The sequence below is a fragment of the Lissotriton helveticus genome, chromosome 5_1 (genome assembly GCF_964261635.1).
Source record: "Lissotriton helveticus chromosome 5_1, aLisHel1.1, whole genome shotgun sequence".
Taxonomy (NCBI): domain Eukaryota; kingdom Metazoa; phylum Chordata; class Amphibia; order Caudata; family Salamandridae; genus Lissotriton; species Lissotriton helveticus.
In genome coordinates, this window is record NC_136065.1 from 1,215,849,983 (window position 1) to 1,215,994,161 (window position 144,179).

The following is a 144,179-nucleotide window of genomic DNA, read 5'->3' on the forward strand; positions in this document are numbered from 1 at the left end:
GAAGAAATCAGCGTCGTTAGAGAGGAAGCGGAATAAACTTCCGCTTCCTCTTTACAACGTAAAAGCGACGTAGTAAAGGTGATGCGGGGAAAACGAATTCCGTGGTAACGCATGCGTGGAAAAGGCATGCGTTGCAACGGAATTCGTAGTAACGACATATAACCGTCCCAGCAGGATGTAGCTAGGGAATCTGGGGATGTCAGTGTCATACATATAGTCTGCAGCTGCTAATACCTCTGTACAAAAAGAGCTTATTTTGGGGCAGTGCCAGAGAATGTGTGTAAAGGTGCCAGTCTGCCCACAACGCCGCCACCAGGCACCGTCTCCACCTACTTTTCATCGGGCGACCTGGGCTGGCATAAAATACCTATTGAATAGTGTGCAATTTTAAGAAACATTTCTTTGCTGCATGCACTGCTGGCAGAGGCGTGGGCTCGGTGTAGGATGTCATCTCATTCCTTAGTGGTAAACGTGCATTTTCATTCTGTCTCACATCATTGCTGTGCCGATGTTTTCAAAGGTGCCTGTGGGGCATTGAGGAATGTGTATATGTCGGAGAGAAGTCATTTATTGGAAGAGTAAGCAGACATTTTTCAAAAGGTGTGTGGGGCCTGCCGGCATGAAGGCGAATTGAAAGTTGGGGCACCCAGTGGCGGATGGTAGTATACTTAACATATGCAAATGGAGCGTCACTACACTCCAAACCCAGTGCACAGCTTCGGAAAAGGTAATTGTCCCAATCTTTTGCATTTCTTTAATTCTTAACGATGGTTCATCAAAAATACTCCAACGTTTTAGTGAAACTTCATTTATTTCATCAATTTCTTTTACACGTGAGATGCAAATTCGTTTTTCAGCTTCTCATGCTGCGGATATGCCCGTCCGGGCCTTTTTCCGGACACGCAAAAACACATAAAAACATTCTCAGTAGCTACTCAATGATATACCCAATGCATTTCGGGCTGTTTAGAAAGCCCTTCATCAGGGGTTCACTACAATAGAAAGAAATCACAATTAACATACGGTTTCATCCCCTCTGATTCACTCGAAAATGCATGTTAATAAGTCCATACCATATATTCAAATATTCGAAATTCCCTTTCAAACAACGCTTTCCCTCTAAAATGCGGTGTTAACATGCTACCGTAACTATTGCCTTGAGCGCGCCGTTGCTTATTACTTATTAATCTTAACTTTCCTCTTTCTCATCTATGATACTACATTTATCCAAACACCACCTTTCTCTCCCTCCCTCTTTGAAATTCCTTCCTTATAGCCATAGGTTCATACCTTCACTGCTTCTTTCACATGTATCCTAGAGCGAGTTCCCTTTATCAGCAACTGTTCACGAATCTAGGTTTCCGGGTTTGAAGCTAAGAAACCCGGGCTTTAACACTACAGATATAGTGTTAATACTGAAACTTATGTGAGCATATTTCAATCTTTTTGAGTAACACCCTATTTAGAGAAGCAGAAATCTAAAGGGGCGAGTAGAGTGGATGGTGGATAGAATGTGCGTTTCTATCATCACTCTCTACTCTTTTCCAGTGAATGTTTTTTCCCGCATTATGGGGTCTAATCTCCACTGAACGATCAGAAGATTTGGAGGAGTACGGATCGGAATGACCTACTCTATTCTGGAGGCCCTGTGACCGAATTACCGCAGGGTGATAAGTGGCTCTGATCGCGACAGTCCTGACGAAGACCGGGGTGACCTCCCTAGGCACAACTAAAGCGGTCGAAACATGTTGACTTCAGCAGTGGTAGGAGGGAAGTCTTGAGGAACCTCACTTTCTCAATAAGACATTTTCCCATCCTTTTCTTATTTTTAATCCTGATAGGGGTATCAAACTGCGTCTAATAAAGTAATTCTTTCTATTGGCACCCTTAATCAGTTTTAATCACATCCTTACTGCACTTTTTTGTCGCACTATCAGTTAAGCCACAAGGTGTTCACTGCACGTTCTACAACTTATGTGTGTTACTCGTTGTACGTATCGATTTATTTGGTTGTACGTCTTGTAGTGTGGAATTTATTATTTTTTTTCCCTTCCCTAATGCTCCGCCCTGGATGTGGCTACTCCAGGGCGTTTGTAGCAGGCCCTATGATGAAGCATGTCACATACCTTGGTATGTGAGTGAGGGCAGTTTTTTCAAATTGGGAAATTTTGCTGTGTACTCTATATACCCCCTTTGTGGGATCCCTAGCCATCTTGCCCAGGAGCTTTGCCTGGTTATAGGCACTGTTTAGCCATGAGAAATTAATTGGGTGTAATATCCCTATCTAAAGCGGAGACGTACACCGGTGGGATGTGGGTCAGTGGGACCTGGGATAAATAAGAGTCAATGTTCCCCACATCTAATTCTTCTGCTGTGTAGAGTGTTGCATAGATACATTCGAATTTCCACACAATTAGATCAACCTTATGTTTAATGCACCATCTAAACTCATAATCTTTCCCACCCTGTGTTGGACAGCTTGGAAGCGAAGGTGGTGGGCCAGTAAATGTCCCACTCTATTCCCTCCTATGTAGTATCGCTGTCTCGTGCGGAGCAGAGCAAAATCTGCCCTATCAACATCAAGTGCCTTAAGCGGTTTGCGAGTCGCCATAAGCACAGGATTTGCATGTCCGTGACTGGCCATATATAGTTACTAAGCTTCGCTCTGCAGTTTCAAGCCCAAGCTAATTGTATGCTGTATCCTGCTCTATACTGTTTTCTAAATAGTAACATAGCACGCGTTGTGTATTTTTAGCCCCACTGCTTTTTACTATATTAGGGCCAGATGTAGGTAATCCCAATTTACCTATTCTTAAATACCGAATTTTACCGATTCGGTATTTAAGAATAGGGAAATGGGATGTAGATAAATTCTCGGTAAAAATTACAGAATCTGTTACAAAATCGGTATTTACCGATTCGGTAATTGCCATTCATTCCTATGGGCCTGGAGGCCCATAGGAATGAATGGCAATTACCGAATCGGTAAATACCGATTCGGTAAAATGGGGGAAACATTCAAGGGTACCAGGGTGTCACTTTGGCACCCTGTTGCACCCCTGAATCGTGCTTGTATGCAGATGTGGCACACATACATGCCCTAAGGGCATGTATGTCTTGAAAATGCACAGATTTGCATTTTCAAAGGTATTCGTTATTTACCACCAACTTATAGTTGGTGGTAAATAACGAATCCTTACAGGTGAAAAGCACTCACTTGAGTGCTTCCTACATTTCAGATTCGGTAATGTACAGAATCGGTATTTAAGAATTCGGTAATTTACCGAATTCTTAAATACTGATTCTGTAAATTACCGAATCTGAAATGTAGCCACCTACATCCCAAATGCCTAATACCGGTCGTTAATGGCCGAAATTCGGTAATTTCGGCCGTTATCGACCGGTATTAGGGTTCCTACATCTGGCCCCTAGTCTTTTATTTTTTTAATATTTGAAGCATTTACTTACCACACTGTCCCCCACATGCATCAACCTATTTAGGAAGTGCAAACGGTGCGAATCGGTAAATTCGGCCGTTTGCACTTCCTAAATACGTTTTTGGGATGCATGAAACAATTCGCTATTTTTTGCATTTCTTAAAAATGCAAATGCAATTAAGGAATCGCATTGGTGCGATTCCTTAAATGCAATGCATCAATTTGTAAAAAATAGCGAATTTTGAAATTGGAAGTGCAAATTAACACGAGGTTAACCCTCGTGTTAATTTGCGAAAATGTTTAAAAAAGCAAAAAAATGCATTTTTTAAACTTGCATGTTACAGACACACATGTCCTTAGGACATGTGTGTGTGAAACATGCACTTGAAAATACATTTCAGGGGTGCAGGGGGGGGTCCTTTGGACCCGCCTCTGCACCCTTGCAATGCATCAAAAAATTGCGAGTGCAAAAAAAAAAAAAATGCAAAACGGCATTGATTCCTATGGGCCTCTAGGCCCATAGGAATCAATGTAATGCCATTCCTTAATTGCGATTCGCAATTAAGGAATCGCAATTTCCTAAAATTAAGAAATCCTAAAAACTTTTAGGATTTCTTGATGCATAGGATTTTGCATTTCCTAAATAGCGATTCCTTAATTTTCGCTATTTAAGAAATGCAAAATCCTAGATTGATGCATGTGGGGGTGTATCCCCTGTTCCCGCGTTCGCCTACCTACATTGCCTGCTTTCCGATCTACCGCAGCTTACGCTGATTGTGTGGTGAAAGCATTTCAGCCCCACTTCTGGCTAGGGGCAGGTTAGCGTTCTAGTGTTGCTCTCACTCGCGGTCATAAGACCATTGATGCGACAGATGCGCAGCGGGCAAGCCGCTGGCGCGCCTATGGCAAGCCAGTCAGCGCCCAGGCGCGTCTGGTCGCCGCCCGGAGCCAGGACCCCTGGCTCTCCTAAGGTAAAAAATAAGGCCACTTATCGCCATTGTTACTCAGCAGCTACCTTATACCAAATTTGAGTACAGCATAAGACCAGTCCAATACAACAACTCCAATGCACAAATAGTTATCCACATACACTAGCAGGCCCAGTGTCATGCTACAAATGTCATTTTCAAAGTAACTACGACTCTGGGAATTGTACGGGAAGAACCTTTCCCCCACCACAACTGAGTATAAGCTAAAAAGCTTCCTCTGCAATGTAAGGTCGCTACCTAAACATTCAACAGAAATATGAGACACAATCACCTCCCGGTCTCCGGATATATGTTTTTTAACAGAAACATGGCTAAATCCCTCCAAACTCCCAGCTATTGCACTAACAATCCCAGAGAATGACAAACGTATTAAACTTGATCCAGGCGTAAAAACGGGTGGTGGCATAGCCGTAGTTTTTAAAAACATTATTAACGTGACATGGATTACAACCTTCCTTTCCCACACTATGGAGTTAGGTATTTTTAAAATAAAAGTCTCCACAACTGATAGTTGGAATGGAGCCTTGATATATCACCCCACTGGGTCCAAGACCGAATTATTGGGCTCATTAGGATGGCGGACGGACGCAAGAGGAGGAGGGACCGTCCGCAGGGGCCGCTGCAGGTCCCTCCAGTGCAATTAGGATGTGACCGCCAGGGTGGCGGTCACATCCTCTATCTTTAACATTGCGGCGGGTGCAGCTTCAAGCTGCACCCGCCGCAATGTTAAAAATGCATGCACCGCATTTGCGTGCACAAAGCGGCAGGCACCGCGCGGTGCCTGCTGCTTTGTTCACGCATATGCAGGGGGGTACCATAGGTACCCCCCATGTGCACCCCCCACCACCCCTTCACCCAGGGGGCCCGCAACGGGCCCCCGAAGTGAAGGTCCGTATGCTTTTCCACGGCGGAAAAGCCACAGCGGAAAAGCATACATTTTACACCATCCTAATATGGCTGGCGGTGTCTGATAGACACCGCCAGCCATGTTAGAGCTTTTCCGCCGCGGTTGTAAGCCAACCGCGGCGGAAAAGCGGCGGACTGAAACCAGGAACCACCAGCCATCCTAATTTGGCGGTGGGTCTTTGGTGGGTCCGCAGAGGATTTTCCGCATCCGCCGGGCCGGCGGTGGCTTCCGCCGGCCCGGAGGATGCGGAAAATCCTCCATCCTAATGAGCCCCTTAGTCAACAGCTGGTGGAAAAAATAACCACATATGTCCTAGCCTCAAAGAAATTCCTTCTCCTTGGTGGCTTTAACTTCCATGGGGAGGGCCTCACCAACCTGGAAGTAACAAAGCTACTAACAGACCTAGAGACTCTAGGACTCTCCCAAAGAATTAGAAGTCCCATACACACCGCTGTCCACACACTTGATCTATTATTCTCCAACTTTGACTGTTTGGATTGTAAGGCTCCACTACCTCTCAAGTGGACAGATCATCATCTAATTCTTTTTGATGTACAGTCCTCTCATCCCCGGTCTAATACCAGGAACATCTTGGGCACTCAATCTGTCTCACAGCCCTGTGGTTTAAAACTGAGCAAACAGTGAGTTGGCATTTGCAGTGCAGGCAGGGTCAAGTGATCAGTTGGCACTTGCAGTACAATTCCAGAGCCCTGAGTGCCATGTGGTTCCGTTTGTCGAGATGGAGCCCACTCGTGCTCCCCTCACTCAGGCCCGATATCAGGCGTAGAGGGGACTAAGAGTGCCTGGCTTCTGCCCCGGCCAATGCTCAGGCAGCGGAGCTTCAAGAAAGCGGGCTCACAGCATCGCCATCTTGGACACGCCCCAAATTAATCAGAACTTAAAGAAGTAACAAGCCCAAAACGGTAAAAGGTTCCAGGTTTGATAGAATGTCAAACAAGCCAAAATAATCTGAAACTCGTCCAAGCACCATTAAGAGATTCCAAAAACAAAAATTCTATTCCGTGTTTGATGATGTGGTGCCTAAGGAAGAGGTGTTATGTTTGATATATTAATGGTTTCATTTCGATGATACAAAAGAAACGAATTTTACAGTGAGAATTAACCCCTTGTTTGCCCTATTCACTTATATATATCATAAAAAAGTATCTTCAGGAGGCCATTATGTCACATATTTATGTCATGGCATGAGGTACAAAAGGCAAGACAGTGCTCCTCCAGTACCCAAATACCTAGCACTAGTATGCACAGGCACCCTGGCTGTCCAGCAGATAAAAATAGAGCTATATCATCTTGTATTCTGTATTCGCATTAAAATGGCAAGACAAACTATTGATTTGTTCATTTATTTGTCATTTTAAAAATATTTTTATTGAAAGTTTTGTATAACATACAAAGTGAACACTACAGTTCACAAGTTAAACATAATAAATACATTGTTTACACATGTTTTAACGGAGTGGATGTGCTCGTCCTCGTTGGTCAGATACAGAAATACCTTATTCACAGTAATAGTAAGGTCCAATTGCCTTACGATTATGTCGGTGATAGCAACTTTTTTTTCCTCTCTCCCTAAGCGTGGCATTCTCAGTATCAGCTTCCTCATGGCTCCTGCTCGGTCTGGAGAGCTAAAGAGGTGCTAAAAGTGCTCTAGATATCTTTAGGGTGGGATTTCACTGGAATTAGAGCCACCATTACTCTTCCATTTTCTCTAGACAATAAGACATATCCTTCAGCTAGCTGGCTGGCACCACCCTTTATGTCCTTTATGTAGAACTTAATGGAAATACAAATCGAGACCATTTGGAGAGGATTAGGGATACAGCTCTGTACATTAAACAGATCCTAAATGTGTTTCTGTTGAAACTGCTAAGAAAGACATACATCGGAATCTAACTTATTTTAACACTACTATACCTTTTGTTTTCTATCTGTAACACATGTAACTGTGAAGCGCTCTGATACCCTTGGGTCATGTTCGCGCTATACAAAACTCTATAAATAAATAAAAATAAATAAAAATCATAGCCATGAGCTTGAGAAACCCATTGGAATGTCCCTGGCATAGCCCAACAAGGCAACCATTGGTAGTCTTGGGTCTTGGTGCCAAATCACATATCGCTTCATCTATAGAATCAAAAATCATGGTCCAGAACTTTTCTATATTGGTGCCCCACCAAGCTAAATGCATGAAATCAGCATCAGCTGAGCTGCGACACATGCAACTTTTGTCAGTATCCCCATCCTATATAAGCAAATGGATGTACGGTAGACTTGATGTAAAAATTCAACATGATGTAGGATGGGACCAGTGATGCACATATTGGGCCTGCATGCAGTATTAATATTCTTGTATATCAGGCGCACATGGTCCTCTTGTCCAGGGCAATCTTGGCTGTCTACCAACCCATGCCAGGGAGGTCAGGAGGGATCTGATGCTGTCAAAGGAGACCCTCGTAAGTGGGAGGGGAATATTGACAAAGAGATAAAAAACTTTAGGCAGCACTACCATCCTAGCAATTACTATTCTCCCCGCAAGGGACAGGGGCTATCTGGACCAGACAGGAACCTGCTACTCCATCTTCCCCCTCCCCCCCCCCCCCCCCCCCACAACTGCTCCATAGTTTTCTTGCCAAATTTGGGCCATTCTCTACTAATCCAGATCCCAAGTACTGGACAGTTGTACCAGCCCACTTTAGTGGGAACTCCATTGGGAACTGCATTGTGGTCTCCAGAGGAAAGATCACTGACTTGGACTAATTGATAGTGATCCCAGTAAGTGCACCAAATTTAAGGAATTTGCATAGCAAAGACGTAACATTCAGGACAGGGTCTTTCACATAGATGGTCACATCGTCGGCTTACATATATACTACGAGTCTCCGGAATACGTAATTTAGGCCACATTCGGCATGGTGTTGCCGCAGTCAGGCTGCAAGTGGCTCCATAGCAATAGCATTTAAGATCTGGGACAGCCTGTCAAATTAATCTGTTGGTTGCAATAGGGTTGGAGACCCAGCTATTGAACAAGAGCCTGGCAGTAGGTAGCTCAAGCTCATACAGCAGCCTGATTCACTTGAGAAATGAAGGGCTAATGCCACTGCTTTGTAGCAATACAAAGAGATAGGAATTCAAAGGACATCATGAGATCAAGAAACACCACTATAGTTGAGATCTGTGCGTTCAGGGTGTGGAGCAATGCAAAGAGAGTGTGGAGGATGTAGGCAGTTGATCGTCCCAAAACAAAGCCCGGTGGATTTGGGTGAACAACATCCAGGAGGAGAGGAAGGATCTTGGCATAGGGCATTTCAGTCACTATTTTATTGTTATGATGTCCATGGATAAGTGCTGTATGAGCCACATAGATTGGGCTGCTTATTTTGCTTCAGAATAGTTATTATTAGGGCCTTCTGAACAGAGGGAGGCAGGGACCCAGGGCTTCTGGCTTCCACGTACATTGTGAACAAATTCAGAGCTAATATCTCAGCATCTTCCTTACAGAAATACGCAGTTAAGTGGTCCAGGCCCACAGTTGTGTCGCCTGCCATACTATGGAGGACTTGAAATATGTCATATGTAGTAAAAGAAACATCAATGTAGCACCTTGTTGATCCAGAGTAACTGGATGGAGTTGAAGTATTCAGTGAGTCTGTAAAGAGCACCTCACCAGTAGATTTATAGAGAGTAGGGTAGAATCTAAGCATTATCTTGGTAATGTGCACTGTGGAGAGGCAGATCCCTCCTTTACTATTCAGTAGCTCTAATGTATGGACTGCTCCATTGTTTTTTAAGCAGGGCTGCAAGAGTCTTGCTAGCCCTATCACCTTTGCCAAAGTGAGCGGTTGCCTTCCTGAACAGGAATCAGATTTCCCTCTCAGCATTTTCTTGATATTCTGATAATTTGCCACAGAATTGCGCAAGATGTTGCACCTCTCCTGTGCCAAAGTAAAGTAATTCGAGCTCCTGGAGTTCTTACTCCAGTGCTTTCAAGTGTGTTTGCAAATCCCAAAGGACTCTCGATTGCTTAGACCAGCTAATAACTGGGATGAAGGAATTAAATGCCTCCCAGAGCATGCCAGGGGACTCCACTGAGCCAACATAGTGAGTGAAGAATCTGAAATGGTACCACTAATCTCAGAATTAAAGAGGGTATCTCTTAGAGCATTCGTGGGGAGTCTCCAGGTAAATTCGCTGTCCGCTGCGCCACTTAGAGACTGGTGTGAGGAGAGATTCTTCTAGGCAGATGATCTACCCTTTTAGTCAGTAGTCTATACGAAACCAACCTTCGCATGCGGTGGTCACACATGTGCCTTCCGTTGCCAGGGAATGCCTGATGCACCAAACATCAATTAAGCCGTGTTCCTACCATATGGAATTAATTGCACATAATCACGTATTTCCCTTGTTTGTCACAGAACGATCTCAGGGTCTGCCACTATACTCCTCTCCTAAACACTACAGTAACCCCATGCATAGGTGACATTTTGTTTCCGAACAACCTCACCTGCCATCTCCCCAGAGTGATCTGCATGAGTTGGAGTTCTTGTAGAAGGGCAATATCCACATCATGGCTCCGGAGATATGCAGACACATGTCTCACCTTTCATAGGTCCTTCATGCCACGCAAGACATCAGTGTGGCTCCTCTCACAACAAACTGTTAAGCATCAAAACGTGGGTGCCAGGCCTGAGGGTCTGGCTCCTGCCCATCTGGCAACGCAACATTACCAAAGCATACACCATGGGGTTAGCAGTCAAATGTTGCACTCCACAACGATACATGAGAACATCCAGGGAACAAATAACTAGTATGGTTGCTCCCTTACCCACTTCAACAACCCCAGCCCATTGAAGAATGCCCCCAAGCCAAAGAGCTACAAAAAAGGAAAATAGCCAAATGGGAAACATTCCAAGAACAGCACAGTGATTCAGGTGGTCCCCTCATCCCAGAGCAGTGACTAGTGGCCCAGTATGGTAAGGTGAAAGGGCAGGTCAACATGATTCACAGAGTTATAAAGTGCTCCATATCAGGGTGCCAACTTTCAGCAGCTAGCAGGTTTAAGTTGAAACTAGCCACAGCAGCTGATGAAGCAAGGTACAGAACAAGAATTTGTTCAACCTTGTGAAGTTAATCTCTCATAATCATAATTGAATTAATAAGCTTGTGGTGAAAATTACTAATCAGCTTAGTTTAAGAATACATTCATCAGTACACGCGGGATAAACTAATGTGCTTTATGTTGCAAACGCAAAAGAAAAAAATAATAAACTAACCTTGTCTATTGTCTTTGTCAGTATTAAATGTGGCTGTTTAACTAATGGCATGTGCTTATTTGTGTGCTTATGTTATGTCTTTCTGTGACAAAAGCTCGAGGAGTTTGTGCGGTTCCTAAAGGAAAGGTAAAGAAAATGCTGCTTGTTCGTGCTTCTGCTAGGTAACATAATTAACAGGATTAATTAGTAAAGGGGGTGGGTAACAGAATGAGTCACAATTCTTTAATTAATTGATGTCTTCTGTTTGTTTAATATTAGTTCCCAAAGTGAGGCCTAAAGGTGGTTCAGAAAATATGGCTGACAGAGCTGCAGATGCGAAAAGTTTGTCCAGAGTGGAGCCTTGCACATGCGTAGCTGTGAAGATTTTTACTACATTGTCATCATAATTTGAAAAAGCAGTTCTTTGACTGAGTTGAACGTGCTCTCGGAGAAAAGGCTCAAGGACAGATATTTAAAGTGTCTGCCAAGGCTAGGAAGTGGATGTTCAAAACTCGAGGAAAAGTAACTTTTTTGAGGAAGCTGAAAGATGTGGAAATGAAGGACAATAGGGCTTATGTGAAGCCTGGACATGGTCAAGAATCGGAGATGACCTAATCATGGTCTGACAAAGGACAGCCAATGAAAAGCTTGAATTTGTTTTAACGAATGTAAAATGTAGAAAGTTTAGCTAGAGAGAAAGGTATAAAACCTGACACTAGGAGCAGGGAAAAAGCTCGCTTCTCACCGATTCCTGGTTGACGTGACATGCTGTTGGACTTTTGGCGCACGTAAGGACAGCAGACTTTAAATGATTTTTCCTTTCTAGGTGAAGTGAGATATAGACAGGGAAATAGATTTAGGGAATGGGAACTGCTATTGAGCTAATATTTCATGTTTCTGAGCTTGCTTTGAAAATGCCAGTTTATTAATTCATTTACTCATTAAAATGCTGCTTTCTTGTTTGCTTATAAAATAAAGATTCTAAAACGTAAATGCTTCTTCTTTAAGAAAAATAAAGTTAATAAAATTAGATTTGAAATGACAAGCTGGTCTTGTTTATTCAGGATCTAGTTACCATCAGTTGATTCAATCGCCTTGGTGGTCTGATTAATAACTGATAAATGATAAATCCATGGTGAGAATAGATAAACAGCTGTTGTATATAATTTTTTAAATAGTATGTGAGTAGTTTAGTAAATAGTATGTGAGTAGTTTAGTTAATCATACCACCTGATTCAGTCGCTCAAAATTGTCTCATTGGTAGTATGGGCCTGTATATGTGTTTCATGATTACTGGTGAGTATTGAGGTGATAGGTAGCGTTATTGAGACAGTTTTTCAAACAGAGAGTTGGATCAATTTCTTGGTAGCTGAGTTAGGTTACTATGGTAACTGGCATGTTACATGGTACTACATAGGATCGATGTCTAAAACATGTTAAGTTTGTTCAGTTGTTATTTGTAGTCGAAAGGTTTTTTTCAGCAGTGTGAAAATTCCTGGTTGTGCCGGGATGAGAAGTGTGACAGGTGTAGTTACACAGTGCATTTGTTCTGATTCAAAATAGTGGTATCGCCGTATATCACAAGTGTTGTGGACGTACAGCACAAGTTTAGGGATTTTAGGTGTGTAAGGTAGAATGCATAGTGAGGATTGTCTGTGAAATCGTAGCTTTCGAGTATAGGGACTGGTGTCCTGTTTTAAAACTCACTGTGAAAAGAGTAGTAGAATTTATCTAAGCTTGAGTGAAGGGTAAGGAAGCGTTGTCTATCTTACTGGCAAGTGAGGATTTCTATTGGTGGGTTAAAGTCCTACTAAAGATTTATGTATGCATGGTTAGGGATTTCTCTGCGTGAATGTGCGTAAATGAATTTGTAATATATGATCGAGTTAAACTCTGAATTGTCTAGAGAAACGAGTTCGTTATTACCTGCTAGAAGGGTAAAGTAGCCTTACTTTATCGACAAATTTAAATATTCTGTAAAAATAGCGTTGTCTATTTCACGCGAAAAGAATACTTGAATGTTTGAGAAAGCTATCACTTTACTTTAGCGAAACAGACAAATGGTTTGTTTTTTGTGGAGTTATTAACAGAATTCAATTGAAAGATTTTTAAATATGGCGCTTTGAAAGTTTTTGTAAAGGAGGTGTTAATTTAAGGAGCGGAGTGAGGGACAGAGAAGCTGCAGCCGTAGGATAAGTCACAAGTGTTGCGCTGCGATTGGCTAACATACGTCACAGTGTTCACGCACAGATTGGTTCATGTGACTAAGGCAAGCTTACAGCTAATTGGCTCATCCTGAAAAACAGTAATTCTATTGGTTGATCAAAATAGTGACGAAGCTTAACCTGATTGGTTCGTTGGTGAGTTTCGCGCACGGATTGGTTGGTGTTGCGGAATAACAAGGAAGTTGTTACGAACTTTACCGAAGTAAGGGAAATTGTTTAAAAAACATGGATTACTATTACATGAAGGAGAAAAAGAAGCTTTCATGGTTTCAGAAATTGAAAAACAAACTTAAACCTGACAAGAAAATTGCAACGCGAGGTGGAAGATTACTTCATAAGTACAAAACACCTGCAGCGTATATGTTGGGTGAATATGGTTATCATACTTGTCTTTGGATTGAGAATTGGATGAAGTATACTGAAAATGATGGTGTATTAGCATGGCCGGAAGATGGATCATTTAACATGGCAGTTTTGAAAAATTTAAGAGAAAAAATTATGAAACCTGTGCCAAAGCCTAGACCTACTCAATTTGAATGGGAAGATGAAATGTTTGAATTACAACGAGAGAATAGAGGAATATCAAGGAGAACAGGATTAGATCTTAATAGAGAAACACATGAGGATAGAATGCGTCGATGGAGAAGTGCAGATATGTGTGATGGTTTGTACCCAGTGAGACTAATTGATGAGGTAACTGGACAAAAGAGTGTCCAAAAGAAAAATAATATTAGTGAAGAAAGTGATTCAGAAGATGCGGTATTAGAAGAAATGTATACTAGAAAACCGCCACCTTATCAACCAGTTTGTTCTTGGTCTTCTCCAAGTGCCCCTCCAAGAGAAATTATTGATGAGACATCTCCTAAAACAAATTCGAATTATAGAAAGACACCTGAAAGAGTAGAAACAAGATGTAGTTCGAATATATCAAGAGAAAATAGAAATTTTATTGAAACCCCAGTTCAAAGAAATGAAACCCCAAGAAATGAAAGAAGAACAGAAAGGTATGAGGAATTACCAAGTACCTCAGAAAATATTCGTTCTACGAATGAATTAATACAGCAGTTAACTAAAAGCATGGAAGCAATAACAGTACCTGTAACGATTGGACCTGTTCTTCCAGTATTTGATCAAAAAGAAATTAGGCAATCAGCTTTAACTGTTCCATTAAATTCAGAAATACAGAAAGTAACTGAAAATTTTTATTCAGACTTGTCTGAAATACTTCGAGAGAAAATGATGATGCCTGACTTAACTTTTAATCAAAGTTTGTCAAGTAAAACTCCATCTGGTACAGATTCTGACTCTGGAACTCCGGAAAAGAGTCCAAATAAAATAGATTTAACACAAACCCCAGAATGTAAATTACTTGATGTTGCAAAATTAAAAGCAGATTTACATGGAAAACAAAAAAAACAAATATGATCAATTAGAGGAAATGGCTTCTGAATTAGAAGTAGATTTAAGTAAGCAGAAGAATTTGCAGAAAACTTATAGGGTGGATTTCTCTGAAAAAGATATTGAAAATATGAATACCACAGGAAGAATCATTCATATAAAAGACTTAATTGTGATTTTAAGAAAATGGGGTGAATTAAGTAAATGGACAGTGAAATGGACAAAGAAAAGAGATGAAGACAGAGCAAGTTTAGCTTTTCCTATCAGAGAAAAGAAGGAAGAAGTAGTAAACGAATTTCCAATGAGAGAAATACCGGGAGGAGGGTATGTGCATGTCCCATGGACAAGACAGGACATTTTAATGTTTACAAATGATTTTCCTCGATTAAGAGAAAAACCTGTAGAATGGTATTGTCAGGTAGACAGATTTGTGAAAGTTTCAAAAGTTTTGTGGGTTGATCTTGATGGATTCTTTGACATAGTTGTCCCATCAGATCTTTGGGCAGAATGTAAAATTATTATAAATTGGCCTAGAGAAGAATACCCTCGACATAAGGTAACAGGTGCTCCTTCACCAGAGGTAATGAGAAAGTACGAACAGGTAATTGTGTTTTTGAAAAACAAGATTCCCCCAAAAGAAATAGATTGGGTTAAAATAGATAGAACAACCCAAGTGCCAAAAGAATCAGTACATTCATTTTATGAAAGATTACTGCTGGTATTCAAACAATACAGTGGTTATGAAAATTTAAGTGAAAAAGACATGAGCCATTTTATATACAGATTTGTATATGGCTTAAGACCTGAAATTAGTGAAATGGTAAGAACTGGAATAGTTGGTTGGCAATCAAACACAGTAGATGAAATCTTGAGAAAAGCAAAATACTGTAGTGATGAAATAGATGCTAAGCAAAAGAAGTTAAAAGAAAAAGCTATGTGGGCACAGGTAAAAGTGGCTGAACAACAGATAGCAACTTTAGGAAATAAAAATGTTGATCAGAATCAAGGGAAATTTAAAGGTAATTATAATAAACCAAAATTGATGGGAAATTTAGAAGAGTTAAAACAGAAACTCCGATGTTTTAATTGTGGCGAAATTGGACACTGGAAGCGTGAGTGCAAGAATCCGCCCAGAAATTATTTTAAAAATGCATCATTAAATCCACAGATGCAGAATGAGATAAATCAGCAGCAACAGCTACAGCGACAGGTAGTGATTCAGCAAAGTCAGTTACCACAACCGCCACTTCCAAACTGTGTAAATGTGCAGAGATACAGTGCAGAAACAGGATTCAGCGGAGGTGAGCAGGTAAACAGATCGCCAAGAGTGAATGTGTCGAATGTGTCACAACAATATTGGTTGAGAGAAGATGGAGGGAGTGAATCTGAAGATTACTTCTGACGGTGCCTGAGAGAGGAGGAAGAGTGTGTGCTTGGAGCCACTCTTGAGGTAGATCAATCTGGTCCATTTGTAAATGGTAAAGTGAATGATGTAGAAATTACTTTTCTAGTGGATACAGGTGCTACCCGTTCTACTGTTAGATCAGTGGAAATAGAAAACCTTCCTCTCTCTGGAGAAAAAATCCAAGTAGTAGGTGTAGCTAATCAGCAAATAAAAACAGATCTAACTGAACCAGTTGAAGTTGAAATAGGTAAATTTAAAGACATACATAAATTTGTAGTTTGTAATAGCAGTCCTGTAAATTTATTAGGTAGGGATATCCTTTGCAAGATGAATTGTAAAATATATTGCTCACCGGATGGTATCGAGCTACAAACTCCAGAAGAAGATGGGCTTTACAAATTAACAATGTCAATAGTTAAGGCAGAAGAAAGTAAATTATTTCCTGTGTTTGATAATAATAATCTACCTGAGGAATTAATGAAAAAATTTGGGATTTCACTGGAGATTAAATGGGTCTGATGAAAAATGTAGATCCAGTAAAAATAACAGTAAAACAAGGAGCAGATTATCCAAACATTCCACAGTATAAAATGAAAGCAGAAGTGATTGAAGGGGTAACTTCTGTAGTAGACAAATTCATAAAACAAGGTGTTCTAAAAGAAATTGAGAGTAGTCTATGTAATTCACTGATTATGGGAATTAAAAAGCCAAACGCAACTTTCAGAATTGTTCAAGACCTGAGAAAGATTAATAAAATTGTTGTTCCATGTTGCCCAGTTGTACCAAACACAGCGGTAATTTTATATCAGATTCCGCATGATGCAGAATGGTATACAGTTATTGATTTGTGTAACGCAGTCTTTACTGTTCCATTGCATCCAGAAAGCCAGCAAATGTTTGCGTTCAGGTTCAAAGAGTGTATATTAGCATGGTGTCGAATCCCTCAAGGGTACACCGAAAATCCATCCATTTTTAATCAGTTGCTAAAGAAATCCTTGGAAAATCTAGATTTACCTGGAAAATCTACGTTAGTGCAGTATATTGATGATCTCCTTGTGGCTGCAAAAACAAGAGATAATTGTGTAACAGATACCATTACTATTTTAAATCATCTGGCCGATGAGGGACATAAAGTATCTCCTGCGAAATTACAGTTTTGCAAACAAGAAGTAAAATATATTGGTCACAGAATTGCAAAAGGAGTCAGACAAGTTACAACAGAATTAATAAAAATGATTCAAGCAATGCAACCTCCAAAAACTCAGAGACAGGTTAGAATGTTTCTAGGAATGGTAGGTTATTGTCGCCAATGGATTAGTGGATTTTCAGTAATTGCAAAGCCACTGCAGAGACTGACAAAAGCAGACATAAAAGACCCGATTAGCCTAACAGAAACTGAATTAGAAGCTTTTGAACAGTTGAAGAAAAGTTTGTGTGAAGCTCCAGCATTAGGAATGCCTGATTATGAAAAATAATTTGAGCTGTATTGCAGTGAAAGAGAAGGATGTGCATTATCAGTTCTGATTCAAAGACATGGAAGACTGAGAAAGCCAATAGCATATTTCTCAGCTGTTCTTGACCCTGTTGCAAAAGCATTACCAGGTTGCTTAAAAGCAGTAGCTGCAACAAGTGTAAGTTTGGAACAAAGTGAAGGAATAATAATGGGATTTTCTGTAAAAGTATATGTGCCACACTCAGTTGATATTCTCCTCACAAGAAGCAGAACACAACATTTGACAAATAGTAGGCTAACAAAATATGAAAAGGTTATCCTCGGCTCGGCCAATGTATCAATTGCGAGATGTGTGAATTGAAATACTTCCACATTATTACCTGACAATACTGAAACAGAAATCAGGGATGAGGTTGATCACGAATGCCTGGATGTATTAGAATATTGCACTAAACCTAGACAGGACATAAAAGATGTCCCATTAGCTGAATCAGATTATGTTTTATTTGTTGATGGTTCATGCTTAAGAACAGATGAAGGTGTTCTGAGTGCAGCATATTCGGTATGTACAGTTGCAGATGTAATTGAAGCTTCTTGTCTCAAAGGAATTCGTTCAGCTCAAATAGCAGAATTGATTGCTTTGATTCGTGCATGTGAATTGGGAAAATAGTTAAAAATTACCATAGTGACTGATAGTCAATATGGTTATGGCGTAGTACATGACTATGGCCAGCTCTGGTCTCAAAGAGGTTATTTAACTTCTGCAGGATCACCAATTAGAAACGCACAGTTGATCAAAAGATTGATTGATGGAATTCAGCTTCCAGAAAAAATTGCAGTTGTAAAGTGCACAGCACATAAAAAAGGTGAGGATTACATAACAAAAGGATATTCATATGCTGACACGATTGCAAAATTCTGTGCTAAAGAAAATGTGTCAATTAATCGAGAAAAAGAAAATGAACATGTTTTGAACTCACTTATGCTAACATCTGTAGTTGAGACTTGGCAGGGAGTAAAACAGTTGTAAGATGAGGCAAATGATGAGGAGAAAAACACATGGTTAAAAGCAGGATGCAGACAGAGAGAAGAAGATGAGGTTTGGGTTTACAAAGATGACAGACCAGTAATGCCAGACAGTATGATTTCTGACATGGCACGCATGTACCATGGTCCAGGTCATATTGGAAGAGATTCAATGATTAGATTATTTAGACAAACATGGTACAATCCAAAATTCAGAATAATTGCAGAATCCCTTTGTCAGAGGTGTCTTATCTGCCAACAGATAAACCCAAATAGAAAAACTGTTGTGAGCATGGGAACCATAGGACGGGAGGGTGGTCCATTTACCAGAATACAGCTTGACTTCATTGACATGCCACCTCACAACAAACTCAGATATGTCTTGGTGATAATCTGTCTGTTTTCAAGATGGGTAGACGCATTCCCAACACGCCGCAATGATTCAATTACTGTGGCAAAATTGCTTTTGAGAGAAATCATACCAAGGTATGGATTTCCAGTGACGGTCGAGACAGATCGTGGGACACATTTTAAAAACAGATTGCTAAAATTGATTTGTGAAGCACTCGATATAAAGCAAAAACTACATTGTGCTAACAGACCAGAAGCATCAGGTGTTGTTGAGCAAGTGAATGGTACAATAAAAAACAGAATAGCAAAGATGTGTTTAGCAACAGGAATGAAGTGGACAGATGCTCTTCCACTTGTTTTGATGTCTTTGAGCAGCATTCCAGATAGAAAAACAGGTTTGAGCCCTCACGAGATTCTAATGGGTAGGGTCATGAGGCAAGCATTTGTTCCAGTTGATAAACTGTTGAGCATTAATGATAGCATCATTATGGATTACTGCAAAAATCTATCTGATGTGGTGACTTCTGTGTTCCATCAGGTGGGAACTGAAGTAATTACAAAAGAGAAAGAACAAGCTCATGATCTGTTACCTGGAGACTGGGTGAGGACAAAAGTACACCGAAGAAGAAACTGCCTAGTACCAAGGTGGCAGAAGGCAAGACAGGTGATATTAGTCACAACAAATGCAGTAAAGTGTAGGGGATTGAAGAGATGGATTCATGCTAGTCACACCATACGTGTGCCAGCTCCTGAGAATCCTGATGAAGGTGAAACAACAGCTGATTCAGATTCAGAAGAAGAACCTGAAAGAAATCCAGATCCTGAAGATCGACAGGAAAGTCGACATCTGGAAAATTCAATTGCGAATGAGGCATTGAATGAAGAAAATGAAGAAATTGTGATCGAAGATTCTGAAGAAAATTAAAATGATGAAGATCTGCTAGATCAAGAAGCAGAAAAGGAAACTGAACAAGGAGTGATTCAAGATCAGGAGAGTATTGAAAAGCAGATTGGAAGCTCTGGAAGAAGGAACGAAAATTCTGAAACTGGAGAATTGGAAGTAATCGAAGAAGAAGAAGAAGAAGAAATTCCAAGTACCAGCTATAAGGATGATGTTCCTAACAGAGTGAAACTGCTGAGTAAAGAAGTTCCTGTATCTAAAAAAGAGTCTGATACAATAAAACTGATTATTAATGAATCATCTGATAACACAGAAAGTGAAACAGATGAAAGTGGAGATGAATCGAAAGTGAAAAGATCAAGGAAAAGAGCTTGGAGAGTGGAGTATAATTTAGCGGAACCGAAAAGGAAATTATCAAGAAAATAAGATAATTGGCCAAATGAAAATGAAGGCCTAAAATTTAAATTAGCAAAAGAGCAGGTGAATGAGATTACAAGTCAAAAAGAAGAAGACTCAAATAAGAAAAATCAAGCAGGAAAGAAAATAGAAGTGATTAACAACAAAGCAAAAAGAGTAATAAAGCCAAATCAGAAGTACAAGTCACCTGAGTGGACCTATATCGTAATTCCACCAGTGGTAGAAGTAAATAGTAGTCTAGGTAATTTTGATGATGCAAGTGATAATGATTGATTTTATTCATTAGGTGACACAAGGTTGAAGAAATTTTGTTAGGTGACACAAGGTCGAATAGATTGTGTTAGCTGGAAAACACATTGATGTATGACATAAGGTCGAAGAAAAGCTGTTAGAAAATAAAGTTTTCTGTTTAAAAAAAAAGAGGGGAGTATATTTAGTAATTTTTAATTTTAATTTTTTTTTGTAAGGCTCTTGTTTGTAAGTAAAGATGCCTTCTTATAATAATAATTCGAGATGCTCAATTTTCAAAAGATGTTGCAAATTGTCTTCAATATGTGTAATCTTGATAATTTTAGTTTGGTTAATTTTAGCTGTCATTTTTCCTTTTGGAATAGATAAAGAGATGTATAAATCTAACATGACAAGTAAAGTTATGGTTAATCGTGATAAAGTTGCTAAAACTGATAAAATTATTGTACATAAACCAGAGATTCATCAAGATCGATCTGTGGGAGATTTTTCTACTAATACCTTTTCAAGACTATTATCTGAATATGTTAAGGTGATGGATGCAAAAGATTGCTACATTTGTGTAAAGTTACCTACTTCTGTGTCTGAAGGTGTTACGTATAATATGCTTCCTCTTACTTATGGCATAACATGTAGTGTAATACCTAGTCTGTTTTATCAAACTGGATGTCTGTGAAGTTAATCTCTCATAATCATAATTGAATTAATAAACTTGTGGTGAAAATTACTAATCAACTTAGTGTAAGAATACATTCATCAGTACACGCGGGATAAACTAATGTGCTTTATGTTGCAAACGCAAAAGAAAAAAATAATAAACTAACCTTGTCTATTGTCTTTGTCAGTATTAAATGCGGCTGTTTAACTAATGGCATGTGCTTATTTGTGTGCTTCTGTTATGTCTTTCTGTGACAACAGCTCGAGGAGTTCGTGCGGTTCCTAAAGGAAAGGTAAAGAAAATGCTGCTTGTTCGTGCTTCTGCTAGGTAACATAATTATCAGGATTAATTAGTAAAGGGGGTGGGTAACAGAATGGGTCTCAATTCTTTAATTAATTGATGTCTTGTGTTTGTTTAATATTAGTTTCCAAAGTGAGACCTAAAGGTGGTTCAGAAAACATGGCTGACAGAGCTGCAGATGCGAAAAGTTTGTCCAGAGTGGAGCCTTGCACATGCGTAGCTGTGAAGATTTTTACTACATTGTTATCATAATTTGAAAAAGCAGTTCTTTGACTGAGTTAAACGTGCTCTTGGAGAAAAGGCTCAAGGACAGAAATGTAAAGTGTCTGCCAAGGCTAGGAAGTGGATGTTCAAAACTCGAGGGAAAGTAACTTTTTTGAGGAAGCTGAAAGATGTGGAAATGAAGGACAATAGGGCTTTTGTGAAGCCTGGACATGGTCAAGAATCGGAGATGACCTAATCATGGTCTGACACAGGACAGCCAATGAAAAGCTTGAATTTGTTTTAAGGAATGTAAAATGTAGAAAGTTTAGCTAGAGAGAAAGGTATAAAACCTGACACTAGGAGCAGGGAAAAAGCTCGCTTCTTACCGATTCCTGATTGACGTGACATGCTGTTGGACTTTTGGCGCACGTAAGGACAGCAGACTTTAAATGATTTTTCCTTTCTAGGTGAAGTGAGAAATAGACAGGGAAATAGATTTAGGGAATGGGAACTGCTATTCAGCTAATATTTCATGTTTCTGAGCTTGCTTTGAAAATGTCAGTTTATTAATTCATTTCCTCATTAAAATGCTGCTTTCTTGTTTGCTTATAAAATAAAGATTCTAAAACATAAATGCTTCTTTTTTTTAAAAAATAAAGTTAATAAAATTAGATTTGAAATGACAAGCTGGTCTGATTAATAAATGATAAATGATAAATCCATGGTGAGAATAGATAAACAGCTGTTGTATATAATTTTGTAAATAGTATGTGAGTAGTTTAGTAAATAGTATGTGAGTAGTTTAGTTAATCATACCACCTGATTCAGTCGCTCAAAATTGTCGCATTGGTAGTATGGGCATGTATATATGTTTCATGATTACTGGTGATTATTGAGGTGATAGGTAGCGTTATTGAGACCGTTTTTCAAACAGAGTGCTGGATTACAGCCAACTCAGGATTTGCCTCACTGACTGAAACAACAGAAATATCACAGACCGGCTGCAGCATCAGTCATCATCACTGCGATGGTTTTCCCTGGATCATTCTCAGCATGAGAGTCTCAATCAGGGGCCATGTGCATGCTAGCTTGCAGTAGAGCATACTGGCCTGCTTGGGATTCATGGTAACACAGAGTTTAGCCGGATAGATCAGTGCTTAGTGTAGGCCCATCTTCATCAATATTCATATAGCAGGGAGGAATTCTCTATGGACAGCTTGCACAGCAAGGGTGAAGTCTGGGTATATTGAGATTCTGTTCCCTTGGTAGTGCCGTTCTTCTTTTTCATGGCTAAACACACAATAGTATCACAGTCTCTAAAGTTTAGCAAACTGGCAATAATAGCGTGAGCCGCCTGCATGGGACGTGGACCCAGGGAACGGCTCACACGCTCCACTGAAAACAAGGTTGTCAGCTGCTCCCCAAAAAGGGCCCGGAGGAGGGTTTCCATATAGTCTTCAACTGTGGTCATAGTGGTAGACTCCCGGAATCCCAAGACTCTAATGTTGTTTCTTCTGGAGCGCACCTCTAGGTCCTAATTCTTAGATTTGATTACTGCAAGAACTCCGTCGTGGCCGGCACAGGTAAGCGTGGTGGGGCGGGGCAGGGCGCGGTGGGCGGAACTCGACAGACGCTGGAATAGGTACTATTTATTTATTTAATTATACCTATTCCGTCGTTTGCCGACTTCCGCCCACTCCCACCCGGGCTGCCTCACCGTGTTTACCGGTGCCAGCCGCTACTGCAAGGAATATTCATGCATAGGAGCTGCTCATTGTGCTTTGTGGCCCCATCTCTTTGGGGTCAAACACCTGTTGTTCCAGAAGGTTCAGCCTTCATCACATTTATCAAGTAGGTCACTCATGCGGTTTAGCCGTATGGTAAGAGTGTCAATTTTAGAGTAGATTGTTTTAAGGCTACTTCGCATGTCAACAAGTTGGGCTTTAATATCTATGTCCTCAAGTGGATCGGTTTGCCTCAATCAGGGGAGCGCACTCTGCAGGCATCCTCATTGGTTATGCTCAAGGGGTACGTCTTATCAAACTTTAGCTTGGATTGGGGTTTGTTGGTTTTCCCCATCGCAGATGGTACTGTGAGACTTCAGACAGTGATAGATATATTGGTGCCTCACAGGTTAACACTTTACCAACTGTAAGGCTGCATAGGCTGGGCATTGGCACCACCTCTCCCGAGATCCCCAGGAGGCATGTGTAAGCTTTAGCTGGCCTGGCCCCCCAGCAGCCCTCTCAATGGTAGCGTGGCCAGTCAGCAGTTCCTGGGCCAGCCCATCATATAGGCATGACAGGTCTACATTGTTGTTATTTCAGCCATTAAATCTCCAAACTCTATAAGCAGGTAAGATATGGCTGGCCTCCTCAAAGTGGAGCTGTCCCTCTCTGCAGCTCCCTATCAGCCCATTGTCGATGCTGTGATCCACCTATGCTCATGCAAGTCCACACTCTGCGTCCATGAGCGCCCCCCATCCAGTTCTCGCCGTAGGCAGGGCACAAGGTGTACAGGCCTAGGCCCTTGTTCCAGTTTCATGGGTTTCAGCCACCAAAGCAGGCCACAGTCATCCCAGCAGTAGGCCACCACTCACCTCCACTCTTGGGAATGGATCGGTTTGCAGATGCAGCAGGCCCGTCCTGCACTCCTCCGGTTCGAGTCCAGTGCAAACTCCCATCCACTGCTTCAGCGGTAGTCCACCATCGCCACAACAGCGAGCAATGCGGTTTCAGAAACAATTTCTCATCAGGACAGGCTCCGCATATGTATACTTCCATAGGTAACCCTTTGAGCCTCATTAGGAGGCCTTTAAGCAGACGTTCGACTGCATGAGTAGAAGAGGCATCTCCTTAACCACCCTGGTAGAGGATGGTCTACCATATTCAAAGATGGCCTTGCATGGCAGAAAGTGCCTCATGGAAATACTCTGTCACAACAATTTCACATAATGGCATGGTGGAGTTGCCATTACCATAGACCTGTAGCCCCAAAGTAGGGGCAATTTTCTAGTATGCACGTAACTAGTATCTTTGATGTGCATTGGCATTCAATGCAAGAAGGTCATGGTTTACATGTTGGTCTTTCATGTACCACTGAATATGGGTGACGACTGGCCCAATTAAACTGGGTAGCGGTCTTTAGCCATTTGTAGGTCTCGCCTAGCTATCGGGTAAGCGATGCTCTGCGAGATATTAAGTAAGGGGCTTCTGAAAGTGCTCCCAAAGGCTGCAGGTGGATTGGGTACAGTGGATGTGCGCCAGGCGCTCGCACCATTTGTCAGCCTGTGTGATCACTTTCGTGGCCGCTTTGATGTTCTCAGTCAGCCGCGCGGCCACTGAGAACATCAAAGCGGCCGCGAAAGTGATCACCATTTGCCATCCGAAGGATTTCCAAACGCCGCCATGTTCTCTGTCCAATATCAGCATGGGCCTCACTTCAGTTCCCATGACTGCCATTTCCTGTCTAGTTTAAACCAAGTTCCTCCCTGACTTCTTTGCTTGGCTTACTGATCTCTAGTGGACCACGCCATTCTGCCTGACCTTGGTATCCCGAACTCCATTGTATCTGGATTATTCGTTTGTGACCCCGTTGGAATTTGTGCTGATTCGCCTTCACGTTTCAAGTATTCTGATACTCTTGATACCGGATATTTGGCACTTTTGAGAGCTCTCGGATTTATGCCGGATTCTTTCCTTTGTTTTTTTTCTCAAAACGTCTTTACATAACTCCTGCTGGCTGTGAAGCTGCAGATGCGCTGCTTGCGCGTTCTCCGACATCATCGGTAACAAAGTATCCCTCAACACCTTTTCATCCCTCCCGATGGCTTTGAATCTTCAAACACGCTGCTCGCCCGTCCTTCGCCCTCACCATTAACTAAACAAAGAATATGAAGCACCAAGGATTTTCCTAGCACGTTAATTCTGTGTTCCCTCCACGTTATTTTTTTAAGGAGCAAGAGCGCGCTCTCTTCACGATTTTCTGCATGGACTCCAATTACTTTTCCTTTTCCCTCAGGGCAATCACTATCGGAGGAGACACGAGCTGCATGGATACTTTGATTTCCTCATAGTTTGAAAGAGAGTTTCTCAATAAAGTAAAAAGGTATCTTCAAATAAGGAGATTACTTTTGGTATGTATAGGAGAATTGTTATTTACACAAACTTTGGTTTCGGACAGTTCGTATTTTTTCAACAACTTCATTGAACTATTTCTTCATTGACAAAGAGTCTGTAAGCTGCTGACCAATGACAGGATTGGCGGAAATATGCCATTATTTTTTGTAAATTATTATTCTACATTTTTCTTAAAGGACTTGCATCATCAACCCCTTTGCTGGACTCTGCTTGGCACAAATTTGGAGGAGTTGTTTTAACTGTGCAGGTGTAATTATGAGGGGGTACACAACCTCACTTCTTTCTTGAGAAGTTATACACAATTATATTTTCATTTACTCTTTCAGTCAGCAGTGAGTAACGTTAGATTATCTCTTCTCTTCCCGTTTGTTATTTTCTCTACTACAGTTTACTGCATTGATTCTCTTGCACCTCCCTTCCTGGATTCGATGGCCTTGCTGGTGATCTTCCCCGTGGTCCCGTGATTGTCCCTGCTCTTCTGAGAGGTATTAGTCACCATTCTGGGGAGTATTCTCTTACTAGAGGTGGCTGACTGTACCCCAGGGGAGAGTTGGGGCTCGCTCTTCGCTCCCGTGGATACTGGTATTGGCTGTGCTGACACAAGTACGTCTGACACCTGTGAAACATTAAGGTGAAAAACGATTGTTTTTCAGTTCTGAATGGCCTTGGGAGGGCCAGGGTATTCTTTTGGTGGGACTTTGGGAGGGGTCTGAAAATAAAACCAAAATGTTAAGGGAAGATGCACTCTCGGTGAACGCCCCCTGGACGGTGTTCCATTTCCTGACAGGCACGCTCACCTCTGCTTTAATAAATAAACATTTTCCTCTCGATCTGGCCCCAAATGCCTACACGCCAATATTGCCTAATAATTCTCCCTGTGTTATAAAGAAATGCATACTTGTTCTTACAGTTGTAGTATTTCATTACAGTCAGCGATAGAAGTGGGCGGGGACGGAAGGGCACGGCGTGCCCCTACTTCTAAAAATTCTTTCAGTCCGTTCCCCTACTTCTTACTTTCCACAAAGCATCCCGGGATGGCAAGAATAGTCCTTCTTAAAAACGAGAACTTTTTTTTTTCATCCCGATTCCAGGGGCTGCTCGCACTTCTCTGTTGAACTCCAGAGACTGCAGCAGCCCCTCCCTGAGCTCACACGGACCGAGGACAGGCCCATTGTCATTCCGATTGAGGCCGATTATCCCCTTTCGAATGACAATGCGCCTGCCCTTTGCCTTTAGCACAGGGGTTCCCAATCTGTGCCGCACCCTGGTGTGCCTTTAAAACTAAACAGGGGGTAGTGAACAGATGCTATAATTATTAATTATGTACGCCCTCTAAGTCAAGGTCTCGAGTAAACTTTTAGCTCAAATTTCACTTCTCATCAGACCGGGCGTGCTGAGATGCCAACAAATGCATCAGTGTGAAAGGCTGTTTGAACTCTGAGGCAGAAGCTGCAGCACATTCGTAAGGAAGGAGTATTTCACTGCAAAATATACGTTATTTTTTTTTACCACGCAATATGAAACCAATTGCCTTGAATAGACACCAATAGAAAGTAGGTTGCATCACTCACACGCATAGATTACTGATGCTGTTTGTTAGTCATTTTAACTCCAGCTGCACTCAAATTCCTGATTTATGTTGATGGCTGAGTAAAAGTGTTTCTGTCTGAAGTCAGTAGAGGGCTGTGTCTTACAGGAGCCAATCGGACTACTAAATGTTGCATGCAGGCCTCGTGGGCCAAGGGGGGCGGGTGGAGGGCTGGGGTGGGGGTGGGGGTGGATGGGAGATTCCAGCAAACGTCTCAGCATGTATCACTAATTTGGGGCGTTATGCATGTACCACCAGAGATGGTATCAATGTTTAATTTGGTAGCTGTGCATGTTGAGGGGGATTTGGGTATGATAAACTGCACAAAAAAACATACACTTCCCTGCTAAGCTCCTAATTGTCCCAAGGATTGTATATGAACAGCAGGGTCTGGAGCTGTGTAGTGGACTGGACAGAAGGCTGTTTGCCAAAACGAATTTCAGCTGGTGTGAAATTTAACAGCATTGGGCCAGCGAGCCTAAAGCTACAGCTCTTGAGGTGGATGCTAGTAACTCTGAGTGAGCAGTCTGTACAGCAGTCTCACAGAACTGAGTTACTTCTTGGCACTATGTGAACTTTGCAGGAAAGGATAGGTGACTGGACAGGAGAGGTGACTGGGCAGGAGAGGTGACTGGGCAGGTGAGGTGACTGGGCAGGAGAGGTGACTGGGCAGGGGAGGCGACTGGGCAGGGGAGGCGACGGGGCAGGGGAGGTGATGGGGCAGGAGAGGTGACGGGGCAGGAGAAGTGACGAAGCATTAGAAGTAATGGGGCAGGAGCAATGATTAGGCTTGAGCAGTAGTGGTAACCGGGCAGGAGCAGTGAACGGGGCAGGAGCAGTGAACGGGGCAGGAGCAGTGAACCGTGCAGGAGCAGTGAACGGGGCAGGAGCAGTGAACGGGGCAGGAGCGATGAAGGGGGCAGGAGCGGTGAACGGGGCAGGAGCGGTGAACGGGGCAGGAGCGGTGAATGGGGCAGGAGCCGTGAACGGGGCAGGAGCCGTGAACGGGACATGAGAAGCGACGGGACAGGAGAAGTGACGGGACAGGAGAAGTGACGGGACAGGAGAAGTGACGGGACAGGAGAAGTGAGAAGCGACGGGGCAGGAGAGGCGACGGGACAGGAGAAGTGAGAAGTGACGGGGCAGGAGGGGCGACGGGACAGGAGAAGTGAGAAGTGACGGGGCAGGAGAGGTGATCGGGTACAAGAAGTGACAGGCAGGCAACATGACAGGCAGGTGACATGACGGGCAGGAGAGGTGACGGAGCAGGAGAGGTGACGGGGCAGGAGAGGTGACGGGGCAGGAGAGGTGAATGGGGCAGGAGAGGTGACGGGGGAGAAGCAGTGATTAGGCACTGGGAACGGACAGGAGCAGGGAACGGACAGGTGCGGTGAACAGGGCAGGAGCAGTGAACAGGGCAGGAGCAGTGAACAGGGCAGGAGCAGTGAACAGGGCAGGAGCAGTGAACAGGGAAGGAGCAGTGAACAGGGCAGGAGCAGTGAACAGGGCAGGAGCAGTGAACAGGGCAGGAGCAGTGACAGGACAGGAGAAGGGAGGGGGCAGGGGAATTGACGAAGCCGCAGTGTTGATCGAGCAGGAGTACTGACTGGACAGGAGCAGTGAAAGGACAGGAGCAGGCGTTTCCCAGGGTGACTGGAAGGGTAGTGGGCCAGCGTAGTTTGGGGGGACCGGTCTTGTATAAGTGCAGGAGTTTTAAAAACACTGCAAATTTATTTGTATATTCAGCAGGTTTTGGTCAACAATACAAGTGCCAAGATAACTTTGGTGATCAATGTACCTGCTGGAGAGAGATGGGAGCATGTTTTGTCTGGTGGCTGTTTGCCTCATTTAAGGTAGTGCAGAGGGGTAATATGCCTCTTGCAAAGAACATGTACCATGCATATCAAAGAGCAATATGTTATGTGCATAGTGGGTACTGCTTTGTTTTCACTTCCCAAATGAAAGGGCACTTGAATACATATGGCCTGGCAGTTCGGGCTGAACTGTTCACATTGGGCACAGGATCAAGATATGGCTGGGTCCAAACTGGAATGGCATGGTGAGCAAAAAACGATGGATTTAAGCCCAGATCTCTGAACTGGGGTGAATGTATGACATTGTTCTGCATTCTGTCCATCAATTGTTCTTTTTGCATTTGTCACCCCGAGTGGGACAGGTATGGTCAGACATGAGTCCCGTGCTCTCCCTGCCACTAGAATCAAGCTATCCTGGCTGATGAGGGCTGAAAGCCCGAAACCGGTCCTAGGATGCTGGTTTCCAGTCCAGGGAGGACCCTGTTCCCATTGGGTGCAGGATCAAGACTGATTTGCATATGGCTGGGTCCAAACTGGAATGGCATGGTGAGCAAAGAAACAATGGATTTAGTCCCAGATCTCTGAACTGGGGTGAATGTATGATATTGTTCTGCATTCTGTCCACCAATTGTTCTTTTTGCGATCTTATGATTGAGCAGCTAGCTGGCTGACATGAATATGAAGGAGCCTTTGTGGGTTTCCGTGAGTCTAGATTCTCCTGAAGAGTCCCTTTCTCTTCTGAGCCCTGCTTAACACATGTGTACAGGAGGAGCCCTGTATTCATGACCTCAATGTTTGAGACAAAAAATAATCAATGAGAGTAAAAGCATTAAGGTAACATGTTGTTCCGGCTTATATTTCACACGCTTTACATAAACTTGTATTCCTTATGAGTGTTTGCTTTTTCCTGAATTAAACCTCAAATAAACATGATTATCCATTGTTTTAATTAAATAACGTTATAAGCTGTAACTGGTCAGTGAAATGCTAAACGTACTAAAAATTTGTATGTTTTGATATTTCTAGCCACACCCCTGACTCCGCCCACTGATTCAATCTTCGGTTATTCCCGCCCCCTGATTCTCCACCCACAGTTCCCCTACTTTTTTTCCCACTTCGACCACTGATTACAGTGCCCTCTCCAACCCGTCTTATTTGCCCTCGAATCCGCCCCTGCCCCGTTTCGCTTTCTCGTTTTCATCAACACGCCCTCCCTTGTTGCTGCATCGTCCATCATGCCCGCGCGTCCATCCCTCCGCCCCATCCAGTCATTGCTTGTGTCATCTAGCCACCTTTCTTGGCTGGGAAACGTCCTTATTAACAGGCATTGGTAAAGCCAGTTGCTCTGGCTTTTGCTGCCAGCCTTTTGGATGGATCAATGCTTTTTGTTTTTTTGCCATGTTTTTGTTTTATAAAACAGTGTTAACGGAGCTGCAGGGGTCTAGCCAAAAATGGTCCCAGACAACACACATGTCTGTAGTAGTCCCTGTCACTGAATGGAACTGCTTTGTGTACAGATGTGCTTCTTGAGAAAGGACAGAAATAATGTGGTAGCCAATTCAATGTTTCTCGTCCAATTGATCGCTTTTATGTTATGATCTCAAATGATGACATGTTCCACTGGACCCAAAAGTTTGATCTGCCACTGAAGATTTTACACATATAACTTGAGCCAATGCTTAACTCGCTGAGGTGTCTTAGCACGCATGATTTGCAAATGCTTGTTACTGAGAGGAGTCACAGTCAGCGAGAGAGGAGCAGGGCAGACAGGCTGGTGCTTTGATGTGTCCCAAATGGTCCCAGAGCATTAAACCCAGGCCCTGTTCTAGCGGGTGGGCCGGGTGGGCCAGGCCCACCCAAACAGGAGCCTTGGCCCTCGCAGTGAGGGCTTGAAGGCAGGAGCGCAATGGCAGTGGGCTCAAAGGGCAGCTCTGTGTGTGTGCGCCCGGGCTGAGACAGTTTCCCGTGCGCACACACACAGACAGTTTTAGAGATTATTGCAGCCGCACCCGAGTACTTCACAGGTAGACCATTTACATGTTAACGAGGCTTTGTTTATTTTTTCACCCCTTCATCTCCACATGGCAAAAGGCGACAAATTCTTTGTTTGACAAAGGTAACCTTTGCCTACTGTTCTGCTGCGTGGATATTTCTTTTTCTATAGAACGCAGGAGAAAAGTTTGTTTCCTGACCCCTGCAGTGGCTTATCACATCTGGCTGTGACACAAAGTTTGACTAATGGAGTAGGTAAGAGTAAGTGTTAATAAACTTTTTTCTTTTTAAAATCTGCACAGGCCCAGCTGGACACATACTTTGCGTGCACTTAATTTAAACAGTGTTTATCATTATCATGGCCGATGCAGGACAACAATAAGACAATAAAAAATGCCCAGATAACGCTTGTGATTAATGATCCTGCTGGAGAATAATCATTTGTCTGTGAGTAATTTTTAAATGCAGATGAACTGTATTTTATGTGGATAGCTCAGTGGGTTACTGCCTTTGTCACAGAGATCCTTGTGTTACTTGCAGTTCAGAAGTTACAATCCTAACATAGGACAGTGACCAATGAACTGCCATCAAAGAGCTGCATACAAACATGAATGGTATAGTTAGAACTTCGCTTTTTTTGTTTTGTGATATAGTTAGAACTTCCCCAGTCTTTCATTATTCTAATGTTGCTAAAATGAGTATGTTTGGGCAGATATACATTTTTATCAGTAAAGCTGACCCCCATGGAATACTCTTTACATCCTAAGGTTGTGTTCCCCAGACCAAATCCTCTTAAAATATACCACCCACCAGTATGGGTGACATGTGATTCCTACACCTTGTAATCCTCATATGTTTATGTGACATTCCCTGTAGACTGATTTACATACTTGTATGATTCATTGTCTCTGTATAATGTGTGAGTGGTGTAAATTACTGACACACACTACACTGATATAAGAAGCGCTATACAACAAATGAAATGCATATTAGAGAGGGGCTACGTAAAGATGAGGGGCTCTGTTGGAGGGTGACAGTGAGGGAATACGAGGAGGAGGTAATGGGAGGGGCTACGGAGCGAGGAGGGGCACTGTTGGAGGGTGGCAGTGAGAGAGTCCAAGGAAGAGGTCATGAGGGGGAGGGGAGAGCTAGGGAGAGATGAAGGGCACTGGTGGAGGGTGGTAGTGAGGGAGTCTGAGGTGGAGGTCATGAGGGGGGTGGGCTACAGAGAGATGAGGGGCACTGCTGGAGGGTGGCAGTGAGGGAATCCGAGGAGGAGGTCATAAGGGGGAGGGGCTATGGGTAGATGAGGGGCACTTGTGGCATGTGGCAGTGAAGGAATCGAGGAGGAGGTCAATGGGGGGGGCATGGAGGGATGAGGGGCACTTTTTGAAGGTGGTAGTAAAGGTATTTACAGAGAAAGAGGTTATTAGTGAGGCGCCAAAAAAGACTTTCGCATGAGCGCTGAAGCCGGCCCTGTGTTGGCCTTTCAGTTTTTGTTTATTTAATTAACAGTCGGGTCATAAGGGCTACTGTGTAACATACTTTAAAGTGTGTGCTAATTATATTTACTGCTATATTCTATGTTTTAAGTTTGAAGGGGATTTTACTAATGTTTTTACCTGGAAATATTAAAGTGGAACCCGATTGTGCCTGATATGGGGCTGGGGCCCAAGGTCAGCTGTGAGATAAGGTGCACTAGAGAGGAGTAGTGGATAAGCAAGCCTATAAGGCAGTGCGTTGCAGAGTCTGTGGTCAGGTGGAGGTAGTAATGAAGAGGGATTTTCCCTGAAGGCTCGCACAGAGGAAGCCAGAGAAGTGTCACCTGCCTGATACTCCCACCTCAGAAACCTCCTCTTCCCATCAAAGGAACATTACATAGAAAAACACTTTTTGAGAGTGATAATATTTAGAAATAGATTTGGAAAACAGTGTTTTTTACTGGGCCTTTTAAGACTAAGAAGAGATAAAGGAGGGCACAGAAGCAGGCCTGCCTAGACATATATGCGAAAAATCGAGCCCGCAGTGGCTCACCCAAATGCACCCTTGGCCCACCCAAATAAAAATTCCTGGAGCTGGGCCTGATTCAACCATTGGCTGCATGGATCGGCCCACTGGTGCGCGACTGCCCATTTCCTAACTCCCTCTGCCCATGCCCTAATGACCATTTAACTTCCCACTCCCCGGAGGGGGGAGGTGGGGGGAGAGCCCTGACCTATCACGGACACAGCATGAGGCTGTGTATTTCCTGGATACCCTGTAGGGATATAGTACAATTTCCAGCTGAGACATGAATGTTCAGAATCTGGGCCAGCGGGCGCATTAGATCCCGGTCTATGAAGTTTAAAGTGCAGACACTTGGGAAAGTAATGACCTAAACATGAGTTAATGGCCATTTTGCACAGTGGAAACGGCATTTATACTTTGAAGTGCAAAATGAACAAATTTGTGAAATTTGCATTGCACACCCATTACATTGAATGGGCCTGTCTTGTAAGAAGCTGAAGAGCAGGTCTTTCCTTGTCACTGTGCCATGCCACGTGCAAGCACTTGAAAACAAAACGGGTAATTGTGTCCGACTCTTTTTACTTATTTGCACTTTCACGCTGCTCTTTTTCACTATCTGATATTGTTTCCTGCAGTAAAACAGACACCTCTCAACAGAGGTCAGACGCAGAACATCATTGCAGGACCCTGCCCTTGTGCACAGTTATTTTTGCCCATTTGCATTTTATGCTCCTCCTGTGCATTATGTAGTAATGTTTCCTACTAGCATAATTGTTGTCAGACATTGAACGTCATTGCAAGACACTGCACATTTGCCCAGTTACTTTTGCACATTTGCATTTTATGCTCCTCCTGTGCATTATGTAGTAATGTTTCCTACACTAAACCAGGCCTAGCATAATTGTTGTCAGACATTGAACGTCATTGCAAGACACTGCACATTTGCCCAGTTACTTTTGCACATTTGCATTTTATGCTCCTCCTGTGCATTATGTAGTAATGTTTCCTACACTAAACCAGGCCTGGCATAATTGTTGTCAGACATTGAACGTCATTTCAAGACACTGCACATTTGCCCAGTTACTTTTGCACATTTGCATTTTATGTTCTATGCAGCAATGCTACTTACAGTAAGACAAGCCCAGGACAATGGTCCTCAGACGCAGAACAACATGGCAGGACTCTGCATGTCTGCAGCAGTATTTTGCATTTCTAATAGTGTTTCCCACAAATAGCACAGCCAATAACTTCCCTGCACTGTATAACAATATGGCGCAAAATGTTGCACGTGTGCTTTTTTGCCCCTGCAGTGCTCTGTGAACTTTTCAAGTAGGGTAAGCCAGAGACATGGATATCTGTCCCTTAAGCAATTAACATTTTTTCCTTCAAGGATGAATGGCACACTGATCATTAATTGTCACTCTCCAAAGCCTTGCAACTGTAGTGCGCGCTTCCATCAAGCACATCCCAGCGCAGGAAGAACAGAGGGCTCAACGTTGGTTAGTAGGTGTGTGGCCTCTCTGTCTTTGGCCTCTCTGGGGCGAGATCGGAGCCCATTCAGAACGCTGCTCACGCGCTGGCTTCTCTGATGCAATCGCATTTAAGGGGTGAGCGAGGGGAGGCAATGAGTCTGATGGTGCAAGCCACCTTTTGTGACGTCACTTCCTGTCGTGACATCAGCGCCCACCCTCCACTTTTGGACTTGTACCCTGGGTGCGTGGGTAACACATCAGGAATGGGGCCCTAGAGTGTTACACTCCAGTAGCTGTTCTAGCAATATTGTCCATGTTACTGGAGTTCTCAAAGCCTCAGATGCCATAGCTTCAACCAATGTTGTAGTTTCACTTTTCCCACTTTATGAATAGGCTGCGAAGTCCCAGAATGCTTGGCGATGCTATCTGAAAAGCTATGATTGGTTCAATTCACCCCCATGACATGAGGTCCGCTGACATCTCGGGAAACAGCCACCTGTTAGCTGAAAGTGCTTCGACTGCTTAGGGTCTGATATTATCCCACTGTGTAAAATTAATATTTATTATTCAGTCAGTCAACACTGAGAGAATGTGAGAAGATGATATGTATTTCACAGTATCGTAATTCTATTTATATAGCACTTAATGCAATTTATGGCAAGTATTACACTTGTAATGCCATGATATTGTGACTCAGCACAATAACATACTGTGTACTTGTAAGGCACACATTCAACCTGAAGGGTAGCTTGTCACTGAAATGATGGATGTTGATTGCTATCCAACTCCGTAGAAACTAATGTTATCAAACTTGGAAGGATAAAAGGCTAAGTAGGCCTGCCAGGATTTCAAACTGCGACTATGAGATCGGACAAGCTCCCCTTAGTGAATGTTTTAATCCACTTAACCGCAAGACCCAGCAATCATGAGTCACTGCTTGACAAACGTATCTCAGCCTGTATTGCAGTGGGATGTTCGGTGTCTGACACGTTGCTGCTGCTTAAACAATTTAATAAATCAAACTCCTGGATCTGGACTTGTCCCTCGCCATGCTCCTTATCCATCCACTCTCTGGCACTGGCACCCATCCACAGTGTTTAACAAGCATTTGCAATGCAATAGGTCTCACATTTGCAAGAGTTTAAGCTATTGGCATTGTAAATGACAATGCCTTTTATTTATGTTTTAAAAACCAACACACAAATAAAAGGCATTGTCATTTACAATGCTAATAGCTCTAACTCTCACAACTGCGAGACTTATTTCATTGCAAATGCTTGTTTTAAGTGTCTACACTGATGATCCTGAAAGAAGAACCAGTGGAACCACCTTCCTCCTCCTACAAAATAAGGGGAATGAAAAGAAGAAGCGGGTAGGTATAAATACTTGACAATATTTGGCATATGTTCCATAACTATCCTTCTTTCAATCAGTCCCTTGTCTCAGCTTGCTTTTCATTTGAAATCAGAGTTTCAATGAGGCCATAGAAAATTGCTTTCTGGTATTGTGAGATTTTTCTTCGGTTTAAGGGTATTCTCTGTGGAAGCCAAATGAAAAAGAAAAGAGGCTCATGTTGTGGCTGGTGACTTCACTGTACGGTCTAGTATTATGTCTCTGGAAATGCTGCTCCTGTCTTCGATGATCCAAGGAGCGATGACATTGATTTTGAGTGACCAGCAGGAGGAACTCCAGAGGGGGGCCTTAGGTAATATGAAACCTGTTCGAACTCACAAAGATCAACATTCTTGAGCCATTCACAAACAGAAAGTTAAAGGAGTTGTTTATGTGAAAGGTTATCCATACACTATAAAGGATACAGGTTTTCCTGTGTTTTTAACAAGCACTGTTTGTTGTACCAGTAACTTGGTTTTCATGTGCCCTGGAATGTGAGCTGAATGAAAGCTTCACTGACCCTTAATGATACTATGTGGTAGTACTAAGATACATGATTATTTCCTGGCTGAGGTCCAATGTTCCATAACAACAAGTGTTATTTAGGAATGACTGGGACAGCTTGAAATTTGGGAGCTGAATGGAGCAAATTGTGTGTAATAGAAATTATTCCAGTTGTTGGGAAAATATCAAAAGCATTTTAAAAAAAAATCTGCTTGAGATACTGCCTTTACATACTTTAACAGATCACCATAAATAGTATACAGTACACAAAAATAACTTTCGGCAATGCATCTTTCAGTTACATCTGAAATGACCAGAATCGTATCCTTCTCGGGTGCAATTATACGACTCAGTACAAAAAATCATTAAATTACGAAGTGCATACATAAACAGATAGAACTGCCTCTTTTCAGATCTGCGATCTTTGCACACTGAACTTGCATCTTATCTCTCCAGCTAGGACTCGGAACCATAATGCCCTAGTGATGTCATTTTGAACATTTTAACCAACTTCTCTTCGACTTTATATGCGAAACAAAACTATTGTAAAGTAGGATAACCCAATTTTTTGCTTATTTATATGTGTTTTATCAAGTAAACTGTTGAAACGGTTTTAAATAATCATGCAAATAAAGTATGTTCCTACTAATTAACTCTATGTGATAGTGCATACTAAAGTGCCTAATAAAGGGTACCATAATTCTGACCTGCGCTACAAAATCATTGCCATTCTAACCAAGGTGGCAGTGCATGCCAAGGTGCCTAATTGGATCAACATTGAGCCCAGAAGAAAGGGAAAACATCTGAAATGATCTTGCATGCAACATCTTGTCAGGATGCAAATGGTTTGAATATAATCTGATGTTCCCTGTTGTGAGGTTTCATGTCATAGACCCAGCTTGTTGCCCATAGAATCTCCTTTGTCCTTCATGTCCCCATTGCCTTAATCATGGAGTTATTTCCAGCACTGCTTTTGTTTACTGTTGCTTGGTCCTAGAGTTTTTTGGATACCTCAGTCATTGTGAGGTCCCTAGAGTTAACCGTCCACACCCACGGACTCTCCTTGTGACCAGGATCTGAGTTAAGTGCTGAGATCTCTTGAGATTCATGAATAAGACAAAGCTTTGCTAGAGATCTAATCTTGGTGGCCATCTTGTTGTGGTTCATTATTTCCTGGGAATCTTGCATTGTTTTGAAGAAAGACACACTCTTGGATACCTCTTCTAGGACTTGGACTGTAATGCTAAGGATCTGCTTGATGGCCACTGTTCTTCAGGGATGCACTTCACAGGAAATATAAGTCCCTAGACTTTACACCCCTTTTCCATGCTCAGTGTCCTACCCAAAAACGATGATCGACACAAAAGTGAAGACCAAACCTTCAAACCCTTAACCCGTTGGCTGCTTCCGCTTTTTTGCGGCAGTGCGGCCGTTTTAAAAAAATGGGTGCGGTCGCGTCGGCCAATGGCCGACGGCAGCACCAGCGAGGTAGTGCTGCCTTCAGCCAATGGCCGACGGCAGCAGCCAACGGGTTAAAAGACTTATCCTTAGGAAACTTAACCCTTGAATCATCTCTCACACTATCAACTACATGTCCAATGCTGATAAAAAGTGAGATCACAGAAAAAGAGACCTGCTTCTAAATGGGAGGTGGATTTACAAAGTGCAACAAGTGTAAAGCTTGAAACAAAGGAGCAAATCTGAAAGAAGTGTGTACCCATTTCCATATTAACATGAAGATACAAAAAGCTTTGAATTGTAAGACAGAATATGCAGTGTACCTATGGTCTTGTCCATGCCCTAAGGTATACGTGAGTAGTACATCTTACCAGCGGATAAAAGCATTTTGCAACACATTAGGGCAATAATAAACAATGATAACAGCTACACGGTGGCCTGACATTTTTTCATATTTCAGAAGGGTGATGTTGTTTTTAAAGTCCAGTGTGATTGACAGTGTGCCCAAAAGAATGAGCAGTGGTGATAGAGAAAGGTATTTACGTAAGCTTGAAGCATGCGATATTTTGAGATTAGAGTCAATAGAACCTGAGGGTCTAAATGTAGATGAGGAGATGCATGGGAGATGCATGTACATTTATGTGCAGCCTCTTTCTGTTTTTTGAGTTTCAAACGAATATGCTGTTTCCTTTTTGGTTGTTTATTTTTTAATGTTGTTTTTAATTTCTACAGCCACTGCCAGGGTAGATAAAATCATGAATTTTGAAATGAACATTGCTATGATTTATTAAATAAAATTAGGCTAGGCGGTTTGATAATTTGTTATATTATGATGAGAATGGAATGTTAGCCCACTTGGGCTTGATTGAGTTTGGTAATGAAATATGTCATTTATTTTGAAGGTGGAGACTTATTTTCAAAAAGTTGCTATGTACTTAAAAAGAGAAATGATTTTTCAAAAGCACATGCAATCGAATATTTTAAGTTGAGTGAGCATGACTATTGATTTCCTTCACTCTTTTTCCATCTTTTCTTTAAAATATTAAACATATTGATAATCATAGCAGAATGAGGAATTGAAAAAAAAATATGACTTAAGCGGTATCAAACTTTAAATGTGGATTATTTCTTTTTGGATTTGTGGTGCAAAATGTAACCCCTCTAATATGGCGCCAATATTGATGTGGTTTGCAGTGCTTCCATTGTGTATTGTCCATTTATATTGATGGTTATGATGGCAGCCAAAGTCATCAACAAGGCTTGAACACTGAAACGCGTTAATGTTGTTTTGTTCCTCATGCAGTTTATGAAATAATGAAGTATTTTGAAACAAGCTTTTGAGTACTGGACCTTCCTTGAAGAAATAAGGTGAAGTTGTGTTAGTACGTGCTGAAGCGGGAGCGCGTCACTGTGCACCACTGGCGATGTGGTGCACATTGGCACCCGCTGGCTGTTTTGTGGATACATATATAAATATACATTTTTATAAACATATATATAGGTGTGAGCATTTATATAGCTAAATTGAATTCCAAAAATGTAGTTAATTTATTAATTTTGTTTAGTAATTGATATTTTAGTTTTATTGTTAAATATTGTAATAGTAATCTTAGTGTAATACTTTATTTACAATAATACCTTTATAATTATATTTTTTATAAACTGTATTATAATTTAATATAATTATTCTTTTTTTAATTCTTTTTATTGGGTACATGACATATAACAGTATTGCATATAAAATTAAATGTATACAAAGTTTTCACTTCTTCACACAGTTGCCTTCTCTGGTGTCCATACAAATTTGTTACACAGTTACTTTTGGCTCAATATTTAACATTGCCAGAGCCTATTATCAACTGCTGTCTAGTGTGGGTTCGCCAGGTGGTAGCACACGGATATTTCCATTTCCTCTAAAGTTGTTCCCTTTCCCCCATACCCATTCGCACTTCTTGGGGCACCCTCTATGTACATATGCAGCCTTCTCTGCCACCAAAGCCCCATCCATATCATTACACCACTCCCGGTATGTCGGAGTATTTTGCCTCCCTCAGTTTTTGGCAATGTTGCGTTTGGCTATCGTCATACCCAATGTCGCTCAATCTTAGGCCGCATGATTGAGATCTGTCGCTTCCCAAATATTCAAGAGACATCGCTTGGGCTCCGGTGGTACGGGAGCCCCACTGATCTGTGCTATTGTGAGCATAATTGCTTCCCAATATACCATTATCTCTGGGCATTCCCATATTGTATGAGAACATGTGCCTATTGCCCCACAGTTTCTCAAGCAGAGTTGACTGTCAGTCCTTCCTATCTTATTTAAGGTTACCCTTGTGTAGTAGATTCTATGTAGCTCTTTAAGTTGTACTAAGCGCAGCTTAGAGGATATCGCCACTTCTCGTGGAGATGCTAGTGCCTCCTGCCAGTACATCTCATCTAGGTCTCCCATATCGGTCTGCCATTTGGCACAGGGAGTCTTGGTAGGGTCTGGTTGAGTATTGATAATTTTGCGGTAAGTGAGGGAGATGGCTTTTTTATCCATGTAGTCTGTTAGGAGCCTATCCTCCAGTGGGGCAACCTCTTAATTTAATTTTTGATTAACATTACAACTACCCATCTCCAAAAACCCCTTACCACTCCAAAACACTAACCGTCCCTGAACCCTATAATTCTTTTCCAGAAGAAAACATCACCCATTCCAAAACCCTAAAAATTGTTTACCAACCCAAAAAGCAACCCATCCCTGCACGTAAAAAAAACCTCACTACTCTTTAAAAAAACTGCAGATCCATGAACCTTAAACACTCATTCTGAACCCTTGAAACCCACTTAAACGTTCTTTCTAATCATAATGTTATGTTATTATGGTTCTTCTATAGCGCAACAGCTACTCCAAAAGGAGTGTCCCGGCGCTTTGGCGAAGGAAACCTTCAAGGACGACAACACGACACAACAGCTAGGGAAAGCAGCAAACCTATCTGGTGAAGAGCCAAGTTTTTAAAGCCTTTCTAAAAGACAGAAGGCTAGGGGTCTGTCTAAGAGAAAGCGGAAGCTCATTCCAGGCGCGAGGAGCCAAGTGATGAAAGGAGCGGCCGCCCTGTCTAACGCGTTTAATGGCCGGGACTACCATTTTAGACAGAGAGGCAGACCGTAGAGCTCTGTTGGGTTTGTAAAGAGACAGACGTTTCCTGATGTAACTGGGGCCGATAGCATGAAGGGCTTTAAAGGTCAACGTCAGGCTCTTAAACAGAACTCTCTTGGCTATAGGAAGCCAGTGCAGCACTTTAAGCAGATCAGAGGCACTTGCGCGTCTAGGAAGCCCATAGATGGCACGGGCAGCTGAATTTTGGACTACTTGAAGTCGCCTCACTAGGTATTTAGGAAGTCCTAGATATAGGGCATTTGCGTAGTCCAATCTGGACCCGACAAGTGCTTGAACAATGACCCTTCTGTGATTGATGGAAATCAAGGGCAGAAATTTTCTAAGCATCCGGAGGATGCCGAAACATTTCCCCGAAAGGCTAGATATTTGGGGCCCGTAAGTTAGGTCATTATCAATAATGATTCCTAATAATACTATTCTTTAATTTTTTAAATAACCAAAAATTATTCTATATTCTAAATCGTATCTATTTCTAATACTCTCTAACTTAAATTGAAGTATTTTGAAGTAAACATATTTAAACTTAATGATTTACTAATTTTAATTTAGAGCACTATAAATCATTAAATGCACACAACCCTAACAGTATATTTCTACACACACACACACACACACACACACACACACACAACGTTAAAGATATGTTATTTAAATATTAATAAAGTAACTTACTTGAGAAGTAAATGTAGATTTAATGACTCCCAATGTAACTCCTGCAATGTAATGATTCCCAGTGTATGGCCTGTGAATACACCTTCAGAAGGCATTGGAGGTTTCAAAGGAAATGAGTCACTAGAGTCAAAGATCAATCCATTTGAGACTACCCTACCCTAAAATTAGTAAATGGAGTCAAAGACCAAATCATTTGAGAGCACTCTACCCTAAAATGAGTTATGGGAAATCCTTTGTTCTTGCTTGCCGCTGAGTGGGGGACTCGGTGTCCCAGAGGACATCTGCCTACAGAAAAGGAGGAGGGGCACAGCGGGACACCCATGCCCACGCTGTGTTGCGCTGGAAAGTGCAGTCTGTCTCCCGCAGGACGTGCGTGAGCCGCGCCTGGGTGAAGCCCTGCCCAAGGGCAGGCCCTTCCTTGCCCGTCCCTGCTCATCACTGACCGGAGCAGGCTGGGCTAGGCCACCCTTCTGACACTTTGGATCTCCTTTACATCAAAAGGTACGGTTTCCTTGTTTGCCCCCAATGTACTGTATGCAGGATTGTCTCAGGTACACAGCAGAGTGGTGATTAAGTAGCCCTCCCTTACTAGGATATGTGTGGCATATCTACCTCTGTGTAACTAACATTTGGACCTTTTACATGGACTTTCCTCGTTATTATTCTTCATATCTGTCCCGCTTATACTTTATACAGGTTGGTACAGGTGTTTAGTATTTAGGAGGCCATGGGCAAATATAAGGCAGGTAATGCCCCGCCAGCGGCCGATACTGGCTGGTCAACCATTGATTCATTTTTGGTGAGGGCAGTTAATGTGATCTCTCAAGAGATAGACATTGTTGAATGACGTCTCTCTACAGGTGGAGGGCCTGGGAGTGGGATTACTACGTCACTTAGTGGTGCTACAGCCAAACCCTAGTAACTAAGACCCCTACCAGGGAAGATAACCGCCCTAGAGCCACTGATAGTCTGGCTGCCTCTGCAATTAACAAGGCAACACGATCCCCAGTACCAGCATCACTCCCATTAATCCCCATACTCCAAAAAGGAAAAGGTAATGCAAAAAGACCCCTGTTATGGCTAAAGGTTCCAGAAGACGAAATATCCCCAAGACCTCGGACTCCTCTAGAGAGGACTATATCATGCAATCTGGGGGACTCACAATGGGCCTCACTACTGGCTGAGATTAATACTAGATTAGAAGCCTGTTAACACCAATTCTTGAGAAGTTAGAGGCCTTGTCTAGTGAAGTCAATCAGATTAAGATAGGTCATTCTATCACAAGCGGTCGCTCCCCTCACCTCCCTCTCCTGGTGGTATTGTATGACTTACTGCTAATCTGAATTAAAAAGAATCCGTGCAGCGCTCGAGAACGGTGTTGCTTATTTGGTCTACTGACTGTATTATCGAATATCTTTCTGTGCAGCGCTCGTGTCCTGTGTGTTTTTATAGTACTGCAATTGATATTGAATAGGCTTTGTGTGCAGCACTCGTGTTGTTGGGCTACTGCCATTGGTAATTGATAGCTTTCTGTGCAGCGCTCGATAACGCTACTTGGCTCGCATTTATTCCCGCTAGCGCTTTCATTGTGGTGCACCTCGAGGTGTGTAGCGCTTTGCATTATTTATTTAAGAGCATTTGTTTACCTCTCAGCCATTTTGTATTGACCCCTCGGCCCGTCCCAGACCCTCCCTGCACCATGATCCCGCCTCCCAGCTGACCCTCCCACGCTCCGCCCCCCTCCACTCTCCATTTAAAGCAGATGAACCAACGTGCAGCGTCCACGCGCAGCGGTCGCGCCGAAGGTGCGCCAAAGGTAAGCCCGTCTACGCACGTCCTCGCCTGGACCGCGCCCAGCGCCAGTCCCCCGGTCCCCGCTGCACTCACCCCTCCAGCATTACATACGACGCCTCCACCCTCCTAGCACTAAACCCCGGCCGATTCCCCAACTGCGCCCAAGCCGCACCTGGACACACCCATGGACCCTTCACCTGCAACTCCTGCAAGTATGACGGCACCAATACCATCTCCACACCCACAAACACCAAACAGAGATCTGACACCAACCACCTAAAATGCATCCTGCTCAACACCCGCTCGGTCCACAAACACGCCATCGACCTTTGGAATCTACTAGACACCATTTCTCCGGACGTCGCCTTCCTAACAGAAACTTGGATGAACGCCTCCTCTGCTCCAGACATCACCATAGCCATCCCGGAAGACTACAAGATCATCCGAAAGGACCGCACCAAGCAAACAGGAGGAGGCATCGCCATCGTCCATAAGAATTCCATCCGCATCTCAACCAGCTCAGACGTCAACCTCGCTAGCGCCGAACACCTTCACTTCCAGATCCACACCGACCCCAAGACCACACTCAGAGGCACACTCCTCTACAGACCACCAGGACCCCGTGCACAATTCTGTGAAGACATCACCGACTTCATCACCCCTCACGCCCTCCCCTCCGAGGACTACATTCTACTGGGAGACCTCAATTTTCACCTGGAAAAGAACAACGACAGCAACACCACCACTCTTCTGGACAACCTCGCCAACCTCGGACTCAAACAACTAGTTAACACCCCCACCCACTGCGCAGGACACACTCTCGACCCTATCTTCACCTCCAGCAAGCACATCTCCTTCAGTCTCACCACAGCTCTCCATTGGACGGACCACAGCTGCGTTCACTTCACCTACAAAAAGACCACACTCCACAACCACCCTCAACCCACTCTGCGAAGAAACTGGAACAAAATCACCATCGATCAGATCTCCACATCGCTTCTTCAAAACCCCCCAGCCTATTCGTCGAACCTTAACCAAGCAGCCATCAACCTCACACAATGGCTAACTCACAGCGCCGACAACCTAGCACCCTTGAAAAAACGTCTAATCAAACTAGGCAGCAAAAACGCCCCCTGGTTCAACGATGAGCTTAAGAAATCCAAGAAACTCTGTCGCTCCCTCGAGAAGGCCTGGAAAAAAGACCCAAACACCAGCACCAGGGACGCCTTCAAAAACGCCACCCGCATACACCACCAATTGATCCAGACAGCCAAGAAAGCCACATTCAAAGACAGACTAGACAACAACGCCCACAACAGCAAGGAATTATTCAACATCGTCAAAGAGTTTACCAACCCCACTGCCAACTCCAACGACATCACTCCCTCTCAAACCCTTTGCGACTCCTTAGCTTCGTTCTTCCACGACAAAATCGCAGACATCCACAACAGCTTCAACAACCAACCCGAAGACCAACCCACCCAACCTTCTGCCGAACCTTCACCCCCCTTGAACATCCTTAATGACTGGAACCCAATCTCCACTGAGGACACCATCCGCCTGATGAACTCCATCCACTCAGGATCCCCCACAGACCCATGCCCTCACCACATCTTCAACAAAGCAGACTCCATCATAGCACCACACCTCCGAGACGTCATCAACTGCTCCCTCAACTCCGCCACCTTCCCGGAAAGCTGGAAACACGCCGAACTCAGCGCCCTTCTAAAAAAAAAACACAGCTGACCCCACCGAACTCAAAAACTACCGCCCCATCTCGCTCCTCCCATTCCCGGCCAAAGTCATCGAGAAAGCAATCAACAACCAGCTCGCCGCCTTCCTCGAAACCAACAATTCCCTCGACTCCTCACAGTCCGGCTTTCGAGCCAAACACAGCACCGAAACCGCCCTCATCGCAGCAACAGACGACATTCGAACTCTACTAGACAATGGAGACACAGTCGCCCTCATCCTCCTCGACCTCTCCGCAGCCTTCGACACAGTCTGTCATAGTACCCTGTTACATCGCCTTAGAAACATCGGAATCCAAGGAAAAGCACTGGAATGGATCACCTCGTTCCTTGCCGGAAGAACTCAGAGAGTCCGCCTCCCACCGTTCAAGTCAGAGGCCTCTGAAGTCATCTGTGGCGTGCCACAAGGATCCTCACTCAGCCCCACCCTCTTCAACGTATACATGAGCCCCCTCGCGACCATCGCACGCCAACACAACCTCAACATCATCTCCTACGCTGACGACACTCAACTGATCCTCTCACTCACCAATGACCCTAACACCACCAAAACCAACCTACATCAAGGAATGAAAGAAGTAGCAGAATGGATGAAGCTCAGCCGTCTTAAACTGAATTCAGACAAAACAGAAGTCCTTATCTTAGGTTCCTCCCCCTCCGCATGGGACGACTCTTGGTGGCCAACGGCCCTTGGAAAAGCACCCATCCCGACGGACCACGCATGGAACCTGGGCGTCATCCTGGACTCCTCACTCTCAATGACTAGACAAGTCAACGCAGTTTCATCATCTTGCTTCAACATTCTACCCATGCTCAAAAAAACATTTCGCTGGATCCCCACCGAAACTAGAAAAACGGTCACCCACGCACTGGTTACAAGCCGCCTGGACTACGGAAACACCCTATACGCCGGTACCACCGCAAAACTTCAGAAAAAACTCCAACGCATCCAGAACGCATCAGCCAGACTCATACTAGACATCCCGCGTAAAGATCACATTTCTAATCACCTGAAAGACCTCCATTGGCTCCCTGTCAATAAGAGGATAACATTCCGCCTCCTCACCCATGCACACAAAGCACTTTACGAACTTGGACCCGAATGCCTCAACACGCGAGTCTCCTTCTACACCCCCTACCGCCAGCTACGCTCTTCCGACCAAGCCCTTGCTGCTGTTCCACGCATCAACAAAACCACCATGGGAGGAAGATCCTTCTCCTACCTGGCGGCTAAAACCTGGAATTCACTCCTCATTCACCTCCGTCTCACTCAAAACCACCTAGCATTCAGAAAGCAACTCAAAACCTGGATATTCGACAAGTAATTCCCCTCCCTCCTCAAGCGCCTTGAGACCCTCTGGGTAGGTAGCGCGCTATACAAATTAATTGACTTGACTTGACTTGACACCTCTGGGACAAACTGAGGAGGGGTTTTATGGTTGTTTTAAACATATTGAATAAAGTTTTTGAACTGAACTGAGTAACTGGAGTCCATGATCAATTCTTTTGAGAGTACCCTACCCTAAAACTTTCAAGAGGGCAATACCGCAAACCTTCAACAGGCAAATCCTGAATACAGGAGTAAGATGATAATGTATGACAAAGGAAATGGTAGACTTATATGTTGCAACTCTTTGAATATAATAAAGTGAGATTACCTTTGTTGGAATGGAAGACCAAGGCAAAAAGATCTAGGTGCTTCACTAAGCAAGCCTAGTATCCGGCATTAGGAGTTGAGACGCACAAGAGCCAGCCACATAACTAGCTTTTAAGACCTGAGTTGGAGGTACATTTAAAGAAGAAATAACTCCACATGTAGTAAGTATGAACACTTCATTAGAAAAATGGAGCCTATCTATCCTCAACTCTGATGAATGGAAGGAATTAGAATACTCTATCTCTATTGGTGAGATTGGAATTGAAATGCAATCGGTGGATAAGGGTAAGACAGTCACGCTGTCAATGTTTACAGATCCCTGACTAAGCAACTGTTGTCGATCTGGCACGCATTGTTTAATAACATACTAAATGGTAGTGGGACTCCTAACTACTGGCAAGGAACTACATTTACAGTGTAGTCTGACAAAGACCCTAATATCTACAACTCATGCAGGCCTAGACCACTGAATAAATGGTATTTCTACAGCTAGATTAAATGCTTGTATAAATAGTTTAATTCAGGAGAGCCAGAAACAATTGAGTGCTTACTGTTAGAGTCCCTAAGTAGCAGAGAGCATGTATCTATGAATGTGTGAAAACATTCACCTCCATTTTGTGAGCTGCAGTTTCCCTGTGCCCAAGATTGCAGTGAACCAAAGACCAGGAGGCGGTAAGGAGACAGACTAGTGCTGTCACTTTCCTAAAAGCGATTTTCCCTACTCGTGATTGCATTTTTTTTTACTGTTTTTCTTGTGGTTGTTACAGTTTCAAATTGTTAGTTTTAACCTGCCTGTGATTGCATAATTTCTCACCTGTTTTGTGTTTATACTTGTGGTTTTCACTTGCCCATGACTGTTTCCATTTAACCTGTTGATTTGTGCGATTTGCAGTCCAAAATCTGTAGTTTTGTCCCTCTCATTCCCCGTGACTATTTGTTTTTCGTTCCTAACTTCTCCCTTGCTCTGTGCTCAGACCTGTATGTTAAGCAATCCATCCCCAGCTCTCATTTTGTGTTAGCAAGTGAGTGAAACCAGACCCCCACTTTACCTCCCCCAGCAACAGGGATATTCTACATCAGAGAGTGAACAGATGGTGCTCTGAGACAGCAGTAATCTGCTGTGAGCTGTTTAAGATGTGTTTTGTAGGGATTGTGTACTTGTTTTTTGGCTAGTGAGTAAAGTTTTATACAAACAGTATTCTCACGGGAGAAATCCAGAGTGTGGATTGAGCCTGTCTGTCTCCTAGGAGATTCTGAATAGAGGAGCAGCTTCCAACACCCTGGCCAGCAAACCTTGTTTGAGGTTGCTGGGACCTTATATAGTCTGCTATTGGATGGTACATGTGTGCACTGATTGGTGGTTGTATCTGGTGTTTCTCTTGGATTAGGGTTATTGTTTTCAGTGCTTGGGTATTTGAGGGTTCTGATTGGTTCCTGGGTTAGTGATTCAATTTATGTAGGTTTGGGACTAGGGCTAGGGTTAGGTTTTCTATTGGTAGTAGGGATTAGGGTTTCCTGTGTGATTGGTTGCTGGGACTAGGGTTGGGACTACGGCTAGGGTTAGGCTTTCTATTGGAAGTAGGGATTAGGATTTCCTGTGTGATTGGTTGCTGGACTAGGTGTGAGACTAGGGCTAGGGTTAGGCTTACTATTGAATGTAGTGATTAGTGTTTTGAGCTTGATTGAGTGCTTGGACTAGGGCTATGAATGTCTGTAAGGTCTTGGTCTCCTATTAGTCCTAGGGTTTAGGGCTAGTGTTGTGATTGTTTAGGGTTAGGTCTACGGTTTCCATTGGGTGAAGGGATCACCAGATTACTAGGGCTATAAAAGGCCATGGTTTAGGGCATTTCAGCCCGGGCGTCGAGGCTAAGGGCAGAGAGGACAAGGGCAGTTGCCCGTTTGAGCCTGTTCGAGACTGGTCGGGATTGGTCGTGATTAGGGCCAGAAATGCTGCCCATTTCCTTATACACTAATACCCACCTTACACCATCCACATCCACAGAGTAACACACTCGCACCAAATGTACTCCACACATTTACCACAAACCAACCCTATGCACGAATCAATGTACCAGCACACACTACAAGACCAGTACACAAACCACACCTATATACCCTTCTATCCCAGCTACCACACATTCCTACAATCACCTACAAGCAGTCCACAACTCTATCCTATATCACTAACCTATCCACTCATCACTAACACAACCAAAATCCATACCATACTTAACTACAATCCATCCAGATACACACTCCCCACTAATTACTCCGAAAAAAAACCTTTTATCACGAACAAACATTTACTGAGCCTTCCGTCATTTGTCCAACCAACACCCTCCTCTTCTTTCTACCACAATAACAAAACAACACTTACACTCCACAGCACCACAAATTTTAACGCTTGCAGCAAACAAGTCTAAGACAGTCATAACTCTACTTCATTCCCTCCTACACACAACAGACACTCTACTCACAAACACATCACCACCCTCTTTACCTTACAACTTCCTCTCACAAACAATACTATACAAGGAACTCCATCTCAAAAAACAAATACATCAGCACCTCTTTTCACTACTCCGCAAAAACAAAACATATAATGCACACCAGCACAACAAAATTTCTCAAGCGCAACACCTTATAATACTTACAGTCACAACATTCAATCATACACCCACATTTCAAACTACACAAATTAACAAACTACAATGCCAAGCTTTCTCTCTACCAACACACCTAACACACATACAGCAACTCTCTTCTAACCGCCTCTCATCCAGTGGACAATTTAGAACCTTACTACATGACACACATGCTGCACCACCACCCCTAACTCATACACATTCTGCCCTAAACAGAAGCAAACAATATAAGCAATGTGCCACAGATCACAACTTTGCTTTTCCAAGGCTACTGCACAACAAGGTTACAGCACTAAAACAACACAGCACACCAACTCACTCTCAAACACCGTCTCCACCACCTACACAGGCAGACCCATCAAAATGCCTTCTTAGCCTGCTGGACGAGGACCACATTACAGAACAGCTACACAATTGCTATCCTAATACAGCTAACACCAGCACTAAACATACACCTGCTACAAACCCACACAATACTGATCACTCTTTTACAAAACAAAGTGTCACTGTCACCAAAGCACATTCTCTAAACTGTCTACTAATAAATGCTCGATTGCTCTCTAAAAACAAACATCCATCTACGACCTTCTCAGTGACGCAAAACCAGACATACTATTCATAACTGAATCATGGTTGGGAGATTATTTGGCTCCAGTCCTGCATGAAGCGTTCCTCTAGGCTATCAAACAATCGCCCAAAATCGTATAGGCGAAGAAGGAGGTGGCCTAGCCATTGTGTTCAGGAAAACATTACATATCCCTAAAGTTGACGACATCTCCATTGTGAGGCTCTTCTCACCAGATGCAAACCTACACTGTCTTCCTCCTGTAACTTCCTGCTCCTTTACAGACCTCCACCTAGCAAGGCGACATTCCCAGACACACTTCTAGACATAGTTCAAACCTCATAACAATACACTCCAACCTATGCGTTCTGGGTGACCTCAACATTTGGTTTGACAAACCCAATAAGCCCCATCCGAAAACAATAATCACTGGCCAAGACACACTGAACCTGCATCAGTTCGTCCATAAACCCACACACATCGCTGGACACATCCTAGATGTCATTTTTTCTAATACCGAGCTAGTTACCTTTAAAACTATAACTCCAGTCACATGGTCAGACAACCACTTGCTTGCTTTCCAACATAAAACAACACTAAGCGACTCACTTAAAACCACCTTACATGCATCCACCTAGCGACCGTGGAACAAACTCAATTTGGAACACTTAGAAAACACAATTAACATCCAGTACAGACCTGGAAACAATAGATTCTGTTACAAAACTATATGAATGGCTAGAGGAAGCTTTTGATAACCTGATACCACTCAAAACCACAGAACAGAACAAAAGAAAACAAGCACCTTGGAGAAATACAGAGATAAAAGACATAAAACAACAAATTAGAAAACTACAACGTGCCTGGCCAAAACAAATGCCAAACAAGAAATACTTTGCCTACAGAAAATTAACTGATTATACAAGTTAGCTATCAAAAAAGCAAAGGAAATGTACTATTCAGACAGAATTCAAAATGCTAAATGTGCAAATGAAGAATTCTATAAAATCCTCAATGAATTTTGTAAACCAAATTGTCTAGAAGGAACTTATCCCATTACTCAAGATTTCACAGACAAAGTGGCAAATCATTACATGGACAAAGCAGACACATTGAACTCATACTTAAAATAGAGACAAAGCACAAGCACTAACCCTTTTAGAAAACAACAAGAATACTCTAACCCAGCCTCTCCGATCCTTCTAACACATTTCACATGATGAATTTATGGACCTGGTCAAAGTAAGCAGGCCTGCTGGCAGCCCTTCTGACCCATGTCCACCGCAAACTTTCAAGACAATTCCTCTAACAACCCCTGCTGCCACTCCAGTGAGAAGAATCATCAACGATTCCTTAACTAGCGGAATATTTCCAGAAGAACTCAAAAAGTCATACATATACCCTTTACTAAAGAAAACAAACTTTGACCTGCTGAACCCTGACAACTACAGACCCATTACAAATGGACCTTACCTGGATAAACTGATAGAAAGAGCAGCATTAGCCAAGATACCACAATTCATGGAACAGAATGCCATACTTTCAGACTTCCAAACAGGATTCCATCCAATAAGGGGCACAGAATCTGCCCTCCTTGCCATCTTGGATGACCTGAAGAACACAGTTGACCGCAGCGGAGTTGATGCGTTACTCCTCTTGGACCTCTCAGCTGCCTTTGACACTGTTGACCATGACACTCTGATACAAAGACTCTACAAATCCGGCATAGAGGGGACTGCTCTAGACTGCATCACATCCCACCTTCAAAACAGAACTAATGTCATCCATACCCCACCTATCTTCCCAAACCGTACTCCACACATCTCTATCATCCCGCTCATGCTTTTCAACATCTTCATGAAATCATTACCGGTACTGATCCATCAATTTCACCGTACGTGCTATAACTATGCAGATGACACGCAAATTCCCTTTCAACTGGAATGCCCATTGGGAACCCGCCAATTTTCAGTTGCTCAGAGCCGTTGATTATTGGATTACTTGGAGCCATCTCACATTGAATGCTTCCAAAATGGAAATACTCACTGTGGCGATTGGAAACATTATGCCTCGCTTGCCACCTGGCCTGATGAGCTGGGATCACCTCCTAAAATACTGAAGGAAGTAAGAAACCTCGGAATGACCATGGACTCCAAGTTATCGATGAATGCCCAAGTGGACAAACTAGCACAATCAAGCTATGTTACTATAAAATCTCTGCGACAAATCTTTCCCCGTTTTGGATTTCCACACAAGGTCCAAGATACAATCTCCCTTGATCTGTCCAAGCTCGATTACGCAATAGTCTCTAACGCGGATCACCTTTAACAACCATGAAAAGACTAACACGGATTCAGAACTCGGCTGCCAGACTACTCTTGCATATTAAACCGCGATACCACATCTCCCCTGCCTTGAAAGCCCTGCATTGGTTACCGGTTGCCAGAAGATCCACGTTCAAACTGCTTTGTATCACCCACAAAGCGATACATGGAATGGGACCGCTCTTCATCAGGAATAAAATCACCAAACACATTCAACAAAGGAACCTCTTCTCTGGAGTGGCACCTAGCCTCAAAATCCCAAGATACAAGAAAAAAAACATGGGTGGCACATCCTTCTCTGTTTAAGCAGCCAAACTATGGAACTCTTAACCCCCCAACATAAGTTCTACGGACAACCACCTTATCTTCAGAAAACTACTCAAGAATTGGCTCTTCCCCACATAAGCGCCAAACGCAAACAGAAATATACAGCATATCACTCTGTATATAAGCAGTTAATTAAATTATAGATATGTAACTATATAGGTGTATTGCTTTGTATAAACATGTAGAATAATTATGTTTTAAAAAATAAAAATACATTTTAAGTACAACAATACTTGAAAACCAGAGTTTATCTAGTGCATCTTTAATCTACATATACTTACCTACTTTATGCATCTATATAGCTTCCATGTACTTGGATCTATATATTTATTACTTTTCTCCTCACTTTGCCACTGGATTCAAGCAAGCCAGGCTGAAGACGGCTGTAATGCCAGAAACCGGTCCTCGGATGCTTGTTTCCGGTCCAGGGAAGGCATGGCTTGGCAGTTCGGGCTGGACTGTTCCCATGAGGCACAGGGTCAGACTGATTTGCATATAGCCATGTCTGAACTGGGGTGGCAGAGTGGGCTAAAGAACGGTTATGGATCAAACCCAGATCTTTTGACTGGGTGTGAGTGTTTGATTGGTTCAGATGCTCCGTCCATCACCACCCCCTTTTGTACCGCTTTCTCCTAAAAAGGCATACAATGTAATACCCTATTTCTCACCCTATACCTCTCTCAATATATCCTCTACCTCAATTCTCTGACTCATCTCAAACCTCTATCTACTACTCATTCCAATGCACTACCCCATTCCTCACCCTATACCTCTATCAATATCTTTAATCTACATATACTTACTTCCTTTATGCATCAATACACTTTCCATGTCTTATGGATCTATATATTTATTACTTTCTTCTAGTTCAGCATATCCAATGCACTACCGTACTCTCACCCTATACCTCTCTCAATATATCTTCTACCTCAACTCTCTGAGCCATCTCAAACCTCTTTCTACTACTCTTTCCAATGCATCACCCTATTTCTCACCCTATACCTCTATCAATATATCCTCTACATCCACTCTCTCATTCATCCCAAACTCCATACCACTAATATGATCCCCAAAATAACCCTTTCTAGACTCTCCCCTATTCTACCCCTCCTTGCTTGCTTTCTAACATAAAACAACACTAAGCGACTCACTTAACACCACCTTACATGCATCCACCTAGCGACCGTGGATACCTCTTTCACTATACCGATTACCCCAAAACAAGCCTTTCTAAACTCTTCCCCTCCACATTCCTTTTTACTCATCCCAAGCCTCCTCCTACTGCTATGACCTCCAAAATAAAAAAACAAAAACAAAACGATATACATCCTTTACTCTTCTATCACACCACTATCCTTGCAATCAAAATAACAGACTAACATGTCCACTTTTCAAATTTCATATTTCACTATACTAATTCACCACTTATCCTCTGTGGGTCCCAGAGTAGCATGCCACTCGCCGAAAAAGCACTTCAACGCTCATCAGGGGTAGCAAGCACTATATAAATGCAAACCTTTTCCCCTCTTCTATCCCTCTGCTACCCTTCTCAATCCAAATAACTGACTAACATATCCACCACTCAAATTACTTTCATATTTCACTATACTAATTCGACACTAATCCTTTATGGGTTCCGGTGTAGCATGCTACTCGCCAAAAAAGCGCTTCAACACCCCATTAGGGGCAACAAGCACTATATAAATGCAAACCTTTTTTCCCTCTTTTATCCCTCTCCTATCCTTCTGAATCCAAATAACTGACTAACCTATCCACCACTCAAATTACTTTCATATTTCACTATACTAATTTAAGATGAATCCTTTATGGGTTCCGGAGTAGCGTGCTACTCGCCGAAAAAGCCCTTCAACACCTCGTCAGGGGTAGTAAGCGCTATATAACTGCAATTACAATACAATGCAATTTAGTGATTTTTTTTTATAGCAAAAGCCATTACTGGGAAGCTGAAAAGCACTGAATAAATGGTGTGTGCTCAGAGGGATGATTCAAAAGATTTATTAGGCAATTGCCAGATAAGCACATATTGGGTGAGCTGATAGTACTCTTTGAAGAGATAGGTCTTCACTTTTGTCTTGAAATGCAGGAGGCTTAAACAGTTCTGAGAGTGTAGGTGGAGATGGTTTCGAGTCAAGTGTAAGGGTGCTAAGTTTGGAGGTAAACAGAAGCCCCTTATGCATGTTACCAGGTAATTTCTATTTAAAGGATAACAGCCCTCATGCTAGTGTGACACGTTTCATTATAGGGCATCTTCTCACACCATCAAGGATGACTGTGGTGTGGGCAATGACTCTCTGTAAGATGGCAGGGAGCACTTAGAAAGATGGTATTGTGGGGAGAGGGCTCAAGTGAAGTCTAGGTGTAGGTGTAGAATAACAGACGAAGTTGAGAGAAAAGCAGTTAGAACTGCCTCTTGGGGGACCTAATACAGTATTTATTCTTCTCCCCAATGGGCAGGAGTTAAACGAAAGGGGTATAATTCGGCCAAATTGTAGAAGGTCAACATGTTTCTGCCTATGTTTAACCCCAAAAAGGGTGTAAAGGACCATTAACAATGTACTCTGCCAATAATAGACCAGTAAGCAAACAAATTAAATAATACCACCTGTTATGGGGTCACTTATGCTCTTTCACTGGTGGACAGACATGTTGTTTTCAAGTAATAAAACAAAGAGAGCAAAAAGTATTATAATGGTGTAGCAGTAATTGTGCAGCATGCCTGCAAGACAGGACACCACAAAAATGGTGGTTTGTTTGGAATGGTAGCCGCTGAGGTGTTGTGGCATTTTGTGGAGGTGTTCTAGTAAACATACCATGTGCTGGTAAAACGATGAGAAAATACATCTAAAAAACCCAGAAAAGTTAGACTTACCCTCTAAGGGCCCGATTACGATCTTGCTCGGAAGGCCTACAAATCGGATTTGGCTTTAACGGATCCGATTCGTAGCTCTTTTTCCCAACCGAATCATACACTGGTCCGAACGGCCAAGTACGATGCGAAGTTCACTCACGCATCGAGAAAATCGTCTCCCAACCCGATCCAGTCCGTTCAACTCATACGCAGACGCTTCGTACAGCTCTATGGACTCTGTTTCTGAGCGAGCAAGTACGATGTACGATTCGTACAGCCTTCACGATTCGGTATGTCTGGATCGAAAAAGCTGCCGGAATCATTCTTTTGGGGCCTATAGCAGCCCCCCATCACCTGGAGCCCTCCGATTTAGACCCGTAGGTCCCCCCTTCCTGAGGTCTGGGACCTCAACGTAGCTATTCTGGTCAAGCCTAAGGCCAAAAAATATACAAGAAGATTACACATCTAAATATACATTTAAATGAAAAGGATATTGTATATCAAAGTCTTTGTTGGCACCCATGCTGATAATCACTAATGCACACCACCGCTATCCAGTCATACTCAAGGGTATCCCATAATTAACCATAGTATTTTGAGAGGAGGCTAAACAAGATAAAAGCCCAAGGACACTTATTAAGGCGAAGGAAGGGGCACACAAACAAAATGTGGAAACTGGGGAATGACTGCTTCTGTTAATCGGCAGCTTGTGCTACAGTCTACAAAATACCCAGGATCATGGAGATTCCTAGGGCTTTCCTGATTAGTTGGTTGCTGAAACTGGTGCAATGTCATGCTGAGGAGACAAGTTGCACCATCAAGCATGATTTCAAAAAGTTGTGTGCACAGTTAAGGTGACATCACTGTGGCCCCGTGGGATCAAGAGGTATGAGGGAATCGGAGTTCACAGTTATGGATGGTGGAGATACTCCATTAAAAAATCTAAATAATAACTTTAACAAACCAGCGCATGTACCCATAGCTAAGAGCTATATAAAAGTGAGGGTGTTTGGGATATTAGGATGCCATAGAGCTTGATTCGATTAATCTCTTTTTTTCCTACATGATCTATTGACTAGAAAGATCATCATGTATATGACATCCTCACTGCGTTGGAAAGACACCAGGCTATAGGTGTGCCACCCTGCCTCTGAATCCATGGTGGCCTCCACACCCATGGGGCTACACAACGGCCCCTTTCGAACCAACACTTCTGCAACCACCAACTGCACTGGTTCCTTTTTAAGGGCGAGGAAGAGGAAAGTCACGAAGAAGACGGAGAAACAACCAATAGATCCATTGGAGCCCCTGTCTTTCGACCCCAGACCCAGAACAAGACCAGAGAATTGTCTGCCACAGCCAACAACAAGACAATCTAGTGGTCAATTTTAGTCTGACAAACCAGGAAATCTTCATACGCCTAATACCATATCTCTGCTAAAACTGGATAATATTTCACATAATGCCCACTATAAGAAATCAGATTATTAAAGTATGGGAGAGAGGGGCCTCAGTTATTATATAATCTGTGGCTACGCTCCAATAAAGTAAAAGCAATGTACTGCCTGAAAGTAATCAGGTTTCCTAGAGGAATCCAGAGCTTACCCTTGATTAGGTGATTAGCTGAGGACGAAAACTCTTCCTTAGAGAAAATTGCACGTGGCACATGTTCAGCAATGCCGAGAAATATTGCAGTTAAATAATAAAAAAGATTATTTTTTTAATTTTGTGAAAAGGAACAAATATTAATAATTAAAATGATACAAAAATTAGGTCAACCTGATGTATGATGAGGAGCGATTAATTATAGACAATGCAGTGAGAATTTTCAATTCACTATCATTCTTTGGGAGAATAAATGTAAGTATGCCAGTAAGATGACTATGAAACAGTCTGTTCATTTGTTGTTTGTTACTGAAACAAAGCTTTGTGCCCAAGTGAATAGTTTGAAACAAAATAGTTTTGGGAGGAAATGAAGCAGAGGTCTGTTTAAAATTAACTGGTGGATAAATGTTCAGCTATTCAAGGCTAATTCTGTATAGTCTTCCCTGATGCTTCCTAGTACACAAACTTCCAGATAAGGCTTCTTCAAAATCAGGCCGCGGGTTCCAGTAGAACTATTTCCAGCCAGGACCACAGCCACAGGTCCAGTCTCTACTGGTCTTGGTGGTTTTATGCCAGGCAGCAGCAGCTGGCTTTCTCTTTTGATCTTCCACACAGGCAGACTCTCACTCTCTGATTCTGAACCCTCTCAGCTTTGTGGGCAGCAAAAGGCTAGCTTTCCTGGTGCGCAGAGAAGCCTTTCATGTCCAGACACTCAAGGGGCTGGAGCAGCAGTCACCGGGCTTCAGTCCTTCTCCAGGCAGAGGGAATCCTTTTAGCAATCAGCTTTCTGATCTCAGTCCCATGCAATTACCTGACTGGAAAGTGGCCGAGCAGCATTTTGCTCCCTAACAGGGATTAGAAAATAGCTTTTAAGTAGAAAGTGCCTCCTTTAAAAGACTGCAGCTACTTACTGAAACTTGACTCTACGCCCATCAAGCTTTTAGGTGACATGTAGAATACACATTTTACTTCACAGAGATCATTACTGAAAGGATGTGTGTACATTTTGATTGAACACTTACAGCTGACCTAGAAAATAGTAATCCAGATATTTAAATTGGAAAAATGATTTTGATTTCATGTTAAACGTTCATTTCTATCGTGAAGTGTGAAATATGTACCAATTAAACAGTCAAAAATGTTTTCGTTGCTTTAGGTAAAGGCATGAATTGAGCCCAATCCGGCCAGAAGTCAAAAATACCAGCTATACAGGGGAATGAATACCAAATCCTCAGAGGGCGGGGGGGGGGGGGGCAGGGGTTTCCTTACAGTCCCCTTGCTGTAGGGGAGTCTGTAGGCACGAACGATCTCGTTTAGGTTCTCGAATCAGCTCTTTGCTGAGTGATGACGCTGCCTCAACTCTTTCCCTAGCACCTGCTCCCACTTGCTTGCAAACATGACTGTTACTTAGGGGCCGCGTGCTATTGAATGCTGACTGGGTCTAAATAACTATGATCCACGGCTGCTCAACCACCTTTCCATCCCCTTGCTGCCATTCCAGCATTCTATGATTCGACCAAATCTCATCTTGCACCCCGCCAATGCCTGGGTAAACGCACTAGTGCGGAGGGCCTGCATAGCCAACACTCACTCCTGCCCAACAAGGCCATAAATGCTGCCTCCACTGCATGCTAGCCCATATGCTGGGCTCCTTCCCTATACAATAAATAATGATGGTTCTGTCGGACCGAAATACACAGTAGTATAGTATTTCAATTGTGTTATTTACAACCTCCGTCCCAATGAAGGGTACAAAGACAATGGTACTTATATCCGTATAACCAAACACACTGACCACACAGAAATACTCCAGTAAAGTTTTACTCATGTACTTTCATATTATCTGTATGTAAATTAAAACATTAGTTCTGCTGTCCAAAACCAAACAAAAAACATATACAGCACATAAATTCTGCGTAGGACTAATACAAATTTAAAACAACATACAAAAATGTCAATTCACAAACTTATTGGCAAAGACCACTATATATGCAATAATCCAGTAGGAACATCAATGAGTTCTTGGGTCCTAGAGGATTTCGTATAGTAAGTTCATGATAGAAGGAAATGCGTCGACGTTTCGACCCTGGGGGGTGATGCGCTGGTTGTGCGCATCAAGGGCGGGTCTTCATCAGGACTGTGCAATTGTAGGACAGCCTTTTCCAAACCTGGCTCCTCTTGGAAACCTGGTCCTTTCTAAAGTAGTATTGCTGGTCAGCCGACTCAGCCAATATCTTGAAATTCCTTAGATCTCTGTAATAATTAATTTATACAGCTGGTAGGATGAGTAGGTCGTTGTTTCTTCAATTTGACTAAAGTTGTAAGCGTCTGCCTCCTTCTCTTCCTCGTGCGGGCTCCTTCCCTGAGCAGCTTCTTTGTTATCAGCAGGCTAGCTAAGGGTTCTGTGATGTCGTGGGCCCTGGGCCCACATGCTAAGGTATAAGTGACGCAGACACCCTGGCTACCATTGTTCAACTGGCCTCGAGCACGTGCACCCAGACCCTTTTATTTACAGGCTCACGTCACTCGTGACGCCTGTGAGGCAGGGACGGATTGGTAAGGCGGGCACTCGGGAAATGGCCGAAGGGCCGGTAGTCCAGTTCTGTCTCCGGGCTGCTTTTTTGGGCAGCCTGGGGGCTGTCTGTGCTGTTAGGATGCCGCCAGCGACCCACTGGGTGCCTGAGTGGCCCTTCTAGAGGCAGATGGGCGGCGGTATCACTCCCTTTCTCTCGCTGGGCCAGCCCATTAATGTATGCTGATTGAGCAGGGGCAGGGGGCCTGAGCAGAAGTGGTCTCACTTGCATTGATGTGTGGCTCAGCAGTGTGAACTAATCTGTGCATTTTTTGTGAATCTAAGTGAAGTTAATAAAACATGCCCCACCCCCTTTCTTTTCATAAAACTTCACTGAAGCAGTGTTTTGCGGAAAGGCAATACGCAAATGTGGGCCACTTTTATTTGTGTGCCCGGGCCGATTTTTGATCCTAATACAACCCTTCTGTGAGGGATGTGTGTGGGGGTGCAAGTGTGCCCACTCCCATAGGGGTGTGGCTACTAACTCTGTGCCTGTTGAGACACTAGAACGTGTGTCGCAGGGTACAAGAGGTTCTTCATTCAAAACGCAGAGTCGTCTGAATTCCTCACCTTGGTGCCCCGCTCTGTCCATGGCGTGTTACCCCCTCCAGAGCACCAGACCTCTCCCCTTACAACAACACACACAAGGCCCTTCATTACTACTAAATACAGCCCAAGGCAGCTCGAGGTCACAGCCTTTGAGGTGAACATGCTCTCAAACGCACTGTTCGGCAGCCCCGATCGCTACTCGGACTCTTGGTGAAAGCGCGGCTCAGTGACACTTCTGTCGCGTTTAACGTCCTGAGTACATCCATACGACATTCTTTAGTTCATGTGCTGCGCCGTCCACGTGTGCATGCTGGTGTGCACTGCTTCAATTCAAATTCAAATATGCAGAGTTGCCCTGTTGAGACAGTGAGCTGCAAATACAAATAGTGCGAGTACAGACTACTGCGACCTATAAATGCGCCAATAAATGATTACTTTCGCAGATACATGAATAGCTCAATTGCTCTAATAGCAGATAAATGTGCAATTAAATCACTGTTGGCACAACAGATAAATAAACAGACAAACAACCCTCTGTTTTACAAAATAATTATTGTTGCAGATGAATGCGCAGTCGCCTCGTTAATGCAGGAGATACATGTGCACTCCAATTTTTGAAGCATTAGACAAATGTGCAGCAAAATCATTTTGGCAGCAGATAAATGCGCACGGCCATCCTGTCGCTTGTAACTGTGCACAGAATTAAATATAGCTATTAAAAATTATCATTGCCGCGCGTAAACCAAAGTGGTACACATTGCTCTCTGCAGCGGCGCCTGTACTCTTTGCCTAAAGTCCTCCCCACGCCCCCTCTGTCTGGCACCCCCTTCCATAAGGGCAGGGGGTGGGGTGATGGATGCAAGGGGGTGGAAGGGCGCGGGCATTTAACCAAGATTTGTATACTGCACCCTATTTTCTTGCAAGCGCAACTCCCCTCTTCACAGTCACTCTTTAGTGCGTAGATGCAGAGATAGTATTGATTCTTTGTAGTTATTTTAAGCTGTCCACTGAAATTGTATACAAATCACTTAAATCTATTCTGATTTGGTACACCTAGAATGATGCTTTCATTGGGGAACAGAGCGACAATTCAGATTTTGAAGCTCACTACAAAGTAATCTATAATTTTTCCTTTCATTTGGCAGCATTATAATACAACGCCTCCTCCTGCTTCCACACCCTTTGCGTGCTCCACAGAATCGACAAATGGATCCCAGTTAACACCAGAAAAACCATCACACAGGCCCTTGTCATCAGCCGACTCAACTACGGCAACACTCTCTGCACTGGAATCCCCACCTAGCTCCTCAGAAGATTCCAGACCATATAGAACCCTGCAGCCAGACTCATCTTGGTCCTCCTGAAATGGACCTACATCACTCCTCACCTCTGAAACCTCCACTGGCTCCCGATCCAGAAAATATGTCAGTTCAAGATACTCACACATGCCTACAAAGCCCTCCACAACCAAGGGCCATCCTATATCAACCACAGACTGAAGTTCCATCTGCCCCCAAGAGACCTGCGTTCCACTTCACTCACCCTCACACATATTCCCCGCATCCAACCCAGTGGGCCACTCCTTCTCCCACATCGCCGCCAAGACCTGGAACGACCTGCCCCTCCACCTCTGAAAAGCACCCTCTTTGGCAAACTTAGGAAAGAGCCTCAAGACCTGGCTCTTCAATGTAGACCTAGCACCCTCAGCACTCAGATACCCTTTGGGTTGACAGTGCAGCACTTTACAAATGGCTGACTGATTGATTAATTCATATCTGAGTGAGGCTTTTGTTTGTAATGCCATTCTGTAAACTGAATGAAGTCTGCTCCCTGTTTTGTCATTTAAGAAAGGCAGCGAGACCCTTAGCCACATGTACAACCATTTTATTTTGCGAGTCCCTAATTGCAATTTTTTGAAACTCGTAATTGGAGATTTGCAAAATAAAATATACAAATGCGTACAGGCACATTAACCTACCTCATCAATATTCATGAGGTAGGCATTTTAAATAGAAAAATGAAAAGTTTCCTTTTCATTTTTAGATCGAGCCTGGGCAGTGCATGCGCTGCTCTGCGAGGCATGCTGTATTAGAGTATGGACTTAGAGCCCAGCCCACTCTCTGCCCATATTTGTCATTGGCTTGTGTCATTGTCCTTAGTAAATGCTGGCTTCCGATTCGTTCATAGGCTTGTTAGTCCCTCTTTAGTACCGCCTTGTCTTCATTTGTAACCTCCCATGAGGACTGGCCCTTTTACTTCGGTTGTTACACTGTGGGGCCGATACCGATCCGGTAAAAAGCGCTCCGAATCGCCGTTTGGAGCATTTTTCCCCATACGATTCGTACCTGTAAGCGTCCCCGTATGAATCAGCAAGTACGATCCCAACCAAAAGCGTCACTCCGTACGCCTCGTAAAAAATGCCGTACAAATCGAAAGTCCATACGAATTGCAGTTGGCTGACGCTCCACGCTACGTCCGAACGTAAATAGACCAGGTCTTCCGAACCAGGAAGTACGATCCGTGTTGAACACACTCCTTACGGCTCTTTTGCTACGAGAGCTCAAAACTACCGTAAAACCACAGTCCGGCACGAACCACCCCTTGGTACGCGACAAGCAAGACATGAACGCCATCGTCCGTGTCATCCCAATCCTGTACGGCCACCACCTCGTACATCGAAACCGACGACGGCGCATACGGTGAGTACAACGAAGTCCAACATACCTGTACGTGGTGCCACACACGCACATCTCCATTGCACGACTGTAATGTCTGGGTACGTTGCCCCACACACTCCCGCATATCACCAGTGTAATACAGAGACGTGCCACACCTACGTTATCGACCTCGGGGTACGGTACTCTACCGCACATCACCAGTGTAATACAGAGACGTGCCGCACCTACGTCATCGACCTCGGGGTACGGTACGCTACCGCACATCACCAGTGTAATACAGAGACGTGCCGCACCTACGTCATTGACCTCGGGGTACGGTACGCTACCGCACATCACCAGTGTAATACAGAGACGTGCCGCACCTACGTCATCGACTCGGGGTACGGTACGCTACCGCACATCACCGGTGTAATACAGAGACGTGCCGCACCTAGGTCATCGACCTCGGGGTACGGTACGCCACCGCACATCACCAGTGTAATACAGAGACGTGCCGCACCTACATCATCGACCTCGGGGTACGGTACGCCACCGGACATCACCTGTGTAACAGTGAGACGTCTGGGACATACGTCTGCTATGTCAGTGTAAGTGTAAGAGGTGTGTAGAAAACACACCCAGCAGTGCCCAGCAGCATAGGGTGTGTGTGGCTAAGACCCCCTGCAGTGTCCAGCATTACAGTGTATGTGTGTGCTAAGACCCCCAGCAGTGCCCAGCAGTGCCCAGCATTAGAGTGTGTGTGTGGCTAAGACCCCCAGCAGTGCCCAGCATTACAGTGTGTGTGTGGCTAAGACCCCCAGCAGTGCCCAGCATTACAGTGTGTGTGTGGCTAAGACCCCCAGCAGTGATCAGCATTAGAGTGTGTGGCTAAGACCCCCAGAAGTGCCCACCAGTGTCCAGCATTACAGTGTGTGTGTGGCTAAGACCCCCAACAGTGCCCACCAGTGCCCAGCATTACAGTGTGTGTGTGGCTAAGACCCCCAGCAGTGCCCAGCATTACAGTGTGTGTGTGGCTAAGACCCCCAGCAGTGCCCAGCAGTGCCAAGCATTACAGTGTGTGTGTGGCTAAGACCCCCAACAGTGCCCAGCATTAGAGTGTGTGTGTGTGGCTAAGACCCCCAGCAGTGCCCACCAGTGCCCAGCATTAGAGTGTGTGTGTGGCCAAGACCCCCAGCAGTGCCCACCAGTGCCCAGCATTACAGTGTGTGTGTGGCTAAGACCCCCAGCAGTACCCAGCATAACAGTGTGTGTGGCTAAGACCCCCAGCAGTGCCCAGCATTACAGTGTGTGTGTGGCTAAGACCCCCAGCAGTGCCCAGCATTAGAGTGTGTGTGTGGCTAAGACCCCCAGCAGTGCCCACCAGTGCCCAGCATTAGAGTGTGTGTGTGGCTAAGACCCCCAGCAGTGCCCACCAGTGCCCAGCATTACAGTGTGTGTGTGGCTAAGACCCCCAGCAGTGCCCAGCATTACAGTGTGTGTGTGGCTAAGACCCCCAGCAGTGCCCAGCATTACAGTGTGTGTGTGTGGCTAAGACCCCCAGCAGTGCCCAGCATTACAGTGTGTGTGTGGCTAAGACCCCCAGCAGTGCCCACCAGTGACCAGCATTAGAGTGTGTGTGTGGCTAAGACCCCCAGCAGTGCCCACCAGTGCCCAGCATTGCAGTGTGTGTGTGTGGCTAAGAGCCCCAGCAGTGCCCAGCATTACACTGTGTGTGTGGCTAAGACCCCCAGCAGTGCCCAGCAGTGCCCAGCATTACAGTGTGTGTGTGGCTACGACCCCCAGCAGTGCCCAGCAGTGCCCAGCATTACAGTGTGTGTGTGGCTAAGACCCCCAGCAGTGCCCAGCATTGCCCAGCATTACAGTGTGTGTGTGGCTAAGACCCCCAGCAGTGCCCAGCAGTTAAAGCAAAAACATACCATTGTTAACCTCATTACCATCAGGAAATAGACAAATGTTACTATACCCAAATTTGAACATCACACCAGCTCCCAGGCACACAGCAGTCACAGACATTATCAGACAAACTAAAGTACAGAAACTGAAATAAATAGCTTTATTCAGCTGGTTCAAAATTGAAAACGCAAATAAGAGTCCTTGCTCACAGAAGGCCAATGGCCATTCCAAACAAGTCAGAAAAACAGTTTGTGCCTTCATGGGTGTTGTCACACCCAAACTTGCCTGCACATGGAGTTCAATCCGCAGTGGAAACTTTGGGGGCATCATCTGTGGAATCCTCCGGCACCGCATGGACAGGAGAGGGAAGGACAGGTGTAGTGGGTGCAGGTGTTGTGGATTCATCCACACTGGCCGTTGCATCGCAGAAATTTGCAAGATAAACTTGGCTGCACACTTCAGCCAGTTCGGAAAAACTACCACCTGAACCCGGGGACACATTGGGGGTGGAGGTAGAGGGCTGTGAGTCTGTTGTCCTGGGTCTGTGGATGCGTGTGTGAGGTGTGTCCCCTCTCCCTGTGGGTGTGCCTACATCCCCTTGAGATTGGGTGCGTGGAGAGTTTAGCTTTTTCTGCTGTGTGGGTGTGCTGGGTGTGTCTGACCTGTGGCGTCTGCGTGTATGTTGGGTAGGTATGGGAGAGGCTGAGGTGGATGGGTCTGAAGGATGGGGGGGGACAGATGCTGCTGGGTGTACAGAGCTGCCGTCAGTGTTGACTCTATGGCAGCCACACTCCGACGTAGATCAGACATGGCAGATGACATGCCCTCCATGAACGACACCAACTGTGTAATGAGTCGTGTAAGTCCATGGAGGACAGTCAACATGGATGTCTGACCTACTACAATCTGCCGGAGTAGGTCCACAGACTCAGCACTGAGGGCAGCAGGGGACACAGGGGCAGGTGCTGCGGTGCCGGGAACAAAGGAGACACGGGGGCTAGCACGGACCCTAGGGAGCCTAACAACTGGGAGGGTGGAGATGGTACTGGAGGAGGAGAGACCAGCCAAAGATGAAGAAGAGACCATTGCTGCATATTCCCCCTCCTCCTGAGAGTCTGATTCCGAGCCGTCCGCATGGTAGGATGTGTCGGTCACATGGGGTCCGGCCTGCAGACTCTCCTCACCCTCCGTGCCACTGCCTCCCTCTGACTCCTCAAAGCAGGTGGCACTGTCGCTGGGTCCCTCTGCCTGGTCCGGCCCTGTGTCTCCTCCAGATTGTGGTGATGATGCTGTTGGCAAGGAGAATAAGAAAAACATACCAGTCACCTGTACACATCTGACATATCATCTACAAATCATTTGGCCACATCTATAAACATGGCATGCATCATGAGTCACAAGCCACTGAACTCTGCACAATGCTAAGCCTAGTCTTGGGCAATTTGAAGAGAAACTACGTTCAATGTGTAGTGGGATAGAAGTAACAGGCAAGCCAACAACTAGTATGAGACACAAATTGATGAGGCACTGGCGACAACCGGATAGCTGATGATGAATCACTGTTCTATTGCCCACCCTGCCGCAAAAAACCAGACCTGGTCATGTTTGAATTGCTGTGACCCTGTGCCACATGGGAAAACTCCTTCATGAACTGGCATGTGATGCCATCCTGGGACCTGGACCAAGTGTACCATGACCTCACACTGGCATTACAGCTGACTACACCCAAAGTCACATTGTGTGGCTGACCATCAATAAGAATTTTCTAACAACATGCTACTTATTTTGAGTATATGCACACACACACACTGCACAGTGTGAGTATGCACATGCCAAAATTAGATTACATGTACAGTGTGCACCTGTAGCAAACACATGACAATTAGAAAGTACACCATGGACAAATGCCATTGAGGCTGACTCGTGCAGAAAACACATGTTGACACTCCTGATCAGTGCCAAAATATGAAGAAGGGCAGACACAGTGCACATGTGGTGCTACATGTAAGGTACCAACAGGTGTCACAGACCTCCCTCCAACATGATGATGTGCTACCGGATATGCATACTAACACATTGCACCTTAGGAGTACCTGTGAAAGAAAATGTGTTGTCAAAGCGCTGGGCAAATGTTGAGTAGGGCAAGGCATGTAAACAAGCATCTGATGAAACTTGGCCATTTTCATGCCAAAGCATTAAGTGCCTGTCTGACAACACCACTCCAACTGTGGGAGTGTTAGCATGCCTCTGAGGCATGGCCGTAGCATGTGACACACATGACAACAAACAGACATGTACCTACCCCCTTCTTTCTGCTGTCTCCCCTGCAACTGCCTATGGAGGTCTGGGAACACCACTTCCAGGACCCGGAGCATGTGGGGGGTGAGGTGGGGGGTGCCGCCATGCCGGCGTGGAGCTTCCAGCTTCAGCTGTACCCTGGCGATGCGGCGGGTCCAGCACCGGATGTCCTGCCACCTCTTCTTGATGTTTCTGAGCCTCTTGCGAGGCCCCCCTCACTCCTGACAGCCCTGGTGATGGCCAGCCAGATTTCACCCTTCTCATAGGCAGATACCTGTCACGAATGTAAAGTTAAAGAACATCAGTACACCTGGTCCAAGTTCCAAAAACACACATATGTGCAAAAAATAGTTGAGGACAACAGGGCATCGGATGCTCCACACATTTGCATCATTGTCCAGGAGTATGTGGCCTGTGAGCAAACATAACTGCCATTTAAAGTCCACAGATGACATAAGGGGTGCAAACCACTCTTTGAGCATGGCACTCACTGAGCAATATATGCTACATCTGGGTGCACTGCAGCACGTGACATGCTGTCACACACCCCACTACAACAAAGAACCCTCTTCAAACAACACTGTACACACTGGCACTCACTCCCAACAACATAGCATCTATCCACTATACATACACAGTGGCTATAGTGTCACACACACAACAGGTGCACACTCCAAGGTAGTGCACACATCACTCACCTGCTCCTCTGGTCTCCCATACAGCTTGCTGTAGTTAGGCAGGAGGGCATCCAGCAGGGCCTTGTTCTCACCATCACTGAATGCAGGTGCCGTCTCCATGCTCAGTTAATCAGGGTCCAGAGGATACAGAGACAGCAGCTGTGTTTTCCACTCCAATGTTGTGCAGGCAAGTGCCCTCCCACAGCCACATGCTGCCTTATATCTGTGCTGCAGAGGGTCTGTGAGTCCAAGGAGTAGTGTGTGATAGGCCACCATAGTTTGCATCCTATGTTTCATCCAATCACATCACACATAAGGCCATGACACACATATGCATGGTTTGAACACTGAGCCAGAGCTGAACAACAACTTTTGCAACATTGTATACTTTTGCCCAACTGAAATATCCAGAACACCTGTAGGTGGCTCAAAACTCTCTGTATCCATGACAACCTGGCTGCATTCTGATCATTCCACTGTTCCCCTAGATGTTTCCTATGTATTTATTTGAATACCCACACAAGTACGGTGCGATTGCCGTCGCAAATGCAACTCATTCAATGGTGAAACGAGGCGTACACACGCACGTACCTTTGGGGTACGCTGTGCTCGCGTATGGCTACAATGCAATAGGGAAGCGAGGCGTACATACGCACGTACCATTGGGGTACGCTGTGCTCGGATATGGCTACAATGCAATAGGGAAACGAGGCGTACACACGCACGTACCATTGGGGTACGCTGTGCTCGCATATGGCTACAATGCAATAGGGAAACGAGGCGTACACACGCACGTACCATTGGGGTACAGTGCGTCAGACATGCTCAGGTGAACGCTTGTGTAGGCTGCGTTCTTGACCTCCTTCATGTCACCATTGGGAGAATGACCCCAGGAAATCACATGGCAGGGATGTAGTCTAGACTCATGTTGACGATGTGGATGCATACATCAGCATGGCATCCTTACATCAGCAGGCCCCAGGTGTGGCAGACATTGAAGAAGCACAGGGACTGTGACCTTGTGGCTCAGTTGATGTGTGAAGAGCTGTTGAGACATGTCATTAATCATTGTGCACATGTGTTTCACATACATTCAACACTTCGCACCTGAGTAACGTCTGCAACAAATTGTGATGCACATCAACACTGGAATGGCACACCATTCAGTACAGGGAACTGTCACATGATGACAGCAACATGCCCACTGTCACAGATGTGGAATTGCCGCACAGCATGACCCTGTGTGACCACGTCATGTGTGTGCCATGTGCGACATTGTGCATGCTGTTTGCATATGAAAGAAACAGGTCAGTATTATATTCCTCACCTTAGAATATCCCCAAGCGTCAGACTGGATCTGCCAATTTGGGCTTAGCAGTACCCTTGTGTGTCGGTAGGCGTCGTCTGTGGCTCGGCGTGTGTCGTTGGCATTGTGTGCGCCGTGATGACGTTGTCTGAGTACTCATACGTCGCCTCCGCGTGCTGACGTCAGGTCCTCTTTTTTCACGCCAGCAGCGCAGTTCCCGTATAAGTGTAACCTTACTCATTTTGTTTCAAATCATAGTACGATCACTTCTGATCATTTAACTTGGATTGTCCGACTCAGGATGGTGCCAATAGGGATGGCTGTTGTCAAGTCTGTGAGGATTGCGACCGACTGATGTCGGTGACTGACCCTCACCGTCCGTGTCTCCACTGTCTCGACGTCAAGCACGACAACAAGAGCTGCTCCGACTGCCGGGCCCAGACTTTTGAAGCTAGGTGGGAGTGGTCCCGCAAGCGGCTCGGATTCCAGCAGTTGGCCCTGCACCGCAATAGCTCATTGTCTGGACGTAGGTCGAGTGCCCGGGCGTGGGGTATGAGCCATCAGAGCCTCGGGATTTGACATCACTCCTCCGGGGCAAAGTCGTCAGGTAACCACAGGAAGTCAAAGAGACGTCATCGCACTTCAAACTCCCCACAATGCACGTGCAATGCTGCACAGGATTTGGGTAAAAACAACAAGTGATGGACTGAATGTGGATCAATGTCACACACTCCCCCAGTCAAAAGATCTGGGCCCAAATCCATCGTTTTTTTGCACTCCACACCACCCTGGGTTAGACAATGGCGATATGCAAATCAGCTCTGACCCTGTTGCCCCATGGGAACAGTCCAGTCCGAACTACAAAAGCCATGTCCTTCCCAGAACGGAATCAAGCATCCGAGGACCGGACCGGTTTCGAGGTAACACCTCTCTTCAGCCCGGCTAGCTTGACTCCAAGTGGTGTGGAGTGCCTGGGACCCACGTCTGGGCATCCCCAGCGCACTTAGGGCGGCAATTGCAAAAACAACAAGTGATGGACTGAATGTGGATCAATGTCACACACTCCCCCAGTCAAAAGATCTGGGCCCAAATCCATCGTTTTTTTGCACTCCACACCACCCTGGGTTAGACAATGGCGATATGCAAATCAGCTCTGACCCTGTTGCCCCATGGGAACAGTCCAGTCCGAACTACAAAAGCCATGTCCTTCCCAGAACGGAATCAAGCATCCGAGGACCGGACCGGTTTCGAGGTAACACCTCTCTTCAGCCCGGCTAGCTTGACTCCAAGTGGTGTGGAGTGCCTGGGACCCACGTCTGGGCATCCCCAGCGCACTTAGGGCGGCAATTGCAAAAACAACAAGTGATGGACTGAATGTGGATCAATGTCACACACTCCCCCAGTCAAAAGATCTGGGCCCAAATCCATCTTTTTTTTGCACTCCACACCACCCTGGGTTAGACAATGGCGATATGCAAATCAGCTCTGACCCTGTTGCCCCATGGGAACAGTCCAGTCCGAACTACAAAAGCCATGTCCTTCCCAGAACGGAATCAAGCATCCGAGGACCGGACCGGTTTCGAGGTAACACCTCTCTTCAGCCCGGCTAGCTTGACTCCAAGTGGTGTGGAGTGCCTGGGACCCACGTCTGGGCATCCCCAGCGCACTTAGGGCGGCAATTGCAAAAACAACAAGTGATGGACTGAATGTGGATCAATGTCACACACTCCCCCAGTCAAAAGATCTGGGCCCAAATCCATCGTTTTTTTGCACTCCACACCACCCTGGGTTAGACAATGGCGATATGCAAATCAGCTCTGACCCTGTTGCCCCATGGGAACAGTCCAGTCCGAACTACAAAAGCCATGTCCTTCCCAGAACGGAATCAAGCATCCGAGGAACGGCCCGGTTTCGAGGCAACACCTCTCATCAGCCCGGCTAGCTTGACTCCAAGTGGTGTGGAGTGCCTGGGACCCACGTCTGGGCATCCCCAGCGCACTTAGGGCGGCAATTGCAAAAACAACAAGTGATGGACTGAATGTGGATCAATGTCACACACTCCCCCAGTCAAAAGATCTGGGCCCAAATCCATCGTTTTTTTGCACTACACACCACCCTGGGTTAGACAATGGCGATATGCAAATCAGCTCTGACCCTGTTGCCCCATGGGAACAGTCCAGTCCGAACTACAAAAGCCATGTCCTTCCCAGAACGGAATCAAGCATCCGAGGACCGGACCGGTTTCGAGGTAACACCTCTCTTCAGCCCGGCTAGCTTGACTCCAAGTGGTGTGGAGTGCCTGGGACCCACGTCTGGGCATCCCCAGCGCACTTAGGGCGGCAATTGCAAAAACAACAAGTGATGGACTGAATGTGGATCAATGTCACACACTCCCCCAGTCAAAAGATCTGGGCCCAAATCCATCGTTTTTTTGCACTCCACACCACCCTGGGTTAGACAATGGCGATATGCAAATCAGCTCTGACCCTGTTGCCCCATGGGAACAGTCCAGTCCGAACTACAAAAGCCATGTCCTTCCCAGAACGGAATCAAGCATCCGAGGACCGGACCGGTTTCGAGGTAACACCTCTCTTCAGCCCGGCTAGCTTGACTCCAAGTGGTGTGGAGTGCCTGGGACCCACGTCTGGGCATCCCCAGCGCACTTAGGGCGGCAATTGCAAAAACAACAAGTGATGGACTGAATGTGGATCAATGTCACACACTACCCCAGTCAAAAGATCTGGGCCCAAATCCATCGTTTTTTTGCACTCCACACCACCCTGGGTTAGACAATGGCGATATGCAAATCAGCTCTGACCCTGTTGCCCCATGGGAACAGTCCAGTCCGAACTAAGGACATGGCTTTTGTAGTTCGGACTGGACTGTTCCCATGGGGCACAGGGTCAGCGCTGATTTGCATATCGCCATTGTCTAACCCAGGGTGGTGTGGAGTGGAAAAACGATGGATTTGGGCCCAGATCTTTGGACTGGGGTGAATGTGTGACATTGATCCACATTCTGTCCATCATTGTTGTGTTTGCAATTACCGCTCTAAGTGTACTGGGGATGCTCAGACGTGAGTCCCAGGCACTCCACACCACTGGAGTCAAGCTAGCCGGGCTGATGAGAGGTGCTACCTCGAAACCGGGCCGGTCCTCGGATGCTTGATTCCGTTCTGGGAAGGACATGGCTTTTGTAGTTCGGACTGGACTGTTCCCATGGGGCACAGGGTCAGCGCTGATTTGCATATCGCCATTGTCTAACCCAGGGTGGTGTGGAGTGGAAAAACGATGGATTTGGGCCCAGATCTTTGGACTGGGGTGAATGTGTGACATTGATCCACATTCTGTCCATCATTGTTGTGTTTGCAATTACCGCTCTAAGTGTACTGGGGATGCTCAGACGTGAGTCCCAGGCACTCCACACCACTGGAGTCAAGCTAGCCGGGCTGATGAGAGGTGCTACCTCGAAACCGGGCCGGTCCTCGGATGCTTGATTCCGTTCTGGGAAGGACATGGCTTTTGTAGTTCGGACTGGACTGTTCCCATGGGGCACAGGGTCAGCGCTGATTTGCATATCGCCATTGTCTAACCCAGGGTGGTGTGGAGTGGAAAAACGATGGATTTGGGCCCAGATCTTTGGACTGGGGTGAATGTGTGACATTGATCCACATTCTGTCCATCATTGTTGTGTTTGCAATTACCGCTCTAAGTGTACTGGGGATGCTCAGACGTGAGTCCCAGGCACTCCACACCACTGGAGTCAAGCTAGCCGGGCTGATGAGAGGTGCTACCTCGAAACCGGGCCGGTCCTCGGATGCTTGATTCCGTTCTGGGAAGGACATGGCTTTTGTAGTTCGGACTGGACTGTTCCCATGGGGCACAGGGTCAGCGCTGATTTGCATATCGCCATTGTCTAACCCAGGGTGGTGTGGAGTGGAAAAACGATGGATTTGGGCCCAGATCTTTGGACTGGGGTGAATGTGTGACATTGATCCACATTCTGTCCATCATTGTTGTGTTTGCAATTACCGCTCTAAGTGTACTGGGGATGCTCAGACGTGAGTCCCAGGCACTCCACACCACTGGAGTCAAGCTAGCCGGGCTGATGAGAGGTGCTACCTCGAAACCGGGCCGGTCCTCGGATGCTTGATTCCGTTCTGGGAAGGACATGGCTTTTGTAGTTCGGACTGGACTGTTCCCATGGGGCACAGGGTCAGCGCTGATTTGCATATCGCCATTGTCTAACCCAGGGTGGTGTGGAGTGGAAAAACGATGGATTTGGGCCCAGATCTTTGGACTGGGGTGAATGTGTGACATTGATCCACATTCTGTCCATCATTGTTGTGTTTGCAATTACCGCTCTAAGTGTACTGGGGATGCTCAGACGTGAGTCCCAGGCACTCCACACCACTGGAGTCAAGCTAGCCGGGCTGATGAGAGGTGCTACCTCGAAACCGGGCCGGTCCTCGGATGCTTGATTCCGTTCTGGGAAGGACATGGCTTTTGTAGTTCGGACTGGACTGTTCCCATGGGGCACAGGGTCAGCGCTGATTTGCATATCGCCATTGTCTAACCCAGGGTGGTGTGGAGTGGAAAAACGATGGATTTGGGCCCAGATCTTTGGACTGGGGTGAATGTGTGACATTGATCCACATTCTGTCCATCATTGTTGTGTTTGCAATTACCGCTCTAAGTGTACTGGGGATGCTCAGACGTGAGTCCCAGGCACTCCACACCACTGGAGTCAAGCTAGCCGGGCTGATGAGAGGTGCTACCTCGAAACCGGGCCGGTCCTCGGATGCTTGATTCCGTTCTGGGAAGGACATGGCTTTTGTAGTTCGGACTGGACTGTTCCCATGGGGCACAGGGTCAGCGCTGATTTGCATATCGCCATTGTCTAACCCAGGGTGGTGTGGAGTGGAAAAACGATGGATTTGGGCCCAGATCTTTGGACTGGGGTGAATGTGTGACATTGATCCACATTCTGTCCATCATTGTTGTGTTTGCAATTACCGCTCTAAGTGTACTGGGGATGCTCAGACGTGAGTCCCAGGCACTCCACACCACTGGAGTCAAGCTAGCCGGGCTGATGAGAGGTGCTACCTCGAAACCGGGCCGGTCCTCGGATGCTTGATTCCGTTCTGGGAAGGACATGGCTTTTGTAGTTCGGACTGGACTGTTCCCATGGGGCACAGGGTCAGCGCTGATTTGCATATCGCCATTGTCTAACCCAGGGTGGTGTGGAGTGGAAAAACGATGGATTTGGGCCCAGATCTTTGGACTGGGGTGAATGTGTGACATTGATCCACATTCTGTCCATCATTGTTGTGTTTGCAATTACCGCTCTAAGTGTACTGGGGATGCTCAGACGTGAGTCCCAGGCACTCCACACCACTGGAGTCAAGCTAGCCGGGCTGATGAGAGGTGCTACCTCGAAACCGGGCCGGTCCTCGGATGCTTGATTCCGTTCTGGGAAGGACATGGCTTTTGTAGTTCGGACTGGACTGTTCCCATGGGGCACAGGGTCAGCGCTGATTTGCATATCGCCATTGTCTAACCCAGGGTGGTGTGGAGTGGAAAAACGATGGATTTGGGCCCAGATCTTTGGACTGGGGTGAATGTGTGACATTGATCCACATTCTGTCCATCATTGTTGTGTTTGCAATTACCGCTCTAAGTGTACTGGGGATGCTCAGACGTGAGTCCCAGGCACTCCACACCACTGGAGTCAAGCTAGCCGGGCTGATGAGAGGTGCTACCTCGAAACCGGGCCGGTCCTCGGATGCTTGATTCCGTTCTGGGAAGGACATGGCTTTTGTAGTTCGGACTGGACTGTTCCCATGGGGCACAGGGTCAGCGCTGATTTGCATATCGCCATTGTCTAACCCAGGGTGGTGTGGAGTGGAAAAACGATGGATTTGGGCCCAGATCTTTGGACTGGGGTGAATGTGTGACATTGATCCACATTCTGTCCATCATTGTTGTGTTTGCAATTACCGCTCTAAGTGTACTGGGGATGCTCAGACGTGAGTCCCAGGCACTCCACACCACTGGAGTCAAGCTAGCCGGGCTGATGAGAGGTGCTACCTCGAAACCGGGCCGGTCCTCGGATGCTTGATTCCGTTCTGGGAAGGACATGGCTTTTGTAGTTCGGACTGGACTGTTCCCATGGGGCACAGGGTCAGCGCTGATTTGCATATCGCCATTGTCTAACCCAGGGTGGTGTGGAGTGGAAAAACGATGGATTTGGGCCCAGATCTTTGGACTGGGGTGAATGTGTGACATTGATCCACATTCTGTCCATCATTGTTGTGTTTGCAATTACCGCTCTAAGTGTACTGGGGATGCTCAGACGTGAGTCCCAGGCACTCCACACCACTGGAGTCAAGCTAGCCGGGCTGATGAGAGGTGCTACCTCGAAACCGGGCCGGTCCTCGGATGCTTGATTCCGTTCTGGGAAGGACATGGCTTTTGTAGTTCGGACTGGACTGTTCCCATGGGGCACAGGGTCAGCGCTGATTTGCATATCGCCATTGTCTAACCCAGGGTGGTGTGGAGTGGAAAAACGATGGATTTGGGCCCAGATCTTTGGACTGGGGTGAATGTGTGACATTGATCCACATTCTGTCCATCATTGTTGTGTTTGCAATTACCGCTCTAAGTGTACTGGGGATGCTCAGACGTGAGTCCCAGGCACTCCACACCACTGGAGTCAAGCTAGCCGGGCTGATGAGAGGTGCTACCTCGAAACCGGGCCGGTCCTCGGATGCTTGATTCCGTTCTGGGAAGGACATGGCTTTTGTAGTTCGGACTGGACTGTTCCCATGGGGCACAGGGTCAGCGCTGATTTGCATATCGCCATTGTCTAACCCAGGGTGGTGTGGAGTGGAAAAACGATGGATTTGGGCCCAGATCTTTGGACTGGGGTGAATGTGTGACATTGATCCACATTCTGTCCATCATTGTTGTGTTTGCAATTACCACTCTAAGTGTACTGGGGATGCTCAGACGTGAGTCCCAGGCACTCCACACCACTGGAGTCAAGCTAGCCGGGCTGATGAGAGGTGCTACCTCGAAACCGGGCCGGTCCTCGGATGCTTGATTCCGTTCTGGGAAGGACATGGCTTTTGTAGTTCGGACTGGACTGTTCCCATGGGGCACAGGGTCAGCGCTGATTTGCATATCGCCATTGTCTAACCCAGGGTGGTGTGGAGTGGAAAAACGATGGATTTGGGCCCAGATCTTTGGACTGGGGTGAATGTGTGACATTGATCCACATTCTGTCCATCATTGTTGTGTTTGCAATTACCGCTCTAAGTGTACTGGGGATGCTCAGACGTGAGTCCCAGGCACTCCACACCACTGGAGTCAAGCTAGCCGGGCTGATGAGAGGTGCTACCTCGAAACCGGGCCGGTCCTCGGATGCTTGATTCCGTTCTGGGAAGGACATGGCTTTTGTAGTTCGGACTGGACTGTTCCCATGGGGCACAGGGTCAGCGCTGATTTGCATATCGCCATTGTCTAACCCAGGGTGGTGTGGAGTGGAAAAACGATGGATTTGGGCCCAGATCTTTGGACTGGGGTGAATGTGTGACATTGATCCACATTCTGTCCATCATTGTTGTGTTTGCAATTACCGCTCTAAGTGTACTGGGGATGCTCAGACGTGAGTCCCAGGCACTCCACACCACTGGAGTCAAGCTAGCCGGGCTGATGAGAGGTGCTACCTCGAAACCGGGCCGGTCCTCGGATGCTTGATTCCGTTCTGGGAAGGACATGGCTTTTGTAGTTCGGACTGGACTGTTCCCATGGGGCACAGGGTCAGCGCTGATTTGCATATCGCCATTGTCTAACCCAGGGTGGTGTGGAGTGGAAAAACGATGGATTTGGGCCCAGATCTTTGGACTGGGGTGAATGTGTGACATTGATCCACATTCTGTCCATCTTTGTTGTGTTTGCAATTACCGCTCTAAGTGTACTGGGGATGCTCAGACGTGAGTCCCAGGCACTCCACACCACTGGAGTCAAGCTAGCCGGGCTGATGAGAGGTGCTACCTCGAAACCGGGCCGGTCCTCGGATGCTTGATTCCGTTCTGGGAAGGACATGGCTTTTGTAGTTCGGACTGGACTGTTCCCATGGGGCACAGGGTCAGCGCTGATTTGCATATCGCCATTGTCTAACCCAGGGTGGTGTGGAGTGGAAAAACGATGGATTTGGGCCCAGATCTTTGGACTGGGGTGAATGTGTGACATTGATCCACATTCTGTCCATCATTGTTGTGTTTGCAATTACCGCTCTAAGTGTACTGGGGATGCTCAGACGTGAGTCCCAGGCACTCCACACCACTGGAGTCAAGCTAGCCGGGCTGATGAGAGGTGCTACCTCGAAACCGGGCCGGTCCTCGGATGCTTGATTCCGTTCTGGGAAGGACATGGCTTTTGTAGTTCGGACTGGACTGTTCCCATGGGGCACAGGGTCAGCGCTGATTTGCATATCGCCATTGTCTAACCCAGGGTGGTGTGGAGTGGAAAAACGATGGATTTGGGCCCAGATCTTTGGACTGGGGTGAATGTGTGACATTGATCCACATTCTGTCCATCATTGTTGTGTTTGCAATTACCGCTCTAAGTGTACTGGGGATGCTCAGACGTGAGTCCCAGGCACTCCACACCACTGGAGTCAAGCTAGCCGGGCTGATGAGAGGTGCTACCTCGAAACCGGGCCGGTCCTCGGATGCTTGATTCCGTTCTGGGAAGGACATGGCTTTTGTAGTTCGGACTGGACTGTTCCCATGGGGCACAGGGTCAGCGCTGATTTGCATATCGCCATTGTCTAACCCAGGGTGGTGTGGAGTGGAAAAACGATGGATTTGGGCCCAGATCTTTGGACTGGGGTGAATGTGTGACATTGATCCACATTCTGTCCATCATTGTTGTGTTTGCAATTACCGCTCTAAGTGTACTGGGGATGCTCAGACGTGAGTCCCAGGCACTCCACACCACTGGAGTCAAGCTAGCCGGGCTGATGAGAGGTGCTACCTCGAAACCGGGCCGGTCCTCGGATGCTTGATTCCGTTCTGGGAAGGACATGGCTTTTGTAGTTCGGACTGGACTGTTCCCATGGGGCACAGGGTCAGCGCTGATTTGCATATCGCCATTGTCTAACCCAGGGTGGTGTGGAGTGGAAAAACGATGGATTTGGGCCCAGATCTTTGGACTGGGGTGAATGTGTGACATTGATCCACATTCTGTCCATCATTGTTGTGTTTGCAATTACCGCTCTAAGTGTACTGGGGATGCTCAGACGTGAGTCCCAGGCACTCCACACCACTGGAGTCAAGCTAGCCGGGCTGATGAGAGGTGCTACCTCGAAACCGGGCCGGTCCTCGGATGCTTGATTCCGTTCTGGGAAGGACATGGCTTTTGTAGTTCGGACTGGACTGTTCCCATGGGGCACAGGGTCAGCGCTGATTTGCATATCGCCATTGTCTAACCCAGGGTGGTGTGGAGTGGAAAAACGATGGATTTGGGCCCAGATCTTTGGACTGGGGTGAATGTGTGACATTGATCCACATTCTGTCCATCATTGTTGTGTTTGCAATTACCGCTCTAAGTGTACTGGGGATGCTCAGACGTGAGTCCCAGGCACTCCACACCACTGGAGTCAAGCTAGCCGGGCTGATGAGAGGTGCTACCTCGAAACCGGGCCGGTCCTCGGATGCTTGATTCCGTTCTGGGAAGGACATGGCTTTTGTAGTTCGGACTGGACTGTTCCCATGGGGCACAGGGTCAGCGCTGATTTGCATATCGCCATTGTCTAACCCAGGGTGGTGTGGAGTGGAAAAACGATGGATTTGGGCCCAGATCTTTGGACTGGGGTGAATGTGTGACATTGATCCACATTCTGTCCATCATTGTTGTGTTTGCAATTACCGCACAGGATTTGGGTGACACCGCCCATGCGGCTCCGTCAGATTTGCGGGCGTTGTAGCCTGCACCACGACCTCCGCACCCTGGCCAGCATGCGACGCAGGAGGAGTCAGTGCGCCTCATCATGGCCATGATGTCCCTCACTCCACCGACGGGCTATGCCGTGGCTTTGGGCCCAGAGGACCCGTCTGGGGGCCCTAGCGGGTCTGATGCTTTGGCCCCGACGCCGTCCCTTGCTTTGGCTCAGACGTCGGCGGCGCCTTCGTCCCGGCACCGCTGTGCCACACTGGATCCGATTGGTGATCCTTGTCCTCGCTGGTTCACCTCACGACCTCACCGGCAACAGTCCCCCAGGTGTCACCCTCGGCGCAGTCCTCGGGTGGTGCCGTCCCCGATACCACACTCTATATGGCTCCGGCGTGGGAACGGCACGGCTGAACGCCGCTTTTGATGCTGCATGGGGAGTTTAACTTCAACGAGCCGGGCACATCTTTTGACAACCCTGATTATCAGGGAATGGGTGATAAGGAGTATTGGGAGGGTTCTGAAGACCCACTGACACGTGAGTGTCAGTCCAAAGATGACTGGACAGGTGGACTGGGGGATGCGAGTGGTCTGGACACCTCGCCAGACACTGGTAATGTCTCAAATCCAACTGTGTCTTTGGAGGAGGGGCCAACGTACAGTGTTGTGTTTACGTGGGCGGCCAAAGCCTTGCCCCTTCATCTCCCCTTCGCGCCCGTGAGGACCAACCTCCTCACTGAGGTCCTTAAATTGCAGTCAAGCTCGGCTGAGCCTCTGTAGCCGTTTCATGAGGTATTGACAGACGCTATTTCGGCCACTATGTCCAGGCCCCCTGCAGGTTTGGCTGTAGATAGGCACGTTGTCAGACGCCCACACTCGTCCCCGGATGACCCATGTTTCCTGTCCTCCCACCCCACCTCAGAGAGCCTGGGCATCCAGGCCTCCAAATCACAGACCGCATTCCCGTTTTCTCCGCTGGACAGGGTATCCAAGAGGTATGAGCAGTACGGAAAGATGGTATCATCCTCCCTGAGTCTGGGACTGCGGTCTTCCAACGTCACATGCCTCTTTGTCCGCTACACACACTCTCTGTGGGACACGGTTGCAGAACTGCTGCCAGAGTGCGCGTTGTAGGTACGGGCAATACTTGGCCAAGCCCTTGTAGAATGCCGATCTGCGGCACGGTATTCGATCCGGTGTGGGCTGGATAGCACCGACTCACTGGGTAGAGCGATGGCATCCACGGAGGCGATTTGTTGCAAAGCCTGGTTGAAGTACGCCCAATTTTTTGACGATGACCAGAATACACTCATGGACATGCCCGTTGATGCCCGTTGCCCTCCTGGCAACAAGGCACACCATGCGTTTGAGCACATCAAGGACTCCAGGGCTACGGTCAGGTCGTTGGGCCTGTCGGCCACGCAACAGCAAAGTGTTCACTTTAGCTAATTTTGCGGCCAAGGAAGTGGCACACACACACGTGCTGCCAGCCACACAATGCTGACTCACATCCAACGCCGTGGCGGTGGTGGTAACCGCCGTGGCGGCGGTCGGTGACAACGGCGAGGTCAGCCCACACCTTCTCCCGCAACATCTGCCTACAAACCCTCCTAGTCTGTGCCTACAGGGCCATGTGATGCCAGTGGGGGGCAGGGTTCGCCATCACCTCCACTGTCACATCAGACAGGTGGGTGCTGCAAATCGTCCCAAGGGGCTATTCCCTCACCCTTGATGCGACCCCTCAAGCCATGCCACCGCAATACCAACGCGTATCGGGGGATCATTTGCAGCTTCAGCATGCAGAAGTTACAGCCCTCTTGGCCAAGGGGGCCATCGTGCCCGTTCCTGGGCCAGCAATAGGGTGTGGTTGCTACTCCCACTACTTGCTGCTACCCAAGAAGGACAAAGGGGGCCTACGCCCTATCTTGGACACAAGGAACGTCAATGGCTTCCTCCGGAAGCAGAAGCTCAAAATGCCGACAGTGGCTCAGGTCCTACCTGCCCTGGACCAAGGACACTGGATGGTAGCGTGGACTTGCAGGATGGTAATTTCAACATCCCCGTCCTGCCGGCCCACCGGCGCTACCTGCGGTTCACGTTAGGCCACATGCACATTCACTTTACCCTGCTCCACTTTGGACTTACCACGGATGTTCACGTTGGTACTGGTATCCGAAGGTTATCATTATGTCAGTTGATCCCCCGGTTTGTCTGCCCCTTCTGGAGGACATTATGTCACAGCAGCTGGGGACGGTCCTCCACCCGTACCTGTACAGTGTCCACCTCCATGCTTGGAGAGTGAGCGGCGACAGTAGAGGCCATTTGCCTTTCATCCTGAAGTCTGTAATATCATCCATGCTGCCAGGCGTCCCTCCACAAAGTCGTCATACGCCTGCAGGTGGACCCGATTTGTGGCATGGTGCACACGGAAGGCTGTGTACCCTCTTTCTGCAACTCTTCATGGATTTCATCTCTTACTTCTTTCTCATGCCCAGCAGGGCTCTGCTCTGGCCACCATCAAGGGCTACGTTCCTGCCCTTTCAACCTTACTAAGGCTGCCTGATCAACCTTGTATGTTCTGGTCCCCTATTGTGACTCGTTTTCTGAAAGGCATCAGACACACGTTTCCACATGTTCCGTATGTGATGCCCCAGGCTCTTTCTCCATAAACTCCTGACCTTTCAGTCCATCCGGACAAGTTTGCGTTGAGGACAAAATCCTATTTCCGGCACAAGTTTGACACGGAGTTACACATTGGGCAATCTCTCACCTTGTCCACATTATTTGCGCCTACGCATCCCTCAAAGGAGATAGAGCCGCTACACCGTCTGTACCCAAAACGTGCGCTCTCATACTATCTGGATCGCACACGCCAGTTCCGGGTGGATGAACAACTTCTAGTTGGTTACGTGGGCGCTGAAAAGGGAAGCCCGGTACACAAGCAGACCATCTCTCTGTGGGTGTCTTGTGTATGAATGCTTGGTAACCCTTGCCAAAGAAGGAGCCTCCTGTTGGCCTGAGGGCCCATTCGACTTGGGCCACGGTGGCTACTACTGCCCTGGGTTGGGGAGTCCCCTTGCAGGACATTTGTCAGGCAGCTACGTGGGCCTCGATGCACACGTTTGCAAGACACTACTGCCTGGACAGCCAAGTCCAGAGGGATGTCTTCTTTGGCCGTTCGGTCCTCCAGGACTTAATGGTGTGATTGTTGGTTTGAAGACCCACCACAGGGCTTGGTCTTGCTGGGGTATGTATTCCAAGGTAGGAATATGGTACTAACTACTGTTTCTTACAGATATTTTGTTACTAAAGGTAAGTAACTTGTTCATACTGTTCAGTATATCTGCTGTAGGAGCATCTATGATGGGTCCTTGCCGTGATGACAGTGTTTCACATGTACGCACACCATGCCACTTCTGCAAATGAACCGCTCATATGTGTGATGGCATCATAGACCATTTGTCACAATTCAAACATTTCTGCTGTCTGATGATGTCCATGTATTAGTTTTTGAAATATCACACCACAATAGGAATATGTCAGATCTGTGCAAATGATGGCACATGTGATGTGGGTGTGTGTATTGCTGTCAGCTGTCTGGATGTGCAGACAACCTCCTAATGCAATTCACGTGACGTGTGTCACTGACGTGATACATTGTCATGCTCACTCAGACCTTCTCATCAGATCATTTGTATGCATGTCATATCCATTCCACAGACCACAGGTCTTTTACATTTCACGGAGGAGTGGCTGGCAGCTGGCACATGTTTCCTCAGTGTGTATCCCACGCCACACTCAAAATAGTCTAGATTTGTTGAAGCAGTGTTGCTAGTGCCATGTACATTGTTATTCTCTTTGTCTGACAGTTGTACACATTTTCTACTAAATTTGTTTTGCAGGGCACCCCCTCTGGCAAGGCCGTTGCCAGACTTGGATGCCATGAGGGAACGTAATTGCATACGGCGTTACCGCTTCACCAGACGGTTGATCAAGGACCTGACGGACAGGCTGGAACAACATCTGCAACCACGACACAGGTATCCAACTGCGCTGACACCCAAGGTAAAGGTGATGGCAGCCCTACATTTCTTTGCCACAGGTACGTTCCAATTTACCATAGCTGATGTGGGAGGGATGTCACAAACCATGTTTAGTCAGGTATTAAGCTATGTATTGGCTGCTATGTTGCTGCACATAGATGAATTCATTAAATTCCCTACTCCAGAACAGTTGACACATGTCAAGGGGGAATTCTATGCCCTGGGACGCATGCCACATGTAATTGGTGCAATTGATAATACACGTTACTCTGGTGCCACCACAGGCTCAGGAGCAAGCGTACCGCAACAGGAAACACTACCACTCGATAAATGCCCTGGTGGTGTGTCTTGCCAACATGCTTATCTCACATGTTTGTGCACGTTTTCCACGATCGTGCCATGATGCATTCATCATGAGGCGTAGCAGGGTACCACAGATAATGCTGCAGCTGCACAACCATCAGGCATGTCTTGTTGGTGGGTAAACTCTGTTAGCCATGTATGTCAGTATGTCATAACTTCATAAACTGCATCATGTTACACACTAATTCCCATGATGTCAATTTGCAGGAGACGCAGGATATCCAAACATGCCGTGGCTAATGACTCCGCTACGCAACCCCTGGACAGCTGCAGACCAGAGGTAAAACAATGCTCATGGGAAGACCAGGCGGGTGATCGAGCGAACATTTGGACTCCTGAAGAGCCGGTTCAGGTGCCTGGACAAGACAGGCGGAGCCCTCCAGTACCCCCCACTCAAGGTGTGTGACATCTTCACCGTGTGCTGCATGCTACACAACATGGCAGTGGAGGAGGCCGTGCCACTCATCCTTGATCCTGATGAGCTGGAACATCCGCCCGTTGAGGATGAAGGCCTTGCCCAGGATGCCAGTGACGAGGAGGTTGAAGATGATATCCGGAGTCACCTCATCCGCAACTTCTTTTCATAATGGTGAGTCATAGGTGCACTTTGGTAAAACATGTACTATAGAGTTGCATGGGTAGCATGCTGTGTATGCAACTGACTGTATGCAATGTCACTTGGATGTTTGTTGTGCAGTGTCACACAGGTGCAGATGTAATGCAACACACATACGTGCTATGTGTGTACTTGGAATGTACAGGTGTACTACAACATCAGGCTATTCAACAGGACAATGTCAGAATGACATTATACGGAACTTGACCCCTTGTGTGCCTCTCATCCCCAGCTCGCCCTGCCTGTTGTCCGTTGATGTCATCGTGGTTAGCCTGCTATTGCTCATTATGATTGCAACGTCAGCCGAGTCAACGGAGCATGCATGGACATGTGGAAAAGTCAATTTGGGTAAGGACTCATATGAGGCTGTTTAGCGTTGGTATGGTTTCAATTGTGTGGTACATGTTCATGCGCATGTTGTTAGACCATGCAGACATGCAACAACATCATGTTTCTTATTACATGTAGGCCCACTCCCATGACAGGATAGTCACCCCATCTGACAGTCATCTGTTGTAGTTTTAGACTCTGGTGAATGCATCAATGTGTGTAGACATTGACACTGAAACATTGCATATACCATGGTTTGACATTGTGTTTGAGGTCACAACCACGGACTCTGTGGGGGATTGCAGCCTCACTGTGTGCATTAGAATGTGTCTGGATCATCACCTCAACCTTGTGGCCCAGTCCAGTTTGTTTACCAAAAAACCATGTCGTGTAGGTGTGGCCCAGTGTATGTTCCACATGTTAAGACCACATGTTAAGACAACTGTCCTGTGATTCTGTTCGCATGGATGCATTGCCCCTTGTTGCAGTATGTCATGTCACTGTCATGTCGTTACCTCAGTGCAGGTTGAGAATACTGCTACGCCAGCCTTCACAGTGAGTAGCAGTTCTGTTTTCATTCACATGATGCCATGTATGTTTTGCAGTAGACATGACAATGGTGGGATGATGCATATGTAAATTATTGTGTTGCACCAGTGGAGTGCGGTCATTCACATGATTCTCTTGTCCCGTGCAGCATTTCTGTGCGACGGTAGGGTTCATTATGTGGCTTGGATCCACATCACTTGCTGTTGAGGTATTTTCAACCTGCTTGTCATGTTTAGCATAGTGATGCAAAGTTGATAGAAAGACTGGCTACAGAGTGCCTTCATTACATGTAGGTCATTAGCTTCCTCATCATATGTGATTCTTACAGCTGTTGTGGGTGATGTCAAGTTTGCCTTCATGGCCCTTACGGGTACACATAAACAAATACAGATATTACACTTTGCGTAAGTAGCATTGCCATATATTTTGATTTGTTTGTAGGGTACACATCATCAGACACTGTGAATTAGTTTTTGTCCACATAGATCTCATTGCATAGTAGCAGACTTGTGGGCGTTACACAAGACTCAAAGGATGACAGACTGTCCTAGGTTTTATGTGTCCGTGTTACAGCATCGGATCTTATGTGATAGCATAATGAGTGATCTCAAATTGGCTACAGTCGTTACACTTCACAGGTGTGACTGGTACAGTGTATCTGAATGAATGAATTGGGAATTTATATGGCACAACTTAACCCGGAGGCATCAAGGCGCATCAGGTGGAAAAACAGCTGAGTGGTCGGAGGCACCTGGGAGAAGCAAGTTTTACAGGTAGGACTCTGCGACTCTGCAACCTCTCATGAGGTATTTGTAGTGTCAGTGACATGAGAAAGTACTCCTAATGGTTATTTGCCTCTGTTTCAGGTCTCCCTCCCTGCAGTTCCCATCCTCTCCTTCCCTCGCCTGATCACCCTTTTGTGTCTGTCATTTGTACTCAGACCAAGGGGCTATTTGGAGGTGGAACCCTTTGAGCATCACACCACTCTGATGAAGAAAGGTACTGCCAGTCCCTGGCAGTCTTGTAGCGAATCGTTCTGCTGCATTACAGGTGACATCATTCATAGATTTTTTTTGTCTTCTGCCCAATGGCAATGACCATGTATGTTTGATAATGCTCCATAGCCTCCCAAGGAAAATCATCATGTTGTGCATGACGTGTGATTTCCACTGAATATTGTGCCTCCTTGATGTCAACGCACATGTCCTTCTAATGTGCATGTATACTATATGGCATGAAGTAAGCTCATTCTTGTTATGTGTTTACGTGTACAGTGACAACATGCATGGTGTTGGTTAAGGCTAAAGTACTATATTGTGTGTGAGGTAGATGGCTGTGTAGCTGCTGTTTAGCTTGGAACACACTACCTGTAGACTACACCTGCTGACGCTGTGTGTCCTGTGCCCCACTTATCCCTAAGGGGCCTGATCCTGTGACCGTGATCTTTGGTGATTACTGTGCCATTTTATTTGCAGTGACCCTGAGTGAAGCAGACACTCCTGCATTCACATACACATGTCACTTTGTGGCTTGCCAGTGCCCTTGTGGTATGTGCTTGTATTGAAAGTTGTCACACCCCTCCTGCCGTCATGTCTTCACTCATTCCTGCTGCTGCATACACAGCCACAATGCAGCGCACACTAGCCAGATCCAGGACCACACACGCCTACAGGATACCCCTCCTTCCATCCATTTGTAGAGCATGCTCCAGCGACCCTACACACAGAGAACACTAGACAATCATCCTCCTGGTATCACGATGCCTCAAACTCAGCCATAACAGCTTCTATGCCTGTGTGTGCAACACATACTGGCAAGACTATGCTGAGCCACATGACAGTGTGTCTACGTACCACCAGGTCATGTGCCTTGTACAGCACACACACACCTTCCATAGGCACAATATTGTACAGTGTTACCTTGTCAACACCACAGGAGCACAACACGCCTTCCTTACAGTAACGTGGCAGTACACGACCTTGTCACACCACTTCAACATAGCCGTCACAGTCAGTCAAGTAGCCACAGGGGACACACACCATGACCACGTCTCTTGGGTGTGGTGTAATGTGGCTGTTCTGGTGTAGATAATTGTCAGACATGGCTATTTGTTCTGGATGCGTTGCACCCATCACAGGAGTTTAGTACTTGTAGCTCCATAGGGGGAGGTCACGTAATCAGCTGAGCTTGGGTAGAGTGCTACAGCCCATTGCACACAGTCTGTCCTGCCACCCTTGGCCTGTGCGCCATTCATCATATCCACAGTACAGCAGCATGCTGATGATAGTTCACATACCTGAGGACACAGATGTAGGTACTCCCTACGTGGACAACTAGCTTTTTAACACTGATCTATACACCTCCAAGTGACTCTCCTGTGCCTGTCTGTAATTGCAGTTTTGTGATCCAAACCCCCCTCCAGCATTTACTAACCATCACAGGTGTGTGTTTCCATCCATGTATCTAGTTGTGACCTATGTGTGTCCTCACCCGGACTCATTTCCAAGTGTGTGGATGGCTGCAGTTTGGTGCATACTCTTGCATTTCATACATTTGCACACACATATTCTTTTATACTGTGGGTACAAGATAACTCCACAAATGCGTTTGATGTTTCTTTTTTTTATTGGCTGATCTTGTGCAGGAAACATGAGTAGGTGCTGTACAGAAAGGGGGGGAATCCAAAGTTCACTGCTGGAGATGAGATGCCTTACAGTTTGAGTCAACAGAGTCCAGGCCACAGTGCTTGGCATCATTGGGCAGAGTGTGACCAGCAAGTCCATGTGGGGGAGTCTAATAGGTGATGCTGTTGCACCCAAGGGCAATATGCCAGGTCAGGTGTCCTGGGAGTTGTGCATGGCCCACTGCCTCTCAACATCTTAGCCGTGGACGACCCTTCTTCCTTGGGGGACCCTCACGTGCAGGCATGGACGATGCATGGGACGCTACGTCAGACAGTTCCTCCTCCTCCTCCTCCCTCCCTGTGGCTGGTGTTGCACTTTGCCTTGATATTGCTGGCCTGGTGACACAGGGAGGGTGCTGCATGTTGGCAGCAATCTGACGTAGTGATTGGCTCATTTCCCAATGCACCGTCAAGAGCTCAGCCAGTGTTGCCTCCACCCGTCCATAATGTTGTTCTTGCCTGGCATTTTGCTCAGCCTGCTGTTCTTTCACCTGGTTGAGGGCCTCCACTACCTGGCTTACCTCCCTGGTGTCCCGCCGGTATGCCTCCAGGATGTTAGTCAGTTCAGTCATACCGGGCCCTGCAGCTGACTGGCCAGAATCTCGTCTCCGCCTTGCGCCACTCCCACCACCCTGACCCACACGAGCACGGCCTGCGCTTGTGGGCACATCCGATCGACGGGACCCCCGAGTGCTGGCAGGGTGGATGTTGTCTGCCACCTCAGGGGGGCCTTGACAAAGGGTGTCCCTTATTTTCAGACAGGCTCTCTGGTGGATCATGGGCAGGGCTCTGACCTGTCTACTGGGATGCGGTGGGAATGGTTCCGGTGGTTGGCACAGATGTAGCTGGAACAGTTGCTGCAGGGGTTTCGGATCCAGAGCGGCCAGGTTGGTTGGGGTCATCCACAGTGCGTTGAGTGGCGTCGCTGTCGGTGGGGTCAGGGTCCTGCTGAGCCTGGGACTGGGATCCTTCTCCCCCCTGGTTGGGGGTGGTCCCCACACATTGCCCTGTGTGTGGGAGAGACAGACACTGTTCATGCACTATCAAGTGACATCTTAATTTGTTAACCATTATCAGCATCACAGTTCCACCAGCTGTACATTGTTGTCATTGTTCAGTTGTGTATGTAGTGGTAGCAAATTGACATGTACTCAGGGGTATTTTCCTTCTTCCATTCTCTTGACAATGACTGACACAGCCATTGCTGTGTCTTGTCTTGCCGGCACAACACATATACAGCAGTGCTCTGTTTCACGCAACATCCAGGATACAGTGTAAATCCTTATGCCTGCGTCAAGCATGCACAGAGTTTAGATGCAGCATGTTCATATAAGAGACAGAGCATTATTTAGTAGGATAAATTCATCTACTTTGGATAGGTGTTGCTGTTCCGTGATGGCCAACCAATGCCAACACCCCTGGAACTGTACACCCACTTCTAGATCATGGCTTTAGAACGTGGCACTTCTCCAAGACGCATCACCTTGTCAATACCCATCTCCATGTTGGTACTTAAGTGCATCCACAACGTTCATAAGATGAGGCACGTGCATTGTGTGAGAGGCACAATGGACTGGAGCATCTGCAATGTGCATGTTAATGTTGTATGCGTATTCATATGAGTGAGTGTTTAGTTATGGTACATGACAATTGTGACAGTGTTGCACTCCATTGCCTGTCACCAGGGGATAAGTTTCTGTAAGGGGTGTGTGTGACAGGCCATGCTAGTAGTTTGAGTGTGATTTACAAGCGTCCATCCTTCGTGATTTGGCTGTGCCCTCATGTAGCATGCTGGCATAATCGTGGTTGTGGGTTCCTGCACAGGATGTCTGACCTTGTCCTGGTGTTTGTGTTTGCAATGATCATAGGAGGGACTTGTGCTGCCTACACCTGGGCCCATTGTGAACTACAAAGCTTTCCAAACTGTGTGTCCTGACACAGTACTGTGTCGCCTGCAAATGGTGGGTGTGTCGCAGGCACGTAGTACATGCCTGCCGGTAATTAGGAGACATCCCTAGACACTCTGCTCTATGGTCTTTATGAGGCCTGTGCAGTGCTCGGGTGCAACTGTGTGTGTGCCCAGGAAGCTGGGGTGAGGTGATAGAGGGAGGAAAACTGAGGGAGGGAGACAGAGGGAGGGAGACATAGGGAGAGGGAGACAGAGGGAGGGAGCGAGGGAGACATAGGGAGAGGGAGACAGAGGGAGAGGGCGACAGGGATGGAGGGAGACAGAGGGAGAGGGCGACAGGGATGGAGGGAGTCAGAGGGAAGGAGGGAGACAGAGGGAGGGAGACAGAGGGAGAGGGCGACAGGGATGGAGGGAGTCAGAGGGAGGGAGGGAGACAGAGGGAGGGAGACATAGGGAGAGGGAGACAGAGGGAGTGAGACGGAGGGTGACAGACAGAGGGATACAGTCAGAGGGAGACAGACAGACAGAGGGAGGAGGGCAACAGAGGGATGGAGACAGGTTGTTTGTGCTCGCTCGCTTGCTACACTGCATTACTGTGTCACAAAATGATGCATCTCCGAAAAGTGTGTCTGCAACATGAAATTGTTTTGAAGCTGTGGTCTACTATCTTGTTGAAATTTCCCTATCCCTGTGCATTGGGCATGGTGCTTGGGTGTGTACCTGGGACATATGGGATGAGAGCAGCCTCCTACCCTACTCCTTTTACCCTTTGTGCCTCCCCCTTCCGACTACCCCCATTCTGTTGTGTACTGCTGGGACTCATGGCCACCCACCCCTATGCTGCTTGGCACTGTTGTAAGTCCACCCATGTAACATGTGTTTTTTGTACACTCACCAGGCTCAACGGCTCCTTCAATTCCGTGTACTCCCACCGGTGGCAGCAGGGCCATGACTTTCTCCTCCCAGGGATGGCATACTGGAGGTCTGCGGGGACCACCACCTCCAGTGTAGTGTGCATTGGCGTAGTCCTGGTCCATTTTCTTCTTGACCATCCTCCGCAGATCATACCACCTGGCCTGGCATTCCTGCCTGGTGCGCATGATGGGTGCAACAGCATGACCTTGGCAACGATCCTCTCCCACAGGCGTGTTTTTTCAGCCATGCTGGTCTGTTTGACCAATGCGCCAAACAGCTGTGGCTCGACTCTGATGACTTCATCTGTAAGGACCTCCATCTCCGGGTTAGTGAACTTTGGATTCTTGGGTGTGGTCATGGTGTGGGGTATATGTGATTGAGGGGGTGATGGTGTGTATGGATGAGGGTGTGTGGGTCTGATTGTGAAGGGGGTGGTGTGGGTGTAGATGAGATAGGGTGTATGTGTGAAGGTGTGTGGCTGCAATTGTTGGTGTGATGTCTGTGTCTTAGCAAGAATAGGTATGTTGCAAAGGATGATGGGTTGTATGTGTGGACCCTTTTATTGGTCAATTTGTGGGTGTGGCTTATTTTGAATTGGTGGTGTGTGTGTTATGAGGTGGGTGTTAGAGTTGACCTCTGTTTGCCTGTTTGGCTGTGACCAGGACATTGTTTCTCAATGGTGTGTACACAGGAGACATGTTCAGTGTTGTTGTGCGACTCGTTAGCAAAGTCCTTGTGCTGGTTTAGGTGTTGGCGTTATGTGTGCGTGTCGTACTTGTGCGTGCGGGTGACTTGTACGGGCCGTTGGAGGGTGGGCGGGTTCGCGTAGGCTTGATCGGGGGATGTGCGTGTCGTACTTGTGCGTGCGGGTGACTTGTACGGGCCGTTGGCGGTGGGGGGGTTTGTGTAGGCTTGATCGGGGGGGGGTGTGCGTGTGGTACTTGTGCGTGCGGGTGACTTGTACGGGCCGTTGGCGGGTGGGGGGGTTCGCGTAGGCTTGATCGGGGGGGTGTGTGTGTCGTACTTGTGCGTGCGGGTGACTTGTACGGGCTGTTGGCGGGTGGGGGGGTTCGCGTAGGCTTGATCGGGGGGATGTGCATGTCGTACTTGTGCGTGCGGTGACTTGTACGGGCCGTTAGCGGGTGGGGGGGTTGGCGTAGGCTTGATCGGGGGTGTGCGTGTCATACTTGTGCGTGCAGGTGACTTGGACGCACATTACAGACCGGTGGTGTGTGTCGCCATTGACAGGTTTAACTTCTTTCAGAGGAAGCAGAAAAACGGCGAGTCAGTAGATGAGTACGGGGTTGCGTTGAAGAAGTTAGCCCTCACGTGCAAGTTTGGAGGATTGCACGATGACCTCATCAGGGACCAAATCATTATGCATACCTCCAGCTCTCACATACAGGAGAAATTGTGGGTTAACGGCGTCGCCCCTCTGAAAGAGATCTGGGCGATGGTAAAGAAGGCCGAGCTATCAAAGAGGTGCGCGCAAGCAGCGAAGAGGGATGCCCAGGAGTCGCAAACGGTATGCAGAGTGATGACGTCAAACAGAAATGACCGATGGAAGCAGAACGAGTCGCGGAGGAACCAAGGTGGAAGTAGAACTGATTTCGCGTCCAGACCACATGTAGACAGCAAGTCACACAAAGCAGGGAAAACACAATGCTACCGGTGCGGCAGCAGCAGTCATCTGGGAAACGACAAAGCATGCCCCGCCTTCAGAGCCAAATGCTCCTTCTGCAACATCTTTGGACACTACGAGAAGGTATGTCGCAGGAAGCCCAAAAACGCCATGGTGAGGCTGGTAGACCAGGAACAACGAGATGACTCCAGCGACCAGGAAGATACGGTGGAAGAGGAGGAAATTCTGTACATCGACGTGCAGATATTGGAGATGGATAGCTCCAGCTCGGACAGACCCAGATTGGACATGCACATAGGTGGTGTGCCCTTGGAGATGATTGCGGACAGTGGAGCGCCCATATCCATCGTTCAGAGAAGGGTGTGGGAAGACAACTTTGCGACTAGAATCAAGGATTCTCTGCTACCCATGGACGTGAGGCCGGTGACGTACACAGGACAGAAGATTCCCATGTTAGGGTACTGCCCGCTCATGTTTGAATTTAGAGGACGGCACGCGCAGTGCAAACTGTATGTCGTGGAGAAAGGCCCGTCCGTACTGAGTTGGAAGGACCAGGGAGCTTTGGGGATCCAGCTCAACCCAGGAGGCATCGAGAAAGTTCTCCTTATGGACATGGAAGTCAAAGAAAATGTACAACTGTGGCAGACGACGTATCCAAGAGTGTTCAATGGGCAAATCGGTGAATTGAGTAAATACACTCACCTGATCAAGCTTAAAGACGGAGCGGTGCCAGTAGTGCACAAAGTGAAGAACATCCCGTTCCGCAGCAGAGAGGCAGTACAAATAGAACTGGAAAGACTAGAAAAGGAAGGGGTCATCAGGGCGATCGAGAGCGCAGAGTGGCTGTCTCCCCTGGTTGTGGCCCAAAAGCCCAACGGCAAAGTCCGTCTCTGCGTGGACCTGAGGGAATTAAACAAAAACATTGTCGTAGATAAATTCCCCCTTCCGCGCATCAGTGAAATGTTAGCCAAAACCAAGGATGTCACATGGTTTTCCACGGTGGACCTATCATCGGCCTACCACCAAGTGAAACTTCACCCTTCATGCACCCACCTCACCTCGTTCATCACTCCATTCGGGTGCTATGAGTTTGTGAGGATGCCGTTTGGCCTTGCGTCGGCAGCGGCTGTGTTCCAGAAGATCATGCACAAACTCTTGAAGGATTTGAAGGACGTACTCTTCTTCCAGGATGACATCTTGGTGATGGGGAAGTCAAGACAAGATCACAATGTGAAGCTCCACAAGGTGTTACAAAGACTGCAAGACAATGGACTAACCGCTGAATGGACCAAATGCAACTTAGGAGTCCAGTCGGTTACTTACCTCGGCCATGAAGTGAGTGGGCAGGGTATAACGCCGAAGAAGTCGAACATGAGAGCCATCGTGGATGCACCCACTCCAGAAAGGAAGGAGGATGTCCGGTCATTCCTAGGAATGGCTGAGTATTACAGCAAGTTCATTCCTCACTTCGCGACAAAGACACACTTCATTAGACAACTACTTAAGGAAAGAAATAAATTCCAATGGGGAAAGGAGGAACAGACAGAATTTGATGCACTTAAGCAAGAAATGAGCACGGCCATCCCCCTCAAAGGCTTCGACCCACGAGCCGAGTCCATCCTTACCACTGACGCAAGTGACCGCGGCCTAGGGGCGGTCCTGATGCAGAGAGAGGAGTCCGGAGAGATATCTACCATCAGCTTTGCCTCTCGCTCGTTGGCCCCCAATGAAGAGAAGTTCAGCGTGGTGGAGAAGGAGATGCTGGCGGTAGTCTGGGCGGTAGAGAAATTCAGGCAATATCTGTGGGGAGCCAAGTTCCTAGTCAAAACGGATCACAAGCCCTTGGTCCGTGTCCTGACGTCGAGCGGGCATGATCATGCCACACCCCGTATTGCCAAGATGACCCTTCGGCTACTGGACTTTGTCTATGAAGTTGAGCACATTCCGGGGCCTCAGAACAAAGTGGCTGATTTTCTTAGCAGAGCGGCGGCAATGGAGGAAGCAAAGGACGAAGAGAAGCACGAGTGGGAAGGCTATGTGGTAGCCACCATCCAGGACACCGAGGGAGTGATAAGTGCCCAGGACTGGGAGAGTGCCTACAAGGAAGACACTGATCTGGATGCAGTGAAAGGATACGTCATACATGGCTGGCCGGAGAAAAGGCATCTGAAGGAAGAGCTGAAAAGGTACTGGGAAGTCAGGGAGGAGCTGTCTATAGCGGACAACCCAGTGTTCTTACTCCGTGGAGACAAGGTAGTTCCACCACAGAGCATCTTGGAGCGGCTGATGTCCTTACTCCATGAAGGGCATCAAGGGATCACGAAGACAAAAGCTTTGGCCAGGCAAGCTTACTGGTGGCCGGCCATTGATGTGCAGGTTGAACGGCACGTGCGAGCCTGCGAGTCATGTGCAAAGGCGGACAAATCCCAGAGTATGCTGAGACCGCCATTAGGGAGATTCCCTATTCCAGATGGTCCATGGGAAATGTTGTCAGTGGACATAATGGGGCCAGTACTGGACAAGGAGGGCATTGAGAAGTATGTGGTGGTGGCAATTGACAAGTATTCAAAATGGCCGGAGTTACAAGTTTTGGAACGAGTGGACACGGAGGCAGTAATACGTTTCTTGCGCACCACATTCGTAAGTGAAGGCATCCCAAGGATTATCATCTGCGACAATGGTCCTCAATTCACGTCTGAGAAGTGGGCCACTTTTACCAGCAGGAATGGCATTGAGGTGAAGCACACCCCGATCTACCACCCGGCAGGCAATGGACAAGTGGAACGCTTCAACCGTGTAATTATGGGCACCATACAAGCTGCCATTGAAGACGGTCTAGATTGGGAAAGAGAGTTAGAAAAGATGATTTGGGCATACCGCATCACACCAGGGAGCACCGGATACAGTCCCTTTAAGATCCTGAGAGGTAGGGAAGCATTCACCAAGGACAATGCAGCTTGGAGGAAGTTGATCGTACAGAGCAAGTGGTCCCCAGCGGTGGTCAGGAAGAATCTGGAGAGAGCACAAGATGTCTACACAGCTCATTACGACAAAAGAAGGAACACCCGCAATACGGAATTAGACAAGGGAGATTGGGTGAGGGTGAAGCTCGCCATCAAGAAAAGAAAAGGGGAAAGCAAGTTCTCCCCACCCCTCAAGGTAGTAGAGCCCTATGCCCGGTCTGCCCTGCTGAGCGACGGAAAGGTATGGTCGATGGACAGAATGGCAAGGTGCAGCAAGATAGTAAAGTGGGAAGAGGAAGCTGAAGAAGGCGTGGAGCAGGTTGTCGAGGAAGGAGAATCAGGAGGAAGAGAAAGGCAAGAAGAAAGTGTTGGAGGCAGCGGAGAGAGACAAGGAGAGAATGTCGAGAGCGCAGAAGGGCGGATAGAAGGTGAAGAAAGAGAAAGGAGGAGATCAACAGAAGGAAGAAGTGGAAGTGAAGACTGCAGTGAAAGGAGAATGAAGATCAGAGAAGGGGAGAGTGCGAGAGAGCGTGTGGAAGACAAGACTACAGAAGGAGAGAGAAGGAATGAGGGAATGGAGACTCGAGTAGGAAGAAGGATCAAGGTACCGGAGAGATTCAAAGACTTTGTAATGGACTAGAAGTAAGAACTCCTGTATATATTGTTGGGTGCATAAAGGGGGGAGATATGTGGTGGCGTTCTAGTTGTTCCGACACAGGAACAGGAAGCAGTCAGGCAGGAAGCGGAAGGCGGCCATATTGTTCTGGCGCCGACCGCAAAGACGCAGCACAGCCCCGGCGCTCCCATTAAAGATTCATAAATCTCTATTAAGGTGTGGAACTCTCTTCATTACAATGATGTCGCCTGTGCTGAGAAACCAATTTAACACGGTGCAACTGTGCAAAGGCAACCCAGCTGTGCCTTACGTGATGTGTACTTAATGTAAGCACAGGCGTGACCCCTTCTTAATGGCGGAGGGACCCAGCCCCCCTCCCTTTCCAAACAGAAAAAGCATCTGGCTAAGCAAAGGTCAGACTGACAGACACTCTTCTTTTTCGGGTCAGGCAGCCAATCGCTGTACATGCGCTAAATGCACAGGGACCTGGCTGCCTAGCCAAAATTTGCTGGGCTGAATATTTCACAGTCCTATGGGTATGACCTCCTTAGCACAATAAAGTGCTTGGAGGTCCTCCCCCCTCATGATAAGGGGAGGCGTCGCAGATATATTCGGACCTAGGGGCTTTCATTTTTAGCCCAGAAGTGCCCCGGGCTGACTGTCCATCGGTGTCACTCGTCACCAACGGCACAAAGTCGTGTAGTGAAGCGTCAGCCTTATGGTTTTCCACAACAATCATGACGACCCTAGGAAGACTGGGGAAAGTTACGCGTCAGATCAGGATCGCCCTAAAGGCTACCAATGAACACAATCAAACTATGGTGACGAGCACGGCAAATCCAGGGAAAGAAAGCAGCCTGGCCCCCAACAACTACTGAGGTTTCTTCCCCCTGCACCCGTCCCATTAAAGACTGCGCTATTGTATGGGTTTTAACTGAAGTGCCAAGGTAAACGGCTTATAGAATTTTAAAGTAAACTATTTTTATGGATTATTGGGGACTCTACAAAACTGCGCACGGTCACATGACAACGGTTACAGGTGCCGGCTGATCGAGCGGGCGCCGGGGGTGGGGGAGGGGGCGGCACATCGACCAAACTTCCTCTGAAGCTCTACTATTTATAGTTTATCTATTTTTCCATTTCTCAACTGTTTTTACTATAATGATTTTAATTAATTGCACAGTCAATAAATAAATTCACATTCGTCGTAGAGTGGGGTGCGGTCACTGCACCCATTCACTCTGTGACAGACAAGGGACTGCTGCCTCCTCTCATTGGCTGATCCATAACAAGGTCAGCCAATGAGGTAAAGCAGCGGTACCAATCCTCCAGGAACCACAAGGACTCCCTCTCACCACCTGATGTCACCACTGGTGGACCAGAAAGTTGTTTAATGATGGGTGCGTGTCTTTATGTATGAATGTATGTGTTGTGCCTGGGAGTGTGCGTGGGTATGTACCTCTGAATAGTGGGTGTATGTGTGCGCTTGTGAATGCATGAGTGAGTGTGCATGTAGATGGGTGAGTGTGAGTATGAATGGGCATGTGTGGCCTACCCGCACCCTTCCGCTCTAATTACAAGTCTCCACTGCCCTTGAGTACACATTTCCCCACAAGCACAACCGCCTACAGGCAAGTTGAGTAAGATGTGTAATTTTGCATTACTTACACATGTTACATATAGGCCTACCGTGCAATATTCCAATTGCTCCCTGTTTGCACCTTGTGTCCTCTGGCATTCAGATTTTATGCAAAGCAGAGTCACGCTGTTTGAGGTGGTCTGGCTTTGGGTAAATACCTGAAAGTGTTTGTGTAGTTTCTGCCCCACCTGGATACATTTTATAAACTACAATGAAGCTGCTCCTTTGCAACACAAAATAATGTTTGCACACTGCCAGAGAACACTTTTGGCGCAGAATAGTTTTTGCCTAAAAAAATCAGATTTGCCCCCATTAGTGCCACTTTGTGTTTCTATGCGTGTGAAAGGGCGAGATTTTGATCGATACCTTATATCTATTGATCCAAACCTCGATCTGGTCGACTGAACCTTTATTGCCTGTCTTGGAAGGAAACAGTACACCTATCTGCAAATTAGTTCACCCAAGAAAGGACTCTACTCTCAAAGATCACGGACAACTTCTAGGTTTCAAAAGTTTATTGTAAAGATATAATGAGCTGCAAATACAAGCATCTCAGAATGAGATTCACGAGATACACAGGTCCAATTACATACATGTGCTCTCGGAAAGCCCTCAGACGAGCAACAGAAATCACTAACACAAGTTCTAAAAATAGCAAAGCTATCAGCATAGACGCATATCTCTCCTTCATTTAGGTTGGAGGAAAACAAACACAGGTTAGGCGTCCCTACCCTGTTCTAGATGGTATCCCTACTTAACCAAATCCCAACCTAACAAAGGTGTCAGCAATGAATGACCCCCAAAGGAAGTCACCCACTCTAAGTCTCTTGGTGAAAACCTAAAGTTCTCCAGTCATGACCCCTCACTGCCTACCCATCCGCTCTCTAAAGGGTCCTCAGGTCTCTGCTCTAACTCCACCCAGGGGTGCTGTCCCTAATACAAAACAGTCAACAACATTTGAGACGCCCCTTGCGAAACGCCTCTCACGTGGTGCAACTTCAGGCTTTTTCCATGATGCTTTGTATTGGGCCTCAGACGTTAGAGTTGACCTTGCTTCTCAGTCTCTTCTCCGGCCCGCTGATACCCCTTAAACATTCCAGAACCCTCCTCCATGTCTGGGCCGTCTACTGAACAGGCCTCTATTCATTCACTTATAATTGGATCCCCCCTTTCCTGTTGCAGACAGATATCTGCCGCCAAGAACCCAACTCTCATAGACTTCTAAAAAGGCCTGCAACATTTCTCAGCCCAGACATGTACGTATAAATCAATGCTAAAACATTTCAGGCCTACAATATTTCACATTATGATTATAGCATTCAATTCCTTCATTTAATTAAAGCATGTTAAAACTCTTATTCTATTATTTAGAAAACATTACTCTAAATCATGGCCCATTAATGCAATGACCAAAAACGTTAAACAATCTGTGTCGTGAAAAGAAACACCTTCCCTTTTAGCTCCAGCTCTGGCCCTGAGGCCTACCACGTTCTGCGTTTTACCACAGACCATCTTATATGTTAACAGCTACACGACATAGATTCAAAATAATCACGTCTAATAAAATCATATAATGTCACACATTTCTGTATTAATTCCACTTCTACTTAAATCTCTATATTAGCTATACATTTAGAATATAATTTCAGATACTATTAGCACTCATGGCATTTCTCTTCATGAATTATGCTCTCTATAGGTAAGTGTGATGTACTCATATATTTATATCAGTTTGCGCTCTCTCAGTTCCCCCCTTTGATGACCTCTCGGGGTCATCACTAACATTTAAACTGCAGTTATTGCTGGCATTCTCTGCGCTTCCAGAGCTCTCAGGCTCCTGTACTGATTATCTTGTATGGCAGCCAATCTCTGCAACTGTTCTCTTTGGGCCCTTTCTGACCTTCTTGCTCTGTACCATTTGAATACCCTCACCAATCCCCACAATATTATCCCACAGATCAATATTATGATGATAGGCTTTAGGATATACCAAATAAAGCTTTTGCCTAAGGTGGAAAACCACCCTCCAACTGTACTCATTCCGTGGCCCACCTTTTCCCAGACATTTTCTCTACTCAAGTCTTCGATCTCTTTGTGTATATTAGTTATGTTCTTAATAACTTTCTCAAGGGGTTTTGAAAGGTCTGGAATGTAAGTGCAACATTCCTGAACCTTCAAAGCCTTACAGACTCCGCCCTCTTTTGCTAATAAGACATCTAATGCAAGCCGATTTTGAAGAACCATAGCCCTTATCGATTGCATCTCTCCTTCTACCAGCATTAAGGACTGAGCAGTGCTGGCAGACAACCTGTCGACAACTGTTGCCAGTCGTCTAATTTTAACATCATTAAGGATTATTCCCAAAAGAGGGAACATAGCTCCAAAGACATCTCCAACCATTTCTGCATCGCCTAAATCTCTCCTTCCCCTCGATGATGTCTGGCCCTCTATGATCAATAAGTCTTGTGCATGATATATTTTGGGGAAGACAATTGCCAAGTAACATGATCCATACCAGTTGTCAGGTAGTCTCACGTAAGCATTTCTTCCACATACAAAATACACATTTGGAATCACTTGCATTCCCTTCAGGAAATCCTTAGTGTAGTACTCTAAATTAAAAGCATGTTCACAGTCAACTTCACCCACGTATACATTTTCATAATACGTTTTGGCTCGGTGAAGACATAACTTTCCTTTCTGCGCTTTATCTAAAGCTATTGGACCACTACTACCCTTTCTCTTGTGTGACTTCTCTTCCTCGGTCCAATCTAATTTCCCTTGTCCTGATTTTTTCAAAATCTTTTGTCTCCTGTAACGATCATCCACCTGCCCTATGAACTTTTTCTCGACTTCTGACACCTTGCATGTCAGATTATTTCTACGGGCATGTGAAGTATCTAAGGTATTCCAAGGAATGAAGAACTTGGCCAATCTGTCTTCACTCTTCCAGTAATCCCATTTATTCATCTGCTTATAATTCGGGACTTCTGGCAACACAGAATCATAATTGGAGAAATAGTATTCAAAACTATCTCTCTCATAAAATATACTAAGCAATAAGCTACATGTAATGCCATATGTCAGAGGGAGGTGATGATATCGAATTCCTTCATCTACAGACGCAGGCAACTGCATGCAGACGTAGCAATCCTTAACCTCCATGGCATCCACGTATTCATACAAAAGTTTAGCATAAGCATTTGACCTAAAGTCTCCTTGGGACTCGTCTACATGTAACCTGCGGGCTTCTGCAGCCAATAACGCTTTCTCTTGAGTGTTTTCCCTTTTCTCACCTGCAACAGTGGGTGTAAGTGTTACTACAGAATTCGCATCAGTTACCTTTACCTCTTCCTCATGTCCCTTTACATAAGAAATTGTTACCACTAAAGCTATTAATATTATCACTCCTACTATTAGTGTACCTATTATACATTTAGCTCTGCGGTTCGGGGTGCCGGCCTCCATTTCGTCAGACAATCTAGCTTTTCCCTTTCTCTTTGCAAAAAAAGTTCTTTTCCTCTCGTTCCTTTACAGTCTCTTTCAATCCTTTTTTTGTCTTTAGAATCCACACAGCTGGAGGCTGACAGCCTTTTTCGCAAAAAGTCCTTTCACAGTTCAAAAAGACAACCCTAGCCCTTCTCCATCCACTCAAGGGGTTCCCTAAAATTCTCTGCTTCCTGGGCGCTAGGTAATCTTCTTTTCTTCTGCTTGCTTTATTTACAAAGTCCTTTAACAATCGACTATTAGATTTGTGGTTGCAGCTTCAATAGCATAGTTCAATATTTCCATGCGAAGAGTATGCTCTTCATGTGCTGTTATCGTGGTACCAAAGTCGGGGAATTTCAATTCTGTAAGAAACATGTGTTTTAACTTGCTGAGGCGGGGAGGTCTGGGGAGCACGAATGTTAGTGACCCTTCTTGTTCGACACCGGGTACCAACAGTTGTATTTCCACGGTGATAATGGGCTCAGAACTGGACACCACCACCGCTCGGATCCTCCCTGTCTCCGGTTTCACAGACATTTGTCGCCAGATATGTCCACTCAGGTGTGGAGTATCTTCTGTTAGGCACACGCACTCTTCTTGACCTTCTTCGGTCTGGTGCTTCAGCGCCCTGAGCACCTTCTTCTGGGTCTGAGTCTTCTGATATCGGAGGAAGGGTTGCTTCTGGAGTTGACCTCAGGCTAGAACTTCTTCTTTGCGGCCAATTTGCTTCTCCACGTGCCCTTCTACTCCTTCTCCTTCTGGTCTGTTCTCGCTCTCTTTCAGACCTGTCAGGGTCAGACTCGTACTCCCAGCTGTCTTCTCCTTCTGTAGCGTCTTCTGTTTCGCTGTTGTACTGACCGTCCTCAGCTTGGTCAGACTCGTTCCCTGCTTCCACTGGCACCTCTACAGCTTGGCTAGCCCCCTCTATGGCTTCCTGGTCCTCAGCTGGACGTCCATCCGAGAGAGGAGCTGTTTCCAGAGGTGCTGGAACCCTTTTCGTATGCGACGCGTGTATCCAGTTGGGCAGGCCTCCCACCTTTACAGCTGTACTTGTGATCAGGATGACCTGGTAGGGCCCACGCCAACGAATATCCAAGCAGCTTCTTCTCACATGTTTCTTCACCAGGACCCAGTCCCCAGGATACAGATCATGGCAAGGGCCCTGGCACGCTGGAACCTCTGCAGCCTGCACCTGAAGGGACACAGAACGCATGGCGTCAGACAGCCCCTTACAATAGTCCAGGATCATATCATCTGTGATATTTAACAGTGCAGTAGCTGGAATAGATGGCAGTCTCATTGCTCTCCCCATTAACACCTCATGTGGTGACAACCCTGTTCTTCTGTCTGGGGTACTACGAAGGCTCATGAGTACTAATGGCAGGGCGTCAGGCCAACTCAGGGTCGTTGAGGAGCAAACTTTCGCTATTCTGGACTTGATCGTGCCATTAATTTGTTCCACAATTCCTGAGGCTTCTGGTCGGTAACTGCAATGGAGCTTTTGGTCTATATTCAGTGCAACACAAATCATCTTCACAAGCTCGCTGTTAAAATGTGTTCCCCTATCTGATTCCAAAAAGGCCGGCACCCCGAAACGAGGGATAAGTTCTCTAAGCAGTAACTTAGCCACTGTGAGGGTGTCGCACCTACGTGTAGGGTATGCCTCAACCCATCTGGAGAACACACAAACAACCACCAGGACATAGCGGAGGCGGTTGCATCTTGGCATTTCAATGAAATCTATCTGCATTCTGTTGAATGGACCTCCAGACCTTCCTATGTGACTTAGTGCAACTGGTGTTCTTTTCCCTACATTCAGCTGCTGGCAGGTCACACAACGCTGGCACACTGCTTCTGCTGCTATTCTAAACTTAGGATTGTACCAAGTCTGTCTAAACACTCTCAGCATAGCATCTCTCCCTAAGTGTACGGGACCATGTATGAGTCTAGCCATTGGACTCACCATCTCATTGGGCAACACTGCTCTGCCGTCTGCTGAGACCCAAAAATGAGTCTCACCCATTACACATCCTGCCTTTACCCATGTTTCCTTTTCTGAATCAGGAGCATTTTCTTGCATGGTTGACAATTCATCCCAAGTATCAACAGTTTCCAGTATCATGGCTAATTCAGTTCTTACATTTATTCCACCCACATCCACCTCTGTGAAAGAGTAACCTTGTTCTGCGCAATACCGCGCAACTTCATCAGCATATCTATTGCCTTTCGAAACAAAGTCCTCATTTTTGGTATGTGCGATGCACTTTACAACTGCGATACTTGCTGGACATTGCAATGCTTCTAACAACAAGCGCACAAACTCTCCATTGCGAATGGGAGAGCCTGAAGAAGTCATGAACCCTCTTTGAGACCATAACTGCCCGTAATCATGAACTACCCCAAACCCGTATTGGCTGTCGGTGTAGATGGTGACTCGAATTTGATTGCCTGCTAAGCAAGCACGTGTTAGGGCAATAATCTCGGCTACCTGAGCGGAGTTTACTCCTTCCAGGCACCCTGCTTCCACAACTCCTTCAATTGTACAAACAGCATAAGCTGCTCTCAACTGCCCAACTTCGTCTCTTACACATGAGCCATCGACAAAGAAAACTTCGTCTGGGTCGGTCAGTGGCTCATCTACGATGTCGGGTCTGGGTTTGGTGCATAGTTCAGTCACATCGAGACAGTCATGGTCTGTATATTCATCATCATCATCAATATCATTTGGAAGTGGCATTAAGGTAGCAGGGTTCAAAACAGAGCATCTCTTGAGGGTCACGTTCTCTGCAGCAAGAATAACTTGCTCATAGCGCGTGAGCCTGCTATTGGTCAGATGCTGTGTTTTGGTCCTGGTCATCAACAGTTCAACAGAATGTGGCACGCACACCTCTAACGGGTGCCCCATGACGATATTTTCACATCTCTCAATGCTGACACCCGTTGCAGCAACGGATTTGAGACATCCGGGCAACGCTGCGGCTACTGGGTCTAAAGTAGCTGAGAAATAAGCAACTGGTCTACGGGCATTCCCATGGATTTGGACCAACACAGACAACGCACAACCTTCTCTCTCACAACAGTAAAGAAAGAATTGTTTATTGTAATCAGGCATTCCCAATGCCGGAGCACGACACAGGTCCTCTCTCAGCTGTAAGAATGCCATCAAACAGTCTTTGTCCCATGGTACCGGATCACTCACCTCCTTGTGCGTCAGTTTCTGCAAAGGTTTTGCTTTCAGTGAAAAGTTCACGATCCACTGTCGGCAATAACCCACCATCCCTAGGAACATCCTGACCTCTCTCTGGGTCTGAGGCGCATTCATTTTCATGATCGCCTCTATCCTATCTGGTGACACTTTTCGTTTGCCTTTCTCAATTCTGTGTCCCAAGTACTGCACTTCTGTCAGGCAGTACTGCAATTTTCCCGGGGATACCTTATGCCCATTGGCAGCTAGGTGATTTAACAAAGCAATGGAGTCTTCCCTGCAAGCTTCTTCTGTGTCTGACGCCACAAGGAGGTCGTCTATGTACTGGACCAGAACTGACTTCTGGGGCAGCACTAGACTTTCAAGATTTTTCTTCAGAAGCTGGTTAAAGATCGATGGACTCTCTGTATACCCCTGAGGGATACGACACCATGTTAGGACGCGATTTTCCAGTTTAAATGCGAAAAGAAAATGGCTATCTTCGTCCAAAGGGATCGAAAAGAAAGCCTGACAAAGATCGATCACAGTGAACCACTCAGCTTGGAATGGAATCTGAAACAGTATCACTGATGGATTCGGCACCACTGGACAACATGAAACGACTATGTTATTAATCTTTCGCAGGTCCTGTACTATCCGAAATTTCCCATTGGGTTTCTGCAGACCCATAATCGGGGAGTTGCATGGACTACCCACAATTTCTTTCAGTATTCCCTGTTTAATCATGGACTCGATCACGGGTTTTATGCCTGCAATCGTTTCTGGAGTCAATTTGTATTGGGGTGTTCTTGGGAACTCAGCATGCGGTTTCACTACTATTTTCACTGGGTCCACCCCTTTGACCAATCCAATTTCTTCCCCAGTGAAATCCCATACTTCTGATGCCACTGTCTCTCTCAAATCCCAGGGAAGCTCGTCTACTGTCAAAGTAGGGTACAGCTCCACACATATTCTTGAGTTTGCAACTTTGAAATCTGCATCATCATCATTAGTCAATACCTCCACTCCCTGGGGTGTACAATATATAGTACAATTCAATTTGCACAACAGGTCTCTTCCTAGCAGACACACAGGGCTTGAATCGCAAACCACAAATTGGTGCTCATCGCTGTACTTCCCTATTTTCACCTGTACCGGTTCTGTCAATTGGCTGGTTATTCTCCTGTTTGCGACCCCTACCACCTGTATGGTCTCTCCAGACATGGGCAGGTCTGGAACTGCAGCTGATCTGATCGTGGATCTAGTGGCTCCTGTGTCCACCAGAAATGTCGTAGGGCACCCTGCTACTTCTGCTTCCACATAGGGTCCCCTCTGATCTACTTCTAAGGCTGCCCCAAGGGTGCAGTCTTCTCTTTCCACTCTCTGTCCGGTTAATGGGTCCACATAATAGCATTCTTCACCTTCCACAAACAGGGGCATTTGTCTATAGGTCTTACCCATACTCCCTACTCGAGGAGGTTGCGGGAACTGGGCTCGGGGAGGAGCCCCCCCCCCTTTGAGCACCTTTCCTTGGTATGGCGTCGCCCCTCTCATAGGTGCGCTCTGGACCTCTTCCTCCTCTATCTCTTGCTCTCCGATCTCTACATTGTAAGGGCACTCGCGTTTCCAATGCCCCAACTCGTTGCACTGGTGGCACCTAGTCGTTTTCTTCAAGGTAGCTATGTCTACTCTGGGTCTAAAGGTAGTACTCTCCTCATTACCCTTGTTCTGACTGTACTGCTTCTTGCCTCCTGTACCTGTCCCTTGCTGCTGTTGTTGCGGTCCCCCCTTTCCTGCTGTCTGCAATTGTACCACCATCAGCTTCTCTTTTAGTTTCTTAGTCTTGGAGTCTACCTCATCACAGCAGTACCTGGCATATCTCAGTATTTCATCTAGGGGTCTACTTTGCCAACAAATCGAGTGTTGCTGAATCATTAAACTAATATCCGGTCTCAGTCCCAGGACGAACTTGGACACAAATTGCCCTATGTCCTTTGGATCCATTACATCCAAGCCGCTATACTGTTTAAACGCCTTCAGCAATCTCTCGTAATATTCATGGACTGTCTCTTTGGGTTCCTGTCTCGTTCTGTCTATTCTGACCCAATCTATGTCTTGCATTGGCACTTTTTCTTTCAGCCAAGTCATCACTCTCTCGAATTTTGCCATCACGATCTCGGACGGCCCATTAGTCCTAGCATCTCTCTCTGGCTCCGTTGTGGGCCACTCAGCGCTAACCTTGCATGCTGTCCACAGATCTCCTGGTACTACAATGTCAAACAGCGTGTTCAGATCTATCCATAGGACTTTTGAGATCTTTACAAACCTCTCGACTTGCTTGTACCACTCCACGGGGCTCTCTCGTAACTTGGGGAAAGATGTGGTAAAAGCAGCTAAATCTCCCCTACTCCAAGGGACATGTACATAGCTCCCATTGGCAACTTCACGCAAAGGGTAAGCTTCTATTCCCTGCTGTCCTGGTGTTATACCAATCATGCTTCTTCTGCCGGTCCCTTTCTTGGACCACCTCTCTTCCCATTTATCTAGTGCCCTCCATGTCCTTATTCCAGCTATCAGTTCCCTTATGTGTGTTTTCAGCCCAATCGTTCTCCTCTCATCTAGATCTCGATCTGAGTAATGTAGCCTGTGGTTACCCTGTAATGCTTTGGTTCTTGACAAGTCCACCATATATTTGCCTGCTAGTTCGACTAACTTCTCATGGACTGCTCTCGCCTTTCGTGTGATGTCCTTTGCCATATACAGTATTTCATCCTGTTCATACATTTCCATTCTTTCTAAAGGCAGGGTACCATCTACCATGTCATCCAGATCTGACCTTAAGCTGGAGACATCAAGTCTCTTGGCTTTTATCTCAGCTCGCAATATGTCTTTTGAAGGGGGCTCACTGGTCTCCCTACCATCCCAACTTCGAGCTCTGCGTTTGGGCTCAGGAGAATTAATGGGTGGCCTCCCTTGCTCCCATCTCTCCAGGTCCCATGCTCGGCCATCCGATCTTGGAAGGTGATGGAACACGGGCCTTTTATCCCTACTCTCTCTCTGCCCACTCTCGTCTTCTTCTCTCCTCACACCGCACATCTCTCTGTTATTTTCCCTCTGGTCGCTACACTCCCTTTGCCTCGTATCGCTCAGTATCCGATACGATCCTTCCTGGTTCCCCATATTCCCTGGGCTGCGCTCATTTCTGTCATCACAGGGACTATGGTGCGACCTCTCACAACTCCCATTCTGTTCTCTGGTGGCAGGCACACAGTGTGGACACCTAAAGCTGTTCCTGTACTCTTGCGCTCTCCTCTCCCCTTCACTGAGTATTGGGCACGCCACCCCTTCACTCCCGGGGCCCCCGTTTTCCAGGTCTGTTCTACCTCCATTCCGGGCCCAATGGGTGACTCCCCTACTCCCTCTACAGTCCCACTCCGGGCTACTCTCCCCAGCCCCGCAGTGAGTTCGTGCTCTGCTGTCCTGACTTTCCCTTTCTGCTTCTGCAGCATTGATGCACTTTTGAGCCTTCACTGCCTCATCCCACTGCTTCATGTACTCATTTAGCTCTTGAAAGGATCTTCGTCCAGATCCCCTCAGATCCATTGGCCATCTAGGGCCCCCAGGATCTCCTCCTGGGTCCCCTGCTGTGTGCATCGGGGTGCTCCACTCTCTGGGTATCGGCATCTGACTTGGGGAATTAGTGGTATCGTTCCTCCTTGCCTGCTCTGCTCTTTCTCTGTCTTTCCGTTTCCGTTCTTCCCCTTTTGCTCTCTCTTGGTCATATATCGATATTATAGGACCTATGGTAACAGGTACCTGTAGTGCATCTGGTAATGGGTAGGATGTGGCGCTTTCCGTTTCCGGCGCTCTTTGTACCACAAACCTACCGACTACCTGTTGCACCTGACTAGGCTGGAGCAACTCTTTCTTTGGCTCAGGATCCCACTCTGAACTGGGAAGCGGTCTATGCTCTCCTGCATTGCCCCCCTTTCCTCCTTCAGTATTCTCGACCTCTCCCCCTGCTCTATTATACGGGGGTGGCCTGTCTGTCAGTAATCTGTTTATCAGGCTGTCCTCTGTTTCGCTCTCATCATCTTCTTCTAGGGGGCTTTTATTTACTGGCGCCTCTAACACTGGGTACAGTTTATTTATTTCCAAATTATGTACTCTCCATCTTTTAGCATCCGCATCCCACCTGGCATCCTGTACTGCCCTTACCGAGCGTTTCACCCTTTCTTGTCGTCTGTTCATATTCCTTTCATGCGCTGCCCTAAGCCATGCTTCAAGGGCTTCAAACTGGGTTGGTCTAGGCAAGGGTCTCTTTGAGGTCATGACTGATTTCAATCGATGTAACACCTCTAATCTGAACGTCCCGTACTTCGGGAACGTCAGTTCCTCGTTTCCTTCAGTAATCTTACTCCACTCTGATATCCAAAGGATCGTATGCAACCCAACATTTACTGCCATATAACGAGCTGGCGTACCCTCCGGCGGGGCTTCTTCCCCTTCATACGATCCCCGCTTCTCTTTCTTAAACAGCGCTTTCAACCATTTAAAACACTTCATAATTATGCGCACAAAATCCAGCCTCGCTACTCTGTTTACTTCCTGATGACAATCCACCAATCCTGTCGCGGCTTTGCTAGCTTGGCCTATCACAGCGCGGTCTTTCTCCTGTTGGCCAATCACGTCGCGACCCTGTATGACGTGTTCGCTAGCTGGCCTATCACAGCGCGGTCTTTCTCCTGTCAGCCAATCACTGCGCGACACCACCTGACGTCTCTTTTCTCCGCTTCGCAGCAGCACCCCTCCTTTCTCAACTCGTCTCCCGGTTATGCATGCGTCCCATTCATACACTGAAAAATGACTACTTCCGACCAAGCGGTCACTTCTCTCGACTGTACGTCCACAGTCTATCTGTAATTGTCAACACAACTGACGAGATGTCTATCGTCTCTCTGATAGGTTACTTACACACACAGTAACTTCCGACCAGCGTCCGTTACTCACGCACTCACTCTTACGTTCCCCCTATCTCGGTCTCTCGGGTGATCAATGGTACCTCATGACCCCCTTCACACTAGTTGACAATTACTCTGGGTGTCCGATACACCCGAACCACTTAAGCTCTCCTTGAACTTAAGATTTCCACCGGTTGCGCGCGCTCACAACCTGTTCCACAGTCACTCTACAGACATTCAACTCCGCCAGACATTACAACATAGACACAATACAAAAACACCGCAATCTAACACGCATAACCCTTTATACTCACTCTCGACCGATACTGCTGCTTTTTCTGTCTCACGTCATCCGGATCTTCATCTGCGGGCTGTTCCTCCGATCATCGATTTCTAGGGGCCTTGGGGTAAGCTAACCTGGCCTAGGTCACCGTCCTCAAGAAGGCAACCATCCTCTGCTACCAACTGAAAGGGCGAGATTTTGATCGATACCTTATATCTATTGATCCAAACCTCGATCTGGTCGACTGAACCTTTATTGCCTGTCTTGGAAGGAAACAGTACACCTATCTGCAAATTAGTTCACCCAAGAAAGGACTCTACTCTCAAAGATCACGGACAACTTCTAGGTTTCAAAAGTTTATTGTAAAGATATAATGAGCTGCAAATACAAGCATCTCAGAATGAGATTCACGAGATACACAGGTCCAATTACATACATGTGCTCTCGGAAAGCCCTCAGACGAGCAACAGAAATCACTAACACAAGTTCTAAAAATAGCAAAGCTATCAGCATAGACGCATATCTCTCCTTCATTTAGGTTGGAGGAAAACAAACACAGGTTAGGCGTCCCTACCCTGTTCTAGATGGTATCCCTACTTAACCAAATCCCAACCTAACAAAGGTGTCAGCAATGAATGACCCCCAAAGGAAGTCACCCACTCTAAGTCTCTTGGTGAAAACCTAAAGTTCTCCAGTCATGACCCCTCACTGCCTACCCATCCGCTCTCTAAAGGGTCCTCAGGTCTCTGCTCTAACTCCACCCAGGGGTGCTGTCCCTAATACAAAACAGTCAACAACATTTGAGACGCCCCTTGCGAAACGCCTCTCACGTGGTGCAACTTCAGGCTTTTTCCATGATGCTTTGTATTGGGCCTCAGACGTTAGAGTTGACCTTGCTTCTCAGTCTCTTCTCCGGCCCGCTGATACCCCTTAAACATTCCAGAACCCTCCTCCATGTCTGGGCCGTCTACTGAACAGGCCTCTATTCATTCACTTATAATTGGATCCCCCCTTTCCTGTTGCAGACAGATATCTGCCGCCAAGAACCCAACTCTCATAGACTTCTAAAAAGGCCTGCAACATTTCTCAGCCCAGACATGTACGTATAAATCAATGCTAAAACATTTCAGGCCTACAATATTTCACATTATGATTATAGCATTCAATTCCTTCATTTAATTAAAGCATGTTAAAACTCTTATTCTATTATTTAGAAAACATTACTCTAAATCATGGCCCATTAATGCAATGACCAAAAACGTTAAACAATCTGTGTCGTGAAAAGAAACACCTTCCCTTTTAGCTCCAGCTCTGGCCCTGAGGCCTACCACGTTCTGCGTTTTACCACAGACCATCTTATATGTTAACAGCTACACGACATAGATTCAAAATAATCACGTCTAATAAAATCATATAATGTCACACATTTCTGTATTAATTCCACTTCTACTTAAATCTCTATATTAGCTATACATTTAGAATATAATTTCAGATACTATTAGCACTCATGGCATTTCTCTTCATGAATTATGCTCTCTATAGGTAAGTGTGATGTACTCATATATTTATATCAGTTTGCGCTCTCTCACGTGTTGCGAGCACCAGATAACAAAGATAGTAGTTCTAGGTCAGAAAGGTAAAATGATTTGCCCATGATCACATAGTTTTGTAAGATAGAGGAACAAGTCAACAGGCAGGGTGGTTGATGCTCAGAAAACCTTATTAACATCGGCACAATGTAACTTGTAATGGAAGCACTACACCTGGACTTGGTCATATGTCTCATTGAATCAGCGCATCTAGGATCATATTCTCAAGGGCTTATCGCTGAGTTAGCGGCACTATATCTCAGCCAAAGGGGTGATAAATTTAGCGCCCCATTCACAAGCTGGTGCTAGCAGCCAATATCACCAGTTTACCTGCGATAGCAGCCGCAAAACACATCGCCACAGATGACACCGGCAACTAACGCTAATGATCTGCAGAGTAGGCGTTCCTGTGCAAAAAGCCATGACAACGCCACTTCACAACATTCCTAACAACCAGCCAGATCGACGATATGGTCGCAAAACATGAGATAAGGCGCGTTAGCAGCAGGGATTTAACACCTGCTCTTACCTGGTGTAAAGTTGTACGACAACCTACACCATAAAAGGGTGCCCAGCTCAGGCCCACACCTGAAGAGCAACAGATGCCATGCAGCTACTGATCATGCAGCTCAGACATCCAAGAGGGCCACAACACCACCGCCACCACCACCAGGACACCCATCACCCCAACCCGGGCCTTACCCTGGGAATTTCCCCCCCGCCACCAGAAAAAGATATTTCATATCAACTTTACGAAATCATGAACAACACAGTTCGAATAATGTCACACAATAACAATTAACATTCATGTGTAGACAGAAAAGGAGCATTACTCGCGAGAAATGCGCTTGCGCGGGCAGCAGCGCATGCGCATTGGTATGCAAGATGGCGGCGACGGCGGCGTGAACGAGCAGAGGGAGCCCCGGGACGCAGCGCACAAGGTAAGTGCCTTTTTATTTACTTTTATGTCAATATTTTCCAAAATTAGGTATGGAGGGGAGGGGGGCAGGCGGTGCGTAGTGGGGCTACGCAAAGTGCGTAGGTGGGCGTAGTTTCTCGCCCACTTTGCGTAGCTTCACGTAGCCCCACTACGCATACTACGCCCAGGGTTAATTAAAATATCACATTCAAATTTAACTTGTCCCTGGACAATCTGTAAGTCACAGCCTGCAAGACAAAATTCAAGATAAGAAGCTGTGTCATGCGCTGATCAAAGGACAGAGAGAGAGAGGGAGAGAGAGAGGGAGAGAGAGAACGTGAGGGAGAGAGAGGGAGAGAGAGAAAGAGAGGGAGAGAGAAAGTGAGAGAAAGAAAGAGGGATACAGAGAAAGAGGGGGAGAGAGAGAAAAAGTGAGAGACCGTACAAGGAGCACAAGGCCGCTCGGGCTCTTGGCTCATACATGCAAACGGTTGTGTGTGTATGGTTATTGGTGCACCATAAGCCTAAGGCCTGGCCTCGAGTGCAGCGCGATTGTCACATCACATTTAAAAAATGCAAGCAGAAGTCAGACTAACATCAGGGATGAAAGCTCCTTTGTCTCAATATATAATGCGGAAGGACATCTGCACCTCCGACCTTGGTCTTGAATGCGGCTGGCACCCCCGAGAGAGATACCATACCAGAATATGACGACTCCCACACCACGAACGGCGCTAATGAAAGACCAACGTATCCCCACCCCACACACAAGTCCCTTCTTGAAGTACTCCTGTATGGGATGCCCTTGATACTTAAGAAAAAACAACCCAGACGTCCAAACGTTGCACAGACATACGACTCATTGCTCCAAGCGGTGGCATATCATCCACATAATTGCTGCAGGTCAGTAGAGTGCCCGTTCTACGAGACACATAAGCGCAATGGCAGGACATGCCGGGCACATGCACAACCCCGGTCACGTGGAACTGTACTGTGCATGTATGATGCATATGTGGGAGCACTGCCACTGGCAGTGTTGCGCATCAGTTACCGTCTGAGCTTCCATCTTGTGTACATCACCTGCGTCCAGCCCTGGTTCCACTGTCAATCATGCACATTCGAGTGGCCCATGGATGTCTGCCTATCCAACACAACGGTAGCTGAACTGGATTATGATTTGTGTGTGCGCCCCCTGTTGGTCCACGACCAGAAATGTAACTGTGATACTTGTGGTAAATAAAATTACCTGGTATCTAATTTCTATGTGGTAAAGTTCAATAAAATAGCTCAATCAAAATAAGAGACACAGAGTCCGTGGCGTCTGAGTTTTAAGGGGTTTTATTCCATAAAATGGAATTGGTTCGAACCAGGTAGCATGATCCATCACCACGAGGGTTCAGGAAGGGAATCATGGACATGTACAATGATTTATTAACAGTACGCAGTATATATAATATCATTACAGTGGTGATGGGTCCAGAAGGCGTAACGGCTGAAAGAAACAAGATAAGAAACATGTGCGTAACAATACGTAATCAGAAGGCGTGCACAAGGGTGTACACGGAGGTGGGTGCCAGAAACGTCACATAGAAGAAGAAATATTTCAGCATTTCAGTCATAGAAGTGGGTGGATCCCTAGAAGAATCCTGCAGTGTCAGCAGAAATATATGGCAGAGATGCGCGCGCAGCAGCATGACGTGTGACTGACTGGAGGGTGAAGGGGACTTGACATTTAACGCTAGGATTAGAGACAGAAGTCTGGTGGGTCAGATCAACTTGTTCCTAAATCATATCTGGTATCTTGTGTTTGGAGAACGGTATTATCTAAAGAAAAGGTCTCTCGGGCAGAGGCTATTTTATACTGACTGCTAATGCGTGCATGTGTGTCTACGTGTAATGCGAGGACTATGGGCCTACCACGGCAACAGGAGCTATGAATTACGTACATGGAGATAGAAAAGCCGGGCCCTTTACTCTGCAGCTGGGGGGATGTTTACCTAAACTACTAGACAGGAATGTATTTTCGAGGAGCGGAGCAGATAACTTGAAGGCTGAATACAGTTTTGGCAGGCAGTCAGGCAGAGCCGGGCACCACTTGCCGCGCAGGGAGTAAGTCAAAGTTCAGGGATGCAGATGCAGGTCCTCGCTGCGGTTTTCAGAGGCAGAAGTCAGGAAAAAAGGCTCGATGGCAGAAATCAGGGCCTTGGCCAGAGCCATGAAAACATGAAAGTGTACCATGTAAAGACGGTGGCCCGGCACACTTAGGAACTGAATTATTGATCCATTCATGGCGGATCTGAAAGAGGACATGTTAACGTTGGACGCAAATGTATTTGCGTCTTCATAGCGGGTTATGGAGGGAACTTACATGCGCTTTAGGCACATACATGGAGCCGTTGGGGTACGTAGTAGGGGACACAATTGAGCATAAAAATTCATATAACCTCATTCCCTCCTTGTCCCCTACGGACCCTTCATGATATATCAATCTTCATTAATCCATCTATGTGTTCATATAACATCATTTGCTCTTCCTTTTTCTGACGGGAATTTGAACTTGAACTTAAGTGGGGAATACATGATGTGGCGCACAAACCGCATATCGTCGGCCCACATTGTAGACATAGGCAACAACTGAATACTATGAGAAGGGCTATCCCTAGGAAGGATAGGACTTTCCATCCCCAGGTGGATAACACGCTCCAGAACCAACCGGACCAAGTCCAGGTGCCTGGATTCTGGTGTATCTGACTAGCAATTTTGTGAAGACGGGTAATGGCTTTATATACTGAAGGTGCGTTTTGTGGAATGAAAATACAGCAACTCGATCCGATGACTCTACAAGCTCCGCCCCTATCGGCCAAGATGACGTCAAGAACAAGACGATTTTGAAGGACAACAAGTCTCATAGCAGACTGTTCCTCTGTTAAGTTGCCTAGGGCGGAAGTAGTTTCATTCACTACTGCTTCAAGGATTCTGGTCAATCTACGTATCAGTTTACTATTCGAGACAGTACCTAAGTAGGGAAAGAAACCTTTATTGAAATCTGTATATTGCTCCCATGCCGTTTCAGTATAATCGACAATCGGGAGTTCTCTCTTGTGTCTAGTATGTACTAGGTGTGAGTTCCTATGATAGTCAGGTGGGGCTAGAAAAACAGGTGGCAGAAGGAATGCAATGTAACAAGTACCATCCCAATCTAGGGGTAAACGTATGTATGCTGTATGGCCACAAACAAAATAGGAATGACGGGAAGCTTTGAATGTAGACTTGCCTTTATCACTAAATTTGACTACAGTGGTACATTCGCTATGACCTAGGTGTACTGAACCATTCTTTCTGACACATAATTCACCTTTAACAGGTAATACTGACATAGAGGGTAAGTCTGGCTTGGTTTCGGACTCGACATTCAGAATCATGAGGTTAAGTGTAAAATTACCTAATCCATATACTTCGTTTTCTAGATCGGTCCCTGTCCTTTTGGGAAGACCCTCCTTGTCAGGGAAACATACTTTGTGCAGAACAGTGTTCAGATTTCCCCATACCCAATTGCCTTGGTAAACTACGGAATCAGAATCTAAGGAATTTATTAAACTAAACCATGCACCACAGGAACCATTGTGTGTGAACGGGTATGGAAAGAGGGGCAGAACTCCCTTGTATTTCTGATAGGGGGGGAGTCGGCCACATATCCAACAATTGGTAGCATTGCTGGTCTGATGGGAATGTTGTAACATACTAATGAATGTATTGTTGCGCAGCGCAAGTCTGTATGACAATTCATGCGGGGGTAATTCACTGAAAGTGTGCTCGATAGTAACATTTGAAGAAGAATGTGTATGCTTGAAAATAGGGTAGTACAAGTTTAACAGTATACTTGCAGCAATAATCATAAGACTCAGAAAAAACATAATCAATAATGTCACTATGCAGTGACTGCGGAGAGATTTACAATATTCACGTTTCTAGAGCTGTTTCTGTCTATCTCTCTCTCTATCGGGGTCTAGTGGGAACATGTCAGAATCAGGTCTAACCGATTCACCTAGGGGAGGACTTAAACAATTAAACTGTCTGACTTGCTAGACCTCAGTTTGGATTTATACTCCTCGGACGGAGTTTTCTCTATCAGGGGAAGTTTAGAGTCACTGAAATCTGGGCAGTCCTTAGAGGGGGAGGGCTGAGAGTCTGTAACTGGAAGCAGTCCATGAAATATCTTGACGTGGCTGGAGTGGAGCCACCCTTTGCGGCCCTCGACCTTGATTGCAGTCCTCGTGGTTAGCAGGACAAGTTTCGGCTCCTGCCAACGGGGCTCCAGCGGACTCCTCCGATCAAAGTTCCTGACGAGGACAAGATTCCCCGGAATGATCCCATGTGGCTTTACATCGGTGTTGTCGGGAAAGGCTGCAGCAACCTGTGAACGACATGATTGTAGTGCAGACATCAAGGAGGCAAGGTAATCTGTCAGCATATTACAGTCAACATCTGTGATTTTTCTAGGCAGAGGAGTCCCCCACATATTCGGTGGCCTGCCAAAGACCACCTCATACGGGGATAGCCCTGTTCTCGAATGCGCTACCATCCTCATGTAGAAGAGGGCAACGGGTAATGCAACTATCTAGTCTACGCCCTTTTCTTTGCAAATCTTGGCGAGACGAATTTTCAGAGTCTGATTGTGACGTTCCACGAGACCTGCTGCCTCGGGATGTCTGACACAGTGAAACTTCCATTGATAGCCGAGCAGGAGTGATACCTGTTTCATTAACTCGGACGAGAATGGCTGACCGTTATCTGAATACACGACACGGGGCAAACCGTACCGTGGGAAAAATTCACGTACCAGCTGCTTGGCAGTGGTCGGAGCAGTGTAATCTGGGACTGGATATGCTTCTGTCCAACGGGAAAGTGCACAGACAACTACGAGGACATATTTAAATCCTCGACAACGTTCCATCTGGATATAATCCATCTGGAGGACTTCAAAAGGGTGATCGGGAGGATGAAATCCACCTTGCTCTACGGGAATGCCTTTACCTGGGTTGAACTGACAACAGATCATGCAAGTACGCACTTTCTGTTTTGCTGCTGCTCGTAAATGTTTATTGAACCAAAGGTTTTGAATACTGTCTAACATGGCTTTCTCTCCTAAATGTGCAGGACTATGTGCTGTGGTAATAATGACCTGAACCATAGAGTCGGGGAGAAACCATGTGGCCTTTCCCTTCGTCATCCATCCCTGTTCTGTCTGGATCCCTCCCAGTTCAGTCCATTTCCTGATTTCGTCTGGTGTAGCATGTGTCTGTATGTCGATTACATCTAGGGCGGGATCCTTAACTGTCATGCAATGAGTTGGCGTCGGGACTATTGTCTTTGTCAAGTCAGGTGTGTGAGTCTGTGCTGTGCGCTTGGCTGTTCGGTCTGCCAGGTCGTTGCCCTGGGAAATGTTGTCAGTGACTTTAATATGTGCTTTACACTTCATGATGGCTATTGCTGTAGGCAAATGTATTGCTTCTAACAGAGCTTGAATGAGGGGACCGTGCTGGATCTTGGCACCGTGTGAAGTTAAAAAACCTCTTTCTTGCCAGAGGACTCCGAAGTCGTGTACAACTCCGAATGCATAACGGGAATCTGTGTATATGTTAACTTTCTTGTTCTTGGCTAGAGTACAAGCTTGGGTCAGAGCAATGAGCTCTGCCGCTTGGGCTGACAGGGTGTCAATACGATGTGTTTCTATGACATCAGTTTCTGTTGTTACTGCATATGCAGCCACTAACTCTCCTGTGCTTGTTCTCATACATGAACCATCCACATAAAGTGTCAGGTCTGGATCTGGTAATGCGGTGTCTGTCAAGTCTTGTCTGGGTTTCGTCATGATGGTAATGACTTCGATACAGTCATGTGCCAAAGGGTCTGTCATATTTAATGGCAAAAGTGTAGCTGGATTCAATGTGTTACAGCGTCTGATTTCTATGTGTGGCTGAAATAATGTCAATTCATAACCTGTTAGTCGTGCTATAGTCAAGTGCTGAGTCTGTGTACGGTTTAAAAGAACCTCCACGGAATGTGGAACTTGTACTCTCAATTGGTGTCCTAACACTATAGAATCACTTTGTCTGATTGCTAGAGCTGTTGCTGCTACTGATTTCAAGCACGCAGGCAAAGCCTGGGCTACTGGATCTAATGTGCTGGAGAAATAGGCACACGGTTTGTGTGACCCTGCTTGGTCTTGAGTGAGGACTGACAATGCAGTACCTTCACGTTCTGTGACAAATAGTGTAAAAGGTTTGCTGTAACTTGGTGTCGCTAAGACTGGTGCTTGACATAAAGCTTTCTTTAATTCGTCAAAAGCCTGTGTATGTTCCTGAGTCCAAGGGAGGACAGTCGATGACGCTGCCTCCTGTGTTGTCAACTGTATAAGTGGCTTGGCTAGAAATGCATACTGAGGGATCCATTGTCTACAATAAGAAGTGAGGCCTATAAAGGCCCGCACCTCCTTTTGTGTTCTGGGCTGTGTCATATTTACAATTAACTGGATACGGTCGGGTGTTAGCTGTCTCCCCCATTTGGACAGCAAGTGCCCAAGGTAAACCACTTGCTGAACACAGAATTGCAACTTCGAAGGGGACACCTTGTGTCCCTTGTCAGCCAGAAAATGTAAGACTGTCAGTGAGGCATGTTCACATTCATGTTCACTTCGAGCGGTGATCAACAGATCATCGACGTACTGGAGTAGGGCAGTGTTGTCAGGCATGTGGATACTGTCAAGCTGTCTTTTCAATGCTTGGCTATAGATGCTGGGGCTTTCTGTGAATCCTTGAGGTGCGCGTGCGAATTTAAAACTTCGACCATTTAAACAGAATCCGAAAAGGTATTGGCTATCCGGATTAATGGGGACACTAAAGAAGGCGTTCTTCAGATCAATTACAGTAAAGAACGTGGCTTCAGAATCAATTGCAGTCAATAAAGACGATATGTCTGGGACCACAGGATACTGTGGCACAATGCATTTATTCAATTCGCGCAAATCGATCACTAATCGATAAACTGGTGGTGCACTTGGATCAGTGCGTTTAAGAATCGGAATGATAGGGGAATTACAGATATTGGAGTCGGTCTCTACAACCACTCCTTGGGCAATAAGCTCGTCAATGATTTTCAGTAAAGCCACTACAGCATCTGGTGGTAACTTGTATTGTCGAATTCGGGGTAAGACAACTCCTGGCTTGAGTGTAACTCGATATGGTGTAATGTGCATACAACCTACATCAGTTGGGCTTTGTGCCCATAACTGTGCAGGAACATTCTGTAACCTGGGATCAATATCTCTCAACACATAGTGACCTTTAAAGTCACGTAAAAATAATCTAACTCCTTCCGGAGAACAACATATGACTGCTCCTAGAGCCTTCAGTGTCTTGATACCTAACAAGTTTTCTGGACATGATTTCGTAAGCAATAAGTCTGTAGTTTGTGATAATGGACCAATTGCTAGAGGAACTGGTTTTGATACTTCATTAATAATAGGTTTTCCTGAAAAACCAAGGGAAACGTTCTGTGAGCCTGAGAGGGGTGCCCCTGGAACCTCGTCGTGACTTATCGTTGTTCTGCTTGCCCCTGTATCAATCAAAAACTTTCTATCTTTCCCTAATACCTGACTATGTACATAAGGACCCTCTTGATCTACAGGAATCTCAATGAGAGGCAAGCCAACTTCCCTCTCTAGGCTGTTTCATGTGTATCGTTGATACTCGGGATAGTCAGTTTGTGCATACTGGTACATCTGCTGAGTTGCATGTTGTGTTGAGGCAATTGGCTGTGGTACTGCTACGGTCTGTACTGTCTGTTGTGGAGCAGGCATAGGCTGTACATTCTGGGGTACGTGTTGGTGGACCTGATCCTGTCTAGGAGGACGCGGTCTCTCCTTAGTTTTGCCTGTTGCTATATTGTATTGTAAAACAGTGCATTCATTTATATAATGGCCTGGCTGTTTGCAGTAGTTGCATGTCCCTTTAACGGGAACTGCTGACTTATTGGACTGTGTCATGCCGTTTTTCTGACTGTCAGCTGGAACTGACTGAGCAACTAACATTTTCATTTTTGTGTCTTTCATACGTCTTTGTTCGTGATCATGTTCTTCCCTGACTCTGTTCTGGTGGTACTGTAACATTTGTAACATCTGGGAAGGCGTGTTTGCTTGCCATGTGCTCTCGACTTTTAATACACGATTCTTAACTTGAGGCAAGGAATTCTCAACTAGTTTCATTACAAAAAGATGTGGGTATGACTCACTACTTGGTTTCAGGCCACTATTAATAATAAAACATTTCTCAAACCTAGAATAAAAATCACTAGTGTCTTCATCGGGTTTCTGTTTGCAGGCTGAGATTGCACCCCAGTCTTCCTTTTTAGTTGACAATAATCTTGGCAGAACCTGTACTAACAATCCTGGTAATGCTTTAGTTTTGTCCCCAAGCCCTAGACCTGGGGTTCGAGCCGTTTCTTCATTCTCTAATGCAGCCCAATCAATCTTTTGCTCTCCCACCTCCCAGTCTTTTTCTTTGAGTTTCTCGTAAATACCGGCAGGCAGTAATACTTTCAATATTTTCATAATGTCGGGATAGGTATAGTCTCCCATAAGTAACATGTCTTTTATTTCACGGTGAAAACCTGCTGGATCTTTATCATGACTAGGCACTATTTTCTTCATTTCTAATAATTCCTTTTTAGATAACGGTGTATACACGAAAACACGTCTAAGGGTGTCATCGGCATTCTGGACTGGATGTACTTCTCGTAAGGGATTCTGTCTGTCGAAGTAAAACATTTTCCTTTCTGGGGGTGGAGCTGAAACAAACTGTGGGTTCAAGAAAGCACTATATCTGTGTCGCTGTTCTAGAATTAGTTTAATTAGATCGGTACCTAGACCTCTCCATTTATTCATGAGTAGTTCTATTAGTACATCAGATAAGGGACCTGGATCAGAACGTTGGCATTTATACAATAAAAGAAGGTGTTGTATCATGTACATACCAGCCAGTCGCTGTTCGTCTGGGGACAGATTCAAAAAGGTTTGTGCTACTGTGTCATCATTATACATACTAGAATTGTCAGCCCATTGTACTGCTGACCTGGCTAATTCTTGTTCATCCATAGAATTGAGTACATGGTACCCCATCCGATGTTGAAGTACCTTATCGGCAGCCTGAAATAGATGTTCAGGCGTTTTCGGATTTGACATAGCAGAGTGAAAAAGTCGCTTGCTTTCTGGGCGTAACGTTTTATCAAAGGATCTACCCTTACCTACATAGGCTATCGTGTCTTGACTTATTTGCTGCGATGTTTCTACTGTTTTCTCTGATTCATCCTCCTCCTGAGAGGAGGCTAGATCGTCTGATTCGAGTGGCTCCTCAGTTTCTCGACGAGCATGTATATCTATGATTTCTTTACGGACCTTTCTAACCATAGCATGTATACTTTTCTCTCTATCATGTTTACCCTCAGCCATGTTCTGACTCCATCTGTTCAATTTATCCATCTCACTTTGTGGAAATCCTGCCTGATCTTGTTCTCTTATCAGACAATTTACCAAAAATCGCATAATTAAACCTTTGTTCTCAATTTTCTGACGTGACATGACGTCACCAACACTCTCGGGTCCTTCTCCTGTTCTAATAAAGTGATACATTTTGTCTAGATGTTCTGGCATTTCTGGTAACATTATCAGATAATCTGTAACTCGTCTTAAGCGTAAGGACGCTAACAACATGGGTCCTGACGTACCAGGCACAGTGTTGTATCTACAATCTGTAAGCTGTTGTCTGAGCTGTTCTGCTGCGGCACCTTTAGGTGTCCGCGCCATTGCGAAATCTCTCATTGTCACTCGATGTAACTGCAGCGGGGTTCGAAAACCTCCAGATGCGCCTCCTGAGCTGGAGGCTTGACCATAACCTGGCTGCGTTGGGACCTGAACTATGCCAATCCCAAAAGGATTAAGGGTATTTATAGGGGGTGCAAGATTCGGGACCAAAGCTGCAGCGAGGACCTGCTGTTGCGGACCCGGGGGCTGCTGATTATGGGGTGCAGGTACATGTGGGACGGATACATGGGCAGGTGCATGAGTATAAGCTGGGGCTGCATCATCCAAATAGGAAGAAAGAAAAATCTCTGCTGCGGTCTTGTGACGTAATTTAGTCGGAACCAATGGAAGGGGCAGATTCTTTGGTACTTCTGGGGTCGCCTTGGGTAGGCCCTCGGCCCGAACTGGATACATGCCATTATTAAGCGTACCTAGTTGTCGGTCTACTTGTTCTGTTCGAACTCGTATACCTTCCTTGACTAATTCGTTTTCTCGAGTCTTTTCTGAATCTTCTCTATGTTTCTCTGCTTTTCTGAATTCTTTTTCTGTGCGTTTATGTGATTCTTTACGCCATAATTCTATGGCGTCTTTCTGTGACTGTCGGGCTTTCTTTTTCAATAATGCTTCCTCTACTCTCATGATGCACTCGGCATCCCATGTTCCTGAAACAGGCCATTTATATTTCTCCTCTAAGTGTTTGGTATAATCGACCCACAAGTCTAAGTACAGTATGGCATCTAAGCCTTGCTTGTGGTACATAAAGTGCCCTGGAGTGTCCCTAGGTGGAACAGGCACTGCTTCTTCTAGAATCCCCTTTCTAGTTCCTATCTGTCGTGACTTACTAAACAGCGGCATTTTTGAACCTTGATACTTGATACTTACTCGAACTCGAACACCATAAATACAATATACACAGTAATGCAGATCAAACAATCACTCATACCACGACATTAAAACCATATATTAACTAGTAACATTTACTTGATGTACTGCTAAACAGCACAGATACACTGCTAAACAGTGCAGACCGGGTCTATGTACCCAAAACCCGTCTCGACCGGGGCAAACTAATGCACCCGTCTAGATGCGTCCCCAGCAAAGGTACTCACCGGGAAGCACGGAACAGAAGGCCTCAAAAAACTCGACACTGGACTGGACTGGACTCGACTCGTGACGTAGGTACTTCGGAACTTCGGAACTGGTGGGCCTCAAGACACCTCGGACCTTGCACTCTCGGCTGGACTCGGGTCGGGATCCTCCGCACTCCTCACCGCCTCGTCTGGGTATCAATCGCAGTCTCAGTCACCTCTGTTGGCCTGAGGGAGATACAGGAAATCCTGTGGATGCGCATGAGTGTCCGTCCGGCTGTGGCAGGGGACTAGGGCTGCAACGCACCGCCGGCGCGTAAGGTGGGGGAGCGTCCCATCTGGGGTGCCAATTTCTGTGGTAAATAAAATTACCTGGTATCTAATTTCTATGTGATAAAGTTCAATAAAATAGCTCAATCAAAATAAGAGACACAGAGTCCGTGGCGTCTGAGTTTTAAGGGGTTTTATTCCATAAAATGGAATTGGTTCGAACCAGGTAGCATGATCCATCACCACGAGGGTTTAGGAAGGGAATCATGGACATGTACAATGATTTATTAACAGTACGCAGTATATATAATATCATTACAGTGGTGATGGGTCCAGAAGGCGTAACGGCTGAAAGAAACAAGATAAGAAACATGTGCGTAACAATACGTAATCAGAAGGCGTGCACAAGGGTGTACACGGAGGTGGGTGCCAGAAACGTCACATAGAAGAAGAAATATTTCAGCATTTCAGTCATAGAAGTGGGTGGATCCCTAGAAGAATCCTGCAGTGTCAGCAGAAATATATGGCAGAGATGCGCGCGCAGCAGCATGACGTGTGACTGACTGGAGGGTGAAGGGGACTTGACATTTAACGCTAGGATTAGAGACAGAAGTCTGGTGGGTCAGATCAACTTGTTCCTAAATCATATCTGGTATCTTGTGTTTGGAGAACGGTATTATCTAAAGAAAAGGTCTCTCGGGCAGAGGCTATTTTATACTGACTGCTAATGCGTGCATGTGTGTCTACGTGTAATGCGAGGACTATGGGCCTACCACGGCAACAGGAGCTATGAATTACGTACATGGAGATAGAAAAGCCGGGCCCTTTACTCTGCAGCTGGGGGGATGTTTACCTAAACTACTAGACAGGAATGTATTTTCGAGGAGCGGAGCAGATAACTTGAAGGCTGAATACAGTTTTGGCAGGCAGTCAGGCAGAGCCGGGCACCACTTGCCGCGCAGGGAGTAAGTCAAAGTTCAGGGATGCAGATGCAGGTCCTCGCTGCGGTTTTCAGAGGCAGAAGTCAGGAAAAAAGGCTCGATGGCAGAAATCAGGGCCTTGGCCAGAGCCATGAAAACATGAAAGTGTACCATGTAAAGACGGTGGCCCGGCACACTTAGGAACTGAATTATTGATCCATTCATGGCGGATCTGAAAGAGGACATGTTAACGTTGGACGCAAATGTATTTGCGTCTTCATAGCGGGTTATGGAGGGAACTTACATGCGCTTTAGGCACATACATGGAGCCGTTGGGGTACGTAGTAGGGGACACAATTGAGCATAAAAATTCATATTACCTCAATGGGATGCCTTGATATCTGGCGTATGTGCTGGCAGTTAGGCATGGGAGATTGCACAAGCCCTTGTGTGCAGTGACCACATCGAGGCGCTCCCCTATTGGGTTGTGTTGCGAATTGGTGAAACGGTGTGGACGGAGCACAACTGTCCGGACCAGTTAATGGATTGGCTCGCCCTCATCTTCCTTGAACTTGACAATGACGTACTACTGGAACTGATTGCCCAGGAAGCTGCTCTCGCATTCATGGATGAGTAAATACGTTCCTGCAGCCACAACTGATTGTAATCCAGAACACAGGTCCCAAAACCTTGTTGCATCTTGGAGGAATGGTCACCACTGGGATAGTACCACCTAGTTGGAAGGCTGCCTGTGTCAGACCTATTATTAAGAAACCAGGATTGGATCCGTTGAAGGCGGAGAGCTATCGACCAATATCTCTGCTCCCGTGGGTTGCAAAGATCACAGAGGCCCATGTTAACAACATCTTAACTAAACATCTGGCCTCCGCACACCTACTTGATCCAACCCAGAATGGTTTCAGACCGGAACATAGTACAGAGACGGCGCTCCTTTATATGGTAGAACACCTCCGCTCTGTACTAGATGCAGGTCAAACGGCGGCGCTGGTCCTGTTGGACCTTAGTGCCGCATTTGACACTGTATCACATACCATCTTGGTCCACAGGCTGGGTGAAGCCGGCATTACGGGTAGGGCACTTGACTGGTTTCGGTCGTTCCTTTCGGAGCGATCTTTTCAGGTGGTAGTGCCACCTTTCAGATCCAAATCCCATGCCATTACCCAAGGAGTCCCGCAGGGGTCGGCGTTGAGCCCCACGCTCTTCAATCTTTATGTCCAACCATTGGCGGAAGTTGCGAAGAGCTGGGGTCTCACTATGGTATCTTACGCCGACGATACCCAGTTGGCGGTAGCCCTTAACGGAGACTCCAACCAACCGGCATCGAATTTTGCGGCTGGTTTAAGGGCTGTTGCCAGTTGGCTAACGCTTAACTGTTTACAGCTCAACGCCCTTAAAACTGAGGTAATGGTTTTGGGGAAACATCCGGATCTGTGGGGGGACAACTGGTGGCCTGAGGAGTTGGGTTCATCACCTAAGCCCATTTCGGAACTAAAAAACCTTGGTGTCTGGCTGGACTCTAAACTGACTTTTGCATATCATACTAAGAAGGTGGCATCTACGTGCTTCGGCATTTTGCGAGGTCTAAGGCCGATCCTTAGATTCTTCGATGCCCCAACACGTCAGATAGTAATCCAAGCCAGCGTATTATCTAGGCTGGACTATGCTAGCTCATTGTTGCTAGGTGCGAATCAGGCTGAAGTTCAGCGTCTCCAACGAGTACAGAATGCGGCTGCACGTGCTTTGGTTGGTCTACCTCGCTTCTGCTCTGCTCGCACTACAATCTGTAAACTACACTGGCTGCCTGTGATTAGACGGGTAGAATTTAAGAGCCTATGTTTCGCTTACAAAATTTTGAAGACTGATACCCCAATCATCCTTCAGAATCTACTAACTTTGTACATTCCATCGCGAAACCTTCGCTCCGCTGGTTTAGATCTGGCATCTGTCCCACGGTTCCAAAAATGTAGATTGGGGGGCTGTTCATTTAAGGTGATGGCTGCTAAACTGTGGAATACCCTCCCCGTCCACATTCGCTCACTGGATACCCTTCTTGCTTTCAGGAAAGCTGTTAAAACGCACCTCTTTCCTTTGCCATATTAGCTGCGTCTCTGTTGGTTCGTTGGTTATGTTACCCTACAGGTATAGCGCCGGGACGCCCCTTAGCTGGGGCAGCTGTGCGCTTAATAAATGTTAACTAACATAACATAACATAACATAACATAACATATCCCACCACAACAGTGGACATGTCTGCATTCGCCTGGACTCCGAATGCATGTGCGTTCACCTACGCGTGTTGACACACACCTGTGCAATGTGAGGCAGTCCCATGGGCGGAGCTGCACAGCGTTGTTTGGCAAAGTTCCAAAATCAGACATACTGCTGGAGGGAGTGTACGCACATGGTAATGTAGTACTACATGTGACCTTGTTGGACCCTTTCACTTGCTCACTGTCAGCAGAGCAGACAGTCGGCGCAGTCCGATGGTACAGCACTATGCAGATCCCAAGGGCTGTGAGTCGTGTCCCCTGACACGGGGCAATGAGCAGACGCCGAACAACACATGACCCGTCCAGCAAGGCAAGGAGAGCTGAGACCTTTGCCATCCGTAATGATTGGTGTCCTTTTTTGCCTCCCCATTTCTTGCACCTCCATATGTTCCTATGCTGCCTGTTAGTGTCTGAAGCATTGGTCTGCATGTTGTGGCCCTTGTCTTTCCGGTACCGACATGCACATGCTAATAAAGTCTACGCAACCTCACTAGTGTTCAACTGTCATGAGTGTTGAGTGCAGTGACTAATCGTGTGCCTCAATGAGCATTGTACGCACACACGGAGGGATTGACTGACGCATTTCACTTGGGGGTGAGTCAGCTCCAACTCTATGGGCCAGACATTGTTGTTGGGATAGTTGGTGGTAGACCTGTGCTCTTACCTGTCTTCAGCAATGAAAGTATGGTATGCAACTTCTTACCGTGTGGATCAATGTGATCCATCAAAACAGGCTGCGTCCCCACAGTTGAGTGTGAGTGGGTATGCGAAGAGATGTTCTGTTGTCACATGTGATGGGGAACACTACTTTAAGGCTCCTACGGAATGTGACTTTTTACACACAACCCTATTTAATACATGGCCGTAAGGCTACGTTGGGGGTTGCGAGATTGTTGTCATGAGCAATGAGGCCACAGCTAGTTCACACCTTTAAAGTCATCTTATTGGCCATGTGGGTCAGGGTCAAACATGAGCATTGAAGTCAATTCCCAGGGTGTACGTTTTTGTGTAATCAATGTCCCTACATTCATCCATACTTTTATACTTAATTGAACATAGACATGGCAAATCTGTGAGATTTGGAATGTTTTATTCACATTCTGTGGAGTGTCCGAGCTGGAGCAGTGCATGGCCATGCAAAACCCTCGTTACGTGGTTGCCCAGTGGAGGGCCAACTAGAGTCCTTTGGGGAATGTTAAGTTATTTGGAAGAGGAATAGTTCCGTCCACAGCCAGATTGCTGTGTCATTGTTAACTAGAGCACATATGGCAGCCTATGTCGCGGTCCAGGTGAATGTCGCAGAGTGTTTTAGGTGACAGTGGATGGTGTTGTTCCAGATCATGATGCAGAGGGCTGAAACAGGCAGGAACAGGCCATATGGCAGGCATGAATGCCACAACCTCCTTCTTCACACAGTCATTACCATCCACATCTTACTCATCTGATATGCCTTCTGTCTCAGGGGTATGTGGGGGTATTATGGCTGCATCCCTGTGTGCCACTGACACATCAGGGGGCGGAAGTGGTACGGCTGCTTCACTGTGTGCCAATGACACATCAGGGGCGGAGATGTGTTTGTCGAAGTTCCTGCAGCAGTCATTCGGGACAGGCTCTGTGGCAGCAATGGCAAGTTGAGGATCTGCAGGGCATGGAAGTTCCCAGCTACATCTCGCTGGTGTTCAGCCGTGGCAGCCATCCTTCCAGCCTGCATCCGCTCCATGTTCACTGTCAGGGGTGTGTGGTGGTGTTATGGCTGTATCCCTGTGTGCCACTGACACATCAGGGGGCGGAAGTGGTACGGCTGCTTCACTGTGTGCCAATGACACATCAGGGGCGGAGATGTGTTTGTCGAAGTTCCTGCAGCAGTAATTCGGGACAGGCTCTGTGGCAGCAATGGCAAGTTGAGGATCTGCAGGGCATGGAAGTTCCCAGCTACATCTCGCTGGTGTTCAGCCGTGGCAGCCATCCTTCCAGCCTGCATCCGCTCCATGTTCGCCATGGTCCTCCGCAGCTGTGCCAACTCTGTGCTGTCATCACTGGAGCCTGTCTGACTAGACAGTTCTTGTATCCGAGTAATGGCTCCAGCGAGGTCAGCCAAGATTTTTTGTAGTAAGGAAATCAAAAAAAGGGAGAGAAGAGGTGGTGCTGGGTGGCACCGAGGTGGGCACGTCCTCCTCTGGCGAAAGTACTATTAATCAAAAAGGTCCACCTCGAAGAGGATCTGTGTATATCCAGTTGTTAATGAAATACACACAGTGTGTTAAAATACCCCTCACACACCAAAAGGGCCCTTGGTGTCATGCTTCATCATTGGGGTCTCCCCGCCCGGCTGCCGGACGGGGCAATGCTGCGACAAGCGACTACGCTGGAGCACCTTTTGAATGTGGGTGCTATGTGAGTGAGTTGGAGTGAGTGTCAGTAGGGTCAGGGGTGAAGTAATAAAGTGATGTTAAAAAATACCTGGCCTAGTGATAGAAAAAACTATTTAATAAACGCTGGCTGGTATCAATAAAAATGTGGTGTCGGAAAGGTTAAGCGGGTTAATGGGCTTACTTTCCTGTGCGGGTCAACATGTTTCGGGGCACCATGCCCCTTCGTCAGGACCGGGGTCAGATCCCCCTGTCACTCACATGTTTTTCCACAATAAAAAGCGTATGTACAAAAGAGTCTAGTGGTGATTTTTTTATATCAATGTGTATAGATATACATTTTATATTTATACAGTTCCCTTGCTAATGCTAAGATACTGATGTAGTATGCTTGGGTAGGTGAGGAACAATGCCCCATGAGCCAACACTGGACAAGATGGTATATGGGATTCCAGTAAACCCCCAGCCTCGTTGTGCTTCCTCCTCCGTCCGTGGCTTCCACAATCACGGAAGCCACGGACGGAGGAGGAAGCACGAGGCTGGGGGTTTACTGGAATCGCATATACCCTCTTGGTTTGGCTTTTCACATCATGCCAGCGCCTCTTGACTTCCTCCATTGATCTCATCGACACTCCAACTGCATTCACGTTGTTCAAGATGGACTGCCATATTTCCGTTTGTGTTGCCAATGACACAGTGGAGGTGACGAACCGTTGTTGGTAGTGTTCTATCACCTCTGTGACGATAATCCGGTTTTCCTGCTTTCTGACCCAGTCTTCCTCTTCCCCTTGCCCTTCCCCGGCAACGGGGTTCCTGGCTGGTCCTCTGTGGGGCTTGTGGGGTTTGAGTTGCCATCTGCACTCGGTCTGAAAGAAAGATAATATCTGTTATATTGTTTGTTTTACACTGAAACGTGTGCACAGGACTTGGTTCAAGTCCTAAACAAGGACTGATGAAGGAACCGGGTAGGATGCGGGAGTCTTCAGTAATGAGGCAAGTCAGAAAGAATCAGAGAAATGAAGATTACTGGTAAGTAATCCAGACATCACCTCCTCCTCTTCCATCTTCATCCCATTCCTTCCTATTTGAGGTATACCAAAGCAACAACCTCTTCTTCGACCCAAAAAGACCACTTTAAACTGTACCTTCTTAGGGAAGAATGCTATTGTTATTTACCTTTTCTATTCATCTTATCCAGAGTTGTGATTTAATCTTTCTTTTGCACAATACTCACTTATAGTAACACAAATAGAAAGAAAACATACTGTTATGTGTCAACAGAAACCCAGGGAAATATAGGATATCTACGTGAATATTGACACTACAATTAACTGAGAAGCAAAGGATAACTCAGCATACCTTGAGCGATGTTAGTTCTGTAGTATCACACAAAGGTTGAAAATGAGGCCCAAGTCGCAGCTGTGCATATGTCCTGGATGGAAACACCTGCTGGCTCAGCCCATGAGGCCATCATACCCCTACTACAATGGGCTTTTATTCCTTCCCGTATATCTTTCTGCCTGATAGCTTGAGAAATTGACAGTTTCCACCCACTAATCAAAGCAGGAAGATGTTATTTTTTTTTCAAATAATTTATACTGTGAATGCCTGCCCTAACAGGGCTTCCAGGCGCCCCCTAAATGCGACAACAAACACCTGTAGATGTACCATTCAAACAGCGAGGTCTTCAACTGTTTCCTGAAGGTTTCAGGGTTTTTAATATTCCGGATCCTGATATGCAGATTGTTCCAAAAGAATATGCCCTAGGAAGCAAAAGGATCTGACTCCCTGCTTGGTTAAATTGAAGAGCAGAATTATAGCCAAATTAAGATCAGCTGTTCTCAAACATCTAAAAGGGCAGTAAGGCACAATGAAGGAGTCGAGAATGTCCACGTCTGAGGGAGGGTGTCAGTTGGGCTGTTTGTGCATTCACTCTAGACAGTCACACAAAGGGACCTGAGGTTTTGTCTGCATATCCTGATGGCCCATAACCAGCCTTATGGGTCTTCCCGAGCTAGAGTGGTGGGAAGAGTTGTCACTGACCCCTGATTAGGACTGTGCCTGTCCTCACACAAAGCTGTCTCTACCGCCCCATAGTGTGTTTGGAGCAAGGTCAGGAAAAGGCAGGATCTTGTGCACTACAAAGACTTTTCTTTGACGTTTGCCTGCTTCAAAGACAGAAACTGGTATAAGTACTGGAACTGTGACACCATAACTTCAGAACATTTCTGGACTAAGAGGAGATTCTGCCAGGAAGAAAAGCTGGATGCTGTAGGAGGGGAACTGTGACTCTGCTTGTTGCTGTTTGGGCTGACCTACTGCTGCTGCTTCTGTCTTGGGCAGTCAAATGACTGAACTTTGCTTTCTGCATCCTGCTTGCCAAGGTTCTTCAAGGGCTTGTGTGTGCTTCCCTTCTCTTAAGAAGTCGCAGGCCATCAAAGACTTCACATGCAGTCCCTAAACTCCTCTTCTGGGAGTTCTGACCTGCCAAGTGGTGCCAATTCCAGTTCTGGGCCCTTGGAGGGGGCTTTGCTGCAAAAAGAGAAGAAAATCCAAGCATATACTCTCAGTGCCTGTTTTTCCGACAGTGTAAACAAGCAAGGCTTGGGTCCTTAACTTCCTGGACTGGACTTCAGTATATTGTGAAACAAACTGTATGTCCAGGGAGACTGGTAACCGTTTGTTTGGTGGACACCTTAGACCTGCGGTTCCCAAAGTGTGCGCCGCGGCACCCCGGTGCGCCGTGATGAGCAGCCAGGGGCGCCGCGCCGCCATGCAGGATGTTGGTCATATGAATTGCAGCTGCAGCCCAACATGCGGGGGGGGGGGTAAAAATTCCACCTTTATAATCGTTTTGCCCAAGAGCGCGCTGCCACCATAAGTATACGTGCGTACTTACGCACGTGTTGTACTTAAGATGCATGGTCTCTGCATTACTGCCATAGCAAGTTTGGATCTTTTGAGGATCGTTGTTGCTGCTGACCCCCGTGTTGTGCCGTGCCTCTTGGGACCCCATTCACCAGGAAATTGATCAGAAAGCAAGTGCTTGTGGTGGCGCGCCCTGATGCGCACTTTCATGTAAATGAGGGATTTTGTTGTGTTTGAGTTATACCTTACTTAACAGATTTTTGCTCTTTTGTTTCTCCGAACGCCTTTTTCTGTCCTCGCCACGTGTTCCCTCATTTGTTCTTCTTTTGCTTTCCACCCTGATTCTCAAATGATCTGTTCCTTTTTCTTCTCTTCTACATGCGCTCTCTGGTCTCTCTCTTGTTCCTCTTCTGCTTGTTGAACTAATTTGACCGGTAGCTATTTAATTTAGCAACACCCCCCACCCTGTGACCTCAGCTGTTTACTTCTTCCCTCGCTTTCTGATCTATTTCACTTCTCCCGCTCTGACCTGGAGAACTAGTGAATGATAAACGCTTTTACTGACGGGACGCCGAGATTACACCATTACTGATAACTAAATTCACAAATACCACAGCAATGTAACATTTTGGCTACTATGGTCAATTACTCATACTTGTCTCTCGTGTATTAATGACACAAGTGATACAAATATATTTACGATAAAGGCAGCCGTTGCACACTGAGTCTGGGATAGAGAATAAAAGTGGCCCCATTTACAAGTCAGGGCAGTTTAGAGCACGTAAAGACGCACCACAAGCTATGGGAGATGTGCGCATTTGTGTTAGTTGGTCCTTGAACAGCCCCCTGACCTGGCTGCTTCGAAGAATATACAGCCCTCTTTTGCTGCTAGCTGGGTTCACCATACAACAATATTTACACGTAATACTGGTAACTGTCTGGCGAAATAATAAATACTGTCCCGAGAGGGTTAGAGTTTATCTGGAGGAATTACACTAATTTCCTCAATTTCACAAGTATTTAGCATCTAAAAAAAAGTTGAAAATGGAACCTGTAGAGACATACATGCTATTCAATTTCTCATAATATATATATATATATATATATATACAATACAATACAAAGAAAGTATCCGATCTTACCACACTTTACTAACCAAATGGCGTAACAAATCCATGTTAGACACAGATGAGTTCTTATTTTTACGCAACCCAGAACCAATATTGCCGACCTTCTATCAACTACCGAAGGTACACAAAGACTCCAAGAATCCTCCAGGACGACCTATCGTCTCCTCTAAGGGGAGTCTGACTGAGAACCTATCTATCTACATCGATTCTTTTCCCTCCACCTTTGTCACTGTTTTACCCTCCTTCGTGAAAGACACTAAAGACTTCATTCAACAAATTGAACAGATCACATGGGATCCATCCTACCTGTTAATCACGCTAGACATAGCTAGTCTCTATACAAGTATCCAACATGACCAAGGTATAGAGGCTACCAAATATTTCCTAGATAAGAGACCAGCCAAATTTGCCCTACATGGACAATTTTTGATCGAATGTTTAAAATTTTGCCTAATAAATAACATCTTTTTATTCCAGAATGATATATTTAGGCAGCTGAGTGGAACAGCAATGGGAACCTGCTTCGCCCCCAGCTACGCGAATCTCTTCGTGGGCTGGTGGGAGGAGCAGGTTGCCTTAGCAGGTGAAAACCAGAAATGGGCTGGTCACATTGTTGTCTGGCGTCGGTATATCGACGACCTCTTCCTGGTGTGGAGGGGCTCCACCACACAGGCTGAGGAATTTGTTGAAGGACTCAACATCAATAATCTGAACCTTAGATTCACATCTGATATCAGTGAAAGGGAAGTGCATTACCTTGATTTGAGAGTTTATGTACATCAGGGCAAATTAGAGACAAGTCTTTACCGCAAGCCAACAGCTGGCAATAGCATCTTGCACCATGAGAGTAGTCATCCTCCCAGTTTGATCCGTAGCATCCCATACGGGGAGCTACTTAGACTACGACGGAATTGCTCTTTGGATTCTGAATTCGTCAGAGCTGCACAAGATAGTATCGCTAGATTTCTAGCAAGAGGCTATGAACAATCTCTCCTTGATAATACCTATAGGAGAGTTCTGAGAATTCCTAGGAAACAACTACTTACTCAGACGTCTCATCCCACTGATGACACAGATTCCAAAACCAAATTCCGCATGATAACCACCTATTCTGATGAGGTTCCCAAACTAAGACAAATCCTCACGAGGAACTGGCACATCCTACGAACAGATCCTATCATAGGAAGTGATGTCCCAGCTAAACCTCTCTTAACTTTCAGAAAGTCCAAATCGATCAAAGATACCTTGGTGCAAAGTCATCTTATGCCATTGCCACCCAAATCCACAGGAACATTAAAAGAAATGAAAGGATTCTTTCCATGTGGAAAATGTAGAGCTTGCGAAAACAGCAGAAGGACACTATCCTATAAGGTCCCAGGACTGAATAAACCAAGATTGATAAATAAATGTATCACATGTACAACACCTTTTGTGGTGTACTGTTTAGTTTGTCCCTGCGGTCTCCAGTATATCGGAAGCACTATGAATAATTTGAAACTCCGGATACTGGAACACCAAAGGGCAATCATGAACAAAGATGCAACCTACCCCGTTGCTCGTCATTTTGCCGAAAAACATGGAAGTAAAAGGGAACTTTTACGTTATTTCGGCATTGATCATGTGCCCCTACATCCCAGAGGAGGAGATAGATTACTCCGTCTCCGTAGACTTGAATCTAGATTCATAATAGATCTACAAACTAAGAACCCAATGGGACTAAATATAGGGGAAGAATTAACAGTACATCTTGGCAGATAATCTATAATCACAGATCTAAGAACAAGATTATATCTCAATGAACTTGCAGTTTCCAATCAGAACCTAATATGAATTCAGATATAGAGGTTTTCGATTCCCCACTTCTCCTTTTTTTCCCCCTTTTCAACTAATTCTTATTTGATTTAAATTCTGTTTCCTGTGACATAGCACAACAAATAATCACATACCTAGTACTGATCGAACAGTGTAATGTAAATAGAATTTGATATCTGACCCTAGGAAAATGATTTTGTAAATAAGACATGATATGTATATACATACTTGTTTAATGATTTTTATAGTAATCTCTTATATTTGGAGATACATTTTTGTAAATAGCATTTGTTGTGCCATTCGGACAGGTTACTCTCCGGACCACAAGTTATTGTATGGTACCGGAGCTTTGCCGATCCACGGCTAGATTGTTTCTTGTGTCTCTGAAGTTTATTATGCAGCTTTTCGCAATTTGGTCTTAGAGCTAATTATCTTGGGTTACGTATGCCAGTTCAACGCCGATACACGGCGACACAATCTTTGTTTCTGGCAAGGGCAAAAAGTCAGTATAAGACATACAATTTATTCTTTTTCTTTCGCAATAGTGCGATTTCAAATGTTTATATAAGAGAAATAGCGTGTATTATTTTAGTATATGCTCTCATTGTTTACGGAGGTCTTGTATAATATGGCTGCCACACTTAACTCATTTTTTCGCTTGTACGTCCAAGTGTTTAACTTTAGAAGTCCGCTTTCTGTTTCTGTGTCGAGGATACAAAAAAGCGTCACAGAATTATTGTCGGCGACACTGAGGAAGGACTATCGTCCGAAACGCGTCTGTCATCTGCGTTGCCGTGTGCTGAATAAAATCTGTTGCCAAACCTGGAGTGCTTATATCCTCTTTCCGGGACGGGAGGGAGATTTAGGAGCTTTCATATATATATATATATATATATATATGGAAATGTTAAAAGCGGGAAATAGGAAAGCTGGCTTGCAAGTCAGGGGGAACAATCACCAGGTGTTTTTGCCAAGGTAGGGTAGTCACCTGTCTAGAGCTGGCAGTTTCAGCAGGGTGAAGCAGTCCACGTGGCTGTGAGTGTTAGCAGTTTAGTATAGCGCTCAGGCCTTGCACTGCTCACAATGGACTCACTGCCAGCAGTGTTCATCACTGGCACACTGTTGGCAGTATAAGCAGTAACAAATGAGAGACATCAGTGTTTGAATTGGGCAAGCTGCACACTGCTGGTAGAATAAGCAGTAATAGTTCAGTGTTTGCATTGAGTTTCTTATTTTGTTACAAATAGGATTATAATACCTTCATTGCATCCCAATTACTTCAAGGAAGACAACAGGAAGTACTCCTGAGGTCGGGCTTACATCCCGCCCACCGGTAAAAAAATGGAGGGGAGCCACGGCCAACTGTCGATTAGGTCAAGGGAGCCATGGGTCAAAAAAGTTTGGGAACCACTGCCTTAGACAATTAATTCAAAGGTGCCAAAGCTTTATTTAACTTATATTGTGACAATTGTACAATGAACAATCAGACTCGATTATGCATGTATAAAACACTGGGTTGAAGTGGCGTCATACATAACTCATTTTGTATACATATTCAAATTAAATCAACATCACATCAAATGTAAAAATGACAGGGAACATAAAGGTGAAGTAATCATATGACATACAAATAAGATTATTATAATTTTTTTTTCTGACAGAGCACTGCTGTGCAGTTAAAGAATCAACGCATTGCCGCCGTGCGGCCAAAGAATCGACACAGTGGCTGTCTTGCAGCTGAAAAATCACAGGAGCCTGACCTCCAAGCACCGTGTCACTGACATCCGTGGCACCCACTCCGACCTAGACGCAGACCCTGCTGAGCGGTTAAATAAATCGATGCCGCACCTGCTCCGCCGCATTGACCCAGCGCAGCTGGATTTTTCCCTCATCGTACTTCAACGCTGTCTCTTCATTGACGCAACCCCGCAGTATGGACCCGAGGCCGCATGTCCGGAATTCGATGCTTCACCTCCCCTCACAGTATGGAATCGATGAAACACTTCCGGATCCTGATAGGAAGATTGTTCCAAAGCATATGCCCTAGGAAGCAAAAGGATCTGACTCCCTGCTTGTTTAAATTGAAGAGTGGAATTATAGCCAAATTAAGATCAGCTGATCTCAAATATCTAAAAGGACAGTAAGGCACAATGAAGGAGTTGAGAATGTCCACGTCTGAGGGAGGGTGTCAGTTGGGCTGTTTGTGCATTCACTCTAGACAGTCACACAAAGGGAGCTGAGGTGTAGTCTGTATATCCTGATGGCCCATAACCAGACTTATGGGTTTTCCCGAGCTAGAGTGGTGGGAGGAGTTGTCACTGACCCCTGATTAGGACTGTGCCTGTCCTCACACAAAGCTGTCTCTACCCCCCATAGTGTGTTTGGAGCAAGGTCAGGAAAAGGCAGGATCTTGTGCACTACAAAGACTTTTCTTTGACGTTTGCCTACTTCAAAGACAAACTGGTATAAGTACTGGAACTGTGACACCATAACTTCAGAACACTTCTGGACTAAGAGGAGATTCTGCCCGGAGGAAGAGCTGGATGCTCTAGGAGGCGAACTGCGACTCTGCTTGTTGCTGTTTGGGCTGACCTACTGCTGCTGCTTCTGTCTTGGGCAGTCAAAGGACTGAACTTTGCTTTCTGCATCCTGCTTGCCAAGGTTCTTCAAGGGCTTGTGTGTGCTTCCCTTCTTTTAAGAAGTCGCAGGCCATCAAAGACTTCACATGCAGTCCCTAAACTCCTCTTCTGGGAGTTCTGACCTGCCAAGTGTTGCCAATTCTAGTTCTGGGCCCTTGGAGGGGGCTTTGCTGCAAAAAGAGAAGAAAATCCAAGCATATACTCTCAGTGCCTGTTTTTCCGACAGTGTAAACAAGCAAGGCTTGGGTCCTCAACTTCCTGGACTGGACTTCTGTATAATGTGAAACAAACTCTGTGTCCAGGGAGACTGTTAACCGTACGTTTGATGGATACCTTAGACCATTAATTCAAAGGTGCCGAAGCTTTATTTACCTTATATTGTGACACAATGAACAATCAGACTCGATTATGCATGTAGTAGAGTGGAAAACACTGGGTTGTAGTGGCGTCATACATAACTCATTTTGTATACATATTCAAATTAAATCAACATCACATCAAATGTAAAAATGACAGGGAACATAAAGGTGAAGTAATCATATGACATGCAAATAAGATTATTATTATTTCTGACAGAGCACTGCTGTGCGGTTAAAGAATCAACGCATTGCTGCCATGCGGCCAAAGAATCAACACAGTGGCTGTCTTGCAGCTGAAAAATCACAGGAGCCTGACCTCCAAGCACCGTGTCACTGACATCCGTGGCACCCGCTCCGACCTAGACGCAGACCCTGCTGAGCGGTTAAAGAAATCGATGCCGCACCTGCTCCGCCGCATTGACCCAGCGTAGCTGGATTTTTCCCTCATCCTACTTCAACGCTGTCTCTTCATTGACGCAACCCTGCAGTATGGACCCGAGGCCGCATGTCCGGAAATCGATGCTTCACCTCCCCTCGCAGTATGGAATCGATGCAACACTTCTCCTGCCGTGCAGAAAGAATTGACGCCTCTATTCCTGTGCGACTAAGGAACTGACTTATGGCTTTTGGTTTCCGACACCTCACCTCCTCTGCAGCTGTTTTTTCTCTCTGGTTTGACGCATCAAACATACTTTGTGCTCAAAACAACTACATCCATAGGTTTCTATGGACTGATCTTGCTAAACCTTTTAACAGTAATGTCTTTGCTTATGTATGTTGAGTTTTTTGTCGTTTCGGTCTTGTTTTACTTAGCTAAAGAATGGTTATTTTTCCAAACTGGTGTGGTGTCCATTTGTAGTGTTTTCACTGTGTTACTGTGTGTTTGTATGTACAAATGCTTTACACATTGCCTCTGAGATAAGCCTAACTGCTTGTGCCAAGCTACCAAGGGGGTGAGCAAGGGCTATTTGGGGTGTGTAACTCCCTTACCCTGACTAGAATAAGGGTCCCTACTTGGACAGGGTGCAAGCCCCTGCCAACTAGAGACCTCCAATTCTAACAATCAGAGATTCACAAAGTATGATACACTGACACCACCTCTGTAAATGCTAAACCCATAACAGGGACAGTAGTTCCCTCCAGGTCACAGTACAGGTGCAGGACCTCACTCATGTCAAGTGACAGGCCTGGGCCACTGCACTCACACTAGATTAGTGTGAGGCTGGTGCCAAAATCTAAAACCAGAATATCAGATGTTCACAGTTGGAAAATCAAGGTGGGAGAGAACATAACTGCGAACGATGCAAGGGACATTACAGCCCCAACATCACCTCATCAAATAGACTCGCATATCAAGAAAGACCAAAACCCACCAGTTTTAATGACCATGAAAACCCAATAAATGGTGCGCTTGCTCCCACTACTGCAATATGATATTAGGTTCACAGATTGGTAGATCCTCTTGAAATATGTGTGTCACAGAGGGTTGCTATAGCTCTATCTTCTAAAAGAGAAGCCATTTAAGAAATCTCTCTAGGGTTCAAGAACTAAATGAAATTGAGTTTAGTATAACCTCTCTTATGATTTTGCATCCACAACCACTTCGATAAACACCTTAGACTTCAATTCAGTACAGAAAGGTAGCCAGGGGGGGGGGGGGGGTGCACGGTGTTCCTGGCAAATGCCATTGACCACTTTTGGGACACACATCATTGGCAGAAACATGTTGGACAATGACATGATGGTTGATAGGTACTCTTACGGATCAAGTACACCTAATTGTATTCTTACAGTAGGGAAAGAAATTAAATCTAATAGTTTATTTTGCATATAGGTAATTTTAGAAGCATTGGGGACCATACTGTTGCATCATATAAAAGTAAAGCTTTCCAGTAAAAAAAAAATCACCAACAAGAACTAAACTGATTGAAGCCCGCTGGGCAAGGATTACTCTTCCCTTTCACAGCGAGGAGCAGACCCACATGGACCTTGGTGGGTCAGGGTCTCACATTACATTAACAGACACCAATGAGCAGTCTTCACCCTTTATTAGAGAACGCATATCTGTTGCTTTGGATATTCACTTTTAGGAGGACTTATAACGTACCCATAAAGAGCTGTTATCACCCCCCCTTGTTTTTTGCTTGGACATATTGGACTGCATTTACCAATCACCAAGAAGACATGGGCATTTGTGCTGGTTAAATAAAAATGCCACCTGAAATGAATAGTCGCCACTTGGTAGCAGTACCCAGACCACAGATGCAACTGAAACCAACTGGAATATTTCCTTTTTAGAGGTCAAGTAGATCTCCAAATTCCATGTGTCAGCAAATGGACCCGGCGAAAACATTTTGGCTTTATTCATCAGAGCTCGATCTATTCCAAGGGGCATTGAGCTGCTCTTGTGGTCAAGTGAAATTTCTACCAGATTGGTAATCCAGCTCCAAGCATCTATGAAAGAGTTCCTATATAAAGTGGCCAACACACTGCGGGGTATATTACCAACAACTAGCGATAATTTTTGTCTCTAACTTGTTTAGAGACAAAAATTATCGCCGCACATCGGCGATTTTTATCGCAGATAAACCTTGCTATTAGCAAGGTTTATCGCAAATGCGATAAAAAACGGCCGCAATGCATGAATATCGCTGAAAAGTCAGCGATATTCATGCATTATCGAGCAAATGCTCTTAGCCATGTTATCCACCTCCCATTGGATAACATGGTGAAGAACTGCTCAGGGCAGGTGTTAGCTTTTGGAGATATTCGCGCTTAGCGCGAATATCTCCAAAAGTTGGTAATAGGAGATAGCGATGTTAGCGACTGTTTCCAGTCGCTAACATCTTGGCACACCCACTTTGCATGTCATTAGTGATAAATATCACTGACATGCAAAGCGGGGCCCAAGATGGTCGCTATCTCCTATTAGCTGTCACTAACTGGTGTTAGCGACAGCTTGGTAATAGGGAGATAATTTTATCTCCGCTTTCTTGGCTTTTAAAGCCAAAAAAGCGGAGATAAACCCCTTGATAATATACCCCTGCTTTCCTACAATCCCTATGATACCATTATCCATACTATGTGTAATTTTCCATACTTATTGCCACTCGTATTACCATACGGACATATTCTTTGCTGATTTTTTTATGATTTACAAAATATTAAGTTGCTAATACTTGTATTTGTTGGAACGGGGTGCATTAAATAAAAAATGCTGATTACTGTAATAGCACTAATATAACCTTTGAAGACTCCTCTTCGTTCTTACATCACACCATACACACTTAGCTTAAAAAAGTAGTGAAAGGGAAGTCAATCAATCAAGAAAATCTTTATTTCGGTAATGTACCATAAAAGTTGACAAAAACACATAAAAACAATAGCAATAGATGACAGTATAGGTTAGTTATAACAAAAATGGTTTCCAACGCATTTTCCAGAAAGACACAATTGGGCAAAATTCATACATATAAAAAACCCCATTAAAAGAGAGAGAAATAAATAAATTTCTAAAAAAACACAAAAAATGTATGAAAAGACAGTGTATATCCTTTTGGCTGTCATTCCAGACTCAAACTCAGGCAATTAAATATCTACGCTTATGCCACATTGCTACCAGAAATTGCGAAACGGCAAATACAATGGGTCCAGTTGTGTCTGATTTTAGCACTCTAAATGCATGCATGCATTGCCGAAACCCACATTTTTCCATAAAGGAACGAGCCAGTACTTCCTGGGCTTGTGATACGCCGGACAAAAGAAGAAAACATGGAGGTCAGTTTCGATATCACAGTTACATCCAGGACAGTTTTTCAGGGCAGGGGATGACCACCTACTAGTAAAGGCTCGAAAAGGTAAAACACCATGCCTCCACTGTACATACAGTTTTTTTGCTAATAGAGGATATATGTCATCTAAAAATCGCACAAAAAGGTAGAAATCTTTGACTAGTAAAAAAGAAGCAGTTAAAGGGCCGATTTGGTGGTTACATAATGCAACATTAAGTTTATCAGCACTAACTATTTTCGTAAGTTGGGTGCGTGAAATCATTTTGCAGCCCCTCTCGGGTCAGCCCATAGAACAGGGACTCCTAACCTTGTGAATTCATTCTTTATAAAAGTGAGCCAGGAAATTTTCCCTACACTCGGAAAGGTCAGTATTTCTTTGAGTTCCTCTCAGTAATTTGTCAGCTCCGATGTCACCCAGAGCCTGCGCCAGAACCTGAGATGTTTTAGCGCTAACTCTTCATCAATTGGTCTGATCCCCAGGTCAAGCCTCAGAGGAAGGACTGGGGTACTAGATGGTAGTGCTAACAACTGTCTTAGAAATTTATTTTCGGTCCGAGTGATTTCAGCCCTGCAGCAGTGTCCCCATAGTTTGCCCCCGTACATGATGGCACCCCTAGCTTGTGATTTATAAACCTCCAACGGTGGTCCAACAGGTTTAATAGTGGACTTATTGGATAGCTTGAGAATTCCGCCAGAAAGTTGGGCCAGTTTTAGTTGTGACTTAATTTGCTCGGGGCCCTACGTCAGGTTCTCATTAATGGTGTCCCCCAGATAGTCAAAAGTGAATACCCTTTTAAGTCTCATTGTCCCTAGACTTGGGTTTGGTCGTGTAGTTGTAGGGGGGTTGAAGATCATAAATTTGGTTATAAGAGAGTTGATCTCCAAACCCCGAACGGTACAGAATTCTTCAAACCCATCCAATATTCGCTGTATACCGATTGGAGATTTGGAAAGCAAGAGGGTGTAGTCGGCGAACATAATTGCAGGGACCCTGTTTCCAGCCAACTTAGGAGCATCATTATTCTGTACTCCATTGAGGTGCGCGATTACACCGTTGACATAGATGCAAAACATGGTCGGTGCAAGCACACAGCCCTGCCTTACCCCCCTGCCAACGGGAAATTGAGATGACAGTGCACCGTTTTTCCCACATCTAATTTGGGCGAAGTTTGCCTCATATAACCTCACCAGGACAGACAGAAGGTGTGCTGGGATACCCAGGTCAAGAAGCACAGTCCAGAGTTTCCCCCGGGGAACTAGGTCAAAGGCAGAGCGAAGGTCAATGAATACCATACAGAGGCTGCCACCCTCTATTCTCACCGTTTTCCAATACAAGAGTAGTAAACAAAAAATGTGGTCCACGGTGGAGGTATTCTTCCTAAACCCTGTTTGATAGGGGCTAAGAATTGTATGCTCCTCTATCCAGTCCTGTAGCCGGTTCAGAATGAGTCTCGCAAAGATCTTCTGAGGGACATCAATAAGGCTTATGGGTCTGTAGTTGGATGGGAGCAGAGGAGAACCCTTTTTAAAAATAGGGACTATCTCTGCGCCCAGCCAAGTACAGGGAACCACCATGCCTCTCAGGACCGCATTAAGAGGATCTGGAAGTATGGGCCCCATATTTTCGGCTCATGCTTAAAGAGGTCGCCCGGGAGTTTATCCAGACCTGGAGCTTTACTTGTGGCAAGTTTGGAAATGGCATTACAAACTTCTGCCACCGTAAACTCAATCACCTCAGAGTATGGAATAGGTACAAGCTGGGTAGATATATTTTCCAGGTCGTCAGAGAGGCCCTCTGTAGAATACAATGCCCGGTAATGGCCTTCCCAGACTTCCACTGCAATGTTGTATTCTATGGCTGCTTTCGGCCAACTGCAACCATTGTTAATTATAGACCAACATTTCCGGGAGTCTTTAGTAGCTAGCGCAAGTGATAAACTAGACCACTTATCATGATCCCACTCTTCCTTCGCGCACTTAGTCAACCATTTGTAATGTGCTCTCCTAGCTTTAATTACAGTTCTGTTGTTGTTAATTTTTATGGCCTGTAGTAGCTCTGTTTTATATTTGTAACAAAGGAGGGAGGGAGAGAAAAGTGGATTCGTTCTCCCCAGATGATTCACATAAACAAAATAGAATCCACTCTGGTAGTGGTGCTGTTTCCTACAGTGGTGGGGAGCACAGCGTGTTGTTAGAATACCCCTCACACACCAACAGGCCCCTTGGTGTCATTCTACCATCATTGGGGTCTTCGCACCCCTCTACCGAATGGGGAGTACTTCAGGTGTACTATGTGTTGGTGTGTGGAGAGTGGTTAAGTGTGAGTGGTAAGGTGGTGAAACGTGATAGTTTAAAAAATACCTGGCTCGTAGGGTGTGGAAAAATAAAAATTTATTAAGCCCTCGGCTGATATTGTTAAAAGGGGTGCAGTGTGAGGTTGTTTACTGTATATTTAGGTACAGCAACCTCAGAAAGTACGTCGACATGTTTCGGGGTACAAGGACCCCTTCTTCAGGGCGAGGATATGCACTACTACCCTCACCTTACTCACATGTAGTGTTAATGTGAAAGTGTGCTCTACAAAAACATAAAAATGAATGCAAAATTAAACCATTAGTGTAATATTCCTAATAGTGTTTCATTGTATCAGTCTGTTGCGCCCAATTGGCGTTAATATGGTCAGACTTAACAGATTAGGCTGGATGGCCTCATGAGCCTTAGCGTTGTACTGGGGTTTGTCTTCCAGCTCAATATGGCAACGGTTTGACAGGACCCATTTGGCCTCCTACCCCTCGAACCCCTCCTACCCCTCGGACCCATTTGGCCTCCTGCCCCTCGAACGTGGCTCCGACGATCATCGTCGGAGCCGCGTTCGAGGGCTAGGAGGCCAAATGGGTTCTGTCAAACCGTTGCCATATTGAGCTGGAAGACAACCCCCAGTACAACGCTAAGTCTCATGAGGCCATCTAGCCTAATCTGTTAAGTCTGACCATATTAACGCCAATTGGGCGCAACAGACTTATTACACTAATGGTTTAATTTTGTATTCATTTTTATGTTTTTGTAGAGCACACTTTTACATTAACACTACATGTGAGTAAGGTGAGGGTAGTAGTGCATATCCTCGTCCTGAAGAAGGGGTCCTTGTACCCCGAAACATGTCGACGCACTTTCTGAGGTTGCTGTACCTAAATATACAGTAAACAACCTCACACTGCACCCCTTTTAACAATACC